Source organism: Ambystoma mexicanum, chromosome 2q (genome assembly GCF_040938575.1).
Source record: "Ambystoma mexicanum isolate Mex_15411 chromosome 2q, UKY_AmexF1_1, whole genome shotgun sequence".
Lineage (NCBI taxonomy): Eukaryota > Metazoa > Chordata > Amphibia > Caudata > Ambystomatidae > Ambystoma > Ambystoma mexicanum.
Window position 1 is genome coordinate 817,094,521 of NC_090924.1, and position 144,179 is coordinate 817,238,699.

The window sequence follows — 144,179 nt, forward strand, 5'->3', positions numbered from 1 at the left end:
TGCAGCAGATGTTACTATGAGAACAGTTATACCGAATGGTGTCATAGTATCTCTGTGTTCTAGTTGAATGGTGGTGTAAAGAAGAGAGTAAGCGTAGTGATGTGATATGATGGGTTACATGCTCTTTCAAACGTTCCATGCACTCCAAAACGTTCCATGTAAGTCACGCAATCCTATGCACTCCAGTCTGCTCCATATACTCCAGTCCGCTCTAAGCACTCCAGTCCACCCCGCGCAGTCCAGTCTGCCCCACGCACTCCAGTCCGCCCCACCCACTCCAGTCTGCCACACGCACTCAAGTCTGCCCTACACACTCCAGTCCGTCCCACGGACTCCAGTCTGCCCCGCGCATTCCACTCCGCCCTGCACACTCCTGTCCACTCCACGCACTCCAGTCCGCTCCATGCACTCCAGTCCACTCCACACACTCTAGTCCGCTCCACACATTCCAATCTGCTCCACACATTCCAATCTGCTCCACACACTCCAATCCATACCATACACTCCAATCTGTACCATGCACTATAAATCCATACCATGCACTCTGACTTGAGGCCATGGAATCAAGTCTTTTGGTGCATTTAATCCTATATTTGAATAGACCTCTGACAACTTTCTTGTTATGTTCATGCCTTCTAAACAGGAGTTTTGTTCTTTCACACGATTTGTATCCAATGTCAGTTTACTCCAGCTTGATAAGACCTTGGCTTTTTGGCTGATCCAGCCTGGTCTGCTGAGATTCACTTTGTGATTCAATTTGCTTTTTAACTGCGACACGCTACAAATGAGGCCTCCTTGCTACTGCCCAGCACTGCTATAATGCGTAGTGGAAACATCCATCCTTCACTTGTCCTTAGGTATATATGTATATGTTGGCGCTTGCCGCAATCTATTCACTATAAGCTAGCCTCAAGATTACTTTATCTGCTTGCATTCCTTTTGCATCTGTACAAGTGTAAAATGACTCAATGTCTTCATCTGTTTCTGTGGCATAAGCTTCTTCACCTTGATCCCAAGATGTCACTTATCCTTGATACTTTCTTGATGCCTTTATAGAATATCTTCATTGTCTGGTCTCTGCATCCCTTCTAGGTACGTCATTTCAGCTATGTGTGACATATACTGGCAATGGTTGGTGACATTACCATTCTTCTTTACCGTTTAATTGCTCTGCTTCTTCCAGGATTTCATTCAAATGGCCATCATATTTTCTTGTATGCAGGTATGGTTTTCTAAATGGGAACTTTGCCTCCAGGATTCTCTTTGATGTCAGTATTTTCACTGGTACTGCACAGAGTCCATACTCTGCCCTTTGTTGGTTCAACTGTCCTTTGTATGTAACATACTCTGGTTTCCAACATGCAGGTAAAAGGGACCGAACGGTTGTGGTAGGGGTACTTGGCTCCTCCTCTACAACATCACAAGCCCCAAGGCAAAATCCCAATACTTCGAGTGCACTCTCAAATCCCACAATACCCCAAGATACGACAACACAAATAGCCTACGGCCATTCCGCACTATACTTGCATATTTTGTCCTGATGTGGAAGGGATTTGCTCAAGTGCTTATGGGGTGTATCCTCCATGGTGGCCCGTCACTTTCTGACTGCCAATACTGACTTGACCTCAAGTCAGGATTTGTTCACCTTACAGCATTTGTCAAATGATCAATCACAATTATCGTCAATACTTAATCAGTTTCTCCAAGACCACAACAGCTCTCAATTTATTCAACCAGCCTCTCCGGCTCACCAACACGAACAGGAGCAAGAGCATGCACCATGCACTACCCACACTCTATTCTCTGCCCTGAAAGGCCAAGCCTCTATTCTTCCTCGTGCTCTACTCTTTTTACAGTTGCAACATCACCTCGTTGAGTTAAAGAACAACATCTTTTCCCATGTTTCCCTTTTTCTCTCGCCAGCCATTCTATGCCCCACTGCAGGCCTTCACCCTCGCATCAAAGCATCATGTCTTATTAACGACATTTTATGTGACAGTGAACTGGATATCCCAGCCCCTTTGATGAGTAGCACTTTACCTGGAGATGGATGGGGAAGCAGATTTTTATTAATGCATCAATATCGAAACGACTCATGTAGTTGGCAAAAGGAAGACTGTTTTAATATCAATTATCTAAAACAGGGAGCATAACGAACATCAACAAACTTGCTCGATCCTCTTACTCAAACATTCTTAGTAAAAACTGAGATCTTATAAGCAAAACTCATCACCAATGACGTTAACCTACGTATAAACCAACATCATCCTACATGGCAAAGTACAAAAACCTATGAGTATGGGTTATTGGCTCTGAGTGAACATCTAAGTATACAATCCACACTAGTCTAAAAAAGTGTGAATATGTGATTGGCTACTTACCATCAGGTGGGGCAAGTAAGCCCTCCCCTAAAAATGACCACTATGTACGTCACTAAATACATGACGTCCCATTGATTTAAACAACTATAAGACCCCTAAATACGCAGTCCTCTACAATTGGTTGGCACTCTAACCTCAGTCGGTACTTTTCCATCAATGTCTAGCAGCCTGCAGGCTGGCCATCCAAGTGCTGGTGAGCTCGCCTTAACCATTGCTTCCCACCAATTATCATATCAATCCATCATCACCTTAGTGGTCTACTGTCAATTAGGCTTTGAAGCTCGGCCTTGAATTTGTTCTTAGCTCTGAGAAATTTAAGGAGTGAAAAGCAAGGCCTGCCCTGGTGCATAGGTGTGATCATCTCACTCGTCCAACTTCATGCTTCCATGTTATGTTACCTTGCATTTATATAGCGCCTTATGTACCATTGGTACGGTCTGAAGGCGCTGGTAGGTTGAACTCCCTTGGGAACCGGAGTTCAGGTCAATAGAGAGAGTAGAGAGAGTCAAAGGTGCATGTGAGCACCAGATATGTGTGCAGCTGGTGTGGCATTCGTGTAATAGCTGCTTCTTAGCTGTAGGTGTGGTGGTTGAGAGATCAGGAGTATGTATTCGTTCTGGTAGGATTTATCCAGACTGAATGTGGCTGCGTTAGGCCTGAGGAGAACGCCTGGCTGGGGTGTGTGTAACCAGCAGTGTTTACTTAGAGTGATGGGGAGTATGCAGCAGATGTTAGTATGAGAACAGTTATACCGAATGGTGTCATAGTATCTCTGTGTTCTAGTTGAATGGTGGTGTAAAGAAGAGAGTAAGCGTGGTGATGTGATATGATGGGTTACATGCTCTTTCAAACATTCTGTGCACTCCAAAACGTTCCATGTAAGTCACGCAATCCTATACACTCTAGTCTGCTCCATATACTCCAGTCCGCTCTACGCACTCCAGTCCGCCCCGCGCACTCCAGTCTGCCCCACGCACTCCAGTCCGCCCCACCCACTCCAGTCTGCCCAAATGCACTTCAGTCTGCCCTACACACTCCAGTTCGTCCCACGGACTCCAGTCTGCCCCACGCATTGCACTCTGCCCTGTGCACTCCTGTCCGCTCCACGCACTCCAGTCCGCTCCATGCACTCCAGTGCACTCCACACACTCTAGTCCGCTCCACACATTCCAATCTGCTCCACACATTCCAATCTGCTCCACACACTCCAATCCATACCATACACTCCAATCTGTACCATGCACTATAAATCCATACCATGCACTCTGACTAGAGACCATGCAATCAAGCCTTTTGGTGCATTTAATCCTATTTTTGAATAGACCTCTGACAACTTCCTTGTTATGTTCATGCCTTCTAAACAGGAATTTTGTTCTTTCACACGATTTGTATCCAATGTCAGTTTACTCCAGCTTGATAAGACCTTGGCTTTTTGGCTGATCCAGCCTGGTCTGCTGAGATTCACTTTGTAATTCAATTTGCTTTTTAACTGCGACACACTACAAATGAGGCCTCCTTGCTACTGTCCAGCACTGCTATAATGCGTAGTGGAAACATCCATCCTTCACTTGTCCTTAGGTATATATGTATATGTTGGCGTTTGCCGCAATCTATTCAATATAAGCTAGCCTCAAGATTACTTTATCTGCTTGCATTCCTTTTGCATCTGTACAAGTGTAAAATGACTCAATGTCTTCATCTGTTTCTGTGGCATAAGCTTCTTCACCTTGATCCCAAGGTGTCCCTTATCCTTGATACTTTCTTGATGCCTTTATAGAATATCTTCATTGTCTGGTCTCTGCATCTCTTCTAGGTACGTCATTTCAGCTCTGTGTAACATATACTGGCAATGGTTGGTGACATTACCATTCTTCTTTACCGTTTAATTGCTCTGCTTCTTCCAGGATTTCATTCAAATGGCCATCCTATTTTCTTGTATGCAGGTATGGTTTTCTCAATGGGAACTTTGCCTCCAGGATTCTCTTTGATGTCGGTATTTTCACTGGTACCGCACAGAGTCCATACTCTGCCCTTTGTTGGTTCAACTGTTCTGTGTATGTCACATACTCTGGTTTCCAACATGCAGGTAAAAGGGACCGAACGGTTGTGGTAGGGGTACTTGGCTCCTCCTCTACAACATCACAAGCCCCAAGGCAAAATCCCAATACTTCTAGTGCACTCTCAAATCCCACAATACCCCAAGATACGACAACGCAAATAACCTACGGCCATTCCGCACTATACTTGCATATTTTGTCCTGATACTGTGGAAGGGGCTTGCACAAGTGCTTATGGAGGTTATCCTCCATGGTGGCCCGTCACTTTCTGACTGCCAATACTTACTTGACCTCAAGTCAGGATTTGTTCACCTTACAGCATTTGTCAAATGATCAATCACAATTATCGTCAATACTTAATCAGTTTCTCCAAAACCACAACAGCTCTCAATTTATTCCATCAGCCTCTCTGGCTCACCAACACGAACAAGAGCAAGAGCATGCTCCACGCACTACCCACACTCTATTCTCTGCCCTCAAAGGCCAAGCCTCCATTCTTCCTCGTGCTCTACTCTTTTTACAGCTGCAACATCACCTCGTTGAGTTAAAGAACAACATCTTTTCCCATGTGTCCCTTTTTCTCTCGCCAGCCATTCTATGCCCCACTGCAGGCCTTCACCCTCGCATCAAAGCATCATATCTTATTAACAACATTTTATGTGACAGTGAACTGGATATCCCAGCCCCTTTGATGAGTAGCAATTTACCTGGAGATGGATGGGGATGCAGATTTTTATTAATGCATCAATATCGAAACGACTCATGTAGTTGGCGAAAGGAAGACTGTTTTAATATCAATTATCTAAAACAGGGAGCATAACGAACATCAACAAACTTGCTCGATCCTCTTACTCAAACATTCTTAGTAAAAATTGAGATTTTATAAGCAAAACTCATCACCAATGACGTTAACCTACGTATAAACCAACGTCATCCTACATGGCAAACTACAAAAACCTATGAGTATGGGTTATTGGCTCTGAGTGAACATCTAAGTATACAATCCACACTAGTCTAAAAAAGTGTGAATATGTGATTGGCTACTTAACATCAGGTGGGGCAAGTAAGCCCTCCCCTAAAAATGACCACTATGTACGCCACTAAATACATGACGTCCCATTGATTTAAACAACTATAAGACCCCTAAATACGCAGTCCTCTACAATTGGTTGGCACTCTAACCTCAGTCAGTACTTTTCCATCGATGTCTAGCAGCCTGCAGGCTGGCCATCCAAGTGCTGGTGAGCTCGCCTTAACCATTGCTTCCCACCAATTATCATATCAATCCATCATCACCTTAGTGGTCTACTGTCAATTAGGCTTTGAAGCTCGGCCTTGAATTTGTTCTTAGCTCTGAGAAATTCAAAGAGTGAAAAGCATGGTCTGCCCTAGTGCATACGTGTGATCATCTCACTCGTCCAACTTCATCGTTCCATGTTATGTTATGTTATGTTACCTTGCATTTATATAGCGCCTTATGTACCATTGGTACGGTCTGAAGGCGCTGGTAGGTTGAACTCCCTTGGGAACCGGAGTTCAGGTCAGTAGAGAGAGTAGAGAGAGTCAAAGGTGCATGTGAGCACCGGATATGTGTGCAGCTGGTGTGGCATTCGTGTAATAGCTGCTTCTTAGCTGTAGGTGTGGTGGTTGAGAGATCAGGAGTATGTATTCATTCTGGCAGGATTTATCCAGACCGAATGTGGCTGCGTTAGGCCTGAGGAGAACGCCTGGCTGGGGTGTGTGTAACCAGCAGTGTTTATTTAGAGTGATGGGGAGTATGCGGCAGATGTTAGTATGAGAACAGTTATACCGAATGGTGTCATAGTATCTCTGTGTTCTAGTTGAATGGTGGTGTAAAGAAGAGAGTAAGCGTGGTGATGTGATATGATGGGTTACATGCTCTTTCAAACATTCTGTGCACTCCAAAACGTTCCATGTAAGTCACGCAATCCTATACACTCTAGTCTGCTCAATATACTCCAGTCCGCTCTACGCACTCCAGTCCGCCCCTCCCACTCCAGTCTGCCCCACGCACTCCAGTCCACCCCACCCACTCCAGTCTTCCCACACGCACTCCAGTCCGCCCTACACACTCAAGTTCGTCCCACGGACTCCAGTCTGCCCCACGCATTCCACTCCGCCCTGCGCACTCCTGTCCGCTCCACGCACTCCAGTCCGCTCCATGCACTCCAGTCCACTCCACAACTCTAGTCCGCTCCACACATTCCAATCTGCTCCACACATTCCAATCTGCTCCACACACTCCAATCCATACCATACACTCCAATCTGTACCATGCACTATAAATCCATACCATGCACTCTGACTAGAGACCATGCAATCAAGCCTTTTGGTGCATTTAATCCTATTTTTGAATAGACATCTGACAACTTCCTTGTTATGTTCATGCCTTCTAAACAGGAGCTTTGTTCTTTCACACGATTTGTATCCAATGTCAGTTTACTCCAGCTTGATAAGACCTTGGCTTTTTGGCTGATCCAGCCTGGTCTGCTGAGATTCACTTTGTAATTCAATTTGCTTTTTAACTGCGACACACTACAAATGAGGCCTCCTTGCTACTGCCCAGCACTGCTATAATGCGTAGTGGAAACATCCATCCTTCACTTGTCCTTAGGTAAATATGTATATGTTGGCGCTTGCCGCAATCTATTCACTATAAGCTAGCCTCAAGATTACTTTATCTGCTTGCATTCCTTTTGCATCTGTACAAGTGTAAAATGACTCAATGGGCCTCATTAGGACCCTGGCGGAGTGGGTTTCCGCCAGCGCTAATCGCGGCGGACCCGTCCGCCGTACTACGAGTTCCCTTAGCGCCATGGAGGTTTTCTTCGCCTGGTTTTACCGGGCGGAGAAAACCATGGCGCTAAGGGACCTCGTTGTTAATTACGCCGCCGTACTTTACGGCGGCGTAATTAACTCCTTCCCCACTCCCATTATACCCTATGGGGCAAGAATGGGAATGGGGAAGGGTAACATGGGGATTGGGGATTTACCGCTCCGCCAAGGTCGGCATGGGGTGGTAAATCCGCCAACCCCCATGGCGCTATCGGCGGCTTTCCGCCATGCTCCGCGGTGCATTTAGCACCGCGGATTCCGCCAGGGTCGTAATGAGGGCCAATGTCTTCATCTGTTTCTGTGGCATAAGCTTCTTCACCTTGATCCCAAGGTGTCACTTATCCTTGATACTTTCTTGATGCCTTTATAGAATATCTTCATTGTCTGGTCTCTGCATCTCTTCTAGGTACGTCATTTCAGCTCTGTGTAACATATACTGGCAATGGTTGGTGACATTACCATTCTTCTTTACCGTTTAATTGCTCTGCTTCTTCCAGGATTTCATTCAAATGGCCATCCTATTTTCTTGTATGCAGGTATGGTTTTCTCAATGGGAACTTTGCTTCCAGGATTCTCTTTGATGTCAGTATTTTCACTGGTACCCCACAGAGTCCATACTCTGCCCTTTGTTGGTTCAACTGTTCTGTGTATGTAACATACTCTGGTTTCCAACATGCAGGTAAAAGGGACCGAACGGTTGTGGTAGGGGTACTTGGCTCCTCCTCTACAACATCACAAGCCCCAAGGCAAAATCCCAATACTTCGAGTGCACTCTCAAATCCCACAATACCCCAAGATACGACAACACAAATAACCTACGGCCATTCCGCACTATACTTGCATATTTTGTCCTGATACTGTGGAAGGGGCTTGCACAAGTGCTTATGGGGTGTATCCTCCATGGTGGCCCGTCACTTTCTGACTGCCAATACTTACTTGACCTCAAGTCAGGATTTGTTCACCTTACAGCATTTGTCAAATGATCAATCACAATTATCGTCAATACTTAATCAGTTTCTCCAAAACCACAACAGCTCTCAATTTATTCCATCAGCCTCTCTGGCTCACCAACACGAACAAGAGCAAGAGCATGCACCACGCACTACCCACACTCTATTCTCTGCCCTCAAAGGCCAAGCCTCCATTCTTCCTCGTGCTCTACTCTTTTTACAGCTGCAACATCACCTCGTTGAGTTAAAGAACAACATCTTTTCCCATGTGTCCCTTTTTCTCTCGCCAGCCATTCTATGCCCCACTGCAGGCCTTCACCCTCGCATCAAAGCATCACATCTTATTAACAACATTTTATGTGACAGTGAACTGGATATCCCAGCCCCTTTGATGAGTAGCAATTTACCTGGAGATGGATGGGGATGCAGATTTTTATTAATGCATCAATATCGAAACGACTCATGTATTTGGCAAAAGGAAGACTGTTTTAATATCAATTATCTAAAACAGGGAGCATAACGAACATCAACAAACTTGCTCGATCCTCTTACTCAAACATTCTTAGTAAAAATTGAGATCTTATAAGCAAAACTCATCACCAATGACGTTAACCTACGTATAAACCAACGTCATCCTACATGGCAAACTACAAAAACCCATGAGTATGGGTTATTGGCTCCGAGTGAACATCTAAGTATACAATCCACACTAGTCTAAAAAAGTGTGAATATGTGATTGGCTACTTAACATCAGTTGGGGCAAGTAAGTCCTCCACTAAAAATGACCACTATGAACGTCACTAAATACATGACGTCCCATTGATTTACACAATATATAAGACCCCTAAATATGCAGTCCTCTACAATTGGTTGGCACTCTAACTTCAGTCAGTACTTTTCCATCGATGTCTAGCAGCCTGCAGGCTGGCCATCCAGGTGCTGGTGAGCTCACCTTAACCATTGCTTCCCACCAATTATCATATCAATCCATCATCACCTTAGTGGTCTACTGTCAATTAGGCTTTGAAGCTCGGCCTTGAATTTGTTCTTAGCTCTGAGAAATTTAAGGAGTGAAAAGCACGGTCTGCCCTGGTGCATATGTGTGATCATCTCACTCGTCCAACTTCATGCTTCCATGTTATGTTATGTTATGTTACTTTGCATTTATATAGCGCCTTATGTACCATTGGTATGGTCTGAAGGCGCTGGTAGGTTGAACTCCCTTGGGAACCGGAGTTCAGGTCAGTAGAGAGAGTAGAGAGAGTCAAAGGTGCATGTGAGCACCGGATATGTGTGCAGCTGGTGTGGCATTCGCGTAATAGCTGCTTCTTAGCTGTAGGTGTGGTGGTTGAGAGATCAGGTGTATGTATTCATTCTGGCAGGATTTATCCAGACCGAATGTGGCTGCGTTAGGCCTGAGGAGAACGCCTGGCTGTGGTGTGTGTAACCAGCAGTGTTTACTTAGAGTGATGGGGAGTATGCGGCAGATGTTAGTATGAGAACAGTTATACCGAATGGGTCATGGTATCTCTGTGTTCTAGTTGAATGGTGGTGTAAAGAAGAGAGTAAGCGTGGTGATGTGATATGATGGGTTACATGCTCTTTCAAACATTCTGTGCACTCCAAAACGTTCCATGTAAGTCACGCAATCCTATAGACTCTAGTCTGCTCCATATACTCCAGTCCGCTCTACGCACCCCAGTCCGCCCCGCGCACTCCAGTCTGCCACACGCACTCCAGTCCGCCCCACCCACTCCAGTCTGCCACACGCACTCCAGTCTGCCCTACACACTCCAGTTCGTTCCACGGACTCCAGTCTGCCCCGCGCATTCCACTCCGCCCTGTGCACTCCTGTCCGCTCCACGCACTCCAGTCCGCTCCATGCACTCCAGTCCACTCCACACACTCTAGTCCGCTCCACACATTCCAATCTGCTCCACACATTCCAATCTGCTCCACACACTCCAATTCATACCATACACTCCAATCTGTACCATGCACTATAAATCCATACCATGCACTCTGACTAGAGACCATGCAATCAAGCCTTTTGGTGCATTTAATCCTATTTTTGAATAGACCTCTGACAACTTCCTTGTTATGTTCATGCCTTCTAAACAGGAGTTTTGTTCTTTCACACGATTTGTATCCAATGTCAGTTTACTCCAGCTTGATAAGACCTTGGCTTTTTTGGCTGATCCAGCCTGGTCTGCTGAGATTCACTTTGTAATTCAATTTGCTTTTTAACTGCGACACACTACAAATGAGGCCTCCTTGCTACTGCCCAGCACTGCTATAATGCATAGTGGAAACATCCATCCTTCACTTGTCCTTAGATATATATGTATATGTTGGCGCTTGCCGCAATCTATTCACTATAAGCTAGCCTCAAGATTACTTTATCTGCTTGCATTCCTTTTGCATCTGTACAAGTGTAAAATGACTCAATGTCTTCATCTGTTTCTGTGGCATAAGCTTCTTCACCTTGATCCCAAGGTGTCACTTATCCTTGATACTTTCTTGATGCCTTTATAGAATATCTTCATTGTCTGGTCTCTGCATCTCTTCTAGGTACGTCATTTCAGCTCTGTGTAACATATACTGGCAATGGTTGGTGACATTACCATTCTTCTTTACCGTTTAATTGCTCTGCTTCTTCCAGGATTTCATTCAAATGGCCATCCTATTTTCTTGTATGCAGGTATGGTTTTCTCAATGGGAACTTTGCTTCCAGGATTCTCTTTGATGTCGGTATTTTCACTGGTACCCCACAGAGTCCATACTCTGCCCTTTGTTGGTTCAACTGTTCTGTGTATGTAACATACTCTGGTTTCCAACATGCAGGTAAAAGGGACCGAACGGTTGTGGTAGGGGTACTTGGCTCCTCCTCTACAACATCACAAGCCCCAAGGCAAAATCCCAATACTTCGAGTGCACTCTCAAATCCCACAATACCCCAAGATACGACAACACAAATAACCTACGGCCATTCCGCACTATACTTGCATATTTTGTCCTGATACTGTGGAAGGGGCTTGCACAAGTGCTTATGGGGTGTATCCTCCATGGTGGCCCGTCACTTTCTGACTGCCAATACTTACTTGACCTCAAGTCAGGATTTGTTCACCTTACAGCATTTGTCAAATGATCAATCACAATTATCGTCAATACTTAATCAGTTTCTCCAAAACCACAACAGCTCTCAATTTATTTCATCAGCCTCTCTGGCTCACCAACACGAACAAGAGCAAGAGCATGCACCACGCACTACCCACACTCTATTCTCTGCCCTCAAAGGCCAAGCCTCCATTGTTCCTCGTGCTCTACTCTTTTTACAGCTGCAACATCACCTCGTTGAGTTAAAGAACAACATCTTTTCCCATGTTTCCCTTTTTCTCTCACCAGCCATTCTATGCCCTACTGCAGGACTTCACCCTCGCATCAACGCATCATGTCTTATTAACGACATTTTATATGACAGTGAACTGGATATCCCAGCCCCTTTGATGAGTAGCTATTTACCTGGAGATGGATGGGGATGCAGATTTGTATTAATGCATCAATATCAAAACTACTCATGTAGTTGGCAAAAGGAAGACTGTTTTAATATCAATTATCTAAAATAGGGAGCATAACGAACATCAACGAACTTGCTCGATCCTCTTACTGAAACATTCTTAGTAAAAACTGAGATCTTATAAGCAAAACTCATCACCAATGACGTTAACCTACGTATAAACCAACGTCATCCTACATGGCAAACTACAAAAACCTATGAGTATGGGTTATTGGCTCTGAGTGAACATCTAAGTATACAATCCACACTAGTCTAAAAAAGTGTGAATATGTGATTGGCTACTTACCATCAGGTGGGGCAAGTAAGCCCTCCCCTAAAAATGACCACTATGTACGTCACTAAATACATGACGTCCCATTGATTTAAACAACTATAAGTCCGCTAAATACGCAGTCCTCTACAATTGGTTGGCACTCTAACCTCAGTCGGTACTTTTCCATCGATGTCTAGCAGCCTGCAGGCTGGCCATCCAAGTGCTGGTGAGCTCGCCTTAACCATTGCTTCCCACCAATTATCATATCAATCCATCATCACCTTAGTGGTCTACTGTCAATTAGGCTTTGAAGCTCGGCCTTGAATTTGTTCTTAGCTCTGAGAAATTTAAGGAGTGAAAAGCACGGTCTGCCCTGGTGCATACGTGTGATCATCTCACTCGTCCAACTTCATGCTTCCATGTTATGTTATGTTATGTTACCTTGCATTTATATAGCGCCTTATGTATCATTGATACGGTCTGAAGGCGCTGGTAGGTTGAACTCCCTTGGGAACCGGAGTTCAGGTCAGTAGAGAGAGTAGAGAGAGTCAAAGGTGCATGTGAGCACCGGATATGTGTGCAGCTGGTGTGGCATTCGTGTAATAGCTGCTTCTTAGCTGTAGGTGTGGTGGTTGAGAGATCAGGAGTATGTATTCATTCTGGCAGGATTTATCCAGACCGAAAGTGGCTGCATTAGACCTGAGGAGAACGCCTGGCTGGGGTGTGTGTAACCAGCAGTGTTTACTTAGAGTGATGGGAGTATGCGGCAGATGTTAGTATGAGAACAGTTATACCAAATGGTGTCATAGTATCTCTGTGTTCTAGTTGAATGGTGGTGTAAAGAAGAGAGTAAGCATGGTGATGTGATATGATGGGTTACATGCTCTTTCAAACATTCTGTGCACTCCAAAACGTTCCATGTAAGTCACGCAATCCTATACACTCTAGTCTGCTCCATATACTCCAGTCCGCTCTACGCACTCCAGTCCGCCCCGCCCACTTCAGTCTGCCCCACGCACTCCAGTCCACCCCACCCACTCCAGTCTGCCCTACACACTCCAGTTCGCCCCACGGACTCCAGTCTGCCCCACGCATTCCACTCCGCCCTGCGCACTCCTGTCCGCTCCACGCACTCCAATCCGCTCCATGCACTCCAGTCCACTCCACACACTCTAGTCCGCTCCAAACATTCCAATCTGCTCCACACATTCCAATCTGCTCCACACACTCCAATCCATACCATACACTCCAATCTGTACCATGCACTATAAATCCATACCATGCACTCTGACTAGAGACCATGCAATCAAGTCTTTTGGTGCATTTAATCCTATTTTTGAATAGACCTCTGACAACTTCCTTGTTATGTTCATGCCTTCTAAACAGGAGTTTTGTTCTTTCACACGATTTGTATCCAATGTCAGTTTACTCCAGCTTGATAAGACCTTGGCTTTTTGGCTGATCCAGCCTGGTCTGCTGAGATTCACTTTGTAATTCAATTTGCTTTTTAACTGCGACACACTACAAATGAGGCCTCCTTGCTACTGTCCAGCACTGCTATAATGCGTAGTGGAAACATCCATCCTTCACTTGTCCTTAGGTATATATGTATATGTTGGCGCTTGCCGCAATCTATTCACTATAAGCTAGCCTCAAGATTACTTTATCTGCTTGCATTCCCTTTGCATCTGTACAAGTGTAAAATGACTCAATGTCTTCATCTGTTTCTGTGGCATAAGCTTCTTCACCTTGATCCCAAGGTGTCACTTATCCTTGATACTTTCTTGATGCCTTTATAGAATATCTTCATTGTCTGGTCTCTGCATCTCTTCTAGGTACGTCATTTCAGCTCTGTGTAACACATACTGGCAATGGTTGGTGACATTACCATTCTTCTTTACCGTTTAATTGCTCTGCTTCTTCCAGGATTTCATTCAAATGGCCATCCTATTTTCTTGTATGCAGGTATGGTTTTCTCAATGGGAACTTTGCCTCCAGGATTCTCTTTGATGTCGGTATTTTCACTGGTACCGCACAGTGTCCATACTCTGCCCTTTGTTGGTTCAACTGTTCTGTGTATGTCACATACTCTGGTTTCCAACATGCAGGTAAAAGGGACCGAACGGTTGTGGTAGGGGTACTTGGCTCCTCCTCTACAACATCACAAGCCCCAAGGCAAAATCCCAATACTTCTAGTGCACTCTCAAATCCCACAATACCCCAAGATACGACAACACAAATAACCTACGGCCATTCCGCACTATACTTGCATATTTTGTCCTGATACTGTGGAAGGGGCTTGCACAAGTGCTTATGGGGTGTATCCTCCATGGTGGCCCGTCACTTTCTGACTGCCAATACTTACTTGACCTCAAGTCAGGATTTGTTCACCTTACAGCATTTGTCAAATGATCAATCGCCAATTATCGTCAATACTTAATCAGTTTCTCCAAAATCACAACAGCTCTCAATTTATTCAATCAGCCTCTCCGGCTCACCAACACGAACAAGAGCAAGAGCATGCACCACGCACTACCCACACTCTATTCTCTGCCCTCAAAGGCCAAGCCTCCATTCTTCCTCGTGCTCTACTCTTTTTACAGCTGCAACATCACCTCGTTGAGTTAAAGAACAACATCTTTTCCCATGTGTCCCTTTTTCTCTCGCCAGCCATTCTATGCCCCACTGCAGGCCTTCACCCTCGCATCAACGCATCATGTCTTATTAACGTCATTTTATGTGACAGTGAACTGGATGTCCCAGCCCCTTTGATGAGTAGCTATTTCCCTGGAGACGGATGGGGATGCAGATTTTTATTAATGCATCAATATCGAAACTACTCATGTAGTTGGCAAAAGGAAAACTGTTTTAATATCAATTATCTAAAACAGGGAGCATAACGAACATCAACGAACTTGCTCGATCCTCTTACTGAAACATTCTTAGTAAAAACTGAGATCTTATAAGCAAAACTCATCACCAATGACGTTAACCTATGTATAAACCAACGTCATCCTACATGGCAATCTACAAAAACCTATGAGTATGGGTTATTGGCTCTGAGTGAACATCTAAGTATACAATCCACACTAGTCTAAAAAAGTGTGAATATGTGATTGGCTACTTACCATCAGGTGGGGCAAGTGCCCTCCCCTAAAAATGACCACTATGAACATCACTAAATACATGATGTCCCATTGATTTAAACAACTATAAGACCCCTAAATATGCCGTCCTCTACAATTGGTTGGCACTCTAACCTCAGTCGGTACTTTTCCATCGATGTCTAGCAGCCTACAGGCTGGCCATCCAAGTGCTGGTGAGCTCGCCTTAACCATTGCTTCCCACCAATTATCATATCAATCCATCATCACCTTAGTGGTCTCCTGTCAATTAGGCTTTGAAGCTCGGCCTTGAATTTGTTCTTAGCTCTGAGAAATGTAAGGAGTGAAAAGCACGGTCTGCCCTGGTGCATAGGTGTGATCATCTCACTCGTCCAACATCATGCTTCCATGTTATGTTATGTTATGTTACCTTGCATTTATATAGCGCCTTATGTACCATTGGTACGGTCTGAAGGCGCTGGTAGGTTGAACTCCCTTGGGAACCAGATCACACCTATGCACCAGGGCAGACCGTGCTTTTCACTCCTTAAATTTCTCAGAGCTAAGAACAAATTCAAGGCCGAGCTTCAAAGCCTAATTGACAGTAGACCACTAAGGTGATGATGGATTGATATGATAATTGGTGGGAAGCAATGGTTAAGGCGAGCTCACCAGCACCTGGATGGCCAGCCTGCAGGCTGCTAGACATCGATGGAAAAGTACTGACTGAGGTTAGAGTGCCAACCAATTGTAGAGGACTGTGTATTTAGGGGTCTTATATATTGTGTAAATCAATGGGACGTCATGTATTTAGTGACGTTCATAGTGGTCATTTTTAGGGGAGGGCTTACTTGCCCCACCTGATGTTAAGTAGCCAATCACATATTCACACTTTTTTAGACTAGTGTGGATTGTATACTTAGATGTTCACTCAGAGCCAATAACCCATACTCATAGGTTTTTGTAGTTTGCCATGTAGGATGACGTTGGATTATACGTAGGGTAACGTCATTGGTGATGAGTTTTGCTTATAAGATCTCAGTTTTTACTAAGAATGTTTGAGTAAGAGGATTGAGCAAGTTTGTTGATGTTCGTTATGCTCCCTGTTTTAGATAATTGATATTAAAACAGTCTTCCTTTTGCCAACTAAATGAGTCGTTTCGATATTGATGCATTAATAAAAATCTGCATCCCCATCCATCTCCAGGTAAATTGCTACTCATCAAAGGGGCTGTCACATAAGTCGTTAATAAGACATGATGCTTTGATGCGAGGGTGAAGGCCTGCAGTGGGGCATAGAATGGCTGGCGAGAGAAAAAGGGAAGCATGGGAAAAGATGTTGTTCTTTAACTCAACGAGGTGATGTTGCAACTGTAAAAAGAGTAGAGCACGAGGAAGAATAGAGGCTTGGCCTTTAAGGGCAGAGAATAGAGTGTGGGTAGTGCGTGGTGCATGCTCTTGCTAATGTTCGTATTGGTGAGCCGGAGAGACTGGTGGAATAAATTGGGAGCTGTTGTGGTCTTGGAGAAACTGATTAAGTATTGACGATAATTGTGATTGATCATTTGACAAATGCTGTAAGGTGAACAAATCCTGACTTGAGGTCGAGTCAGTATTGGCAGTCAGAAAGTGACGGGCCACCATGGAGGATACAACCCATAAGCACTTGTGCAAGTCCCTTCCACATCAGGACAAAATATGCAAGTATAGTGCGGAATGGCCGTAGGCTATTTGTGTTGTCCTATCTTGGGGTATTGTGGGATTTGAGAGTGCACTCGAAGTATTGGGATTTTGCCTTGGGGCTTGTGATGCTGTAGAGGAGGAGCCAAGTACCGCTACCACAACCGTTTGGTCCCTTTTACCTGTATGTTGGAAACCAGAGTATGTGACATACACAGAACAGTTGAACTAACAAAGGGCAGAGTATGGACTCTGTGCGGTACCAGTGAAAATACCGACATCAAAGAGAATCCTGGGGGCAAAGTTCCCATTAAGAAAACCATACCTGCATACAAGAAAATATGATGGCCATTTGAATTAAATCCTGGAAGAAGCAGAGCAATTAAACAGTAAAGAAGAATGGTAATGTCACCAATCATTGCGAGTATATGTCACACAGAGCTGAAATGACATACCTAGAAGAGATGCAGAGACCAGACAATGAAGATATTCTATAAAGTCATCAAGAAAATATCAAGGATAAGTGACATCTTGGGATCAAGGTGAAGAAGCGTATGCCACAGAAACAGATGAAGACATTGAGTCATTTTACACTTGTACAGATGCAAAATAAATGCAAGCAGATAAAGAAATTTTGAGGCTAGCTTATAGTGAATAGATTGCGGCAAGCGCCAACATATACATATATACCTAAGGACATACTCTGCCCTTTGTTGGTTCAACTGTTCTGTGTATGTCACATACTCTGGTTTCCAACATACAGGTAAAAGGGACCGAACGGTTATGGTAGGGGTACTTGGCTCCTCCTCTACAACATCACAAGCACCAAGGTAAAATCCCAATACTTCGAGTGCACTCTCAAATCCCACAATACCCCAAGATACGACAACACAAATAACCTACGGCCATCTTCCTGCTTTTCAAATCACAGGGGAAACCAACTCTTAAAACATGTGGTCCTTCGTCTACATCAGAGCATGGGAAAACATCTATAAAGATTTGCTAGGAAACCACCTTGCGCGACCTAAGCTAGCACCTGGACACAGGTAAACATCTCTTCATCCGTAAACTGACCTGACCGCCTAGAAACAGGTATACTTCTTTTCATCCGTAAACTAAACTAACCACCTAGAAACAGGTATCCATACATAATTCATCCATAATCTAAGCTAGTGCCTTGAAACAGGTATACTTCTTCATCCATAACCTAGCTAACGCCTGGAACCAGGCATCCATAAATAACACAAAACAAATCACAGAACAACAATTTCCCTCCCCAATATTTTTCGGATGGCTGAGTCTATACTTATACTCTGCGGATCCGCTGAAGCCCTCAGGCTCCTTTTATCCCACAATCTGTCACTCTGCCGTCTGGTCTGGTTGACGTCCCACAGGGAGAGGGCAGGAATTTTTCCAAGGTGGCTCCTGACAACCTTCTCAATGTCCTTGTCAGTGCATGGTTTTCAATCCGGTGCGCGTGGGTCGCAACGCATCCCTCCGGGCACGTGGCAGGAAAAAACAGTACTAATTGCCAGGGGCTTAGCGACCATCCACTGCTACTACTTGAAGTCAGCCAGAGGAATTATTATCAATTTTCCTGATTACACGCAAGAGTAGCTGGGCCAAGGAAATCCCCTGCACCAAAAATAGAAGATCCAGCCATATGACAATGTTTTACTGTTTTATTTAAAAATCAACAACAGGGATTGAGATATGACCAATGCAGCATTCTCCAACACTTGCTCATCAATTTGGAGCCTGTCGTCCAGTTGTGATGATGCGTGAAGTCACAAAATAAAGATACACCCTAAAAACCTAACGTGGATCAGGATTGGTTAGTGAGGTAGACTATATGCACATTATATAAGGGGTTAGTGGATCAATTGGATAAAACATATGTGGTTGCTCCTCCTGTGACCACCTCTAAATATTGCAATTACAAACATTTTAGATTAGTGTTCTGTGATTGGGTGACGCAACAAATTAACGTGGAAGGTGGATAGGCATTGGGCAAAGAGGATCTTCTCAGCCTTGGAGCTTTGGAAAGTCACCCAAAGGTGCTGCATGTTCTTAATAAGTTACCATCTCCGATCTCCTAAGCCTTGTGGCAGAACATTCAGGTTTGAACCTGGTATTACTTGTGGATCATCCTGCCTTCGGTTGGATGGGAACAGCCATCTCAGTCTGGCACAAATGAATAGGCTCATGTTTGCAGTTTCAGATCACGTGTGTATGGACCACAAAATTGATTTCTCCCGCCTGCATTCATGAGGATTTTAAGCTTGTTACACACGCAGGTGTCCTATCTTTTCTGTTAACTTGAAACCTTCCCTCAATCGGTGTCCTTGTCAATGCTATGCACAGTGGCTACACTGGGAGTCTGATATAATATGGCATTTATAACACGCCTATGCACAAGTCTTTCAAGCGCCTGGTCTGTACTTCTCAGCAATATCAGCATGTTACATCTCCCCATTTGCTCTCGATTCCTTCCAATGTCATCTATTTCAACGTGGCTGTGGCTTCCATCTTTGTTTTCATTGCCGTCTATGTTAGTTGCATTTATGCATAAGCAAGCAGTTCAAATGTATTCTTGTGCAACTTGCATTTCCTGCATAGCAAGAGTGTGTCACACCTAAGTGAGTCATTAGCATGTTCTTCGTGTCTGTCAGCAATTAATCTAAGTGCCTGTATGACTTAATGCATGGATGCCTAGGTGCTTCATGTCTAACGCATCTATGTCATGGTGTCAGTGCCTTGCTCCATTGGGTCGCAGCTGTATCTGTTCAAGAAAGTCATCAGGATAGGGTCTGAATGGCTGTCTGAGTGAATAGCGTTTCTCACATCGGCGATACATCAACGATAGGGAGGAGAGGCCCAGGAAACATGTACACCTTTTGTTTCTCTGCTGCCGGGATGAGAGTGGGATAGGTGCAGCAAGGGTCACGTTTAGGTGTCCCTCTTCAATGTGTTGTCCCTGCTTTCACCCGTGACCTGAATGAGACAGTCACCACAGTCTCAGTTGCCGCAGAATTCCCCAAGGTAAGCCCTCTTGGGCTAACTAGATGCATTGAACAGGAGCACTGGCTCCACTCCAAAATGGCAGCTGGGGCCTTGCCTTAGGATAATATGGTTTACTTTGACCTGCCTCTGCCAACTGTTGATTGGGCACACTGCAGCCCACTACAAATTGGCTCACAAGTGAGCCGGCAGGCGAAGCCGGCTCACAGAGAAGGGCCATGGAAAAGGGCAGAGTTCTCTTCTGTCTGGGCCTGTGATGCCAACATGGAACCCACTGCATCTCCCCCTTGGTGGCACTGTGATGCGAGGTGAAGTCGCATTTTCACCTGTTGTCCATGCTTTAACCCGCGACTCCCAAACGTGACAGTCAACACAGCCTCAGATGCCGCAGAAGTCCATAAGGTAAGCCCTCTTGGACTAACCAGATGCATTTCGAAGTAGCGCTAGTTCCACTCCAAAATAGCTGCTGGGGTCTTGCCTTACGAGAATGGGGTTTGCTACGATTGGGCTCTGCCAACCGCTGATTGGGCAGACTACAGCCCACTACAAATTGGCTCACAAGTGAGCCAGCCGGCGAAGCCGGCACACATAGAAGGGCCATGGAAAAGGGCAGAGTTCTCTCCTGTCTGGGCCTGTGATGACAAGATGGCCCCCATGGCATCTCCCCCTGATGGGGCTGTGATGCGAGATGAGGTCGCATTATCATCTGTTTTCCCGCTTTATCCCACAACCTGAAAGAGACAATCACCACAGCCTCAGATGCTGCAAAAGTCCCCAAAGTAAGCCCTCTTGGGCTAAGTAGAGGCATTTCATAGGGGTGCTGGCTTTACTCCAAGATGGCCGCTGAGGCCTTGCCTTATGAGAATGGGGTCTGCTTTGACCCTCCTCTGCCAACCGGTGATTGGGCCCACAACGAATTGGCTCACAATTGAGCCTGCAGGCAATGCCGGCTCACAGAGAAGGGCCAAAGAAAAGGGCAGCATTCTCTCCTGTCTGGGTCTGTGATGACAAGATGGCCCCCACGGCATCTCCCCCTGATGGTGCCATGATGCGAGATTAGCTTGCATTATCATCTGCTTTCACTGCTTTATCCCATGACCTTAACGAGACAGTCACCACAGCCTCAGTTGCTGCAAATGCCCCCAATGTAAGCCCTCTTGGGCTAACTAAATGCATTTCACAGGAGCACTGGCTCCAATCCAAAATGGCCACTGGGGCTTTCCCTTATCAGAATGGGGTCTGCTTTGACCAAACTCTGCCAACCCCTGATTGGGCAGACTGTAGACCACAACGAATTGACTCACAAGTGAGCCAGCAGTCAAAGCCGACTCACAGAGAAGGGCCACAGAAAAGGGCAGAGTTCACTTCTGTCTGGGCCTGTAATGACAAGAAGGCCACCACAGCAAACCGCCCCCTAAATGGTGCTGTGATAAAAGATGAGGTTGCATTATTATCTATTTTCCCTGCTTTATCCCAAGACCCGAACGAGACAATCACCACAGTCTCAGATGCTGCAAATATCCCCAAGGACTAGCTGGATGCATTTCACAGGAGCTCTGGCTACACTCCAAAATGGCTGCTGGGGACTTGCCTTATGAGAATGGGCTCTGCTTGGCCCCGCCTCTGCCCAGCGCTGATTGGGCAGACTGTTGCCCACTACAAATTAGCTCACAAGTGAGCAGGCAAGGCAAAGTCAGCTCACAGAGAAGGGCCACAGAAAAGGGCAGAGTTCTCTCCTGTCTGGGCCTGTGATGACTAGATGGACCCCACAGCATTTCCCCCCAGAGATCTCCCATTGATGGTGCTGTGGTGCAAGATGACGTTGTATTGTCATCTGTTGTCCCTGCTTTAACCCGCAACCTGAACGAGACAGTCACCACAGCCTCAGATGCAGTGAAGTCCACAATGTAAGCCCTATTGGGCTAACTAGATGCATTTCACAGGGGCGCTGGTTCCACTCCAAAATGGCCACTGAGGCTTTGCCTTATGAGAATGGGGTCTGTTTCGACCTACCTCTGCCAACCGCTGATTGGGCAGACTGTAGACCACTGCAAATTGGCTCACAAGTGAGCCGGCAAGCAAATCCGTCTCACAGAAAAAGGCCACCAAAAAAGGGCCGAGCTCTCTCCTTTCTGAGCCTGTCAGGACCGGGTGTGATGCTGGAAATGCATTGGAGGGACAGGGCCTCCATATCCTTGTCCTTTATTGCTTTATTATGTATGTTCTGTCTTGTTTTCCACGCAGGAGTTCATGGGGGACTCCTGGCGGTGCGACTCTTCCTCTTTTTGGTCATGGTGAACAGTCCCTTGGGATACCCTTATGGCATCAATGGGTAGGGCTACAACCCTGTACTCCTAGTGTATGTTTTTGGGCACCTGTGTGTGGCCCAGAGAGCAGGGTATGGGCTGGTGGCAGCTCCATGCTGAATTTGACAGGTGCTCTGAGTATGCTCCATTTTGGGATACACAGGCCCTGCCATTGGAATCAGTTGATTACTGATGGGAAACAAGATGGCCCTGTGGCCTCTAGCTTTATATCGCCTGTTAACGTGTTTTCCCGAAGTCCCAGGAAGCCCTGACCCTGTCCGTTCCCCGTGACTGGCTGTTGGGTGCAATTTCCATATATGGTATTGTGGGGAAGTCCAGGCCAGACTGGCTGGAGCCTTCCCAATGACTGTATGTTGTGGGTACGCCCGTGGGGTGGGATCTGGCTGAATGGAGTGTAGGACGAATACGCATTTCATGTTATGGGTGTCTAGTAGCTGGTGGTTGACACCGGGCAGGCCACCACACCATTTTGCTGAAAAGGCATGTGGCACCGCTACCCAAAATCAAGCCATCATGAATGCTCCCAAAGCTCATACCGCACTATTCGACCATTACCCCTACCTCATTCCTTTCGCCCTGCCTTATTCCCCCAATCATCTACACTACTGACCTGCTCCTTTGCAACCCATACACTCTAGTGTGCCTGTCTGTGACCGAACTAGACCGACAAGCCTAACAGCACGTACTGCCCACACATACTCCACACTCACGGTGCAGCAATCTCATGCACTGGGGAACAGCCATCTTGGTCTCGTCTCCCTCGCATTGCACGCAGCACCTTCATACTGGTCTAAGTAAACTACGCATCACATGTGCCAAACCCATAAGTAAAACATCTTCCAGGTCACAAACACAGAGACAGGATAAGCAGTACACCCTACAAAATCTTTTGGCCCACCCCTCACTCTGCACTCCACAACCTCAACCACTGCCTTACCACCGACCACCAGACCCATGTTGAACCAAGCAATTGCAACTAAGCTCCGCCGGGGTACACGCACTAACCCAATGAGGCACCCATTCTCCAAGCATACATCTCTTGACCTCCCACAATACAAGATACACCTGCACGCTCAGTCCAGATCACAGCCTGATGTCCATACCAGAGGAAATGCCTGCAAAGCATGTCCTATCCAGACGGAGGTGCCCAGCTCCAATTTCCACAACATCCAGAGCATCCCACTCACGAAGTCCAAACTTGTGTCTATTATATATAGGACACGCAACACGTGTAAAGACACCTCTGCTACTCCCTCTGCCCTACTTAACTTTGCACTAGCGAATGCTAGATCTCTACCAGCCTACCCACTCAACATTGCTGACCTCATCAGGACTAACAACTTGGACATCCTAGAGGTATCCGAAACCTGGCTGCAGGCTGCATCCAGCCTCTCCCTTTCGGTCACCATACCCATAGGATATACTATCCTATGCAAGGACAGGCAAGACGCAAAAGGTGGCAGGGCAACATCAATAGCCAAAAAGGCACTCCCACTAAGAGAAATGTATTCATCCTCCTTATCCAATGGAGAACTGGTTTCAGCTAAAATCAAGCTAAATCACACATCCACGATTGCCATCCACCTGGTCTATCATTCCCCTGGGCCAACACTGTCTTTCGAGGAAGATATCATGCATACTCTGTCCACCAACACCAAGGCCTCATCCAAAGTCCTGCTCTTTGGAGACCAAACCCTGGAATACAATGACCCTTGTGACAACAATGTCTCATCACTAGCTGCATCCCTGGCCTCAAACGGCTTCACAAAACGTATTATGAACCCCACTTACACTAAAGTCTGCATTTTCGATTGGTTCACAGATGTCAACTGCCAAGCCTCAATCACCTCCATTCTGCCGTGCCCCTGGAAGGACCACCATCTCATGACATTCTCCAGTCCCACTGCCACATCCAACCCAATGCAGACCCCACCACTGCTTACCACCTTGGCCAGATATACCTGCAACATCACCAAAGACAGCATCTTACCCTTGCTGCAAGGGTTTCAGTCACTGCTCTCTCAGCCATCCCATCATCGTAGTAGATCTCTACATTAAAACCATCACAGCCGCTATTGACCATATCGCTCCTCTGACCATGCTCATACCTAAACCTGCTAAGCATCGGAATTCATGGTTTACCAATGATATACGCACACGCCAACAAAATAAACGTGAGGTAGCAACCACTTTGAGGAATACTCCTACAGGCAGCAACAAAGCACTCTTCATCTCCTTGGCAAAAGAATACAAAATAGCCATAATACAGGCTAAAACCGCCACATACAACTCTAGAATTTCAAATGCCAAATCAAGCTCACAAGAGCTTTTATCTATTCTGAGGGAGCTAGAAACATAGGAACGCTTACTGACAATAAGAGACGGTAAGCCTCCAGAGTGTAATTAACCAAAATAATTATCAATGCACTCTTTATAAACAACCACCCTAATCTAAATGTGGTCTGTTTCCGTAATTAGGTTTGGGCTGGATTTACCTCCTTGCATCAATGTCAGGAGTCTATGGAACGCCAACTCTATAAGACTGTCCACTGAGAAACATTATCTAAACCTTCACACTGCAAGAACTGTCTTGACTTGCCAAGTCACCTACAAGGACACTACAAATTGATGGGTGCGTGGACTCTGGTCCACCCCAATTTACACACTCCCCTGAAGAAGTTCCTGACACTAAACCCCAAGGGACATAGGAACGAAACATGTTGGGCATTCATAGATACTATTGTGAAATATCTCAAGGAGTATCAAAAATACTGTGAAAGGTGCACTTTAGGTACTTTTTTGACTAAGGCATCTAGATTTGAGTCATCTGTTAATGAAGGTCTCAGATGTTGTATTTGTGTGGCCTGTTCTAATGAAAAAACCAAGGTACTAATAACCTGATGTCTTTTTGTATATATGTACATTTGATGTAAACTAAGTATCTATAAGAGAGAGATACAGATTTACAGCACATTTTGCACATTGCCAATTGTTGGTGATTAACACTTAGCACTTTCTTGAGCACTAGTCACTTTGTTAACTTTTATATGTCAATTTTTATGTATGTGTTTTTAAACATTACATTTTCTATTAAATATTACCCATTTTAACAGTATTATGTATAAAGTCAGGTTATATTTTCCTTGAACTTCGACTTGCTATTGTCTGAACTGTTCTTGCAACTGTGATAACCCTAAAACTATTCAGAGAATTACCTGCACAAACCGATCATAGGTGTGGGAGCCTTGTTGTTTTTGGTCTTATTCAAGATATGTCAGGTTTGCTCCCTCGGAACCTTTAGCTTTACCTGATTGCCCTCTATTTTCTTACTGCTCTCTCAGCCACCTGATCCCATCATCGTAGTAGATCTCTACATTAAAACCATCACAGCCGCTATTGACCATATCGCTCCTCTGACCATGCTCATACCTGAACCTGCTAAGCATCGGAATTCATGGTTTACCAATGACATACGCACACGCCAACAAAATAAACGTGAGGTAGCAACCACTTTGAGGAATACTCCTACAGGCAGCAACAAAGCACTCTTCGTCTCCTTGGCAAAAGAATACAAAATAGCCATACTACAGGCTAAAACGGCCACATACAACTCTAGAATCTCAAATGCCAAATCAAGCTCACAAGAGCTTTTATCTATTTTGAGGGAGCTAGAATCCCCCACTGCCACACCATTGACTTGCACCAAGGTTGTCGCCTGGTGCTCTAGCATAGAAGCGGCACTTCACAACAAAGTCGAACTCTGCAAAAAATTATCCTCACCAAAAACACTACTCTGGGTGGTGCCCATTCTCTGCCCCAACACACTAACATCATTCCGACAGAGCAACCAAACCTACCACAATTCCACTTTAGTCAGGTCGATGTGACTGAGGTCTTGCTGATCATGAAAGGCCTAAAACCCTCCCGATGCCTAGGTGATTCCTGCCCAGACACAGTCATCAAGGACTACACTGAAGCCCTAGTACCTTTCATCACCACGATCATCAATGCCTCCTTCTCGTCCTGCCAAGTGCCAGTCAGCCTGAAGGAAGCTTGCATGCTCCCCACACTCTAAAAACCCACCCTTGACCGAGAAATGCCCAACAACTACCGCCCTATTACCACAGTACGTCCCATTTCTCTTGAAGATACTCGATAGAGCTGCCTACATCCAGATACAACACTATCTCAAAGCTAACAACATCTTGGGCTTACACCAATCTGGCCTCAGACCTGGACATGGAACTGAATCGGCCCTGCTTCACTTAAAAAAACAGTTAGATGACATCAAGAACGCTGGTCAGTCAGCAATCCTGCTTCTGCTTGACCTATCTTCTGCCTCTGATCTGGTGGACCACCACATCCTGTGCCATCATCTCTCCATGGCAGCTAACTTCTCGCCGGAAGCAAACTCCTGGATTTCCTCCTTCCTGGCTGACAGATCCATGAGATTGTTTGCAGACACGGCAGCCACCACCCCCTACCTTGTCACCTGTGGTGTCCCAGAAGGATCCTGTGCCTACCCACCCTGTATAACATCTTCGCATAACCGCTATTTGATCTGCTCAGTGAGTGGGGCATCTCTTATACTAACTATACAGATGACACGCAGGTCCTTGTCCCACCCTCCGGCAACTATGCCTCTGACTTGCTGCGTTCAGTGTACCAAACAATACAGGCATGTATGGCATCTCACTTGCTGTGCCTGAATGACAACAAGACAGAGATCCTCCTAGTTGGCTCCCAAACCGTCCTCAATAAACTGGATTAAGCCTACAGCTCATTCACCATCGGGGGGATCACAATCCCAGTATCGAGCTAGTTAAGACCATGGGCGTCCACCTTGATGCCACCCTCTCGCTCACAGAGCAGGTCAATGCCATTGCCTCCTCAGCAGCCTACACCACATACTACTCAATGCCAGCAGACCGTTTCTCTCCACTGACAGCTGCTTGCATATTGCCCGGGCACTTATTGGCTCGAGGCTTAACTACTGTAACTCCCTCTTTGCAGGTACTTCCACCTGTAATATTAGCAAGTTACAAGTAGTACATAACAATGCCCGAAAAGCTGGACCTAACATCTCATAGTATGAGCATATATCCGCTGCCAGCAAACCGGCTCACTGGCTCCGTTAGAGAGCGCATTATTTTTAAAACTTTAGCCATTACTCATAAATGCCTAACCAATGATGCCCCAGCCTAACTGTCACACACATTTAACAAAATGCAGTCCACTAGACCCACTGCTTCACGGACACCCACAGGCTGAACACCCAGAGATACAACTAAATAGAGCAGGTGGCTCAGGTTTCCCAGTCATTGCATGCAAATACTGGAATACACTGCCCCCTACGCTAAGAGCAGAACAATCCTATTGGACATGTAGGAAACACCTCAAGACTTTGCTCTTTGCTCAGGGCTCCCTACCACTTTAAGAAAACTGTATGTTGCCAACTAAGTACAGACTTTGTAGCTTTGTAACCATGTATGTAACCTTTGTAACCAGTGACCTGATGCCCAGGGGTTTAGTGCACTCTATAAATAAATACATAAATCCCAGATAGGTTTGTTAAGGACCAAGTGCAATTGCAAGTTAAAGTCACCTGGCTGAAAATCAACAAGAGTAGTCACGTACAATTTTTATAGACCAAGGGACACAATGGGCCTCATTCCGAGTACGGCGCTAACCAATGGCGCTATTAACGCCTTGGTTGACGCCGTACCCGGACCGGCAGCGCCTTGGTGGATGGCGGAATTACCGCCCCATTCCAAGGTTGGCGGGGCGATAATTCCCCAATCCCCATTTACCCTTCCCCATTCCCATTCTTGCCCCATAGGGCATAATGGGAGTGGGGAAGGCGTTAATTACGCCACCGTAAATTACGGTGGCGTAATGAACATCAAGGTCCCTTAGCGCCATGGTTTTTAACACCTGCTAAAAGCAGGTGTTAAAACCTCCATGGCGCAAAGGGAACTCGGAGTATGGCGGTAAGGGATTACCGCCACCGCTCTCTTTAGCGGTGGCCGCTATCCCTTACCGCCATACTCGGAATGAGGCCCAATGTGAGGTTGGAAGGATATTGGAAAGTTCTGAGCTGGTTTACTTGCAGTGATATGAAATAGAATTCTATTTACATAAGATTATTAAATTAAAACAGAAGGTAAATGATTGTTGCCTTCAGGAAAGCGAGTTCCAAGCAGAAAGGAATGATTGGTCAAAGAAATACCAAGAGTTGTTGAGTAATCAGATAAAAAATGACGTCAGTGGACAAAAGTTGAACTAAAACTGACACCCAGTTTCAAAGTGAAAAGAAGGGAAGCCATTATTTATGCCCAAATAAAGATGATACCTATAGAACCACACACAGGAACCTCACAGATGGTAATGGCTATGCCTGACTTTATATTAGGAGAACTATGTAAAAGACCACAAAGTGAAAGCAACATTAGGACTAGTAAGGATGATGAGGAGCATGCCAATACTGACAGCGAGTTCAGTAAGAGACATAAAAACAGAAATACCTATGCTATACAGAATCGCAGGAAAAAAAGTGATGAGCAGCATAGGATGGAACGCAAAAATAAAAATCATTAACAAAACATGGATCCCAGAAAAATCATTACGTCTCTATGAAGCCTAGTTTTTCAGTATCAGATAAGGATGCACGCATTGAAAAGCATATAGAATCTGTAGAGCTTGCATGTAGAACTGTAGGTATTCATGGAGCTAACCACATCAAACACTTCAGATGGTCCATTGAAGAGAGCCAAGAAGCATTCTTCTATAGTCTTATCAGAACAAAACACCAGAAACTGGAATGCTTTTAAAAATGAATTGCATAGACATTTCAATCTTTTCCATTCAGTTCAAGAGGCCAAACAGGTTGCTTACTCTATGTGAACCAAATTAATCCCCTCGTGCATTCATAAAAAAAGACTATGGTGTGTCTTTTTATGCATAGATTTCAACCTTGACATTGAATTGTTGAATTTCCATAATTGCTACTTCTACTCACAATGAGCAGAAGTGATAGCACAGCTCGCAAGAGATTACCATGATAACCTTCCAATAAGTTGCAAAACTGAACAGGCGACTCGGGTACGGGAGGTGATTGCGAAATCACAAACTGCAAGTAACAATTCCATTAAAAGCCCTGGAAAGGAAAAGAATAAAACTTCTAGCCCAGGTACCAAACTTCGGGAGGTAAAAACTAGTATAAATCTAGCGTTAGAAGCTAACAAGAGAAAACCCAATACTCAAAAGCTCAACAGAATGAATTTCCTCATGAGTGGGACATTCCAGAAAATACTCAGTCTTCCACAGCTACATTTCAGTGCATTGACTCAACACAACCAAATTATATAAATCCCCGATTTAAAGGCTCAATACCTATTGTTGGATTTTGTTGTAGCCACCTTGAAGAGAGGAACTATCAAATGCAGGGTTCATTTAATGAACCAAAAGAATTAGGTGCAAGACCTGCATCAGAGATACTTACATTGTCTCCAGAGAGATACGTAAACAGGTTGCCAGATACAAATATCCCATAAAGAGGAGAACGTTCAAGAAATTGCAATGCTGAGCAAAATATAGGCTCACAAACGTATGCTAGAGCAGTCCATCGGAAATCATTTGAAACAAGATTGATACCAAGATATCCTCCCACAGCAAACTGTGAGTTTGGGGAGATTATAAATTATCAACGCTCCAATGAGCAAAATCAGGAAGTTTATAACAGAGATCCACATAGCAATTAAAGCCAACATAGAGGCAGAATTCAGAGATATGAACCTAGGCAAGATCAGAGATACCAACATTTGGAAAGCCAGGTTAGGATGAGGACCGAACAAATTGGGAAGTTATTTAGCAGCACACACAACAATGCACATACTGCAGCACCAAGTGAATATGCTTTAAACACCACCCAGGATTCAACTAAGCGACTAGTTAAAGGAACCCTTGATCAAGACCAAATGTATTCATAGAGAAACCAATCAAGAATGATTACTGTTGATGCATTTAGAGTTGGCATTGTTGAGATTCATGACCAAAAATGGTACCCTTGAACAAAACAGTAATAATGTAAAAAAATAGAGAGGCAAAAGAAAAAGGTCAATTTTGATCTAGAATGCAACCAAGTGAATTAATTGATATGAGAAACAGAATCCTTTGAAAACCAGGAGCCATAAAGGCAAGATACAACATTACTATCAATATGCCTCTATGAAGAAGCAAAAGAACAAACAATAAGACCAAATGAGTAAGATTCCCCATGACAGCACAATGCAATACTCTTGGAGTGTTGTAGCAAAAAGTGAGAGAGTAACACAATGTAGCTTCAAAGTATCAGTGGATCCAACAATTGAAGATAATTTGATAATTTGGTAACTGGTGGTATACATTAAATTGAAAACCCAGGACTTGCATCATCAGATCAGATAACTTAATATCAAATTGCAGGTCAGGAGGTAAAACTCTTAAATAAACCATTGCCGAATGCTGAAAAAGAACAGGACAAGGAAGAACAGGAGGTAGGTGCATCAGAAGTGAAAAATTAGAAATGTAGCCAAAAGATCCCTACTTATAAGGGAAGGATAGTTTCTTCATTCTCTGATGTATCTAAAAATCTGTCGGATCCAAATAGTCCCAGTAAAAATAAAAACACTTTACCCAATGAATTTGACTCAGAGGATTGTTTCAATCTGGAATGGTTCGATGATGTACAGGTAACAGGTATAGTAACTGAATCTGATGCTAACTATTCTCCCAAAATATATCCTATGCCGGTTGAAGGAAACGTTCAGGTATTGTAAGGAACCAGAGATCAAATTGATGTTGCAGACCCAGACGCCCAAGGTGAATATGTAAATAAGAACACTAAAAGGTCTGATATGAAAAGGGCACCATCAGGGTCTAGAATACTGGTAAGTACCCACATTGCTCTTGCTAGTTTAGGAGATAAGGAGGTGAAAAATCAAGATATATCCAAGAAGATAAGAAAGGCTTTATTCCATGTGCCACTATGTCTCGCAAGGAGCATGGCAGGATTGAGGAATGTTAGTCCTGAATTCAGCAATCATTCTCATTTTCTGTGCACATTGGAAATTGTGGAAGACCAGTACTATGCACTCGTTACTATTCAGAGACAATGTCAGTCCTTCACATTAATTGATACAGGGGCAATGCGAGACAATGATGACAAAGAACATTCTTGAATCAATAAATGGAGAGAAGGAAAAGCAACATCATCTGAATATGCAGCAAGTACAAGATCCAGTTTATAACTTCGATGGAGAAGAGATTCCAATAGAGGGAGTTTTTGAAGTTGATATCAAGATAGGAAAGCATAAACACTAGTATGGATCAGAAATTATTTGCTAAGAAGACTATCACCATTCATTTATGGAGTAAATGGAGTGTTGTGGTCGCAAACCTGCACACCCCTGAAGCTGCAGAAGTGAAATACCCGGAAAGAGGTTCACAGGAGTGCCACACAGTGGTAAGATCTAAAAATCCAGTCGAGGTAAATCTGCAGAATGGGCAGGTGCCAGACATCACCATTATATTGTTATGGGAGTCAGAAACAGAGGACAGGAAACCAGAGCAACCATTTAATGTCCATCTGGAGCAAAACAATAAAGGAGGACTCATGCAGATGAACACACTTTAAAGTTCTATCCTCAAAATATGGGTTCAGAAATCATTGAAGCAAGTACAACAGGACAGGGATGCACATCCAGTGTGGCACAGATTAAAATTCAAGATGCACTCCCTTGTGAGAATTCATGATTCCAAAGAGGAAGTGAAGTCAGAATTGGCTCTAGAACTGGAAAGAGGGTTCATCAATGAATGATTGTTTCGACAATTGAAGGACAAGGAAGAAATACCCCACTTCATTGTTATAGATCAGATAATATCTGGATTGGATGGGTTGAAGATTGGTCTAGGATCCAAGAAAATCCATTATGAAATATGGGAATTTCAAAAGGATATTTTACTTAATTAATGAGATCCTACATATAATGTGCACAGTGAATGACTTATTAAATCAGAAGATGGCAAATAGACTTGGTGGGATCCTAAAGATTTTGATAATAGAGCAAAAACATGTAATCATGCTCAAATACTACTTGAGTCAACGGCACCTCTTCCACCACCTGACTCTGAAGGAGAGAAGCAATCTCTGCCATCAAAACCAGGGAACCTATCTGTACTAAGGTAGGAGAAATTAAAGTTAGTTACCATAGTGACTAGAGTACTCATAGTCCATAGTTCCCTTTCTATTAGAAGAAAGACGGGTATCCGTTGTTACAAAATGAACTCTGAGTGGCTCAATGGAATTGTGATACTCCAGCCAAGACTTAATAACAGCCCAAAAAGAGGTCTAATATTAGGGATATTCTAGGATTATGTTGGATATCCTGAGAAGAATCTGTTTTCAGAAGAGGATTGTGCCCGGAAAGAAGAACTATGAATACCAATGAAGTCAAATACATTTTTTAATCTACAAGACAGATTTCTAAACCAGAAGCCCATATCAGGATTTACTCTGTGGGTTGTTCCCATGTCTTTCAGAGGATTGATGATGATTCATGCTCATGATGCTATTACTGCAGGACAGATGGGGGCACAAAAAATGTTTGAGATTTTGAGGGAATTTGCATAATGACCACACATGTTACAAGACATCGCCTCATATACTAGATGATGCTTGGTGTGTGCCAAATTCCAACCCAATTCACTGACACACAGAGCACCTTTGCTTAAAAGAGGATTAACAAATTGCTTTGGTCTGATCTCCAAGTCGACTATATTGATCCTGTGCCAAGTTCTACATGGGGAAATAAATATATGCCAACAGAAGTATGCATGATGTCCAGGTTGGTTGAATTCATACCACCTCTCAATTGTTCATCAGAAGCAGCCACAGCATTGATGGTAAAACACATTTTCTCCAGATTTGTTTACCCCAAAGGATTGAATCAGACAGAGGCAGCCATTTCATAGGTGCAGTGATTATAACAGTTCTTTTATAAGATGACAAAATGTGGAACATCTTGGGTGTAGAGCAGAAACTCCACATTTCCTACAGACCATTATCTAGTGGGGGCATCAAGAAAACAAATCAAACCACTGTCAGCAGATTGAAGAGATTTGCGGCTGAAGCAGAACCTAGTTGGAATTTGCGACTTCCACTTGTCCTCATGGCTATCAAAGCAACACCTTCTAAAACTACTAATCTAAGTCCGCATGAATTGATGACTGTAAGGTAAACGGTATTACCAAAACATGTATTATATAAAGCAAATGAGCAAACCCTGATCAACGCATCTACTATTCATGAGTATGTAGATCATTTGAGGAAACATCTCCAACATGCTTTTGCATTCGCACAAAAGAATATGGAGATGGTAGCTGACAGTCCAAAGACGTTTTTTGCTAAAGAAGACATCTGTAGAAGAGTACCAGATTGGTAACTATGTATTTCGATTCTCTTTTGCCAAGAACAGATCCAAACAGGCAAAATTCATGATCTCATGGAATGGCCTATTTAAAATAATCGATAAAATATCTCTGGTTGTGTATAAAACCTTGATAAAAGATGGAGATAAAGTAACGGAGCAGTTTGTGCAAATGAAGCCATGTCATCCAAAATCCTGGATTCAAGAGATTGAGGAATCATTGCAAGAAAAAGTTTAAAAAGGACAAACATAGTCAGATGAAAGATATGGAAACCAAATCATTTTTACAGGTAAGTAAATAGATTTATGAGAACATTTTGACGATATAAAGGATGGAAAACTATATATCACAGATGAGTAAGAATGTTTATAATGGAAGATGAGAGTGTGAGATAATGTTTTAACTGTACTTTATCCCTAGGTAAAAGATATAAACAGAAAAGGGAAATGATTATGTGAATTAATACTTGACCTGTCTGTTTTTCCATCTATTCTAGATGTATTGCCTAACTCAATTTCCCCCATAGCATACCGGGACCAAGGGGGAGGAGAAATGGAAGTAGTTTCTCTACCTAAAAACCAAAACTAAGTATCTGTACTGTGTCAGAATGTCAATAACTGGAAAGCCGTCCTTGTGTCCACAACTTTCTATCCTGACCCTCACACTCCATACAAAACTATAAAATGTTTAAGGCAATGTCTTCAACTTGGTATTGGCAAAAAAGGTGTTGTCATGGCCACTGGGCAAGAGCCACCGACTCCACAACTTTGGCGCCAGGCTCATGAGTAAGTGTGCCCTGCACACTTTTATTCTGGTGCAAGTGCTAGTTGTCACCTGCAGGGCCTTCATGTGCCTCCAGGTTGGGCGTAGCCATAGGAATGAGTTGGGCTGCACATGCAGCATCCTCAAGGAGTGGCAGGGTGGGGTCATGAGTCAGAACTAATGGGCGTGGCTGAGCTAGGCTATTTAAGCATGCCCCACCCGCATGCGTCACGTTAATCTGCTTATGGCAGCATGATGCTCACCGCCGCCTGCAGCGCATCCTTACCTGATTCCAGCAGCAACCACAGTCGGAGCGCATCCTTACCTGATTCCAGCAGCAATCGCAGTCGGATCGCATTCTTACCTGATTCCTGCAGCAACCTCAATCGAAACACATCCTTACCTGATTCCTGCAGCAACTGCAGTCAGAGCACATCCTTACCTGATTCCAGCAACCACAGTCAGAGCGCATCTTTACCTGATTCCAGCATCAACCGCAGTCGGACCGCATCCTTACCTGATTCCGGCTACCAGCCACAACACTTACCCGGGAGTCCACTTTCAGTCAGCATCATCGTGGATCCAGGCATCCATCATTCGCCGGCAGATCTTCGGATAGCAGCACTGCAGTCCAACATCGGCAAACAATTCCTGCAAGAGAAAAAGACAAACAAGGTTAGAAATCACTAAAGACATTACGCTAAGGTCGCGCTCAGACAAATCCTTGCGATTGACCTTGAAACCAACCTTACTATCTATTGCAACATCGTGAACTCTTTTCTCTTCCATTGGGGCTCACTTCTTGCGTCGCAACTACCGCTGGGCCGCACATCACCTATTTGGAGAAAGCAAAGGAAAGACATTATAAATGGATAGGGACAATAATCAACGAAAGACACTATTGAAAGGACTCTTTCAATCATTCAGAGTGGTTCAGCCACAGCCGGTCTGGGCTGCCACGCACATGGACCAGTGAAGAAACTTGGTCCATCTAAAGCGCCCCTGCAGTGAGAAGCAGGACAGAGAGCTCGCCATCATCATTAAACAGGTGAGACTATATGGGTCGGCGCATGCTCACCACATTCTGGGAGGAAGGGTTCGAGGGACACAGCAGTCGTATCACAGCTTCCTCACAGCCTCTCATATCCACGCAGGAGCAGTGCCAACAACCAGCGCAGTCCACAACACACGAGCAGGGGAAAAAACCTGACAAAGGAAACCCATTTCCAGGGAGGACTGCAACCTTGCCCAACATCCCTGCAGAGACCAGGTGAGCGTAACAGAATGCAAAGCCTCTCCGAATCTCTGCCTGGGCGTTATGGAAACCTCAGAAACAGACCAGTTAGCCCAGCTACAGGGGGAATTACGGGCAGAAGTCCATGCCTCCAGACAAGAAAACAATGCCTTAAGAAGGGACCTTATCGTAGCTCGAGAACTAACTAATGACTAGGCAAGACAAATGCTTCAGACCCACACAGGTCAGGTTCCATTACCTGGGCTTGCCCATCCTCCCATGCTGCAGCCATCACCACCAGTTCAAGTGGTTCTTCCAGGTGCAGTGCCATTGGCCCTGCCCAAACACTTTACCGGCGACCCCTGAAAGTACACTATATTCATGAACCAATGTCGCCTCCACTTTTTGTGTTGGCATGGGGCTTTTCCTAATGATAGCGCAAGGGTCACCTTTGTTCTCTCATATTTAGGAGGCAGCGCAGCGGATTGGTTGATACCATTAGTAAACCAGGATGACCCTCTACTCTGAGATTTTGGGGAATTTCAGCGGGAGATGGAAAAATTGGTTGCTAGGCATACTCAAGGACAAACTCTGGACAATGAACTATTGTCATTCAGGCAGGGAAATCAAGACCTGCTGACCTACATCGCTACCTTTAGTCGTCTCATAGCACAGACAAACTGGCCCGAAGAAAAGCGGGCCACACTTTTTTATCGGGGGTTGTGTGGGGAACTTATGGATATTCTAGTCCAAGTGGTCAATCCCCCGAGGGTTGGGCGGAATTCACCAACCTGACTGTGCAGCTTGACCATAGGTTGCAGAATCGAAAAACAGATCACACAAGAACTGAAGGATGATAGGTCTATATATGACCTTGGGACAACCAAACCACAACCCACGAACAAACTGAACCAATGCAGATTAGGGGGTTACAGAGCCCTATCTCCAAGGCAGAGAAGAAGACAAAAACAGCTCTGTTTATACTGCAGGAGAGCAGGACATTTCCTCCGGGAATGCCCGGTAAAACCCCCCCAAGAAGATAGTTGATGCAACGGACAATGGCAATGATGAAAAGGAACAAAATCCGGAAAACTCCAATACCCGACAAGTGGAGGGGTCCACTTGTCGAGCGAAAGAAGGAATCTGCACAGACCTCACATCTGGTCATCCCGGTACTTTTGGTCAACCATCAACAACCGTCAAAGGTACATGCCTTGGAGGCATATATTGATAGCAGAGTGGTGGGAAATTATATTGATCAAGAACTGGCTGCACGAATGGGCCTTCCTCTCCGGCAAAAGCTAAAATCGGAAAACTTCACAACAGTGGATGATTCTCAGTTGGCATGTGATTCAACATTCCCAGTGATGCAACATACCGAAAAAGTCATGCTGATGTGTCAGGATGGTCATCAAGAAGACATCTCCTTTGATCTCATTGGACCTCCCCAGTTCCATGATGATATTAGGAATGCCTTTGCTTGAAACCCATAACCCTAGGATCGACTGGCGAAAACGAGTGCTGACCTTCCGTCAAGAATGTGCTAACATCTGCTACAACAAAAATGTGAAGAGGCAGGAACCCAAGGGGAAACCTATTCTGGGGCTCTCTGGTTCTCTACCCTCTGAATATCTGGATTACCAGGATGTCTTCCAGAAGGAGCAAGCGAACATCCTGCCTCCACATAGGCCTTACAACTGCCAAATCGATCTGGTGTCCAGAGCCCAAAATCCCTGCAGTCGAATTTATGCTCTAACGGAGCAAGAAAACTAGCATCTAAAATCTTACCTGGATCAGTACCTAGGTAACGGCTTCCTCCTCCTGTCTAAGTCCCCTGCCTCCTCGGCACTCTTTTTCGTACCAAAGAAAGAGGGCGACTTAAGAACTTGTATAGATTATAGAGAGCTTAACCAAATCATGGTAAAAAAAAGATACCCCCTGCCACTTTTCCCGGCGCTTCTAGATCAGGTGAAGAATGCTCAAATTTACACAAAACTGCAGATAGTTCATCCAATTACCTTCCTACTGAGGAAAAATAAGAAATTCTTCTGGTCTCCTGAAGCAGAGAACACCTTCCAGGAGCTGAAACTTGCTTTCACCACAGCACCAGTTCTTCGACACCCTCAACCAGACCTTGGAGCAATACCTGAGGTGTATGTTACAACAAAATGAGGAGTGCTAGAAAAACATCCTTTGGTTGACCGAATTTGCCTACAATAACTCCATCCACGTTAGCACTAGACAGACCCTATTCTACACAGTGCATTGTCAACATCCTCGAACGTCCACTACGAGGAGCCTATCACCTTTTGAGAGTTAAAAAGGGAGACGAGTGGAAGACGGCATTCCGAACCAAATATGGGATTTTCGAGTACCAGGTCATGCCTTTTGGGATATGTAATGCCCCAGCGGCGTTTCAATTCTTTATGAACTATGTGCTACATAAATTATTGGACGTTTGTGGACTTGTATACATAAATGACATTCTTATTTACTCGGCTTCCAAGGAGGACCATGTCCGCCATGTAAGAGCAGTTTTGGAAAAACTCTGACAGCATCGGCTGTTTGCCAAATTAGAAAAGTGTTTCTTCCATGTTACAGAAGTTGAATTCTTGGGGTTCATGCTCACACCATGAGGGGTACACATGGACACACGCAAGGTGGAGGCTGTCCTTCAATGGCCATCACCAACATCAACAAAAGGAGTACAGAGTGTGCTCAGATTCGCCAATTTTTATCATCGGTTTATTCCAAGGTTTTCGCAGATAGTTCATCCAATTACCTTCCTACTGAGGAAAAATAAGAAATTCTTCTGGTCTCCTGAAGCAGAGAACGCCTTCCAGGAACTGAAACTTGCTTTCACCACGGCACCAGTTCTTTGACACCCTCAACCAGACCTTGTAGCAATACCTGAGGTGTATGTTACAACAAAATGAGGAGTGCTGGAAAAGCATCCTTTGGTTGACAGAATTTACCTACAATAACTCCATCCACGTTAGCACCGGACAGACCCCATTCTACACAGTGCATGGTCAACATCCTCGAACGTCCACTTTTGATTCACTTGACAAATTAGAAATGCCAGCAGTTACAACCTTGCACAAAACCATCACTCAAATCCTTAAAGAAGCAACTGAAAATCTGACCAGAGCCAAAGAACAACAGAACAAATGCACAGATCGACATCGAAGAGAGGCTCCACATTAGCAGGTCGGATATAAAGTTTGGTTGGCATACAAGAACATTCCTTTGAAAGGACCACGAGCCTTCCACCCCAGGTACCTAGGACCTTATCCCATCAAGGCCATAATTAACCCTGCTACCATGAAATTGGATTTACCTTCTAATATGCGGATCCATCCGGTGTTCCATGTCTCTCTCTTGAAACCAATGAAACCAGGTACTCAGATTGAGGCACCACCTTAGCCCGACATCAAAGAAGGAGAACTGGAAAATGAGGTCAAGACTATTCTGGATTCCAAGATAGTGCGATCTAAATTGTACTACCTTATAGACTGGAAAGGTTATTGACCTCAAGGCAGTACATGGGAACCTAGTGAGTGTGTCCATGCCCCACAGCTAATCAGACAATTCCATTGCAACAATCCTGCCAAGCCAGGACCAGGAGGAAGAGTGTTAAGGATTTCAGTTAGGCAATACAACTGGGTCTTCCTAGCATGTAAAGCACAAATGAAACACTTATTTATTATGTATATAGGTTCAATATTCTGAGTGATATACCACTCATATCACACCCTTCTCAAAATACCCCCAAGGTCACACTGAACCAGGAATCAGGCTGGTTGGTAAAGGTAAATATGTATTTATTTATTTAAAATTCAAATCAAACACACAATTTTAATATATATATATGAGGCAGCAATCACCAATGTGATGGCAAAACAATTCAGAAAGTAAGTAAAGCAAGTGAATTCACTTATAGCAATCCAGAATAGACAATACAGGAAAAGAATAGTTTTGGCTTGTGAAAAGATAGCGCCTAGTTTAAAGTTCCCCCTGCAAAGTTCTCAATTAACAAATGAGCAATTCTACACAGATGTAAGTAAGCAGCAGGTATTTATGAATGAATAACAGTGTACAGGGTTGTAATGCAATCCTCCCTCCCCAAACAAGAGAGAAAAGCATTTTTGGACATTTTACACTTTTAAAATGACAGGTGAAAATGGCTTTGCGAAACAAGGAAAAGTGTGCAAAAATCCTTAAATTGATAGAAATTCCTATGAGAGCTACACTGAACAGGTTCTAACCAACATAAGTTACAATAGGATAAACAGTACACATTTTAGATCAGAATGGAAGTTAAGAAACGCTTTTAATGGGTATTTACACGTGTAAAACTTTTGCAAAATGCGAATTCGCGCCCAATTTCTGCTGTGTGATTTTTAACAAAAATGTGTCAAATATACTGTTTAGCAATGCGGTTCTTGGTTGTGGATGTAGCTACAGGTCTTAGGTTTAACTGAGAGTTCAGACTAGATTTCTATCTATAAAATTGAAGAAGTTATGTAAGTTTTAATGAGAGGTGTTTTTGAAAAAATAGAACAGAGTAAAGCAGAAATTCGGTTTTAAAATGACAAATTGGTTTTATTTAAACTATATTAATGACTAAGAAAAATAGAATGCTGCCCGGGAATCTCCACAGTTACGCACGGCCGCTTGTAACTCTTCACGTGCTGGATACTACTTTTTCTGTATGGGAATTACTTTATTTAATCCAAATCATTAATGGCTTATGGTCTAATGAAACAAAGGAGAAAATCAGCGCTACACTATGGATTACAAACAGGGTTGCAAGAATGGTTCTGACAATATTGGAGGTTCTGAAGTTAAAGATGGGATAGGTTGAGATTGGGATAGGACAAGGCAAATACTATGGGTTACTATGATTCATGTTTATACTTACAGTCCACTGTAAATTCAGATTGGACCGTCAAGTTCTGGTCATGACGAGTCAGGTCTACCGGCAGCAGGGCACCACTGGTGGGATGGTCAGCTGGGCGTTTCTGGTCAATTGTACTACACCTCAGATTGGATTGGATTGGATTGGCCCTTCTGGTCACTGGACACGGTAGATTAGCGGGATGGCGAGTTTCAGCAGACAAGCCTTAATGGTAGCAAGCCAGACTGGATCAGAATTAATTTCCCTTAAGTTTGGGATGGTTCAAGATTTGGGCCTAGCTGAAAAGAGTTCAGCAAATGCTGAGGCCTGGGTTTTGCAAAGAAGTCTGGAATCAGCTGCAAGACGATGAATTCTGGTACAGGGTGTCACGCGGCAATCAGGATGGAGTCAGGAATCAGTGTGTCTGTGTGTGGTGAAGTTCCTATATTTATCATGCCAAGTGACATCACAAAGTTTATGGTAGGGGAGGAATTTCAAACCACCCCCCCCTGCTGTGATAGGTCAAAGTAGGTCAAAGGCACTTGCCTTTTTCTGGTTGGAAGTCAGAAAGAGCTGTCATTTTTTATGATGTGATTTGGGAACTCCCACATTGACTTGAACCACAATTTAACTTTCCCACAAATGCACATTTCTATAATGATGCCCTCTAATAAAATCAGACACATACATTACATATTCTGTGGGTTATCCTGACATCGAACTCCCATCTCAGTAAGAGCTGTCTTTGTCGTTCTGTGGAATTTTGTCAATTTTAATCATAACGGTTTGGCCTAACAATTCCTAATCCAGTATATATCTATGCAATTACCCCTAGAACATGGGAATACAATATTATATTTGCAGCATCAATAGTTTTGTCACAGTTATTCTTTTTGTGTAACTTTGGTTCCTTATGTAGTACGGGGTTCACTGACATCTTCACAGAAAGAGCATACAATTAGATCTACAACTACCAATTTTTAGGTTTGTCCTCCTTCATGGGGCAAAGTTAAAAGTTTTCAAAGCTTAATCACAAATCGGCATTTTAAACAACAAATGTCTTTCAGCAGTTCTTTTTTCTTTGTAACTTTCCTTTCAACAGGCAACAGCTGTCACATTCCTTTGATCAGGGTGGGGGTCCAGAGGGGAGTTTCCTGCCTCTGCCCTAAAGGGATCAGTGGTCAGCCTGCCATTGTCCTTGGTTGGGCCAGAGACGAAAGTCTGATGAGGTCTTTGTTCTAAATATGCGAGAACCTCCTGCATCAATTAAGCCTGCCTGCTAACAGGGGAGTGTCAACCTGAAGTGTCATCTTTCCCAGGCTGGGCACTGTCAACTCAGAATTAAATAGTTAACTCCGAACTGGGTTTTGACTTTAAGATTCACTTTAAGGTCTTTCATTTAAAACATATAAAAATGAACACAGTTTATAAGGGATTTGGACATATAAGGAATTAGGGCTTTCACAAAAAAATGCTTATAAACAGGCGATTTTGCACTTCTTCCTGGAAAAAGCACATTTGAGCTGAATCTCTTACATCAGAGTTTCCTCTGCACCGCTGAAATGGTTACATGTTTTGACATTTTTAGCTGCATTTTTCCCGTGGCACTGAAAGAAATGTTGCTGGTCTGCCTTTTTCATCAGATACATTTCTTAGCTGCTGTCAGTCAATGAGGCCCGGGTTCTCTGGCAACACTGGATGATCTGTAATTCTTTTACTCTCAATGATTCACTGAAAAGTGAATGGATCTAGCGCCAAACAGCACTGTGAATGTTGCAAAAGCTGCATTTTAAAAGGCATTTTCGATTTTTAGCCCAATTCTGTGGCCTTGCTTCATGTGAAATGTAACAGCACCCACTGGCATTCTCCTGCAGTGAGTTCTTTTTTTACTCCCACTTTGACTGTGTGTGGCAGGGGTGTGCAGCTTTTTATGATTATGACCCATGCACAGTTTTTGCAGATTTTTGCGCGCACAGGGGTTAGCGCATCCATTTTTGGCTGTTTCTTTCCCCATTGGTAAAGGGGTGCAGTGGGGTGCATAGGCATGGGTAAAAATATCCCACAAGAGCACCCGTGAGAGGGGCCTTGAGGGAGAGTGCTGTCATGGCCACTGGGCAAGAACCACCGACTCCACAACTTAAAGGGTCATGAGTAAGTGTGCCCTGCACACTTTTATTTTGGTGCGAGTGCTGGTTTTCCCCTGCAGGGCCTCCACGTGCCTCCAGGTCAGGCGTGGCCATAGGAGTGAGTTGGGCTGCACGTGCAGCATCCTCAAGGAGTGGCAGGGTGGGGCCATGAGTCAGAACTAATGGGCGTGTCTGAGCCAGGCTATTTAAGCCTGCCCCACTCACATGTAAACACTTTACATTAATCTGCTTATGGCAGCGTAATGCTCACCGCCGCCTGCAGTGCATACTTACCTGATTCCAGCAGCAACTACCATCGGAGCGCATCCTTACCTGATTACAGCAGCAACCACAGTCGGAGCGCATCCTTACCTAACTCCCGCAGCAACCGCAGTCGGAGCGCATCCTTACCTGATTCCAGCAGCAACTGCACTCGGAGTGCATCCTTGCCTGATTGCAGCAGCAACCGCATTCGGAGCACATCCTTACCTGATTCTGGCTATCAGCCACAACACTTACCCGGGAGTCCACTTTCAGTCAGCATCATCGCGGATCCAGGCATCGATCATTCACCGGCAGAACTTCGGATAGCTGCACTGCAGTCCGACATCGGCAAACAATTCCTGCAAGAGAAAAAGACGAACAGGGTTAGAAAATCACTAAAGACGTTACGCTAAGGTCGCGCTCAGACAAATCCTTGTGCATGACCTTAAAACCAACCTTACCATCTATTGTAACATCGTGAATTCTCTTCTCTTCCATTGGGGCTCACTTTTTGCGTCGCAACTACCGCTGGGCTGCATATCACCTATTGGGAGAAGGCATAGGAAAGACATTATAAAAGGATACAGACAATAATCAAGGAAAGACACTATTGAAAGGACACTTACCTTCGGAGTGGTTCAGCCACAGCCGGTCTGGGCTGCCACGCACATGGACCAGTGAAGAAACTCAGTCCATCTAAAGTGCCCCTGCAGTGAGAAGCAGGACGGAGAGCTTGCCATCATAATTAAACAGGTGAGACTATATGGGTCTGTGCATGCTCACCACATTCTGGGAGGAAAGGTTTGAGGGATACAGCAGTCGTATCACAGCATCCTCACAACCTTTCATTCATATCCTTGCAGGGGCAGTGCCAATAACCAATGCATTCCACAACACACGAGCAGGGGAAGAAGCCTGACAAAGGGAAGCCATTTCCAGGGAGGGCTGCAACCATGCCCCAATGTCCCCGCAGAGACCAGGTGAGCGTAACAAGTGTTCACAACTGAAAATAAGAATGACTCCAATGAAAATGTTCTCCAAGGTGTAAGTCCTTGGATTCAGAGGGTAGATCCCTTCCCCTGTAGTCTTATGTAGGATGGAATTGTCTCTTTTACTAACAGTTCCTTTATGTCTCTCCTTGATTCACAAGGCTCCTGTCTGCAAATGTATTTCTTTAACACAAATTCCTCTATTGTTTAGAAAGCACTGTCTTTCTCTAACAGCAATTTCTCCTTGGTTTAGAAAATACTGTCTTTCTTTCACATTAATTCCTCCTTGGTTTAGAAAATACTGGGCCTCATTACAGGGACGGCGGTAAGGGTTTACCGGTACCGGTAAGGGCACCGGTACCGGTAAACCCTTACTGCCTTACTACGAGGTCCCTTTGCGGGTTGGTACTTTAACGCCTGCTGTTTAGCAGGCGTTAAAAACCAACCCGCAAAGGGACCAGGGTGCTAATTACGGTACCGCAATTTGCGGCACCGTAATTAGCGCCTTCCCCATTCCCATAGAGCCCCATGGGGCAAAAATGGGAATGGGGAAGGGCAATGGGGGAAGGTGGAAATACCGCCCCGCCAACCTTGGAATAGGGCGGTAATTCCCCTTTCCTCCAAGGCGGTGCCGGTATTTTACCGGCAAGGACCAAGGTGCTAATAGCACCTTGGTCCTCCACCTACCGTGTAATGAAGCCCACTGTCTTTTTTAGTATCTCTGGAAGCTTTGAAAATTGCCTGGTACACTCCCCTGCCAGCACTCCTTCTGCCCCACACTTGCATTTCATGCATCCATAGCTCAATCAATCTTGCATCACTGCAGCCAGGAAACAGGCCATTGGTTACCTATTAAAGAGCGCATCCTCTTCAAGACCCTCGCTCTGACCCACAAATGCATCCTCCAAACTGCCTCTCTTTACTTGCACCAAAAAATGCACCAACCCACTACCACCAGACCCACCAGAACTCCCTATTGCAACATGCTAACCTTTCCCAGTATCAAGAGAGTGAGAGTAGGTGGGGCCAGCTTCCCTTACCTTGTAGCCCAGCATTGAACGCTCTCCCTTCAACCCTTAGAGGAGAAAATTCACACATTGCCTTCCGCAAAGCAGTTAAGACCCTGCTCTTCCCCTAAATTCACCAGCACCCACCCAGTTGCTACATATACTTTCTGACAGAATATATTATGTATGTATGTATGTAACTAACCTATATTGATTCCAAAAAGCATCTTGGACGGCCCTGTAACTAAGCACTGCCTTCGCCCCTCCCTGTAATGCGCTTGCCATGTTTCAATGTCCTGCGTACAGGTGATTTGGAAAAACAAATAGACTGCATGTTGTGCTTCAAATGCTTGTTATCTTGTTCAAACGCCTTCATCTTCCTAGTGTCAGTACTTGAGTGATTCTAGGAGTTGAAGTCCATAGGTGTCACTCGACACATGGGGCCTCATTCTCAGTGTGGCGGTCTGGAAACAAGGGATGCTGGTAATCTCACCAGCACTCTTGTTTCCGGACCGCCACACTATGTGTGTGCCTCCAGGGGCTGCTTTGCCGGGCAGGGTCAGACTTTTCACAGACCGGCACCGGTGCATCCAAGCCCCCATTCCTGTGGAGCCCGACTTATTGAATCCCCTGCCTGACTTCCCACTCCGCCGTGACTTTTAATCTCCCGGTGGCACCGGGAAGTCAGGCGGCAGATTCAGTGGTTCGAGGTCAGCGGCAACCCACTGCTTACACTAGCAGGCTACCGCCGACCTTGTAATGAGCCCCATGGTGTTTAAATTGTTATTTTCAATGATTCTACTTAAAGGTACCTCAGAAGCAAAAGGTGCTGTGTTGGAGCTTTGTGTGTTTATGTCATAGGTGGTTGTTTGACCACAGAAATATAAAGAAGAGGTTTTTTTACTTCCTCTACAAGGGGGAACAATCATCTAACAATAGGCCATTAGGGTCTTGGGTATTAGAGGTTCTTCCTCATGGGAAAGGGGGAAATACTGAAGCTCATCAAATGAAGTCATGACATATCCTTGATCTCCTCCCATGTGATCCTCCCTCATAAAGCCGTCCCCAGGGTCAGGCTCAAGTAGTGGTTGCCGTCCCCTGGCCACATGGGAGGAGGTCACTGACATGGAATCTGTGATGACTCCATTGGAGTCATCATGGAATCCACCACAGAGGACTAAATAAAAGTATAAGTTCATCTGAAGAACATATGGAATTCAAAGAGAGAAGCATGGGTATATAACCCACTGTTAACCATTGCAGGGAAATATGGAGACAGTAAAGAAACTAAAGTCCAAACAAGTTTTCCCAGCCCAAGGATCCCCGATTAGGAACACACAATTATGGAAATAAAAAGAACTACCAGGAACTAAAACCTGTCCTGGGATGGAACGTCAGCAGTATGGAAATGTTAGAAATGAAGATAGGAACAAATGTATTGTAAGAAGAATGGATATTGTTTAGTAATCATGGACACTTGTTAGACGCAATTTAATGTTTTAGATATTTTAAAAAAGGTATTACATATTTGTATTTGTATTTGTTTTATTTATAAAGCGCAGCCAGGCCAATAGGCATCCGGGCACATCATTTTCAGTACAGGTTGCAGAACGTTACAGTTACATACATTAGATAAAGGACGAAGCATACGTGTTGCAGATACATGAGTAATACAGTTACATACAGAGCATAGAGGAAGATACAGTTAAATATTAAATTACGGTGTTTACAGTAATAACAGTAGGGCAGAAGACAGACCTAAGATCAAGGAAGGTCAGCTGTCATTGTATCCATATCCTGAAGCCAGCGCTTAGTGTTGCGCTTGAATAAGTGGAAGGAAGGTTCTGATCTGAGGGCAGCAGGGAGTGTGTTCCATAACTTTGATGCCCGTACGGGGAAGCTAGCACCACCCGAGTTTTGGCGTTTGAATCTCGGTATTTACATTGTGTTTGCTTGAGTCGCTCTGCATGGTCTTGAGGACGTATGGGAGGTCAGTTGGTTAGAAAGGTAGACTGGAGCGAGGTTGGCCCTGGTTTTATGTGTTAGGGCAAGAGTTTTGAGAGATATTCTGTGCTCTACAGGGAACCGGCGCAGGTTACGTCTAGTCTCAGAGATATGCGACTTCTTGGGGATATTAAGGGCAGTCCTGATAGCATTATTCTGAATTACTTGAAACTTGTTGATGTTTTGGTGGCTAGTACCTAGATAGAGGGCGTTACAGTAATCGATTTTGGGCAGGACTAGAGTTCTAGCAAGTGTGATGCAGTTAGGTGTGGAGATGAACGGCCTGCAGGCGGTGATTAGTTTGCAAGTATGTGCGGATGATGTTGCTACTGCATTAGTTTGTTTGGTGAAGGATAAGGTGGCATCGAGGTAGATGCCAAGAGTTTTAATGTTGTTTGAGACGGTAATGGAGTTGCCATCTATAGTAAATGATTTGAAGGCAGTGTTTAGTTTCTTTAATTTAGCGTGTGTACCAAAGATGAGCAGCTCAGTGTTTTCATCGTTAAGACAAAGACCATGTTGCGCCATCCATGCTTGTATCACTGAGTATATTTCGTTAAGGGTTTTGCTGTCAATTGCGTAATCTCCAGTGATAGGAATTAGTATCTGGGTGTCGTCCGCATAGTTAGTATACGTGACACCCAGATAGTCGAGGATATCAAATAGGGGCTTCTTGAAGACATTTTAGAGAGTGGGGGACACACAAGAACCTTTGCGGAACCCCACAAGGTACCGGGGAAGGTTCAGCAGAGGCAGTGGGAGAGAAGACCCTCATAGTTCTGTTCAACAAGAAAGAGCTGATCCAAGAGGTGGCTGAGTCAGAGAAATGTGCTGCAGATTTAAGATGGTGGCATAGTGTTTAGTGGATGACCAAATCAAAAGCTGTCTGACAGATCAAGCAGTAAGAGGAGTGCTAGTTTACCATTGTCTTTTAGTACTTGAATTTGAGTGGTGAGATCTATCAAGGCGATTTCCGTGCCGTGTCTTGGTCAGAAACCAGATTGCCTTAGTCCGAGTAGATTGTTAGATTCTAGATACACCTGTATTTGTAGGTAGGCTGCTCTATCCAATATTTTTAGAAGAAAGGGTACCGTTGTTATAGGTCTATAATTAGACGTGTTGGTTGGGTCAAGGATCAGTTTTTTAAATTAGAGGAATGACCCAAGCGTCTTTCAAATTGTCAGGCACAACTCCAGTTTTGAAGGAGACATTGATAAGGTTAGTAATAAATGGGGCAAGGTCATGTGCTGCTGCTTTGATGATCGGAGCAGGGCAGGCGTCACCTTGGCAATTCGATGGTTTGAGTTTCCTAATGATATTTTCCACCAAGTTGACAGGGGTGAGAAACTAAATGGTTTACAGGTAGGTTCAAAGGCAGAGGTCTTATTAGGGTGTTGTTTGTATTCAGGGTCAGAAAGTACCAAGCATTTTTTTGCGTTAATTTTAGATTGTAACGGAGCTATTTTATCTAATAGCGCCTTCTGAATGTTAGTACACCATAGTGCATCTGTGATACATTTGTCAACAGGTGCGATAGGAGATTTCAGTTCTTTTAGGATCTTAAAAAGTTCTTTTGTATTAGAGTCTGTTTGTATGATCCTTTTGTTGTAAGAATCTTTTTTTACATGTATAATGGCCTCTTTGTAGATAGAAGATGCTAGGGTTAGCTCATTCTTATTAGTTACTGAGGGGCCCTTTTTCCAATGTGCTTCTGCAGTTCTCTTAATTTTATGCAATTCTCTTAAATGCGGCGTGAACCACGAATTCAGATGGTGTTGCGTTTTAGGTTTTCGAAATTTTAACAGGGCGATGGGATTCAGAGCTTTAAGTATTGCCTGATTGTAAGTGTCCACTAGGACTGTAGGGTCGGAGGTGGCAGTGTTGTTGAGAAGGGGGAGTAATAAAGGGAGGAGTTTATCTGGCGTAATGTCTTTCTTGTTCCTGGTGTGGGTGGCTGGAGCAATGATAGGTGTAGGACGTTGTGTGGTGGCTTTGATGGAGAAGGTTATTTTATGGTGATCCGTCCAAATACATGGTTCGTTAGATAGAAGATCAATAGTACGATTAAGGTTGGTGAGCCAGTACAATGTTCTTCCTTTGGTATGTTTAGGCTCATGAATTATATGGACGTGACCAAGGTCAGATAGAGTGTTGGCTAGATCAAGAGCGCTGGTATTCACAGGGTCATTAAAACCAAGATTAAAATCCCCAAGAAGGATACATTGTGAGTTGGGTTTGGTATTAGTAGATATAAGGGATACAATGTCCTCAGTGAATGTAGAAATGGGTCCTCGTGGTCGGTAGAAGAGGTGCACTGTTGCTGTGTGGTTGGGTGATAATGGTAGTTTAATGGACAAAGATTCAGCAGATGGGATTTGTTAGTCCTGAATGATTCTAATGTCAATGGTGTTTTTGAAGATGAATGTGAGACCGCCTGCCTTCACCTGGTTAATATTTCTATCACATCTAATGTTAGCATAGTCATTCAATATGGCTGGGGCCAGGGAAGGGCCAGAGGCTGCATTTAGCCAAGTTTCTGTGACCGCAAGGAGATCAAGCTTTTCAGAAGTTATGAAGTCAGCAATGTCCAATGCGTGGGCCAGGAGGGACCTAGCATTCACCAAGGCTGCTTTGATGAAGGTGTCTTTTGCAGGGGTTTTCTGATGTGATAAGGGTGGGCCATGCAGAGTGAATCATAACGGACATGTAACCCAGTAAAGTACAATGTTTAGAGGTAGAAATGGGAGGCTTTGCTTGTTCACTGATATTTGTTCTACTTTTCAAAGTCCATCAAATTAGAGATGTTTCTGAAATGGGGGGGGGGATTGGAGGAATGAATGATTTCAGTAACTAAACTACTCTGCATTGTAAATATAAAAAGATGACAAAGAAAATGCTCCTACCCTCTTAACCTATGTACCAATCCACCAATAACAAATGGGCTGTGCTTTGGGGGGGGAAATTAACTGGTTCAAAAAGATGCATTTTCTACAGTGAAAGCAATATGGCAGAGTACTAAGATTCTGGAGCCAGCACATGGATCTGTTAGCCATGGTAAGGCTTAAAAATTGCGGGCAAGTAAAAAAGGATTTTATAATGTGCAGCGTTTAGTGGAGTTCATGATGTTGCAAATTAGAATTACATTGCGCAAGTGTGAGGATGTACCAGAGATAAAACATTGAAGGTTAGGAAATTATCATTTGGGTAACAAGGCCTATTGTTCTGAATAGAGTGATCGAACGTACATCAGGATGTCACTAGGCGAGATATGGAAGCATTGCACTGACTGGTCGATAAATATAGCAACTCTGTATTCAGTATAAAGAAAGAGAAAGGAGTCAAGCAAAGGGAAAAAAGGAATTAAAGAAGCAGCCACGAACTCCAAAACCACACAGAGGTTGGACTACAATTGGAACAATATGCACATGGATCAAGTCGCTTTGAAACTGCAGAGGGTCCTTGAAAATATAACTCCTTATTTTTATATGACAAAATCTCTGAGTCGTGCGAGAGTGCCCTTCAGCGCCTTCAGATGTAAGTAAATTGCATTTAAAAGAGCCATTTTAATGGTCAGAACATTGCAGCCTATCGGAACCGCGAGTGCAGAGTGCACATTAAGTGAATTATATTACATGTCGCTATGAGTAATTACATTTAAAGACTGATATAAAAAGGTTGGATAATTGACAAATTAGCAATCACAGATATTGTTGAAGTAGCGGTAGGCCAAGAAATGCTAGTGGGCAGAGTGCATATGTTTTAACCAGTGGCAATGTGGATGTATAATGCATAAATAATTTAAGTGATGTCTGACGTTGTGAGCTAATGAATGGATTTAAACCAGTAAGAACCAGTAACGGGTTATCTTTCAATAGAGTTGACTAGTGTACATTTCAACATCTAGAATTACATCATGTTATAAGAGAAAGCGTTCTGGGGAAGTGCAAGATCTTTATTTTTCGGCTGAAAAAATCCTTAAAAAAAGGAAATATATATTGAATGCAAAGCAACAATAGGGGGTTTGAACAGAAGAACAACCCTTTACATTTAAAACCCCTACATATACCATGGGACATTCCTCTGAAATGCAATCACTGCAGCCTAAACCCTAACCGCATGTACATGAAGGCCTTTAGCTTCTGAAGCTTGTCGGCTTCCACAATGCACAATGTTTTGTGTTTTCTTAATTTCGATGTGCAATATGCAATAACTTTCATGTTTATACTATAGGGAATTGTATTCTAGAATTGTACCTAGAATATTTATTCAGATTTGCTATTTATATGTGGGGATGTTTGTGGGTATTTTGAATGTAAACATTAGTGAGATAATAACAGTCACAAAATGTTTCTTTTCTGTAGACAAGCTGCCTTTAATTCATGTGAAATATTGTGGGTGACTTCCACATGTTTCTTGTCTCAGAATATGAGGTGGGATTGTCGTGGTGTGGTTGTTGTAAACCAGGGATATTTCTCTGTAATAGATCCAAATGGTAAAAATGCAGACATATTTCATAGACGGAAATCATGACAGACAGGAATAGTTATTCACAAGTGCCAGGATGGCTAACTCAGAGTGTGAGATGAACCTAGCTGAAAGACAGCTGCTCCCCCACCTTATGCTTTCCTTTATTGGGGGTAGACTTCCTAAGAAACACAAGCTATCATGAAGGGAGTCTGGATGGACAAATAAAAGCAACGGACGTATACAGAACCTAAATAGGCACCATTAGGTCTCTTCATGAATCCCATGTCTAATACAGAGTCTTAAAAGTGCCAATGCCCCTTAAAACTCACAGTCTCGGGCTTATGGCACCCAGCTCAATTCTTATAAGTCCTGTTATTACTGCCGCCAGCTTGCTTCTTGATTCAAAACGCACACTCTTAGAGATATAGAGCACATCTCATGTCATTACTCTCTGTCCCGGCATGTATTTCCTTCCCTTTGCCTAGGTTCATTGTCTGGCTTTGGTGATTTAACCGAGCAGCCCAGCAGTTGCCCTACTGCGCCGAAGGGATTAGCACTTAACAACCTCTTGTTTCTCCTTCTGGCCTTGGCACTTGCCAAGGTCTGAGATGTTGCTCACAGCAGGTCTTTCCTTCTTTGTCTGGTTTCCAGGAATGTCTCAGATATAGCCCCCAGCAGCATCTCTGTTCTCTATCTACTTGGTCTGGTCTCCACCTGTGTATGGAATATAGCTAGCCGGAGGCTCCCTGTTCTCTCTCCAATTGGTATGGTCTCTACCATGGTCTGGGATATAGCCCTCAGGAGACTCTAGTTTATCTCTCCTTGGTCTGGTCCCCACCACTGTCTGGTGTGTAGCCCCCAGCAGGCTCCCAGGTTTCTCCCTGGGGCTCAGGATCATCTGCCTCTCCCAGGGCCTGTCTCTCTCCGAGGGTCTGGTCCTCCCCTGAATCTGGCCTTCTCCCAGTGGTTGGTTCTCCCTCTGAGTCAGTCTCTTATTTAAATGTCTTGCTCTACAAGGGCTAGGATACCCTTATCACCATATAGAGGTTATGGTACTCGGTCATCTGCAATCTCTCCAGGCCCTTAATCACTCTGCTGGTTTTCCGACTGCCACCAACCAGTCTCACAGCTCTTCCGCGTCTGCAGTCCTGCTTCCTTTCTTCCACTCGTATGTCAGGAATTTGAGTGCAGTGCTTTCCCAGACTATCATCACCAATAACACCAGGGACCAAGCACAAGCTTCTGTCTCCACACTGGGGAGTCCCAGAGCCATTAAAGTTATGGTATTTCTAGGGTCTCTCTGCGTCTCTTTATCTGCCTGCCTCTCTCTCAGGGCCTATAACTCTCTCCCAGTGTCTAGTCCTCCTCTGAATCTGGCTCTATCCCAGCGGTTGGTTTGCCCTCTGAGTCAGTCTCCTACTCAATTATCTTACTATACAAGGGGCACAATGCCTTTATTACCACATAGCAAAACAGAAAGGTGATGGCGGGAAGGTTTTGAATTAATCATAACCACGGGCAAAGCTCTGGGCAACCCTCCCGACCATCGTCTCTTTATCCGCCTGCCTCTCTCTCAGGGCCTATAACTCTCTCCCAGTGTCTGGTCCTCCTCTGAATCTGGCTCTCTCCTAGCGGTTGGTTCGCCCTCTGAGTCAGTCTCCTACTCAATTATCTTACTATACAAGGGGCACGATGCCCTTATTACCACATAGCAAAACAGAAAGGTGATGGCGGGAAGGTTTTGAATTAATCATAACCACGGGCAAAGCTCTGGGCAACCCTCCCGACCATCGTTTTTGAGCCAGCCAAGCCATTACAGAAGGGGAAAAACCATATGCAAATCAGGCTTGGTCCTACCCCAAAAGGGCAGTCCAGCCCGAACTGCTGGGTCACATCCCTTCTGCACGAGACCACAAGCATCCCCAGGCATGTTTCAGCCTTGTTGGGTGTCATCAGTGAGGAGTAGCTTGGGTCTCTACGGCCGACAGACTCGGGACCCATGTCTGGGCATACCCGTCCCACTCGGGGTGACTTTAGCAAAACAGAAAGGTGATGGCGGGAAGGTTTTGAATTAATCATAACCACGGGCAAAGCTCTGGGCAACCCTCCCGACCATCGTTTTTCAGCCAGCCAAGCCATTACAGAAGGGGAAAAACCATATGCAAATCAGGCTTGGTCCTACCCCAAACAAGGCCGAAACATGTCTGGGGTTGCTTACGTTTCCGTGCAGAGGGGACCTGGCCTAGCAGTTCAGGCTGGGCTGCTACCATTGGTGGCAGTACCTGACTGATTTGCACATGGCTGGACACCTTTTGCAATGGCGCAGACGGGCTAAAAAACGGTGGTGTGGAAGGTTGCCCAAGAGCAATGCCAGTGGTTTAGATTCATTCAAAACCTTCCACCCATCACTTTTGTGCTTACTACTTATTACCACATAGGCGTTAGGGTGTTATCGCCTTTGCAGTCCCCCCGGGCCCTTACTCTCTCTAAGTCTTCTCAGCTCTCCTGGTTTTCCCACTGGCAATAGTCTCACAGCTCTTCAACTCACGTCCGCTGTCCTGCTTCGATGTTAGGACTATGGATGTAGTTCTTCCCCCAGACTACCATCTACAGTAACGCCAGGGACCAAGCAGACGCTCATGTTTCCACTTCAGGGAGCCCCAGAGCCATGAGGGGTGAAATATGTCCCAGGATACCTCGCTACATGCCACTGACCCTTTCAGTAATGAACAAACCAAACCCTTTCCCAGAGACCTCATTGGGAGTACCTAGACCCCCTTGCCTCAGCAGTGGCATGAGAAAGAGATAAAGGATTACATTTCCCATTGGGCCCTGAGATTCTTTGAGATTGCAGCAAATATGGTGGCTATAAGGGGGCGTTCAGTAAATAACCAGCAAAGTCAGCATGTGGCAGTTCTTTGTGTTCTGCTCTTCTGACACCTTACCTGCTCTGAACCTGCTCTGCCAATGGACCTGCTTGTGTGCCAGCCTCCTGCTCCTGTAGTTGCTCCAGGTTTTCTCCAAATCTGAGCTTGTACAAGGCAGGAAAAGGGACATTGGAAGATAAGGGCTCCATGCCTCCCTCTGACTTAAACCTCTTTAGAACAGTAACATGCTCCTTGAATGCATAATCCACTTGCTATGCATGATGCAATTCAGAGAATCATGCCAGAAGCAAAACTTAACAACTTGTGCATGATTAAGTGAGGATGTTATTTCATGTGATACAAAGCGAGTCGAAAACGTGGGGACATTTGATCTCTGCAGTAATTGGGAATTACTGAAAACAGTTACAGAGCTTCAACTTTAAAACCCATGAACTCTAGCAGTACTCAGCCACAGAGGCATCAAAGGAGATGTTGTGCAGTAACAAGCCATCATTCCCGGTGCTGTGAAGTTAACATTGCTTACACCATAAGGCATCTCAAAAATTGCAAAATCATCGGAGCTTCCTTCTTCTTTGCACAAGTTAGTAAGCATCTTATAGAAGGGAGGTGGCTGCCAGAAAAGAAGGGATCCCAGGAGCGCCCCCTGTTGTTTGGAGCGAGGGAGAAGGGAGGGCGATAGGAACCAGCAATTGTGATCCTGCCTTTGATAAGGGCCCATCCCTGATGCCAAGAGAGCACCCGTTGTTTGGAGTTGTTGGCAGCCCTCACCGTACAGCATCTTGCTTGTTTGGAACTGCTTTGCTTTTGGAACCTGACCCTCTTGTGGAGCCGCCAACTCTACTGTACCATTAATGCCGACTTATACATTACAAGAAATGTACAGTCCCCCCTACAAAGACAGAGCAGCCAGAACCATAGCTCTATACCGTGAACTACTAAAATCCTATCAGGCTCTGTCGTGCCAGTGTGTAAATGGATACAAACAAGGATGCATTGGCCAAATTTGAAACAGCTAGGCTTAAAGAACAAGAAGGTGGTAAATGCTAGAATATTCCTGCCTAGAGCATACTCCCCAAGATAATGATCATGCTGGATGCCTTCCACAGCAAGCGAGATTCTCCCCTGCATGGATGGAATCTGTGCCCCCACAACTGTAGTCAACACAGAAAAGGGAATTTTCCCTCAGTTGTCCACTAGAGGGGCCCCCACACGCTCTACAGCTTAGTCAAACATGTTGCCCTGCCCTAGGCGCACCAGGCGAGATTATTGAGTATGCTGTACCAACCTCAGATAGATTTATCCCACTGACGGATTTGCAGGGGGAGAATGTCCAGATGGCAATATCTCTCAAGTCCATCAATTACCGAAAAAGAATGGGCAACCGTTGTTGGAATGGTTTGGTTTCACAAATTCAAGATATAGCACACAAGGGAATAATGGTTGTAAAGACATATTGCATTGGAAGAATTGAAGGCTCAAAGAAATTCAAGGGAAGAATAAAAAGCAGCCAGGCATGCATCATAGTACCACTCATGTGGAGGACAGTACAAACAACTCTGGTTTGTGCCCTTACCCTGGGAATACAGGGGATAATTTGCACTGGAAAACATTTACATCAGAGCCACAGTGCCCAATTAGTGCAGTACCAACTACACATAATGCAAGCACCTAACAGCATTCGATTCAACCTCTAATGTCCATGATAATAGGGCAGTGTTAGGCAAGATTGTATGCAGCACCCTTTGGGTGCACTACAACAACCCTGACCTCCTGGAAATAGGAACCCAACTTTTGGGATAAGTCTGTACTACACAGGTTGGTAGTGTGGTCGAGCAGCCAGGCTTATCTCAAGCAGGGTCCATGTGAGCTGTACGGGAGTTACACAGAGATTCACAGGGGCAAGTATTCAAATAAACTCTTACACACAAGGTTTCTTGATTAAACAATTATTAATGTATTTAACAGTCAGTTAGAGTAAGCCTTCTTCAGAAGGGGGCAATATAAAGCAACACACAACTACATTAAAAAAATACACTCTTAGTTTCTAAATCAGCAAATACCCATTTGAGATGGCCCGCAGACACTACCTACATCCTCAGGTGACTTCAATAGTTAGGTTTCTGGGGACATTAATATATACTGTTGCATTTAGAATATTCTTGAGAGGGGTTTCAAAGAAAAGATAATTTAGAACAGACAAGTATTCACACAATTATTCTTAAGCAGGCAAGTCATTTTAAAATAACCCCCCAATGCAAAGTCAGTTAACCCTTTCCTGGAAGGAAGGCAAAACACATAAGCACAAGAGAGAAGAGTCATTCAGGGAGCCAGGCCAGCATATGTTAAATTAGCAAAAGTCAAGGTCAGCTGAAGCACTTCTTGCAGGTAAGTAGAAAATCTTGAACAATGTTTAAAAAGTCTTTTGTAGAATAGAAGAAATCAATGTAGAGCCACAAGTTGATTAGGTTTGTGAGACAAAGAAGCTGATAACAACTCTACAGATGCAACCAAGACAAGTCTCCAACGAGGACAAGTGAGGTGGCACAACAAGAGGTAAGTTCTCTCAGACTTTACAGTACCTTTAGATTGAAGAAAAGTGCAGCAGATGACTCCTGTTCCTGTGCAGCTCTGCAGATCCTGGTATTTCTGGGCTTCAGTCATGGGGACAAGAGGGAGGACTTCTGAGGACTCCTGCACTGCAATGGGACGGTCACCGACCACAACCGGCAGTCTTCAAACAAGTGGCACTTTGGTGTTTCAGCTCCTCCCGTCTACTGCAAATAGCAACACTGCGGTTCCTGGCTGTCAAGATAGGCTTTCCTTGCATCTGGGGTCCCGCACACTGTTGATGGGGCTCAGGCTCTGTCAGTCCTGCTTCCTGGTAGTCCGCAAGATCTTCCTGTAGCTCTTGGCACCCTTAAAAGCAGCGCACATGATCTGGTGTTTCTCTCTCTGGTTATTCGGTTCCAGCAACGACTGCAGTGGAAATTCAACCAGCTCTGAGAGGATGTCCAGGTGGCTTACTTTGGAGTTGATTGGTCCCACCAACACAAGGAGAGAAGTCGTTCTTGCAGGGGCTTGTCTGTCGATACGAATTTGGAGTTTCAGTACAGCAGCAGGGCTTCACCAGGCAAACCAACTGTCCAGGAGTTGCAGCAGGCACCCTCTTCAAGTTCTTCGGATTCCTTCGTCCAGTGGTCGACTCTGCCTTCCAAGCCAAAATGCCTTACCTTTTATGCAGGTTTTTCCCATTCACTCCAGCCTAGCCGTCAGTCACCCAGCAGAGTGGCTGTCCTTGCCGGACAGCCAGCTGGCCAATCACCTTAGAGTGCATTCCTGTCTCCTAGGAGATTAAGCACAGGGAGTTTCGGGCACCACCCTCGCTTCCTGCCCCCACCAGACACCCTGGAGCCAGAGGCGGGCTTCACTTGTGAATCCTGCCAAAGACAAAATGAACAAAGGGACCAAACCTGGTTTGACACGTAGAGTAAATCTCAAGAAGGACCTTTCCACAAAGAAATGGTGAAAAAAGAAGACTTGGGCCATTTTGACAAAAATGGCACTCTTGGGTGCTTTACTGCAGCTACGAACGCAGCCCGTGGTAAATTCACACCACGGTAGTTAAAAGTAAACCACTGCCACTAGCCATTCATTGAGAAAAGGGTAACATAAAATTGTTACATGAGAAGCTAGACAAAGGGAACACTAAGTAACCCCTCCATCATCCTACTGTAAGATAGTGTGTGCTGGGTCTAGAACGTTACAAATGTAAGTAAAGTTAATTTCACTTCACTGCTAATGGAAACAGTAGTTTAGCCAAGAGAAGGTATCTAAACCTGGGGGAAATCTGAAAGACTTCCCTGTGCCACTGCACTGAAGGTGCTGTGTAACACAATGTAAAAGATGATGCCTATGGAGTTTGTCAGACTCCACAACCAAAAGAAACACAGAGATCAAAATCACAGTAAAATACATGAGCGAGTGGGAAAAAGGGTCTCCCTCTCTCCAGGTTAAAAATTCAAGTCCTCAAAATCCAGCAAAGTTGCTGGGGGTCTCTAAGGTAGAGAGGAATTAGCACATTTCTGAGCTTTCTCCCTAACAGGCATGAAGGTTTAAACGATAGTGCCTGCATCCCGGGACATCCTGGTATCTCAGACTTTATTAGGCCAGATTATGTGGGTAGTAAAAGATATGTTTCCAATAGACCTCCCAGAGCTTTGCATAATACCTTCAATCGACACCATGAATATGCAACCTAGCCAAGGAATAAATGATACACTTGGGTCTAGGGATTATAACTCCTCTAGTAATTCAATGATAATGCACAAAGTGCCAAAACTAGCCCTGAATCAAATAGAGACCAAGGAGGTTTAATCAAAAAATGCATACGTTGGATCCATTTTGTCCGTGGTTGTACTTCAGAGATACATGAAGATATTGCCAGTTGTAGCAGGTAGCACTTACTGGGAGCTTGTGCCTTAGATGATGTTTGGATGCAATTTAGGGAAACATCCATGGTCCAGGGCTACTAGGTATTGAACTTAGATCTCTACCTCTGCCCAATTGCGCTATAGAATTAAGGGCATATCCCCTGAGCAGCTGGCCACAACCCCAAAACAGCTTTCTTAGAATAGACAGGCAACAGTGCTCTCTGCTGAGTCAAGACAATCTAGCCCCCATAGGAAGGAACAACCCGGAACAACTAAGTAATACACATGTAGTTGGAGTTGGAGGGGAGGGACTGGACCCAGTTGTGTGACTAGGTACTGCTGCTCCATCACTCCTCTTACCCGTAGCATAAGCGGCAGTATTTGATACGGATACAGGTCTGGATAAACGGGTATCTTGGAACATAGCAGGTTTGGCAAAGAGCCCGGTCACCGGAGAATCGGTACAGTACATAAAAAGGTTGCAAATCATTTGCAGGGGACATGGGCCCTAAGTGGTTACCATTTGCATGGGTGTATATCTTTCCACATCTTGGACAACAAGGGTGCAAGAGGCAGGCCTTGGGGAGGTCTTAACATATAGGTCAACTCCAAATGTAACTGATATTTTATCCTTGCAGCAAAACAAAAGAGGTGATCGCTGGAAGGCTTAGAATTAATCTTAACTTCTGGCATTGCTATGGGCAAGAAACACTTCAGACCATTGTTCTTCACCTGCCAAGCCATTACAAAACGGGAAAGACCATATTCTTTTTTTAAAGAATGACTTGATTTAATTGTGTGAAACAATTTTTGCAAGATTCCTTGTGGAACTCTTTGCTACCGTTAAAATACTCTGGTTCAAGAAATGATAAGTGAACTTCTTTGATTGGTTTAGTTTTAGTTTTTCCTAGATAGATAGATCCCTGTTTTGGCTTCTCCACTTATTTGAGGGCTCATCTTTCATAAGCGAGGACCGCTTGCAGTAGAGTTTCCTGAGGTGCTAGCCTCCAATGTCTTCAGGCCTAGACTTTGCAGATATCGAACGATCACATTTCTGGTACTCTTTCCATTCATCAGGTGGTTCCACCAGTGTGCCTCATCGTAAGTACAAAAGCCCTTGAAAAGATGTCCCATATGCACTAATCTCTTTGTGGTTGTACCCTTACAAGACAGTAGTAAATGTCGTATTGTTTCCACAGTGTCTACACTGTCACAAAACCAGCATTTGTTGGATGTTGAGCTTCCTCTTATTGCTTGAATCTCATTTGTTTTTAGTAAATTAAGGCGGGCTCTTACAAATGGTGATCTAATACTCTTGTTAGGGAATTTGAGCAGATATTCAACCGTGGAATTCACTTTTTGTGTATTTGCTGGCAGATGTCTCGTCAGCTTATTTTTGTCAGCAGCCTTCAGTGTTTGAATCCAGTCCCACTCTTTAAGTCTAATTTTTGTATTTGGGGGGTTTGCTTCTAGTTCCTCCTCCGTACTGCCGATCACATCGAGAAGGGCTTGGTTTTTGAGTGCCCATTTTTTCCACATCTTGTTTTTCCAGTTGTTCATCTCTTCTCGAAGTAACTCGTAAATTTTGAGTTTAGGGCTTAGCGTCTTCCTGAACAGCATCAGGCCGTTTAATTCAACTGCAGCTTTTATGGACACCTGATTGAGACCATCGGGGAAGAGGGAGGTAGGTAGGTTTAAGACTTTCCTCCAGAAAAAGCCCTTTAATCTTATCCAGATGGTTTCTGCAATGGTGGGCATTGCTTTGGTACTGTAGAAGATCGAGGGGATGGCTTTGACTTTGTAAAAATTGATGGCTGGTTGTAAAGAAAAGCGGCCATATTTTTTGTCCAGTTTCTTTGTTTGCACGGTCAAACACTTGGTTTTTGCCCAGAGAGTATCCTGCATAGCTGTTTCTCGTGGGTTGCCACTGACGGTTATGCCCAAATATTTGAATGTTGGGACCTTTTCTACCTGTTTTCTCGCTATGAACCATCGACTGGGATCTTTACGTTTCTGAGTATTCTGCAGGATCATGATTTTTGTTTTGCTGACATTGATCTCGAGGTCATTGTCAGTTAGGTATTCATGCAGATCATCAGGTCTATGCTGTAGACCTATCGCTGTGTGGTCGAGCAGGATGATGTCGTCTGCATAGAGTAGACGGCTAATTTTCCCGTTGCCCAACTTGGGGAGAAAAGTTGTTATGGTGTTGTCTTTGTCCATAAAGTCTCCGATATATGCATTATATAACACTGGTGCCAACGAGTATCCCTTTTTGACGCCTCACGAGGTCATGATTTCTTTAGATAGTTGCCCTGCACCGCTGAGGCAAACTCGCATGCATGTAACTGAGTACAGAGTTTTTATTGGGTCTAAAATAGAGCTGGGGCACTTCCAAGTTGTTAGCTTTGCCCATAGCTTTTCTCTGTTAACCCTGTCAAAGGCTTGGCTTAGATCCACGAAAGCCAAGAATATTCTTGGGCTCCCCTCTAGTATTTTCGCCTTCATAGTGCTGAGTGCCAGAATGTTAGCTACGGTTCCCATATTTTTTTTTTTTTTAAACTTTGGTTTTATTGGCATTTTAAAGAATATAACAAGCGGGTTACATATGTGATCACCAGTTGTACACGATGCACTTGCCCAACAAACTCCCCCCCCACCCACCCAACCACCCCCCCCTTCAAACCCCCCTCCCCCCACCCCTCGTTTTACCAACTCGAACCATGACATAGGGAGATTTGGACTTTTCTTTTGCGTCCATTACTTTGGCGCTCTTTGGTGGCTGACGGTCGACCGACTGTCCCCGGGCCGTGGGCGCCCTTTCCGTCCTTTTTGGTCTTTTCCCTTTTTGGTCTTTTAGGACCAATCTATCGGCTTAGGTCCCCTGAGCCCCGCTCAGCACCCCTTCAGGCTTCAGTGCACATCCCATCCCCAGGCCTCCCTTACCCCCTGCCAGTTTTCAAGGAATGTCCCATAATCATTGTTCATCATGGCCGTGAGTTTGTCCATTAAAAACAAGTTTTTCAATTTCTTTAGCCAGTCAGCCTTGGAAGGGGGCTCCGGACTCTTCCATTTCTGTGCCAATGCCACTCTCCCTGCCCGTAGCATCGTTTCCCACATTCTGGGGTACCGGTGGAGGTCCGAGGTCTCTGGCGGGAGGCCCAACAACACCGTCAGGGGGTCCTGGGGAAGCAGTTCCTCTGTGACCTCAGCCATCCAGCCCCTCACCTCTGCCCAGTACGCCTGCACTTTCGGGCAGTGCCACCACATGTGGCCTCGTGAGCCCCTCTGGCCGCAGCCCCTCGGGCAATCGGGGGACACCGCCGTAAACATTTTAGACAGTTTCACAGGGTCCCTGTGCCATCCCTGCAAAATCTTAAAGTTATGTTCCATATCTGCCGTAAACAAATTACCGTGGAAAGCAATTTTGAAGATCCTCGCCCAGGCGTCTTCCGAAATCACCTCCCCTGCGAGATCGTTCCAATATGAGCGGAAACCCCTCCGTTCTACCAAATTCACAGTGTTGAGGATTCTGTACATTCCGGAGACGGCTCCCTTTCTAGAGGTCGCCATATCAAGGAACTTCTCAAAGGGGGTCAGCTGCCTCCTCAAGTTCTCTCCCCATGATTAGTCGCCGAGTATTCCCTTCAGGCGTAGATACTCAAACACGGAAAGAGACCCCCGCCCAATGGCGTCCCTCAGGTCCTCGTACGGCAGGAATTCCCCCTCCCGGAACAGTTGTCCCGCCCATTCTAGACCCGAATCAGACCATGCCTGTGCCTCGGAAAAACCCCTGTTACCTAGTCTGAACGGGTGTCCCCAGAGAGAGGACATTGGGGATGGCCACGTCGTTAGGTGCGCCGTCTGGGGGCCCTCCCTCCAGACTGCCCAAAGAACGCCCAAGGTGGGATGGGATTTCAATCTGTTCGGGATGAACCTGTGTGGTGCCCAGAGAAGATCGCGTACCTTGAGGGGGTGAGCGTCCATGTCCTCCAGGTAAGACCAGTAGGTGCCCATCCCCTCTCTCATGTGCTCCAGGAGGACTCGCAACTGGGCAGCCCGGAAATAGAGCTGGAAGTCAGGCAAGCCGAACCCCCCCTCCTCCCTCGGCAAGGTCAAAACCGCCCTCGCAGTCCTCGGGGTCCTGCCCTGCCAGATAAACTCTCGGACCGCATCCTGTAGTGTCCTCATGAGGTGGTCGGGAATGTTGGACGGGAGCGAGGTAAAGAGATACAGCAGGCGCGGCAGCACGTTCATCTTCACTGCCGTCATGCGGCCGTACCAAGACAAGATCATAGAGCCCTACCTCCTGAGGTCCCTGGTGATGCTAGCTAGGGCCGGGTCATAGTTGGCGGGGGACAGTTGGGACAAGTCCCTGGTGAGGAGGACTCCCAGGTAGCGTATGGAAACCTTGCCCACTGTGATCCCATGAAATGTGCCCACGGGGTCCAGAGCCGGGTCATTTACCCACATGGGGAGAAGGACCGATTTGGAGGCGTTAATCTTTAGCCCCGAGAAGTGCCCGAATGCGTTCACCAGGGATAGGGAGGGGGGTAGGGAGGCGCCGGGGTCCACCAGGTATGCCAGGATGTCGTCGGCAAATAGGGAGAGCTTAAATTCCACCTCGCCCCTCATTATCCCCCTGATCTCCGGGTGCGACCTCACCGCTATGGCCAAGGGTTCCATCGTAAGGATATACAACAGGGGGGACAGTGGACACCCCTGTCTCGTGCCCCGTGAGAGGGGGAAGGGGTCCGACAGCCTGCCGTTCACTTGCACCCTGGCCTTCGGGGCTCTATAAAGAGCCGTCACCCAACCCCTGATGTGTGCGCCGAATCCCATTCTCTGGAGGAATAGCTCCATATATCTCCATTCGACCCGGTCGAACGCTTTCTCCGAGTCCAGAGAGAGGAGGCTCGCGTCAAGCTCGGAGTTCTGGGCGTGGTGGATTAAGTTTATAGTTTTGCAGATGTTGTCCGAGCCCTGCCTACCCCTTACAAACCCCACCTGGTCCCCATGGATCAGTGCCGGCAGAATCTTCTCCATCCGTTTCCCAATGATCTTGGCAAGGACCTTGACATCAGTGTTCAGTAAGGATATAGGGCGGTATGAAGAACATTCAGTGGGGTCCTTGCCTTCCTTGGGAAGGACGACAATTATGGCCTCCATCATGGAGTCCGGAAGGGTCCCCCCCTCTAATACCGCATTGAAAACCTTAGCTAAGTGTGGGGCCAGAATAGAGTGGTACCGTTTGTAGAAGGACACTGTGAAGCCATCCTCCCCGGGGGAGGTCCCCGCCTTCATCCCGCTAATTGCGTTACCCACCTCCTCCTCGGTCACCGGCCCCTCCAGTCCCTCGGCCATCTCCCCGGACAGGGCCGGCATCCGGACCGAGTTGAGAAACCCCTCTATCTCCTCGTCCCGCCCGTCCCATTCCGAGGTATAGAGTTTTTCATAATATCTCCGGAAGGCCTCTCCTATGTGGGGAGTGTCATGGCCCATGGTCCCCTCCTCACTCCTCACTGCCTTTACCATTCTTTCCCTCTGGACCTCCCTCAGTTTCCAGGCTAGGATTCTGTCCGCTTTGTCCCCCTTTTCGTAATACTTCTGCTTAACCAGTTGGAGGCTTCGCTCCGTTTTGTGCAGGAGGAGGTCTCGCAGCTGGAGCCGATAATCGGTCAGCGATTCAAGCTGACCGTGGTCCAAGGGGGCTACTGAGGGCCCCACCGGTTGGAGTTGGGCAATTTTCCCCCTCAGGGCTTTCTCCTGGGCTTCCCTCACTCTTTTGGCTTGTGCGCTCATTTTAATGAGAAAGCCTCTTATTGTGGCCTTGAAGGCGTCCCATAGGGTGTGTGGGCCCACCTCGCCATTGTCATTAAATTCGAAGAATTCCGTAATAGCCTCTAACACCTCCTGGGCACGGACCTCATCTTTCAGCAGGGAGTCGTTACATCTCCATCTCCCTCTGTGGTCGCTTAGTCCGCCCCTTGCAATGGTGGTTCGAACCAGGTCGTGGTCCGACCAGGGGACGGGGTCGACCTTGTGGCCCGAGACATACGAGTGCAGGGACTCGTCCACCAGGATGTAGTCAATTCTAGAAAAGGACGAGTGGGTGGACGAATAATATGTGTAGGAAGGAGTTCCCGTTCCGGGGGAGGGGAGCGTGTCCACCAAGCCCAGCTCTGCATTAACCATCCGGAAGGACCGGGCCATGTAGACATCCGTGGGCCTGGGAAGCTGAGGGCCAACCCGCCTTCTATCTAAGTCGGGGTCGATAACCATGTTGAAATCGCCTCCTACCACCAACCCGCCCCGGACAAAGAGCTTGAGTTTCTCCGCCACCCCCTCCCAAAACTGGGCCTGGCCCTCGTTGGGACCGTATATCCCCGCCAGGGTGAGCGGGAAGCCCTGCAGGGATCCTCGTACCAGCAGGTATCGGCCTTCCGGATCTTTCACTATTTCCTCTTTCACAAAGCCCACGTTTCTCCCCAGAAGGATAGCCACCCCCTCTTCTTGGCCCTGTGGGACGCGCAGAACACCTCTCCTATACCTCCCCCCCTGATCGTGGGTTCCTTCCCTCTTGCCCAATGAGTCTCTTGCAGGAAGAGGATATCAAGACCAGCTCTCCTGAATTCTCTAGAGACCAGGGACCTCTTCGTGGGGGTGTTCAGGCCCCGTACATTGAGAGTGCCCACTCCCAGGGCCGGCAGACCCTCAGCCGTCATCTAGCAACTTCATTCTCCGTGTCGACTCATCTACATTACCCTTGTTTGGATACTCCCATGGTTGGATCCTTTGCACCCCCCCCCCTCCCCACCCCTCCCGGAGGGCCTGTGACTATTCCCCAACTGCCCCCCGGACTCCCCCCCAAACTGAAACCCCCCAACTCCTGCATTGACCCCCTCCCCCCTCCCCGGCGTCCAGCCAAGTTGTCCCACCATATCTGGCTTTTGGCCGAACCACCAGCCCGCTCCCCTAGCCGGGCCGATCGCTTTGGAAGCAGTTCCTCCTGAGCCCCCCGGGCCCCCCTGGGCCCCACCCCTTCAATACATCCCGTATACTTGCTGTTCGTCGGGGCGTAGGAATCGGCACAACCGCATGCACCGAACCGAGTTGTCCCAACCTGCATGCTGCGACCCCTTTCTCTCAGTCCTCCGGGTCTCTCCGTTGCCCGTCCTTAGCTGGCGATGGCGTATTCATTTTTCGGAACTTTCGTGCGCCGGTTCGCCTCCTCCTTTCCCCCGACGGGCCGGGGCCACTAGGTCCAGCCCTCTCAGGCCCCGACGGGCCCCTCCGGGCATTCGGGTCCGTCGTATATTCCAGCAGGGCTCCCCGGATGTCCTCTTCCGTGACCAGGGTGGTTCTTTGGCCCATGTATTCGAACGTCAGGGAGAAGGGGTAGCCCCATCTATATCGCACTCCCTTCTCCTTGAGTAGCTGTGTGAGCGGGCGACACATTCTCCGCTTGGCTAACGTGTAGGCGGAAAGGTCTTGGAATATTGAGACCTGGGCATTGTTGTAGGTAATATCTCTGGCCTTCCTGGCTTCCTCCAGCACCTTCGTTTTCTCTGAGTAGTAGTGGAACCGGACCAGTATCGACCGGGGGCCCCCCGATCTGCCCCCCGCCCTGTGCACTCTGTCGAACGTAGGTTCCGTGGTCATCTCTTCGGCAAATAGGAGGGTGATAATGTCCCGCACTGCTCTGATGACGTCCCTCTCTGTCTCTCCTTCCAGCTCCGGCACCCCGAAGATTCTGAGGTTATTCCTTCTCTCCCTGTTCTCAAAATCGTCCATCTGCCGGGCTCTCTCCTCGTCTCTCTTTTCCAGGGCCTCCAGCCTCAACTTAAATTGTATGTCTTGGGACACTGATGAGGATTGATTGGTCTCAACCTGAAGCAGTCTGTCCTCAACCTTTTCCACCCTCTGGTCCATTTTTTCGAGTTTCTGAGCTATGTCAGAGCGCATGTCCCTGATTTCTTGTAGGATCGAGGCGAAGCCCCTCTCCATGGCCGACGGGGGGGGAGCCGTATCCTCAGACTGGGCCATGGATCTTTTGAGGCCCAAGCCGTTGTTGCCCCTGTTGGCTTCTTGAAAGCGGTACCCCTGCAAAGTCTCTTTCCAGCTCATCCGGTATATGTCCCGAGGGCAGGACATCCGCCTATCGCACCCCCGGCACGGGCCTCGGGCGCACCGTGAGATGGGCCCCGCGCCTCGGGGGGAAAGCTTCACCAGGCCGAGGGCGGGCACACGCCCCACCATCGCCCGGTGGGGGCCTCACACCCTATGTCGAGGTCGCAGCTCTTGTCTCCTTTTCACTTAGAACAGATCCCCACAGTGGTCGGGGGGGATCCTTCCGGGCGGGCACTCGCCCCACCGTCCCTCAGCGGGGGCCACTCACCCGGGAAGCAGCTAGAGGCAGGAGGGGGGCCAGAGCTCGAGCGCGCCCCCTCACCTCCGATCTCCGGCACGGATCCAAAGATTCCCCATGGGGGCCCGCTCCCGCCGCGCCGCCCGCGGATCCTCAGCTCCGGCGGGGGAGGAGGGGCCCGTCCTCTGCAGTGGCCGGGCCAGAAGGCGCGGGAAGGCCTCCGACGCGACCCGACGGGGGATTGCTCCGGGACTGCGCTGTCCCGTCTCCACTGCCTGCTCCCGGTGCTGGTCTCCGGCTCCAGTCGGGGCTGGCTTACGTTCCGCCCGCCTCTCGCCACGTGTAGTCCGGAAATACGCCGGAAGGCTCCGCTGCCCTGCTGGTTCTGCGGCCGGGCGGGCCGCGTATCTTGACTTCCCGCGGCTCATGCAGGACTTGATCTCGGGCTTCCCGGGGTCTGCAGACTCCGTTCTTTGGCCTCGGGGGTACCCGGGGGGTTGATCGGCCGGAAAGTGCCGGTGGGCCTCCGGGGGGGTTTCAGGGGGGGGCTCAATACCCTCTGAAAGACCGGATCCGGCAGGAGCGATGCGATCAGGCAGCCATTGCCTGCGCGCCCCCTGGTGGCCTCCCGGTTCCCATATTTTTAACAAAGCCTGATTGAAAAGGATTGTTGAACTTCGAGGATTTTGCCCATAGTTTGAATTTGTCTAATAGTAGAGACCCAAACATTTTACCCAGCACATCCAGGAGAGCTATGGGGCAGTAGTTCCCCGGATTTCCTTTATCATCCTTTTTAAAGATGGGAACCACGTTGGCGGTTCTCCAGGATTTTGGGATATTTTGAGACTGGACACAGGTGTTGATTATCTCCGATATGAAGGGAGCCCACAATTCTGGATTGTCTTTGAAGTCTTGGTTTGTGACCCCGTCTGGCCGCAGGGCCCGCAAGGATTTCAGCTTCTTCGTTTTGTCTTCGATCAAGTCACTTTTGTGATCGATGGTTCTTGTTTCAGCCGGCAGTGAATATTAAAATGTCGGGACGCTTGCTGGTTTTTGGAAAAGGTCTGCAAAATGGGCCACCCATTTTTCCTCCCCGACATTATTCAGAAGTGCATCTTGAGTTTTGCTGCCGAATGAGTCTATTAGTGACCAGAAGTCTTTGGTTTGTTTCCCGCTGATAGATCTAAGCATGGCTTCTGAATCTTCTTGATAAATAGAGCATTTATAAAATGTTATCCAGTTTTTGTAGGACTTCATCGATAATTTTGCTTTTTCCTTGTTTTCGATTGTGGGCCGGATTTCGCCATCCTGATTTTTTGCCTCATTAATCTTCGTTTCGCCACAATATGTATGTTCTTTTTGTGTATGTGCAAAATTTGGTTTTCTTTCTTCTTCTGCCAGGTATGTAAATATGGTTGTAGCAAGGGGCAGTAATCTATGTTGGCTAGTGCTTCCTGGCTTTTACTTGCGCGTTTTGCTGTATGCTATTGCTTGGCGATACGTTTTACTGAGGTACTTGTTAGTCTTGTGCCATGGTTTGCCAGTTCAATGGAGTGATCCAATTTTTGTCTCTTTTCAGGTGTCGATGCTGCCCAAGCTGTAATTAAGATATTATGGTCACTGTTGATTGTTCTTTTGACCTCAAAAAATGAGACCAGTGACAAAAGACTTATAGACACATAAATGTGGTTGATGGTGTCTGCTTGCCGTTTGTGTTCCCATGTCGGGATGCAGAGTTGGTGACCAGCCATTACACAGTTTAAGTTGTGGAGGTCCCTGGAGGCCATTAGGCTGGACCACAGTATACCTCTCCAGCAGGCTGTTGATTTCATTATTTCTTGCTGCACAAGACCATATGCAAATCAGGCTTGGTCCCACCCCAAAAGGGGCAGTCCAGCCCAAACTGCTTGGTCACATCCCTTCTGCACATGACTACAAGCATCCCCAAACATGCTTCGGCCTCATTGGGCCACATCAGTGAGGAGTAGCTTGGGTCTCAAGGCTTAGCAGGCATGTGACCTACGTCTGGGCATACACGTCCAACTTAACTGCAGCAAAAGAAAAGAGGTGATGGCTGAAAGTCTTAGAATTAATCTTAACCTCTGGCATTACTCTGGGCAACCCTTCAGACCATCGGTCTTCGCATGCCAAGCCATTACAAAAAGGGAAAGACCATATGCAACTCAGTGAGGAGTAGCTTCCGCAAAGCAGTCAAGACTCTATTATTCACCTAAATCACCCTCACTCACCCAGCTGCTACATATACCTTTTTGCCAAAATGTATCATGTGTGTATGTAACAAACGTGTATTGACTCCAAGTAGCGTCACTGATGCCCACTGTAACTAGGCCTTCGCATGTAACAGTGCCTCAATGCCCTTGGTCTGTTTTCACGCTATATAAATTTAATAAATTGAATAAATAAATAAATAGCTTGAGTCCATAGGCCCAGCAGGCATGGGGCCCATGTCTGGGCATACCCGTCCCACTCGCGTTGACTACAGCAAAACAACAGAGAGGATGGCTGAAAGGTTTAAAATTCATAACAAGAAATACATTTCACTAAGGATTCCTCCTAGGGGGTGCATCAGACAAGAACCTTGCTCAATATCTATAATCGGTTAACTAGCATATTAGATAAATGTACAATTAATCTCCTAAAAAACAGAGTCAAGTTGGCCAGAGAGAAATATCTGAGTGAACCCTGTGTTATTCTGGTGGGAGATTTCAATCTGAACATAGAGCCCTTGGGGCTCCTAGAGCATTTGTTGGATGAAGAAGATGCCACATGGGACCTCCCCAATTTGCACGCTGACTATCGACGTTACAGGAATAAACTTGCCCTTAGCACTAGCTGAGTGCTTGTGAATTTGGAATTGAGAGCAAGTAATGGTTGAATGCCAAAGGATCTGCCGGCAAAATGCACTTATGTTAGTATCCCTTAATCTTCCCACATTGACTATACCCTATTGAGCATGAGGGATCGGCCAATATTAAACGATATGTCGGTTGATGACAAATCGGAAAGCAATGATAGGCCGGTTTGCCTAACTCTAGCCCTAAAAGAGAAATAGTTCCATGTTTAGTCAATGCCCCCATCCAGCTATCTTCATGTCTGACCAAGCCTGATGGAAGATTAAATGGCAGGACATAGTTGACAATAATCTTGACAAGGTATTACCTGATTCGGAATTACTTTTTACTTCCAGTGTTCCAACCGACTGCGTGATCTCCTTATTTGAAGAAATGATGTTGAAGATAGGCCCTTTGTAAACTAAATCACATAAGATGGTTAGGCATGTTCTATCCACACCAATGTTTGGTATGACAGTGAATGTCTTAGGGGGTAAAAAGAAATTACTGAGTTAGCCAAGAACAGGGCAGTCCGCAATACCCAACACTCCAATACACTGGGGCACATTATAAGGCTCTTCTTAAATCTAAAAAAGGGACCATGAAGCTCAACTCTGGCAAAGCCTGATGGAAGCAGCAGCCAAGAAATATAGCTCTGAATTTTGGAGACGGCTGTCTCAGGCAAAATGCAATGATAAAGATCAGTTGGCAGAATGTATCTCCAAGAACGAGTGGGTTCAACACTTTTGCCAACCTTTATTCCTCCCACGAAGAAATTAGGGTGGTGAGGACGATGGTGGGGGACCTCCTTACCCTGAGATTCACAATGGAGAAGATTAAGAAGGCAGCAGAGCAGCAGAAAAAGGGAAAGAATCCCGGTCCCGATCTGATTCCGGTCAATCTTTTTAACAGTGCACCTGATATCTGAGTCCTGGGCCCTCATTACAACACCGGCGCTAAACCATGGCGCTATTAGCACCATGGTTGGTGCCGGTGTTGTAACGGGTCCGCTATGGTTCAGTGGGGAATTACCACCCCATTCCAAGGTTGGCGGGGCGGTACTTCCCCATTGAACCATGGCCCTTCCCCATTCCCATTTTCGCCCCATAGGGCTCAATGGGACTGGGGAAGGCGCTAAGTACGGTACTGCAAATTGCGGCACCGTACTTAGCACCAAGGTCCCTTTGCTGGTCCCTACTTTAACGGCTGGTGTAGACCAGCAGTTAAGGTCGGGTCCAGCAAAGGGACCTCGTAGTAAGGCGCTAATGGGTTAACGGCGCTGCAGCCTTTTACGGCGCCGTTAACCCATTAGCGCCAGGGTCGTATCATCTATTTAACACAGTCTCATTATCAGGTACGACCTCGATTTCCTAGACTAAGGCGATAATTATCCCTCTATATAAAAATATGCGGTCGGGAGAACCCAGGGAACAATCGGCTGATTTCCCTCCTTGATGCCTCCATGAAAGTGTATGCCAGCGCCCTGTTGCCATACTTGGAAGGCGACAGTTTGTAACTTTTATCAATTTAAAATGTGCCTTTGATGCAGTTCCCAGGGCAAAGCTATGGAAGGCTTTGCATGATCTTAATATTCCTCATCAGCTCGTGCAGGGGATTCAGTGCCTATATGACGATAACACAGCTAGCGTTAGATGTAACCTAGCCGGTGACATAACAACCCGAATCAATATCGACCAAGGGGTAAGACAGGGGTGCTTCTTAACACTGACCCTGTTATGTGTGCTTATTAAGTAGATAACTTCTAAACTCACTAGTTTACAAAGTGACGCCCCTAAATTGGGTGTAGAAGTTGTACCACTTTTATTGCTTGCAGACAATGCTGTTTTACTCTCCACAACACATGTTGTGCTATGCAAGCAAACAGAAGCATTTCATGTGGCAGGTAAGAGTAGTGGGTTGATCATCACCTAGGAGAAGACCCGATCTATGGTCTTCCATTCACCTAGTCGGGGGGGGGGGTGGGGGGTGCCACTAGTCTAAGGGTTGTGATAATAATAATAATAATAATAATAATAATAATAATAATAATAATAATAATAATAATAATAATAATAATAAGAATAATTTGGGATTTATATATTGATGGAAGGGCATTTCATAGAGTAGGTGGATACTTTTGTATACTCAGGTATTAGGTTCTCAGTAACGGCAGCTGGGAAAGCCAGTTGGACAGGGGTTTGTTCATGCTCGAGAGGCAGAGCAATGCAATATTGAAGTTTAGTTAAATAATGGCAATGGTGCAGACATACGATATAATCTAGTTGAGGTTATATCAGTGTGCAAAGAAATGAAGCCATTTTCCTAAAGACGTTTTTGATTGGTTTTGCAGAATATTGTGTTGTATGTACACATTGGGCCTCATTACATGTTAGCTGGTCCAGATTTAACGGTGCCAGCAAAACCGCACTGGCACTGTTTTCCGGATAAGCTAACTACGAGTTTTGTTGGCGTGTGGTGTTACGCCCACCAGGTCTGACCTGGCGGGCGTAACACCACCTGCTGCAGACGGATGAGGAAACACCGGCACCATTACCGCATGCCCCCTGTCGGACTCCACGGGAATGGGGATTAATGGAATGCCGGCTCAGGAATTACCAGTCCACCAGGGCTGTAATGCCCCGGTAATTCTGGCAAGTCTGGAGCGGGTAAATCCCCACCAGTCCGGCGGCAGCCTGCCGGTTTTACCGGCACGGCTACCGCCAGACTCGTAATGAGGCCCATTGACACTGGTTGTGGTGAAGGATTGTTTTAAGGTTTTTGTTGGAAATGTGAATCAGTTGCTATGCCTACTATTGAGTATTTGTGAATTTATTGATTTTAGAGGAATTAAATAATGTATATAGAGCATTCTTATGGAAATTGAATATCTCATTGAATAAATTATATAATAAAGTTACATATGTTTTCATATCAGTATCGTGATGAATTAAGCTCATAATTCACTTCTTCTAGTGATGTGTTAAAGGCTTCACGTGCAAGGGGATTCCTTTGTGTTGATAGTGTTTTCTGTAGGCCCGGTATAATCCCCTTGTAACTCTGGGACACTCCCATTAGTGCTAGCGCTTTTCCCCCAACACTTCAACTTTATAATTCACAAGCTAGAGCCTCTACCACTGTTGGAGCAGAGCTATGGAGTCACACTTCCACTTCCAGGTTGGGCACAATCGAGAACAAGTTCCTTACAAAAACAAAAAAGTGTTGTGTCCCACCTCTTCAACTCCTAACACTCCACTATGGCTTGAGCTCAATCAGAGGTATATCTCTGATATGATTGCTATCGCCCCAGGCCATTATTGGCTTCATTTGTGGCCCTCATCCTACCTCGGCAAATATATGGTAGACCTTTTGTTCCAAAGTGGTGGGTTGGAGTTGAAATGGTGCACCCATGTTTGATCAGTATTGGACCTGTTGGATCTCTCAGAATGATGGTATAATCCCCCACCACATTGACCCTGGCTCTAAGTGCATTCTAGCCCACAGATTTGAATCTGTCCTAAGGGACAGGGAAACCATTGCATGTTATGGGTCTAAACTTGCAAATTAATACTGCTTATTAAATTAGACTTTGTCTACGAAAATTTTCTAGATTTCATGGAGTCGAGCTGCTTAAACTCTCTATGTATTACATTTCGCCTAGGAACTCTTCCACTATATGATCAGCAATTGGTTTGCGTTAAGAGCAATACTGATTTATGCCCTCTGTGCCAGCAATATAGAGAGGATATATCACATTTTCTTTTCGTCTGCCCTTATATAAGGAAGCTAGGGCACGCCATCTTGAGCCACTATTACAGATGTATGCTGTCGAACATCTTAAGGATGCCCTGGCTCTATGTAAATCTATATCTGGCATGCCAGTAATTTATGCAGCATCAACTTATTTGCACAGGGCATGGATCAGAAGAGCAAAGGCTCTTACAACTATTGCCTTGGGAGTAGATGGAGATGACAATTGCAATTCCAAATAGATGGATGGTATCTTTTGCAGCTGTAACCAATTTTCGCTCTGCAATTGACACCAATGCTACCTTCTGGATGTCGTCATCTATTGCATGTTAGGCACAATGGTTTAGGTTTCATGTTAAAGGAGTATTTAATGCTTTTACAGCAGTGCCTTTTCAGGATTTGTAATTAGGTATACAGCCTATCCTCCCTGTGAAGTGCCAAAGGATTAGGAATGTTTTTAGCATAGGTCCCAGCATCAAGGGATCCTGCTCTGGAAGGTCTTCTTCAACTGCAAGTGTAAAGACGCCTGCTGTTGCCCGTGTGCAGGAGCCGTTGCTGGAACTCACCTTCCCCATCTGGTGAAGTGTCCTGAAGAGCTCTGCATCGGTGCCTTCTTCATTCTGAGTGTGGTTCCTGCACTGGTCTCTGTGCTCTCTGCTCCTGTCCCAGGGTGAATTACCCTCCCCTTCCGCTCTCTGTATTATTAACTTTTGCCCCTGAATTCCTGTGCTCTTTATTTATTTATTTTCAATGTTCTGCCCACATTATGAAATTATTTTATCCCCTGCTCCCTCCTAATGTATTTTCTGTTTGTTTGTCCATGCCACACACTGCATTTTCCATGATCCCGCTCTGTGCTTGCTTCCTCCCAACCCCCTACCCTGTCCTCCCAACACCCACCCGGCCAGTGATTGCATGCTTTCTTCACGACTAGCCCTCTTCACTGAAGGCTCAGGGGCAGCCTTGCCCAGGCAGCCGGCCAACGCCCAGAGGCAAAGGGCAGCTCCCCTATGGGCAGCTCCCATTCCCTGTTTGCCCCTGTTCGACCGTGGATGCCTGATGGAACACCCTACAGCTACAACTCAGGTAAGGTGGTACAGGCGGGGAGCACAGCCATTACTGCGCTCTGATAAAACCCTGCTACTTTTGTTCCCATTCATACACTACTACCAGCTGCTGATAACTTTGTGTCCATTCCTCTGAGGGTTCTCTAGCTAGCCACTGTGCTAAACCCTGTTGTGCTTCTTAGATAGCCATTGTTGCACTTAGATGATTCCTGGGGCAGGCAGTGTACTGCACCTGTGCGCATTTTAAGAGTCAGCGGTGTGTTGCACTCGGATGAGTCCTGGGGGTAAGCAATGTGTTGCACTTACAGATGAATTCTGGGGGTAATTCTGGAGGTAAGCAATGTGTTGCACTTAGAGGTGAATTATCTTGTAAGCAATGTGCTGCATTTTGAGATGAATTCTGGGTGTAGGAAATGTGTTGCATTTGTGAAGATTAGCCATGCAACACATTTAGAAAGAATTGTGAAGACTAGCCATGCATCTCATTTAGATAGAACTAGCTGGGGTCCTGAGCGTTGTCCGTGTCCTGATTGAGTGGTGTCTCATGTGCCCTGGAGGATGTTGCTTTTGCCCTCTTGTTGGCAAGTCTTGCTTCAGTTTGCTTTGGTGTCTCATGTGGCCTGGAGAATGTTGCTCTTGTCCTCATGTAAGAAAGTCCTGCTTCAGTTTGGTCTGGCATCTCATTTGCCCTGGAGAAAGTTGCTCCAGTGGGCAGTATGAGATAAGTTAACATAACATAAGATAGGTGTTGGTTGGTCTTATTGTTTTGTGTTTAATTATTTAGAACATGATTTTAGCCTTATCTAACATAGGATGTTCCTAAATCGAATATGTTCATCCCTAAAATGGTAACCAAATGTGTGAGCTGATCATTTTTTTACATTTTGTTTGGCGCATATTGTGTATGGTTAATGCTTTACCTGAGATAGCTCTGAACTATGTATTACATTGATTTAGGACCATGTTGCTATATTTTTTAAATGTATATTGTTTTCTTTTTTAAATAAACTGTTTATAAATGTTCGTTTCATGTAAGCACTTTTATGGCCTGAGGGCCGAAATAGTTTTACTGACTGACTGACCAATCATTTTCTTGCCATTTAAGATTCACCAGGAAAGAGAAGGCAGGCCCACCCACTAATGCAAGCCAGCAGCATCAATAAAAAAGACCCAATTTCACAAACCAACTTTCATGATCATTTATCACAGTGGAGCACATTGGCCCAGAAAGGAGGGCCACACTAGCCTGTGATGCTTGCTCTTCGTCCTTTGCACTGTGGTCCTAGGGGCCAGCCCTAGCAATGCACTGTATGGTATCCTTATGTTGTGACTTGATTGTTCTGCGCCAAGCTACTTTCACAGTGGGCCGGCATTCTTTGAACAACTGCCTGCATCACCAGCTGCATTTCGTGGGCATTGCATCACTCTCACTCTGTCAGATTAGCAGTTTTTTACTACAAGTACAGACTGACATTTCACTTGTGGTTGCTTACACACATCACACTCGGGGCCTCATAACAACCTTGGTGCTAAGTGCACCAACTTTACCACCATGGTGTAAACTCTGTTTACACCATGGTGGAGGGCGGATTTACCACCCCATTTCAAGGTGAGTGGGGCGGTAAATCCCCATTTCCCATTTTCCCTTCCCCATTCCCATTTTTGCCCCATAGGGCATAATGGGAGTGGGGAAGCCGCTTATTACGCCGCCGTAAATTACGGCGGCGTAATTAGCACCATGGCAGGTTAGCGCCATGGATTTTAAGCGTTAACCCTTAACGCCTGAGTTGTAATGGGGCCCCGGTCTTTTAATGGCTTGGTATGTCAATTGTTTTGACTGTGTTGTTTCTTTGATTGGCCGCCCCATCACTTTTGACAGGAAACTGTGCATTTATTTGAAGAACAACGAGTCTCCAAAAAGATATTGCTTTCTCTTTTTGCTGCCTATTGGTGCTTAATTTGTACAGGAGTTCTTGTTTTTGGCCTCACCGCACCAATAGCAGAAATTCATTTAACTGGAGGTCGACAGCATCATAAATGGATTTAACAGCTGATAATGCTAAGCTGTTAATTATAAGGGACAACCTGTCCAACACACGCGTTCCCTTTTATAACACCGGCTCAGGTTGCAAAATGTGCACTTTCCACATGATGTAGTTGAAAACATTCAGTGCATCATGTAATGCACAGCCAGGAGTGTCAACTTACCGAAAGGAATATAGGCAAATAAAATAACAGAAAAGATTTGTGTCTGACTGCCACCAAGACTTGGAGACCTACAATATGTGCTTGGATATGGATTTGCTTAAATGGGACCAAAACAGAGCTATTGATTTTTGGCTCCCACCAAGCCCGAGCCAAGCTAAGTCCAGAATACAAGTCATTTTACATCAAGGATTCCCCCTTCCCAGTGGCAGAGAAACTGAAAACCTTAGGGACATTATTGGAAGCATGAATGGGTGCTGAAGCACAGGTTACATATCTTAACAAAAACTGCCACTACTACCTGTGCCTTCTGTAAGGTGTCAGACTATTCAAAACAACACCGTAAGAAATAAAACAAGGATAGAACACATCACGGCTGACAGAAAGGCCCTCCACTGGCTGACCGCGGAGGACAGGGCCCATTTAGTTCACAGATGTCTTTATGTGCTGCCCTGGTCTACCTAAAAGTAACAATCACACAGTATGTACCAAGGCGATCATTAAGGTCAGAGGCATTTGGACAGATTTTATGTCCCTCCTCTAAACGGTCAAATGTCCTGGGCCGGGCATTTCCGGTGAAAGCGGCTCAGAAATGGAACAGCCTACCGACGCAGCTAAGATAACAAAAGAATTACACAATGTTCAGGAAAGCCCTGAAAACAAACCTATTTAGGTGAAGTATTTGACCTAGAAGATTTGTACCTGTATTAGACAATGATGTCCTGTTCCTGTATCTAAGTCCGTTGTCTTTGTGTATGCGCCGATGCCTATGGGTTTTCGGCGCTTCACAAATAAATAAATAAGTAAATAAATAAATAAATAAATAAATAAATAAATAAATGCAAATAATAATAATATTTTAAAAATTGAAAAACCCTCCCTCGAGGAGTCGTGGTGTTATTTTGCTGTCATACATGGCAGACTAGGGTGCTGGCTGCTTACCACAGAGGGGTATTCAAGTGTAGTTTCAGCAGCAAGGTCTCTTATTTGCTACCTTCTCAGGCCACGGACGTATCGTCTTTATTTCCACTAACCATGCGTGTGGGCAAAGGTTGGGTCATGAGAGGGTATTCGTTTGGATTGTCATGCAAAGCGATGCTGCCAATGAAAAGAACACAAACGGGGTCACAAAGTCGTATGCAGTAAAAGCAGAAAACATCTGTGGTTTTAGCAAAAGTACCGCATCCGACTCCAACTACTAAAGATGTACGAGTGACTGAGAGAAAGCATATGCTTTGAAAAGAAAAGTCAGAAGCCCCCAACGGCCATACTTCCTTAATAATGTCACACATATTAACATGCCCCATTCTAGTTCGCGGGTATTATAGCAAACACCCGCAAGTCTGTCGACTTAAAGGGCTGCTAACAACTCGGCAGACTGAGGTTAGGTAGGCCAGAAGGAAGTACGCCACCCAACAAAGGGGTGATAGTCGTACCCTTGGGCTTCGTCTGGAGTGCAAATAGTTTAAATTATTTTTTAAGGGTGATGGACTGCATGCATCTTACGCATGCCCAAGTTCCCTTCAAAAAAGAAAAGCTGGATGGCTGCCACCATAGTAAGTAGAAAAGGGACTGTGTCCCTTTTCTCTTTTTATTTCAGCGGTCTGGTGTAGAAGTGAAGAAACACAGCAACCTGAGCCGGGCCCACAGGTAACTGGTGGGAGGGGTTTGGGGATGACATGGGATGCAGGGACAGTGGGGCAGAAGGCTGGAAAGGGGCTGTATGTTACAGCAACAAAGCACTGAAAAAAGATGGTGGCACCTGGGGGGCTGGAGGTGGCTGGTGGAACATGGGTGGACACTGGCAGTTTCTGCCCGCGTTTCCAATCATCTGATTGACTGAGCACCCTTCCCTGGGTGCACATTACTTGCTATTCATTAATTTATAGTCCTGGAATTATAATGGCAATATCAGAACTAAAAGCTGCAAAATGCAAAGAAAACACGCATTGGCAAATCAAAAATGTTTGGCTTTTGCACATGCATGATATAGGCATTTCCCAGGCACTGTCCTAATGGTACTTTCTCGGCATAAAATGGCAACATCTGTAAAATTGTGTAAATACTGGGGGCGTGGCTAGGCAGCACGCCATGCAGTCGTGTCTGCTGTGAGCCCCGTGATGGGGCGCCCGATCTACTGATGTTGCCCTGAGAATTCAAACCTGGTTTTCCCCCTCATTGACATAGCTAGTGTCCCGGAGCATGGCGCTCGTCCCGCGAGCAAAATTTAAGCCACGAAAGCTGCCGGAGAAGCGATTCCACCCCTGACACTCGAGCGGCGCGGAACAAGGAAAGATGGTGGTCTGCGCACCCGGGCTGGATGCGCTGTGACTCCTCGCTCCAAAACCTCCTCTCAGCAGACAAGTGAGAGCTTCTACCCCTGAATAAACAGCACAGATGGCGCTGCAGAAACGAAATGACTAGAGAAGCCATCCCGCTGTCTTATGCTGTGTTAGTGACGCTGACGGTCCAGATGGTCTGGAGTTCGGGGATTAATGCAACCGCCTGGTCCGGCCAATCCTGAAGGTGAAGAGTGGCCCGATGCGGCAGTGCGCCTACCGGGGCACTTGCATCAGCAACACTCAACGACAACCCGTACTGAACGCCCACCTCCCTGACACCATAGTGAACGAGGCTGCCTAAGGGTGATGCAGCAGTTCCCGTGCTGGGGAGTGGTTGCAGGCTGAAGCCTCAGCAGTCGGGCTGGAGAGGAGCAGAGACGACTCGGAGGAGTGAACTCTCCTCGCCCGTAACGCCGATACGGACTCCACATTGGAATCATCTTCTGCCTCTCCGGGCACAGAGCTTCTTCTGCACCTTCTACATTCTTAAAGAAGGCCTGGCCCCTATGGGCATGGGCTACCCGCCTCCCACCCCTGGCAGCTGAACATCAGCTCCAGTGGCCTCTATGGAGCAAATAAGGGTGAGGGCCTCTAGCAATACATGCAGGCGGAGCTGAGGCTGGAGACCCGCTTTCTTTTACCGGCATTCCTTGCCCCTCTAGTCCACTGCAAGACAACAACACACTCTACCCCCTTCACGAGTGGGGCCGTCACCACACCCGGTGGGCTTCTGTTGTCTGTGCCAGGGCCAGACTAGGTTCTTGACCACCAAAGGACCTCCCCCTTCTCCAACGGGCATTATCAGCGATACCCAAAGCAGGGGCGAAAGGGAAGCCATCGGACATCACTGCATTCTTAAACCCCCAAGAAACTGGGAAACCAGGGATGAAAGCTTTGAGAGCTGAGGTCCACTCGCCCCCACCGGGGCCAATCCACCCTGACTCTGAATTCTCCAAGAGGGACTTTGAGGACATGTTGATGGCTTTCAAGCAGGACATCATGCAGGAGATAAAGCAGGAAATAAAAACCTCCAAGGACTCTCTGGCCCGGTCAATTGCGGATTTGAACTCTCATCTACTGGGCCTTGAATCTCGCATAAATGATCTCGAAAACACAGCATGCAAACAGGTACACGATCATGCGGAACTGGTGAAGAGAGACAATTGAATTGAAGAGCACCTTGAGGACATCTGGGCGAAACAAGCCGACCTAGAAAACAGAAGGAACAATGGCCGCCTCGGGGGATCCCGCGTCACGTTTCGGATCATGAACTTGCGGCACATGTGAGTGCTCTTTTTAAGTCGTTGCTTGACTTCCCGGATTCTGAGGAACTTTTCTTGGATAGGACCCACCAGGTCTATTCTTCTCTTCAACAGAGACACAACCTACTGCCAGACATCTTCTCCCGTGTACACTTCTTCCACCAAAAAGAGGCGATTATGGCTGCAGCCTGGAAGTTGGAGCCAATGGTTTTCCAGGGAGCCTCCCTCACCCTATTCCAAGACCTCTCGCCCTATTCCTTGGCTAACCACCGGCGCCTGCAAAAGGTCACCTCATGGTTACAGTCACAAAAAATCTGCTATCGCTGGGGGTTCCCCAGTAAATTGGTCTTTGACTTCCGCAATCATCACTGCATAATTGGCTCAGAGGATGAGGTGAAGGAACTGATGGAAGAGGCGAACAATGCTAGATCTTCAGAAGTCAGAGAGCCAGATGATCCCAATTTGGACCCACCCCTAGAGATAAGAGGAGGAAACCCAGAGGACAACGCATACCAGCAACTCTACCATTGACACCAGGGGCTGAATTGGAATCACTGCGGCCCCAGGATTGATCCTGCTGCACCTGGAGCCTCTCACTGGCAGCAATACATTCAGCAGAAGGGAGGGTGAGCGCTCGAGATGGAGTTTCTGGAAATGTACCCAGTTAATGGGCCCTATAGCTCTGGGAGGGACACCAACCTAAGATTCTTTTTCACTACTATAAGAAGATGAGGTGGAACGTGGCAAAAGATTGGACACCGTGAGCGGATAACGCCAGTTACTGTGGACTTTATGTAATTGTTGGAAAGGTTAAGGCAAGTTTTTAAATGCCTAATTTTGTCTTATTTAGGTTTAATTTTTGAGAACCCTTATTTTTATTGGAGCACACAGCTTGGAAAAATGAGTTTGCCAGAAAGCGGGGCATCTTGGCCACCTTGCTGGGGGATCAGCTAGTCAATGCATCATAGGCTTACCCGAGCAGGCTCATGATGGCGACTCCTGGTGTTAATTGGGTTCAGGGTCTAAATGCCCCGTTGGCAAGGCACTCATTCAAAGAATGTTCACTCTTAATTCCTCGCTCCTGTTTCTCCAGGAGACTCACCTCTTACTCTCAGATGAATTTCACCTCAATAATAAACTGTACCCCACCACTTTTTGTGCCTCTAGTGGCTCGAAGAGACGTGGAGTCGCCATACTGATTCGCATAGGTACCGCAGTGAAAATGCTAAAAGTCTTGCGGGATGGGGAGGGGAGGTATACCATAGTGGTAGCACTATTATATGGGTGCAAAGTGACGCAACAGGATGCATTTTATGCCTCTTTCTCAAAGACGCTGAGGGCGTTTGTTGAAGGGGAGATCATTTTGGGCAGGGACTTCAATGTGGTGGTTAATCCCCTGGTTGACAAATCTCTGCCCCGACGACGGCCCATGATAAGAAAAACTTTATAGCCCTTACCACATTATTGCGTGAACACTCGTTAATTGAGGCCTGGTACTTCTTTCACTAGGAGGCGCGCGGCTATACCTTTTTCTGGACATGTTCTTTCTCTCCAACACCCTAATCCTTCAGGTAATTAACATCGAGATTCTTCCAAAAGCCCTATGAGATCATGCCCCCTTAATACTCACGATGGCCCCACCCTACCCAGATCCCCTGCACAAACCTTTATGGCGCCAGAATGATTTCCTACTGGAGGACACTTTAGTTCGTTCCCACATATCTGAAGCAATAAAGCATTATTTTTTTGAAGAGGCAGGGTTCGACACTGTTTGGGACACTCGGAAGGTGGTCATTCAGGGCTGTATCATAGACCAGTCCATGGCATGGAGGAAAGCTAGGAATCTGCTCCAGACACATTTGGAGGAGGAGGTCCGAGGAAATGAGATAAAGCATAGGGAGAAGGGGTCCCGGCGCTCACCTCAGGACCTGCGAGCAGCGTGGATGGTCCTCGAAGCACATCATGTGGGGTGTGCAGCGCATTCCGTGCTGCTCACAAAACAATACTTTTACACAAAGGGGAATAAGGCCAATAAGCTGTTAGTGGCAAAACTGAATCAGAGGGCCAAGCACAATTACATAGAGCTACTGCGGAATGATAATGGTAAGCACAGATTTCAGAAGAAGGGAAACTACAAATGATGGAAGACTTTCAAAGAGTACACTCGGCCACACACCAGTGCAACCAAGAGGTAATTCATGACTTTAAATGCAACTCCCAACTCCCCCAACTACACCAGGACCTGTGGGATCCCTTAGAAGGGTCCATCAGCAACCAAGAGGTTTTACTGGCAATTCACTCACTCCCTTCGGGAAAGGCTCCGGGCCCGATGGCTTCACTAACAAGTTTTATAAGACGTTTAGTATGGAACTGATCCCCCACTTGATGAAATTGCTTAACACGTTTTTCTCCTCCAGAACAGTGACGCACACCCTGGCGGAATTGGCCACCACGTTACTCTTGAAACCGGGAAGAGACCCGCCGGAATGCACATCTTATTGCCCAATAGCTCTGCTTAACAGTGACGCGAAACTCTTTAGTAAAATTATGGCTCTGCGGCTTGGGGAAGTTCTCCCATTGTTAATTAATATCGATTAGACGGGCTTCATACAAAATCGGTCACCCATGATAACATCCACAGAGTAGTGGATCTCATAGCCTAGGCCCCTCAAATCCCAAGAAAACTATCATTGTTATCCCTTGACGTGCATCGAGCATTCGATAGTATGTCCTGCAACCATCGAAAACTGGTACTACAGGCTTTTGGCTTTGGCCCACGCTTCACCAAGCTGGTGCTTACAAACTTTCAGTTCCCAGCCACCCACATCAGGGTTAATTCTCATTGGTCCTCCGTGATATCTATGGGTTAGGGGATTAGGCAAGGATGTCCTCTTTCCACCCTAGTCTTTGCCTTAGCTATGGAACCCCTAGCCCAAAGAGGTCACCTTCACCCTGACATACCCTCAGCATTGTCCACAAGGCCTTCTGGGGCGTAGGGCCTCAATACCTTCAACTCTCTCTTCCTAAATATCTTCTTTCTGAAGCTCTTCGCTTATCCTCCTCCAACTCCCTCAGGGACAGTCGCTTCTCCAAGCAGCGAGTTGGTGGTAGATCTCTTTCTTCTGCTGGGGCCTCCCACTGGAACAGCCTCCCTGCCTCCTGAAACTTGAGGAGAGTCATCTCTGGTTCTCACCTGCTGAATTCCTGGCTGAATCTGACACTGCACTGGTTACCTGGCTACCTTCTGATCTCTGGCCCAGGTCCCCTCCTCTGCCAGTTGCACACCTGCACTGCCTTCCTAGCAACCCCCGCACTTGGGGACTGTTTCTGTATCCCTATAAGTCCCACCACTTGACACCTGATGTCTGCACTTACCCTTGCACTTGTCACCTGCTGGCCGTACTTTTACTTATTGTTATTTATTTATCCCATGTACTGCACTGTCCCCCTCTCCCACACGTTCCCACTTCCCCTTCCCATGCACTTCTGCTATTTGAATGACACCTGTCCTAGTAAGATCATTGTCCGTCTTCCCTCTGTTCCCCCTCTCTTGCCTCGTCGCTCCTTGAAACACATGTGTATAGGCGCATTACAAATGCCATATCATATAATATAATATCATACATGGTTTTAGATGTGGGGGGAATGTCACAAGCTGGAACTTTACACAGATGTCATGCTATGCTTTCTAAAGGACTTGCTTACCTCACTGCCGGCTCTCATGGAGTTTCTTGCCCAATGCGCCGCAGTCTCAGGGTTTGCAATAAATTATGAGAAATCTATAGGCATGGGCCTGACAGACACGCTGGCAGCCCTGGCAAACCTATGGAAAAGGTTCCCATTCTGATGGTCGGAAACAGAATTCCCCTACCTGGGGGTGCACCTAACCTCCACCTACTTCGGCCTGCTGAAGGCGAATGTCCAGGAGCTATGGTAAGAAGCCAAAGACTGCTTCAAAGGTGGGATTCACAGGAGATCTCGTGGTTAGGCTATATTTTTGCTTTCAAAATGATTCTCCTTCAAAAATTGCTGTACATTTTCCAGGCCCTTATTGTGCTCATTCCTGAACGGGAACTACTCGACCTACAAAAGGCAGTGGGACATTTCATCTGGCAGCGCAAAAAAAACACATATCTCTCGCAAGCTTCTCACAAGAGGGAAAATGCTGGAGCAGGCGACACTCCCAAATGGAAGGATATAGAACAAAAATCACATCCCGCTTTCCACTGGGTCATCTTGCGTTCCTCTCTAATGAGACGTGGCAAAAGCGTGATACCATGCTGGCTACCACCTTAGCGACTCTTCAGAGTTGGGATAAAGCCTGCGCACAGAAGGGGTTTAAATTGTGCCTGAGCCCACTCTCACCTAATACCCAAAACCCAGCATTCACCACGGGTTTACAAGATCCTTTCAGCTTTGGAACTCCGGTGAACTTTTGAGACTGCAGGATCTCTATGGCACCACAGGACCATTGACCTTTATTGAATGCAAGCAGAAGCTCAACTTACCTGATTTAGAGCTGTTCCGCTATGGCCAATTGTGCCATTGGTTGACTAATGCCACGATTCTGCAGGCTGGATCCCGTGTCCCAACAGGCATTGAACTTAAGTATTGGAGGGGCATAAGGCATATAGAATATCTCCATGTTACAAGCTCCTGGAAAAGGCTGCCTGGAAATTTCAGGAGAGTCCTGGTCTAGGATATGGACCAGAGCCCATAAAAGCTCGCGCTGCACCATTCGGAAAAAAGAGGTGCTCATGTTGTGTTTTTGCTGGTATCTGTCCCTGCACTGCCTGCACGCAATACACTCCACTTACTCTGAAAGATGCTGGCATGGATGCGAGCAGCTGTGTGACCTAGCTCATATGTGGTGGCATTGCCCCGTAACACAGTCATACACTTACTGGAGGTTCGCTCTAAAATGAAAGAAATCACGGGCACCCAACTCTCTATGGATCCGCTTGTCCTATTACTGGGGGAGGCTCCTGATGATGGCTCATTTCCTATGTCAGGTACTAGGGCTGAACTAATCTCCCAACTACTGATGGCAGCCCGAATCAGTCGCGCAAGCTTTTGGAAGGCAGCAGAGGGCCCATACATCTCTTACTGGTGGGTGAAGGTGTGCGAGTTGATGGGGATGGAGAAACTTTCAGCACTAGCAGTGGGACGGATGCGTACATTTTCGCGTATATGGAGGCCTTTCTTGGAACATGTAGCTGACAAAGAGCAGATGTTTTTCCAGCCTTTATTCCTGAGGCACCTTACTAAACCATGAATTAATAAATGCTGGGTTCACTGGTTGAACATCTCAGTGCAATCAAGCTAAGGCATCACGTTGAGTGCAACGTGTTACCTTTTTTTTCTTCCTCCCCTCTCCTTTTTCTTTCCCTTTTACTTTCCACTTGATGATTAAATGGCAGTGTTAAGCAGAACAGTTGTATAGTTGCAAAACTGGAATTTGCATATCACGTTGTTTTTTACCTTCATAATGCGTTATGTCTGTATTGTGTTCATTGACATTTCAATAAAAAAAATATATTAAAAAAAAGAATTGTGTGACAATACTGTGGACTTTTCCAATGCTTGTTTAGACATGATTTTGGTGTAGGAAACAAATGCGACAACACACATAGTGCTTATAAATTAAGTGGCTGAAGACAGTTAGCTAAGATATTTTTATTACAGTATCCAATTTACAGCTGCAATCAAACCTTAACCATCAGAAGACTGATTTGAAATAAAACTGGCAAGCCATCAGCAACACAAAGCTTTATGTGAATGCTTGATGGGGCTAGCTTTAAGAGATTCCCAGGACCCTCTGTCCCACCCGCCCTGCGTCAGTGTTATTTAAAATATATATATATATTCAATGAAAAAACTTTGTTAAAAGGACGTTCTAGTTACAAGTAAAACCGAAAAACCGCAGACATTTGCAAGTTATGGTATCACTGCTGACATCACATGTGAAATTTTTGATGAAAAGTCCCTACAAGGGGTTGTGTTTATAATGTTGGTAACAAGATGTCAGGGGTGATCGGGAGACCTATCATGAACTACTTAATTGATTAAAGAATGTACTCATCTAAACAACATTGTATTTGAGTATTGTTAATACAGGAACCTAATCAAATATAAACATAGGCAATGGCTGCAGCATGCATCATAGAAGTACAATAGTTATAGGGCCTCATTACGACCCTGGCGGTACGGAGTGAACGGCGCCGTGAAAGGTTCCGGCGCCGTTCACTACGTACCGCCACATTACGAGTTCCCCTCGCGGGACACGGTAAGCACGCATGGGAAAACCAGGCGTGTTTACCGGGTCCCGCGAGGGGAAGAGGGAGCAAACAACGGCCCATCTCATAATGGCCCATTGTTTGCTCCCTCTCCCATTCCCATTCAGCCCTATGGGGGCTGAAATGGGAATGGGGAAGAACTGGGTCCGGGTCCTTGGAGGGAGAAATTACCGGGCCTTCCGAACTCGGAATGGCCCGGTAAGTCCTCATTCCGAGGACCCGGACCCTGACGCGATTTCGGCGGCAGCCATGCCGCCAATAGCGGCATGGTTACCACCGAACTCGTAATGAAGGCCATAATCTTGTAATTTTGGAAAGTACAATAATGAATGCTACCTTATGTGAGTTTTGAATAATGTTAAACATGTAATAACTAGCTAACAATTCAAGACTTACCACACTTTTGCTAGTACAAACAATACATATGAAGAACCACAATGCATACAAAACAAAGGCACACACAGGGAAACTAAAGTAAGGAAGAAAGAAACAGCATCATCAGAAAATGTTAATAACTTTAAAATGTATCTTCATGTATACAAATGAAATGTGTTTTTGAGGCCTGGTTATTTCTCCATGTATGTGCACCATCAGCTGAGACTAAACCATATGGACCGTACTTTAAGAACATATGACAAGGTTGATGTCTAGATACAAAACCACCTGGCCTAGATATGTCAGTGAACAAAAACAAGTGGCCCAGATATGTGATGTCATCAATGACATTTGTGAATTCATCTTTGATAACCCGGGTGTTAGTCTTAGCAGTGCACGGTGGTGGCGCGAGTTATGGTTGCTTAGCCTACCATAACTCGCACATTTCTGAGGATTTTCGGTTTTACTTGTAACCATAACGTCCCTTTAACAAAGTTTTTTCATTGATTTTCATAGGTTTTTATTAGTGCAACTTAACCATAACGTCCCTTTAACAACGTTTTTTCATTTAATTTCATGGTTTTTTATTTTCCTACAACTTACTAATATCATACCCCAATATAGCAACACTTCTGTCCAATTTACAATGTTTCACCTTAAAACTCTGCCATTTCCCACCTTCTAGCATCATTTTTAACTCTTCTATACATTTTTTGCAACTTTCCACTGTTTTTGCACCTGTCGACGTCCGCAAACGTCTAATATCATCACAGACCTTCCAGACAGTGCCACGTGACCATGCGCTCGCACGCAGCATGATGACGTGTCTGCGAAGGCGTCTGCATTTCGGAATCGGGTCCATGTTTGGAAGACTGTTTGGAACTGCATTTTTCGACTGATCTAGGAACTTTCAACCTCAAACTGTACCCTTGCACAGCTCCAAAATATGTAAGGGCTCCTGGTTAGGACCCTATTCTGCCCACGAGGGCTCTATAATAACAAAAAAGAACAGGTGAACAGGGTCAATCCTATCTGTTCCGCAAACCCAATAGTCTATTTTACATCATACACAGGACACACATTAGTATTTACAATCAATGTTTATAATCAAAGATGCAGACCTACTGGTCTAATTACACATGGAGCACAAGGGACATTCCATCTGACAATACATAGAGGTGCATGAAAAATATAGTGCGTCCAGCTTCGATGTCAGTGAAGCTCGAATAACAATTCAGACATCAAACAAAAAACATGGCCTACTGCTGCGTCAAAAAACAACAGCGGTCGGTGAAAGGTAATACTTGAATAGCACAGAATAGTGAGAAAGTTACATAAGGACTCAGAGTCAATGGAGACTGAGGTAAATCATAAAAAAGTCTACACAGTTGTGTTTCGGCCCTGGTAGGTTGTAAAGTGTGCCTTTCTTGAGAGGGCCTTCATCAGGACGGGCGAACTTGGAGGATGGAATGTTCTATGTAGATACTGCTGTGTTGATCATTTGACTCAGCACGGTATTCAGAAAGAGGTGGGACCAATCTCTTGAGATGATTGCTGTTCTCAATTGGTGCAGTCCAATCTGCGTAAGCCACAGCAGGCGTTCAATCAAATGCATGGGAGAAGGGCTGAATTGTTGTAGCAGCCACTCTTATCCCGCGAGCTGCATCATATCTTGTCTATTTGGTGGATCATAGTCCTCAGAAACAGAGCAGCGGGCTAGTGACCGTGCATTCCTTCTTGATTTATTGAAACACACATCATCCCTGGGTATCTCGTGGTCACTATATGGTAAGCATTGTCTCCTAATGGGGCGATCAGGATGCATGGAGTGGTGATCTCATTTAACAGCAATCCGGATCCTAAGTATCCATATGGCGGATGGATTCTTCACACTGCTGTAGAAGACAGCTCCTACACCTATACTTACTCATTTTCCATTAAAAATCAAGCGCAAAGCACATACTTGGAAGAATATCAGTAAAACTGCTATTTCTCTTAAAAATGGCATCAGATATTGCCCTCCCTCCTCCCAAAGAGCCACCACCACCAGCTGGAGAACCTACACAACAGAAAAACTGCAGTACTTCCAAAGACAATGAAGAGGACCAAGAAGATGAGTTAGAGGACGTGCCTTCCTCTAGCACCCAGAGAGAATCATGGGTGTGGCAGTTCTTTACCACTGTTGGGAGTGTACCAAAGGCTTAAGATACCAAAGTGAAATGAACAAAGCAGGAACCGGGGGTGTTAAAAAAATGTCTTCCTACAGCGGGATGCCTGTGTGTCATGATTCTTGCCCCTCATGTCCCCAGCCCTCCAAGATGTCAGGCTGGAGCCAGGCCACGATCACCTACATGGCCCTCAAGGGCCTCTCCATCCCTCCAAAGACCCACTTGGAGTCAGACGTGGTGATTGTGGCACCAGACTCACTCACTGCCATAGGATAACATTGGGGATTGGACTTGTAGTGCATTGATGGGGACAAGATGGATGCCCCCACATATTTCGGTTCTCAGAACTGCATGTGCAGTCTAGTCTTTTGGGTGTGGTTCAGCCCAGAGACACCTGGGATACCCAGAGACTATTTTAGCCACACCCAGGCTGAGAAATATGCTTTGCGTTTTCTGCACCTGCAGCGTGACACTCACCGTGTTCGGATCGGTCTCCAGTAGGCCTGCATCTTTCTTCTGCGCTCAGCGCCTGCAAGAACAAGAACACCGTTAGGAAGAGCCTTACCTTGCGGCGCTTCTGCCCATCATTCATTGCTCCTTCTGTTCTGCGGGCATCTTCGGCGGTGTCATTCCCATCCCGGCACGCCGCTTCCTAAGGAAAAGGGAAAAGACCAGAAAAAAGGCATTAGTAAGCATTCTGCAAATCTTTGGTTATTTTTAAATACTGTACGTGCTTCAAGCGCTTACCTGAATCCCAGCCGCTCTGGGGGAACTCTGTCTCCGGAACTTCCCATCCATCTGCAAGAGGGAAAAGGCACTCCAGGTTAGCGTGGAAACATCTAGAGGCGCCGCATACCACGCTTACCCACTGCATTTGTTCTTCATAACCGGCATCCCCGCTGAAAACGTCGCACCTAAAAGACACAGAAAAAGAACTCAGTTCAATACAAATACGAAAGGGGTGCATTGCACATCACGCTCTCACTCACCTTCAGCCCTACTCATCTTAGCAGCACGCCACCATCCCCGGACGCTGGCCATCATCTAAGGAAGGAAAGGAACGGAGTTAGAGAACTGTTCAAAAGACTCATTATACTTACCCGTCGGACTCTTGCTAGTGAAGTAACTAGGCAGCAACAAGCCCGCATCAATCAACGCACCCATGCGCTGAAAGCAGGATGGAGAGCACACTATCCAAGAAAACAAGGTGAGCTGTGGATCAAAGGGAAGGGTTGGACCCCGGGGAAGAAGGGGTTCAAGCACACAGAGACAATAGGGAGTTAAACTCTACCAATCCTGTGTTTCATGCCCAGTCTCCAGTCAAATAGCCTCCAAGGAAGGGTTTGAGGTCGTAAGAGGTCAGAGCAGGCTGAGTGACGTCCCTGTGGATACCAGGTGAGCGTTACACTGTAGCATCCCGCTGTAGGAAGGAAGGATTTTTCCAAGATTGCCACCATGGAAAGAGAAGGCGGTGCTCCGTACAGAGCCTCTCTTCCCTTTCTATGGCAGCCTGCAGAACCCTACGACCATATTACCACAAGCACATTTTTTTCCCTTTCAAACCTATCCTACTTTCAAATAACTTTACCACAGAGCCAGTCCCATGTGGACATGGCCACTTTAACACCATCTTACGTCCCTCGCGGTCATGGCCAGTAGCCAGATTGTCCGCGTCATGATCTTATGCCATGACCAAGACAATCTGGCTACTGCCCACGGCCACAGGCTATACCTCATTCACCAAAGGTACATGACTATTTTTTGTACCTACATTATGACACTGGTCAAAAAATAAAATACTGGCACATTTGCAAAACCATGCTTTAGTGTCCTTGCCAATGCTCCTCACAGGTTTGCTTGAAATCCGCCCACGTTTTATTTTTTCAAAAGTGTTAGATCTTTCTCAAAACTTTTGTCCACATTCGTCAAACAGCAACAAAGTTATAAGCCATATAAAAATGTTGAGACTCCCTCTAATTTTACCCCCGCTTGACACCACATTTATATGCCTTTAGAATATTTTGGGACCACCCCTCTAATTTTGCCACCTCTTGCAGAATCCCACAAAACTTTGCTAAACCATTCAGGATCAGGTCTAAAATAAAATTGCGAAATTACGTGCAGTTTCATTGAGTGGCGCTAAAGTTATAAGCCATCCAAAAACTGTTTTTCCCCAACCCTTTAATTCAGAAATAGGTACTTTTATTTATTTATTTATTTGCATTCATAGAGCGCACAAATGCCCTCAGGCATCGTGGCGCTGTCAAGAAGGCTTACTTAGGTTATATGAGTGCTTGTGAGGACATACATACACATAGCCTGACCCAGTGGTAGGGTGGCAGCAACACATAGTTCATGAAGTCAAGTCCGGTGGCATAAACATGATGGCCAGCCCCATCTTGAAGGGTGGCAGCAACAAATAATGCAAGAGTCAGTGTAGGTGGCACAAATCGACTGCCTGGCCCTATGTAGCATATCAAGTGCATGGGACAAATACAGTGAAAAATGATGGCAGGCACAGTCTTGAAGGGTGACCGCAGCGAATCATGCAGAGAGTCAGTGTAGGTGGCAAGGACAAACAGCCTAGCCCTAAGTTTTAGGACGGCGGCAATAGCCAGTGCATAATGTCAAATCCGGGGGCAAGGCCTAGGAAGCTGGCCCTGTCTAGAGGGGTGGCGGGAGCAGGTAATGCCGAGAGTCAGTGTGGGTGGCAAGGATACACAGCCTAGCGCAGGTGAGGGAGACTGCGTGTACCCTGTGTAAGGTAAAGACCTGAGGCATAGGCATGAGGGCCAACCTCGTTTAGGGGGAACAACAGCAATGCAGCAGCATGTGGGCAGCCATGGTGAGGGGAAAGACACAATACATCTCTAACAGAGCACACAAGGGGCACATCACACACCATAAAGGTGACCAAGGGGGTGGGGGGCAATCATGAAGCATACGGGCGACCAAGAGGTGTGGGGGGGCACATCACACACCATACAGTTGACCAAGGAGGGTGGGGGTACATCACACACCATACGGGTGACCAAGGTGGGGTGGGGGGCAATCATGAAGCATACGGGCGACCAAGGGGTGTGGGGGGCACATCACACACCATACAGGCAACCAAGGGGGGTGGGGGCAATCACGAAGCCCAATATAAATATAAATATAAAAAATAAATGAAGCATACAGGCGACCAAGGGGTGTGGGGGGCACATCACACACCATATGGGCAACCAAGGGGGTGAGGGGTAATCACAAAGCATACGGGCGACCAAGGGGGGTGGGGGGCACATCACACACCACATGGGTGACCAAGGGGGGTGGGGGGCTATCACAAAGCATACAGGCGACCAAGGGGGGTAGAGGGCACATCACACACCATAAGGGCGACCAAAGGGGGTGGGGGGCATGACACATCAACACACCATACGGGCAACCAAGGGGGGTGGGGACAATCACAAAGCATATGGGCGACCAAGGGGGCTGGGGGACACATCACACACCATACGGGCGACCAAGGGGAGTGGGGGGCATGTCACATCAACACACCATACAGGCAACCAGGGGCGGTGGGGGGCAATCACGAAGCATATGGGCGACCAAGGGGGGTGGGGGCAATCACACACCATACAGGCGACCAAGCGGGGTGAGGGGCACATCACACACCATACAGGCGACCAAGGGGGGTGGGGGCAATCACGAAGCATATGGGCGACCAAGGGGGGTGGGGGTAATCACACACCATACAGGCGACCAAGCGGGGTGAGGGGCACATCACACACCATACGGGTGACCAAGAGGGGTGGGGGCAATCACACACCATACAGGTGACCAAGTGGGGTGGGGGGCACATCACACACCATACGGGTGACCAAGAGGGGTGGGGGCAATCACACACCATACAGGTGACCAAGCGGGGTGAGGGGCAAATCACACACCATACAGGCGACCAAGGGGGGTGGGGGCAATCACGAAGCATATGGGCGACCAAGGGGGGTGGGGGTAATCACACACCATACAGGCGACCAAGCGGGGTGAGGGGCACATCACACACCATACAGGCGACCACGGGGGTGGGGGCAATCACGAAGCATGCGGGCGACCAAGGGGGGGTGGGGGGCACATCACACACCATACAGGTGACCAAGGGGGGCTGGAGGGCATGTCACATCAACACACCATACGTGCGACCAGGGAGGTGGGGGTCAATCATGAAGCGTACGGGTGACCAAGGGGAGTGGGGGGCAATCACACACCATACGGGTGACCAAGTGGGGTGGGGGGCACATCACACACCATACGGGTGACCAAGAGGGGTGGGGGCAATCACGAAGCATACGGACGACCAAGGGGGGTGGGGAGCACATCACACACCATACGGGTGACCGAGGGGGTTGGGGGGCACGTCACACACCATACGGGTGACCAAGGGGGGTGTGGGGGGCATGTTACATCAACACACCATATGGGTGACCAAGGGGAGTGGGGGGCACATCACACACCATACGGGCGACCAAGGGGGGTGGGGGCAATCACACACCTTACGGGTGACCAAGAGGGGTGGGGGCAATCACGAAGCATACGGGCGACCAAGGGGGTGGGGGCAATCACACACCCTACGGGTGACCAAGAGGGGTGGGGGCAATCACGAAGCATACGGGCGACCAAGGGGGGTGGGGGGGCATGTCACATCAACACACCATATGGGTGACCAAGGGGATTGGGGGGCACATCACACACCATACGGGCGAACAAGGGGGGTGGGGGCAATCACGAAGCATACAGGCGACCAAGTGGGGTGGGGGGCACATCACACACCATATGGGCGACCATGGGGGGTGGGGGGCATGTCACATCAACACACCATACGGGCGATCAGGGGGGGTGGGCGGCAATCACGAAGCATACGGCCGACCAAGGGGGGTGGGGGGCAATCACACAGCATACGGGCGACCAAGGGGCTTGGGGGCACATCACACACCATACGGGTGACCAAGGGGGGTGGGGGGCAATCACAAAGCATACAGGCGACCCGGGGGGGCCCATCACACACCATACAGGCGACCAGAGGAGTGGGGGGCACATCACACACCATACGGGTGACCATGGTGGGTGGGGGCGCATCACACACCATACGGGCGACCAAGGGGGGTGGGGGGCATGTCACATCAACACATGATATGGGCGACCAAGGGGGGTGGGGGGCAATCACAAAGCATACGGGCGACCAGGGGCAGGTGGGGGGAGAATCAAATACCATATGGGCGACCAAGGGGGGTGGGGGGCAATCACACAGCATACAGGCGACCAAGGGGGTTGGGGGGCACCACGAAGCATACCTTAGCATACATTTAGCAGACAGGTAGATGAAAGGGGCCTTAGGAGGGGGCCTTGGAGGGAGGGCCGGCTAAGCCAGCCGGCTCTCCCATTGGCCAGGACATACCTCACCCTAGCCAATCAGGGCAAAGCAGCAGAGGACAACAGCCCAGGCACTCCGGTGCATTCGGCCCGGCCATCTTGGAATGGCGAAACCAGACCCCAAACATTCAGGAAAAGCACATATGTGTCTTAAATCCAGCATTACATTCAAGGACAGCACAAGTCCGCTGCTCCAGCGCAAATTCTTAGCCATTGTCAGATGTTAAAGTTGCGTTTCATTAAAAAGCGCTCACGAGCGCTGAGTTTTTTTTCTGTAAACCATGGGGCTTATCTTGCTTCCAGATATTGTCTGCTGCAGGGACCGCTCACCCGATGGATTTGGGAGCGCGGCAAGGTCTCCGGCTCCCTGCAGATCCGATCGTATGGAGAAGTGCTCTCCTGTGGTGTCCACGGACATATCCTGGGTGTTAGTCTTAGCAATGCATGTAGGTGGCACGAGTTATGGTTGCTTACGTTATCATAATTAGCGAATGTCAAGTGTTTTGAATCATAACATCCCTTTAACAAAGTGTTTTTACTGAATATACATATATATATATATATATGGCAGTGAACAAAAACAAAGGGGCTACACATGTGATATTATCAGTGATGTCATCAATGACATTTGTAATGCAATCTTTCATGTCCTGGGTGTTAGTGTTAGCAGTGCACAGCATAGTGGTGCGGGCAGGTATGGTTGCTTAGCCTACCATAACTGGCGAATTTCAGGGGTTTTTCGGTTTTACTTGGAACCATAATGTCACGTTTGTAACGTTTTTTTAGTGAATTGCACAGGTTTTTAGTAGGGCAACTTAACCATAACGTCCCCTTAAAAAAGTTTTTTGTAGTGAATTTTACAGGTTTTTAGTAGGTCAATTTAACTATACATCATTTTAACAAAACATTTTTTTACTGAATGTCACAGATTTTCAGTAGGGCAACGGAACCATAACGTCCCTTTAACAAGGTTCTTTTGCTAAACAGTATACACCTTGCGAAGAATGCCACATGACAACATGCTGGCGTACAGCACGGTGACGTGTCCCAGAATCAGTACACACTTAACAGTAAGATCTATGCCTCGTGACAGTGTGGAAATAGATTTTATATTGATGTAGGAACGTCCACCTTCAACATTTCCCTGACACAGCGCCAATACGTATTGGTAGGCAGCGATTACCAATGCACTACACAATTTATATTTTTACCAAAAGTTCTACTTATCTGAAAATGACATCAGCTTAAGCCATCTCTCCTCCCCAAGCAACGGCAGCACTGCTATAATGAAGAAGCATGAGAAACAGTGCAGCTATCTTACAAATAACAAACGCATAGCATTTTTCACCGTCCTTCTACTGGCCCATATTACCGTTTGTTGCCTCTTTGCTCATTGCCGTTCGCAAATTGCCTTATTAGCTGTTGTACCAAAAAATAAAGCCACCCATAAACAAAGCAAATATTCTGTTAAGAGCGACCTTTCACAGTGTAAATATATTTACACAAAAAAAATTGCATACACTCCATGTATTTCATATTTCACAGTTAAGTACATAGACGCAATAATCTTTGCCAGTAATAGTCTAGATTTGCAAAGCAGTAACGTGTGCTACTAAAACATAGGATTACTGGTTATAATCCGGCGTGGCTTTGGCGGGTTGGATTACAAAACAAAATCCTTTTTCAAGATGGCCACCATAGACAGGGAAAGTGGTTGTTTCATACATAGCCCCTCTTCCCTTTCCATGGTAGCCTGCAAAAAGCACAACTACGTGACGTGATGCAGAACCTGTAAATAAACATACAGCGATGTACAACGTAGTAACTTACATTTTGCAACAATAGACTGGATTGTAAAAGAAAACGTTAACATTTTAGAGTTCGTAATGTAGGTTTATTTAACAAGAAACTGTTAGAGACCATCGGAGTAATCCCATTTTCAATGGAATGCTAACAATGGTTCTAAGGGCGTCATTGCAAATATTAAAGATGAGGCACATGTTGGTCTTTTCCCATACAAAAATTATGCATTCTTGGTTAAATCAGCCGCTTTGTTTCCACAGTGATTTCCAAGAAGGCGCCATGACCTTCGGCCTACAGCACCATAAATGATGTGATGTTGCTCCGAATAGCGAGTTCAGCGTACGGGCAAAGCGGCTCTGGGCTGTCATCCCACATTATTGTGATGGACAGGCAACTGCTCAGGAGCAGTTGTATTTGGCATCCAAAAAAGCTGTCACTCGGCATCTGGAAACCATGGCACGGACAGTACGGCAAGATGTACCTGGGCGGAAAACGTAACAGAAAATACGTGTCAATAACCAAGCTTTAGCAAAAAATTGCAAAAAAGACACAAAGAAGGTGCAAAGTAATGCAGAAATGTAAGTGGTAAAACATGACATTTTAGTGAAATGTTACTATTGACCATGTGTAAATATAGTAACAGGCTACAACCGCCGAGATTCTGCATGCGCCGTAAGGAAAAAAAAAATGGCAACTACACATGAAGACGATAAATGAGTTATGAAGGCAAAATGAATGGACACGTAAAAAAAAAATACATCTCGTGATTTCAAACAAGACCAAAAGAATGTGCAAAGTGATACACAAAGCTATGTGGGTAAACATAACGTTTGAAACAAGAAATATTAACGCTAAAAAAGGGTGAGTGTAGTCATACCCTGCAAACGCAGAAACTCTGCACTCTCCATTATTGAAGGAAAAATATAACAGCTCAGAAAGATAATACTTCAGTTATATTGGCACAAGTAGAGTTTTGGTAATTTAAAATTAAAACGCGGGTCGGTGTAGAGTGGTGAAAATGTAACTTACATAATGTGTACTGGCTCCATTCTTTTTTGCCAAGTCAGACACCAACGTATTCGCACCGAAGAATCTTTGTGGACTGATATTGCATGTGCCTTACAAACATTTTTAAAACATACCCTTATCAATTGCAATTTTTTTCGAACCTTTCATTCCATTGAATTGTTTCTAAAGTTTCCCTTTCGCTCAAGGTAATAAAAAAAAATTCCCCTTATACATTCACTCGGATGCGTGGGCCTATTGAGCATGTAACCAAAAAACCAACTCATGTGACCTTCACTCAGAAGGCAAATACATTCTTACTTTGCAACAACATATTGAAATCCAATTATGAGAACCTCTACTCCCATACACCTCCTGAATCGCTGTTTCCAGCAAACATGGCAGATGGCGGGATTAGTTTTCAAAACTTAATACGCCAGTCTGGCGGCAATATTATTCCAAAAACATTGTAACCCAGACGCACTAATTGGTAGTGGTACAGTGAGTACCAACTTCGATTTAACCGTATGACTTTGGTGACGAGAAAACTCCACTTTTTCAGTTTGTGCTGCCACATCCCATCCCAGCCTCCTTAAGGGTCACCTTCTGAAATAGTATTTCATAAGTGTGCCAAGTGCAATGCTGTCTTGTTTTGTATGTGTTACTGCCGATCTCCGCGTACACCAAAACATGAATAAAAGATGGCGGGGGCATCGAAGAAAGCTAACATACTTCACGCTGTTCCACAACCAATCAGGGAAAGCGCCACATGTCTCCGGACACAAATTTTTTCCCTCATTCAGTCAAAGGGGAAAGAGACGTTTTCGGAACCCTCCCTTATAACTTTCCCCCCCTGGGCCAAAAATCATCAAACTTTCCAAAGAAATTCAGAGTGGCCGATATACTTTTTTTGCAAAGTTTGGTGAGGATTCCTCCACTGGGAGCAGAGTTTCAAGGCACCCAGAAACTGCTCTTCCTATGGAAACAGCAACTTCACCATAACTGCACAGCCACTAACGTAGCTGTCTAAAATGCTGCAGTGGTTGTGGGCAGGGCCTAGAGATTTGGATGTATGTCCAGAGATATTCGAATGTATGGGCTTACAGTGGCTTATAACTGCACTGCTTATAAGGTTGTTCTTTGGCCATGCACCCAAAACTGTGCACCCTCCCCAGAACCATCTGACCGCTAAGCAATTCTACGGGTGTATGCATTGCAGTCATATGATGTGGTGGTTCTGGCCAGGGCCTAGAGATTTAGGAGTATGGCGTACGGCACACATATTTTTAGACATATTTTTTGGTCATTTTAAAGGAAACTACTGGACTTATTGTCACCAAATTTACAAAAGCACGCTTTCGGGACCAAGCCCCTGCCGCAAATTTGGTGAAAATCCATCCAGCGGTTTGACCTGTACTGTGCGCAAAGTTTTTCCCCCATTCAGTCTATGGGAAAAAATACGATTTGGGTCCCCCCCTATAACTTTTGCCCCCCTGGACCAAACATCACCAAACTTTGCAAAAGAAATTCAGACTGGCCCATATACTTTTTTTGCAAAGTTTGGTGAGGATTCGTCTAGGGGGAGCGGAGTTATAGGCCGCCTAAAAAGTGCTCTTCCTATGGAAACAGCAATTTAACCATAACTACACAGCCACTTATATATTAGTATTGCATAAAAAACACTCCAATACCGGTCTACCTCTGCATGCCACCAATTGTCATCCTGTCTCATGCAAAAAAAGCATTCCTTATGGCGAATTCATCCGTTACCGTAGGAATTGCACCAACCTCACATCGTTTCATCATCACTGTGCCCTAGCCGCCATTGACTTTTTGCAACAAGGCTATACCAAAAGAACTATTGAAATGGCCTACATTAAAGCCCGTGGACTCTGTAGGGATAAACTACTATCTGGTGTCAAGTCCGGCAAGACAACCACCGATGATAAACCTAGACTCATTGGCCCTCATTACGACCCTGGCGGAGAGGGGTTTACGCCAGCGTAATGCATGGCGTACCTCTCCGCCAGATTAGGACATTCCGTAGCGCCATGGCGATTTTTACGCCCGGATTTTCCGGGCGGAAAAATCCATGGCGCTACGGGTCCCCTCCTTAATTACGCCACCGTATTCTACGGTGGCGTAATTAACTCCTTCCCCACTCCCATTATACCCTATGGGGCAAAAATGGGAATGGGGAAGGGTAAATGGGGATTGGGGACTTACCGCCCCGCCAAGGTCGGAATGGGGCGGTAAGTCCGCCAACCCCCATGGCGGAGTTGGCAGCTCTGCGCCATGGTCCATGGTGCAAATTGCACCATGGACCTCCGCCAGGGTCGTAATGAGGGCCATTGTCTCTTTTGGTAATGCTTCCAACAACGTTCGTAGGATCATTGAACGGCATTGGCGTGTCTTGACCTTGGATAAAAATCTATGCCCCTTACTTTCCAAACGTCCCACTATTACGTACAAAAGAGTACCATCGCTCAGAGACAAGCTAGTCTCTAGCTTCTTGCCACCCATTGATAAAAGTCCCTCTCTTTCTAATTGGTTGGCGGTTTCCCCCATGGCTTTACCAAATGTACTAAATGTAAAGCGTGTGCTCATGCCACTTCTTGCAAATCTTTCATACATCCGGGTCACTAAACGTAACCAAATCATTAAGTACTCTATCACTTGTGACACTGCCTTTGTTGTCTATGTCCTCTCGTGTCCCTGCATGAAGTGGTATGTAGGGAGCACTACATGCAAGCTCAACCTAAGGATTCTGCAGCATTTTAGGGCGATTAAAAATTCAGATCCCGCGTACCCCATGGCTAAGCACTTTTGGCAAGAACATGAGAATAACCTGAATTTGCTTACGTTTTTTGCAGTGGCACACATCCCTATTCATCCCAGGGGTGGAGACCGTGTTTTAAAGCTAAGACAATTGGAAACTAGATGTATCCTGGACTTTGACACTAAGTTTCCTAATGGGCACAATTTGGATGAGGAGCTTTATACGTTATTGGGCACCTAAACTTTATCCATATGCATAATTTTTGTTGTGCTTTCTCTTTCATTGATGCTTCTTGATTGCTTTTTTGGTTCTGGTGTTTTTCGTTGGTATTTATTTCTATTTTATCCTTGGCTTGCTTTTATCATTTTTCACCTTATTTCATTGGTGTTTGTGTGTTTTTTTGCTTTAGACTGATTTCCGTCTAATGTTTGAGCAGTTGTAGCACTATTTTTCTTCGGATCTGAGCTCTTTGTGGTTTTTTCCTATCATTATCATTTTTTTTGTAGTCCTTTTGCATTTTTATCCTTTTGGTTCCACCCCCTTCTCCACGCTGTCATCCAGTTGCCCTCTCTGCTCTGTATATTTGTATCAACAGTCGGTGCCATTTTCCCCCCTATATTTGTCTTCTATTTTTCCTCAGCCTATGTTAGAATCATGACTAATGGTAATTTTTATACCTTTTAGAATAAAATGATGGACTTTGCTACTTTACACTTGTTCATGCTGCTATTTTGACCCTGCAAGTTTGCACACTTTGCTGCTGTTTTGTACTTCTCTAGCGAGAATGGTACTCTACATCTTTGTAGATACATCTGGGCACATGTAGATATTGCCATTTTGGCCTGGCATCTTTGCACATAACTATGTTGTTATTTTTGCTTACATTTGCACTTTACTTCATCTGCTATTTATGTCAGATTACCATTGCTTGATATGTAGATATCGCCACTTTGGTCTTGCATATTTGCACATCATCATGCTGCTATTATTGCTTGCACTTGCACTTTATTCCATCTGTCAGTGGTGTCAGAATGCCATATTACTGCCTAGCTATGATTCACATATCTGAGATGTTTTTATCCTATCATGGATCTGGGATAGGGCGGACCTATGTTTTAATTTACTGTCATTGATGGGTTTTTCTTAATCTTCCAATTGTATGTGGAATACTCCACTCATTCAACTGTATGCATATTATGATCTGCAAATCATATTGGTGGAACTGTGGAACTGTGGGTTTGCCTGGGGTGGAATGTCCTGTTTCGACCATACATGCCTGGACCTCTTGTTACGACTATTTAATGCACTATGCACCGCTTTGTCATCTGGCTCACATTGTTGGCCACTTGTGTCTTGCCATTCCATCATGGCTGCCGCTTATTCTACCTCCCCAGGCACCTACCCAGTTCCACTGAAATAGCAAAAGGACTACATTTGTCAACTATCAATGTGCTCCGGTCCTTTGTTTCTTCACGTGACCAAGCGCTCAGTTGAGCGTGAAACGCGTTGTGTTTGGGTCGTGCTTACGGGCGTCCTGCCTCTGTTGTTGCTGCTGCCTTCCTGGCCGTGTTTTTCTACCTATGTTTTTTAATTATACATTACATTTTTTACCAATACTTTGTTGTGAGCTGTGCTATTTTTACCAATATTGGTATTCCATCTAGCCCGCGGAGAGTGCGGTTCCCTTTTTTCCTCTTTGCTCTCCTAATATTTTCACACGGCGCGTACCGTGTCGAACCAGCACCGTGAATTCAAACCTGGCGCGCCTCTGCTCAGAGTCATTTTTTTCAAGCAGACCCTCTGCCGCTGGTGGCAGATTATTCTGGTCACTGGATTTGAGCTGTACCCGCAGGGGAGATAAGCCCGAGGACCCCTGCCTGTTGACTCATGAGAAGCATGCTGGAGGACGCGCAGATCCTGGCCGTACGGTAGGTGTTTGCCTCGTGTGCTTGTTTTTCTCCTCTGTTTTTCATTTGAATGGTATTGTACCTCTCTTCACTCCACACCAGCCTTCTCTGTTGCCGCTCTACACTGCCTTTTGGCAATAGTCTGGCATGCCGCGGCTTTGTTCCTTTATTTAGCACTCGTCATCTCACTTAATCTAGGTCTTGATTCCTATTTTTGGTTGTATTGTACACGGCTTGGCTCGCAGCGGCTCAACATGCAGGACGCCTGGGCAGCAGCTCGGCTTCTTCAGGCCAAGAATCTGTTCAGTGAACAGCAGGAGATGCCTATTTCTTTGCCCACCATTGGGGCAAAAAAGACTAATTTGAACTTTAGCATGGAAATAACCTTACTTCAAGACATCAAGAAAGTGCGAAAGAAAGAGATCTCTAAATGGTGGGAGGAGCACTCCCTGCAGAATTACTTGGATATTGGACATGTACCTCGAGGATTGCGCATCATGACAATGCCATCCGTCGAGGATCAAGATCCCCACATGCTCCAAGAGTGGGGAGACGCCAGTAAGGGCTTTTCTGCCCACTTCCACACCATTTTAGTCAAATATGCCAAATCTGATCGAGCTATGGCCCTTGAAGAACTTGATAAGAAGAAACTGAACTCAATAAGGTTCCCAGTACTGAGGAGGGTAAACAATTACGCATAAAAATCAATGAGGTTTTGATTGCATATGAAGAAGATATCAAACAGCGAAAACATCGCAAATTTATAAGGGACAAATTGGACTACGAGACAGGAAGGATATTTACCTTTGCTAAACGATTTTATTCTTTACGGAAAAATCCTGTCATCAAGCCTGTATCTGTTGCATCTGGCGATCTTGGCACCATTTCGTCTGAATCAGATGTCTCAGCTTCTGAAAACGAGGAGCCGGCTGTTAAGCTGAATTTTTTAGACGAGATGCGGCTACTATGCCAAGATGGGAAAAATCAAAAACGTGGCAGAGGTCAAGGCAAGACAAGAGGCAGAGGAAAAGGACAGAAATTGTGAAAACGCGAAAAGGAATCGCCGAGGCCGGCGTGGGAAACGGCTCAGGCGTGAATCAGGAGAGCAGATCAATGCGCTCTGGAGTCAAACAATAACCACTGACACCATGAAGCTCTGCCAAATCATCAATCTGTCCTCCCATGTACTCACCAAGCCTCAATCTTCGGTACTTTTCCTTGGTCTCAACTTTTGTCCCACCAAGGCTTTCGACTATGTTCAGGCGCGTCTAGATTTAGACAAATTTTTTCGCAAGATAAAACTCAAGAAATTCTTCAGCATAAATCCTACGGTCATCAAGCCCTCTGTAACTCGCGCTGGCCGCACTGACCTCCTCATTTCAGACATTCCATCGCTTATGGATCTAGCTTGTCTTGAAGATACCCAGTTTGATTCTACAAATGTCGATTTCACATTAACCCTTATTGGGACATACACACCAGGCTCAAAAACAAATCTAAATTTAATCCACAGTTTCCCGTGTGTGGTTGTATTGAAGCGTTCTATGATTGATGTGTCAGTGATCTCAGAAAATTGCGGACAAGTACTGCCAGTGTTAAATATAACCTCACTGCCTTACAATTTCAGGCCATCGGTGAACTTCAAAACCTCCCTAACATTGTCATCAAGCAGCCCGATAAGGGGTCGAACATAGTGATCCAAGATAGAGTCCACTATGTTACTGAGGCTAATCTCCAACTTAGGGACTAACTGTGCTATGCCAAACTATCTAAAAACCCTTTTCTTGATATACAGTCGGAACTCAATAGCCTCTGTACCAAGTGGGATGATACTGGACTCATTGAAGAGGATCTAGTTGTTCCCTCCTGCTATACCGTGCCTACCATCTACTTTTTACCTAAGACAACTTACCCACCCGGGAGACCCATTGTCACGCTATATGGTTCCCTTCTTGAGCATTTGGCACAATTCATTGACGAAACCTTGTTTCCTTTTGTTTCAGTTCTGCCTTCTTATCTGCGGGACACTAAGGACTTTTTGCAACACATCACCAATACCCTTTGGGAGGAGGGGCTTATTTTGGCCACCCTTGATGTTGTATCCCTCTACACATCCATTGATCATCAAGTGGGAATGGGAGCCTGTAAATATTTCTTTGATACCCGTTCATTGAATTATCATGGCCATAGCTCTATGATTCTCTAGATGTTGTTTTTCTGTCTCACGAACAATGTTTTTCTGTTCGAAGGTGCATTTTATCGGCAAGTAAGGGGCACTGCTATGGGCAGTACCTTTGCCCCATCGTACGCAAATCTAACGATGGGATGGTGGGAGGCTACCTTTCTACGTGACTTGCTGGCATTCAGTTTTCCCACTAAAATTGTCGCTTGGTGGAGATACATCGACGATGTGTTTGTAATCTGGAAGGGTACTGAAATTGACTGGCAACTGTTTTTGAAAAGCATTAATACCAATGTGGCCAATTTACGCTTTACAGAATGGCACAGTACCACTGAGGTTATTTATCTTGATGTGGTGGTAACTCTAGAAACATCTGGTTTTCACACAGTATTGCATAAAAAACCCTCCAATACCGGTCTACCTCTGCATTCCACCAGTTGTCATCCTGTGTCATGCAAAAAAAGCATTCCATACGGCGAATTCATCCGTTACCATAGGAATTGCACCGACCTCACATTGTTTGATCATCACTGTGCCCTAGCGGCCATTGACTTTTTGCAACAAGGCTATACCAAAAGAACTATTGAAATGGTCTACATTAAAGCCCGTGGACTCTGTAGGGATAAACTACTATATGGTGTCAAGTCCGACAAGACAACCACCGATGATGAACCTAGACTCATTGTCTCTTTTGATAATGCTTCCAACAACGTTCGCAGGATCATTGAAAATTCAGATCCCGCGTACCCCATGGCTAAGCACTTTTGGCAAGAACATGAGAATAACCTGAATTTGCTCACGTTTTTTGCAGTGGCACACATCACTATTCATCCCAGGGGTGGAGACCGTGTTTTAAAGCTAAGATAATTGGAAACTAGATTTATCCTGGACTTTGACACTTACGGGGTAATTCATAGAATTTACAGTGTGCGCATGCGAATCTCTGCGCCAGGCGCGTGCGCTAAAATCCATTTCCCCGCACAGCGTATTCATGGATTTCAGCTACCAAAACCAGCCGTGGCGCACAATGGCGCAGCGACCCTGCAGCAGCGCCAGTTACACCCCAAGAACGCTCCTCGCGCAGGGAAAAGCCATCAAAATCCCCAATCCAGCGCAAAAGGCTGCGCTAACCCTGTACCAGCACGGCAAGCGGGGTACGTGTATTACTGGGGTTCGCGGGAAGTTTCACACGCGATTGGCCCTGTGCGAGCGGGGTATGTGCATTTCAGGGGTTCGCGGGAAGTTTCACATGCAATTTCAGCAGGGTACGTGTATTACAGGGGTGCGCGGGAAGTTTCACACGAGATTTCAGCAGGGTACGTGTATTTCAGGGGTGCGCGGGAAGTTTCACATGCAATTTCAGCAGGGTACGTGTATTTCAGGGGTGCGCGGGAAGTTTTACACGCGAATGGCATGGGTACTTGTATTTCAGGGGTGCGCGTGAAGTTTACCACGCGATTGGCCTGGGTACGTGTATTTCAGGGGTGCGCATGAAGTTTACCACGCGATTGGCCTGGGTACGTGTATTTCAGGGGTGCGCGTGAAGTGTTACACACGATTTCAGCAGGGTACGTGTATTTCAGGGGTGCGCGGGAAGTTTTACCCGCGATCTCAGCAGGGTACGTGTATAACTGGGTTCGCGTGAAGTTTCACATGCAATTGGAGCATGGTACGTGTATTACGGTGTTCGCTGGAAGTTTCACACGCGATTTCAGCAGGCTACGTGTATTTCGGGGGTGCCGGGGTGTCCTATACGTGATTTGGCAGTGTGGGTCCTCCCAGGTGTTCCCTGTACACCCTCCACGGTCCCTGCAGGCAGCCCACACCACAGGGGACTACCCTGCACCCGTGGTCATGTCCCGCAGGCAGCCCACCCAACATGGGCATGCCCCCCAGCAAAGCCACATTTCTCCTTGCACTACTAATCACCAACTCATGTCCCCTTGCACCCCCACCCCCCAGCAGTGCAGGGCACCTGCCAGCAGGACCCCACTCATGTCCCCTTGCACCCCCACCCCTCAGCAGTGCGGGGCACCTGCCAGCAGGCCCCCACTCATGTCCCCTTGCACCCCCACCCCCCAGCAGTGCGGGGCACCTGCCAGCAGGCCCCCACTCATTTCCCACTCATGTTCCCCTGCACCCCCACCCCCCAGCAGTGTGGGGCACCTACCAGCAGGCCCCCACTCATGTCCCCCTGCACCCCCACCCCCCTGCAGTCCAGGGCACCTGCCAGCAGGCCCCCACTCATGTCCCCTTGCACCCCCACCCCCCAACAGTGAGGGGCACCTGCCAGCAGGCCTCCACTCATGTCCCCTTGCACCCCCACCCCCCAGCAGTGCGGGGCACCTGCCAGCAGGCCCCCACTCATGTCCCCTTGCTCCCCCACCCCCCAGCAGTGCGGGGCACCTGCCAGCAGGCCCCCACTCATTTCCCACTCATGTTCCCCTGCACCCCCACCCCCCAGCAGTGCGGGGCACCTGCCAGCAGGCACCCACTCCTGCCCCACTCATGTCCCCCTGTACCCCCATCCCCCAGCCGTGCGGGGCACCTGCCAGCAGGCCCCCACTCATGTCCCCTTGCACCCACACCCCCCAGCAGTGCAGGGCACCTGCCAGCAAGCCCCCACTCATGTCCCCTTGCACCCCTACCCCCCAGCAGTTCGGGGCACCTGCCAGCAGGTCCCCACTCATGTCCCCTTGCACCCCCACCCCCCAGCAGTGCGGGGCACCTGCCAGCAGGCCCCCACTCATGTCCCCTTGCACCCCCACCCCCCAGCAGTGCGGGGCACCTGCCAGCAGGCCCCCACTCATGTCCCCTTTTACCCCCACCCCCAGCAGTGCGGGGCACCTGCCAGCAGGCACCCACTCATGTCCCCTTGCACCCCCACCCCCCCAGCAGTACAGGGCACCTGCCAGCAGGCCCCCACTCATGTCCCCCACAACATGTCATCACGATCCACAATCATGGGCCACACACGCCACCCCAGTCGAAACACACAACCAAGTATTACGTACACCCCACATTGAAATTCCATCACATGAAACATCCCAAATGGCAAGTATGCACATCAATACATGTCCATCACACACACACACAATGGGTGCAAGTGAATGAGAAAACATGCATTGTGACATGCAGGAAACCAAGGAAAGCATACCACACAATGAAGTATCAAATAAAAATGTATTAGACACAAAAGCAAGGGAATGAAATGAAATCACACAATACTGTAAATAATAAATAAAAATCTGCATGGCCAAAATATGAAAAAGAAGATGTGTAAAACCAGAATAAAAATCAATCCAAAAGCAAATGGGTCCAAAGAGTCTGTCCGTCAAATCAAATCCAAAGTGAAAAAAAAGAAAAATCCATTGATCCATGGTTAAAAAAATGACAAATGAAGTGAAATCCATTGTGGAACTATATACAAAGTACAAATCCAGGGTCCATGAGCCCAACCATTGAAAGGAAACCTACAAAAACCCTACATAATGAACAACTATATACAAAAAGGTGGGGCATTGTCCAAGCGCCCCAAATGAAAAGAAAAACAAAAGGAAACCTAACACTATTTACAATGGCAGCGGGCTAGTCCAACGGCTCACTTTCTGATTTCCCAGGCCAGGGCATCATCAAACTCCTGCTCGATGTCCCGGAGGAGTTCCTCTTCCATGGCCCCGAGGGTTCGCAGGGACGATGACATCTGGACCTCCAGGTCCCTGCGAATGGCCTCGAGGCACTCGGCCCGCCTCAGGGCCCTATGCATGGAGTTCTCCGCCCTGACCATCGTGAGCCGTGCCTCTTCCGCCCGATGCCGCTCCGCATCTATAGCATGGCCCAACCGCTGCCACACGGAAGACACTTCCCGTCCTGGGTCCTCCTGCCCTCTGGCCGATGCCTGCCCCTCCGATGTTGAAGGTCCCGAGCCATCATGGCTCCCACCTTGTTGCTGCTGCTGCTGTGCCTCTGCCTGTGCCCTGGCTCCTGCTGCCTGCACATCCTCCTCCGGCTGGGGTGCAGTTGTTGATGTGTCCACCCCTGCTGGACGTCCGACTCCCGACTGTGGCAGGGATGTGTCCTCCACCAGCCTGGCCGCAGGGTCAGAGGCAGCTCCACAGGGCACCCAGGTGACACATGGGTGGGAAGATGGCACGGAGGTTGACTGGTGCATAGGAGGTTCAGTTGAGGAGGGGGTCAGAACAAGGTCCAGAAAACGGAAGAATCCGGCCCTGGTGAGCTGTCCCAGTGGGTCAACGCGGTCAACGAGCCATGCGACAAGACGTGCAGTCTCCTCATGAAAAGACTGCAGGTCAGCTCGCATGGCACTTTGATGCAACGCCACCCCACCCAGGACAGGCTCAACCGGGTGCCGGTTAGCCACATCCGCAGGGAGAGGAAGGCCAGTTGGTGTAAGCCGATCCCCTCCCTGAGAACGGGTCTGGACGTAGGCATGCCTGCTGGTGCGGGATGATGCAGTGACAGGATCGGGGACAGGATTACACACAGGCACCTCTGCGGCGGCCTGTGCTGCCTCCTGTCCCTGCACTGCACCACTAGCACCAGTGGAATCCCCACCTCCAGACCCCATCTCTGTCCCTTGCATGGCCTCCTCCTCCACCAAACCCCCCACCAACCTGGATGACTCCATGCCATCTTCCTCCGTCGGGCCCTGTGGGGTCTCAGCCGCCCCTTCTGCTGCTGACGAGTCCAACTCTGACCTCCGCCTCTTGGACCTACCCTCGGCAGCTGCGGCCTGGGACGTGGCACCGGACTCCTCACTCCCCGACAAGATCACAACCTGGGGGGGAGCCAGGCCTTGCGTCTCCGGCTGGCGGTGCGATCCCTGCCACTGGACTCCACAGCACCCTCTCCGCCCTCTTCATCAGTTGATGCTGCAGACAGGGAGAGATAGGAGACAGGCATCAGGGCACTGTACAATGGACTGATACACACATGACAGTTCCACATGAGTGGCAGTGTCAAACTTCAGACATGGCATCTCAATCCCCAACACACATGTCATTTGAAATCACACGCATGAGCTATTCCACAGCCATATCACAACGGCCAGCACCATCCATACACATACAACAGCATGAGCAGCCAAAGATGAGCCAGACATCACATGAAACACAGGGAGTGCACACACACGCCACCACACTTACATGCATGTGTACACCTCCACCAACTGTCACAGTGATGAGATCGGCATCCATGTCACATCTGGCAATCAGCCTTCTACATATCAGTGTCACATGCATCCATGTTCCATCACTGTTGCACCCTTGTCAAAACACACACATGCACATGAACACGGTGCAGATACATGCAGCTGGAACCAACATCCATGTGTGACACCACTACCATGTCAACTTACATACACAGTCATTCAAACATGTGTGCTCACGCATATGCATTTGGCCTGCATGCTTACCCACACATACACCATCCATGTGTCTCACACATGAGAGGACTCACATGTGTTAGCCTCACGGCCCTAAACATACACATCCATACATGGCCCTACAAAACCACATGTGCAACCTGCACACTACTGGCACATCACCACACGCACAGCTTCCAATCAGTATGCATGTACACTTACCGCTTGACTCCAGACGGGTCTGCCTCTCAAGGACCTGGACGTGGAGCGCTGGGCATATGCGTTCCAGGACCCTCATCTGGTGTTCCGACAGGTGGCCCCGGCGGCCCTTAGCATCCGCTGCCTTTAAGAGGCGCCGGGCCTTGTTGAGGGTCCTGGACCTTAAGTCCTCCCAGCGCTTCTTGACATGTTGGAATTTGCGGACTGCCACCCCCTCCGCGTTGATGGCAGTCATGATGTCCGTCCAGATCCTGGTCCGTCCTTCCTTGTCGGCGCGCAAACTTCCGAAGAGGGCATCATACTGCCCCAGGACTTGCTCCACCAGGACACCAACTTCGGTGGCAGTGAAGCTGGTGGCCCTCTGCCTCTCTGGCTGGGGGTTGCCAGTGGTCTCAGATGGTGGTGTGCCCGACATGGCAACCCCAGAGGCAGGTGTGGGTGGGCAACTGGGTCCTGTGGCTGGGCTGTGGAGCGATGGTATCCCAGTCGGGAGTCTTCAGTTCCAGCAGGGGTGGTCACAGCAACTGCACCCCTGGCTGATGTGCAGGCAGCAAATAGCAGGGCACGTGGGCAGCAGGCAGGCAGGCAGCAGCAGATGGCAGGTGGGAGCGTGCTCGGGGCTCTGGGGGGCAGGAAAATGGCCTCAGGGCAGGAGCATGGTCTTCCGTGTGTTTTCACGTGGCCAGCTTGATACGGAGTGATTTGGCACGTGAAAATCTTGCACGTCAGCGTGTAATTCGAGGAAAGACCCTTAGCGCGTGAGCACGTCAGCGATTTCATTGGACCAAAGGCCCTTCGCATGTAAGCGCTTCTGTGACATGAGGCGGGGCGTGCGCGGGCGTTTCCCCCGTGACGTGGGCATAGTGGATTAGCGCGCGCGCGAAAAAAATGCACGTCCCCGTGTGAATGCGTGTAATCCGAGGAAAGGGCCTACGCGTGTAAGTGACGTGACACGCGCGGGCGTTTCCCTCAGCATGGGTTAAAGGTGAACGGGGCCAGCAGTTCGCTGTACGTGCACTTTCGTGGAGACCGACGTGTGTTGCTGCTTCCTGTTGTTTCGCGCGCCATCACAACTTCACAGCTATCAAGGACGTATCTCTTTTTTTGGTGGGGGGATTGGCTACGCGTGTTTTTCTGCATAGTCAGACGGTGAGTCGCGCACGCTATTTTTCCCACTGCGGGTCCCCCTGTGTATCGCACCGTTTTTGATGTCATAGTAGCCTGCGTATCCCACGTGTACGCGATTTTCGTGTTACTGGGTGCCACCGCGTACTGCGGGAGGTTGATTCCACGCACGTAGGCTGCAGGGTTGTGTGCACGGTTTTCCAGCAGTTTTGGGGTGCCTGGGCGCTGCGCCCCACAACTGGACATGAGGTTGCACCCCACAGTTTACATAACGCTGCCCTTGGGATTAGCATGGCTATGGTCAGTTAATGGGTGGATAAATAACCAAGCAACACCCACAAACTGTGTGGCCCCTCTCTAATCCCGTCTTCCTCTATCTGTCCACTAATGCAATAGCTTCTGCTTGTAGGTGAGGCATAAATGATGCCACGATGCAGCCAAAAATAAAAATAGGTCAAGATACTTCTTTCTGGATCGGAATTGGGCTTGTTGGCACATTTCTTATGTTATGTTCTGTTAGTGGGTCTTGCAATAGCGTGACCTTTTCCATTTGCATGACCCCGTACTGTTCTGGGTCCCGAAAATAAAAAGGTGGCCTTGTGGCTGGGTTAGTGGAAGCAGAGGGAGCAGGTGGCAAATGTTGCTTATTTCACCAACTGTGTGCGGTAAGTCAGGCGTTATTGTTGAGTAGGTGCTAGTGAATGTGCTTTGTGTGATTGAATAGACTCGGGGCCGATTCATGGATTCTTTTGCAAGGTTCAGAGTGACTTTGCACTGCTGAAAAGTGACTTTGCACTGCCGACACAAAACCTGATTAATGGAACTGTAGAAAGTCAGTGCAAAGTCACTTTGAACCGTGCAAAAAATTCCATGAATCGGGCGCTCAATATTTTATATTCTAAGTTTCCAGTCCATGTTTATTCAAACAGAAAGGCTTGAATCCGTTTCCCAAATCATGACACGGTTTGTACAGAACAAGAGACCCTTTGCAATTAAAAAGAGCATAAAATAAGTCACAGCACTGACAGGTCTTCCTTGAATTAGAGCAGATCTCACCTAGTTGAGATGCGAAAAGCTAAAGAGCTGCATATTTTCCTGAGATTAATTAGACAGCTGAGCTTGCTACTAAAACAATGCTCTGGTAGGCTGCTCAGCGCATGTCAGTGGTTTATGATTAATTCAAAACCTTCCAGCCGTCAATTTTCATTTTTGTGTCAGTTGCTGCTGTATCCGCCACACGTACATAAATATGAACTGGCAAGCGGACTGCCAATTCCAGTATCTACAGATGCTTTAAGGCTCTGCCTTTACACTGTCTGTCCATCAATTATAGCTCTCAAAATGAATGACCTTGGATGAAGCAAATAGGGCTATAGAATAGTAAAAATGGGAATCAAAGCAATCTGCTGTATGCAGTGGTCGAAGAGTATGAAAAGAAGTAGTGGAACTATGTTCCCTGCTGGCCTGCCCGCCGCGCACCCCACAAACCCAATTGCCATGTCCCCTCCCACGCGTAAGTCAAACCCCCAAACAAACATACCTGCTTGTTATGTGGTGTAATAATTGCTTATACGCATGCGTGAGCCTCATTCCGGCTCAAGCATGCAAATAAACGAGGACGGTTGCGGCCCGAAAGGGTGCTCGTGCGCCATTCGTGCTACATAAGTGAACAATTTCTGAAAGCTTCATGGCCATCAGTCTCATGATGGCCGTGATTTGATGATTATACTTGAGGTTTGGAGACCTCAGCCTGTTCTACTCCTGCAATCAAGTGGAGAGAAGCTGTGTGTGCTGATCCTGCCAAGGGGAGGTATCCCAAAAAGAAATAACACCTTCAGGTGCCTTGAAGACTATGTTTTGTGCCAGGGGAGGGTGGCTGCAGAGGTCCCTCCAATACACTCCTGCAACTGTGAAGATAACTGTGTCACAGGCACATCCTACCTGCGTGAAGAACACCAACAGAAGGTGCCATCCAAGTAAGGAGGACAGACTTGCGGCCTGAAATAGTACGTTGGGGTGCTTGTGCGGTCTGTAAGCATGGGAGAACAGAAGGGTGCCGCCGTTTCTTCAGCGCAAGTGCCACGCAGACAACAAGGTACTTTGGTGCCCATGCCGGAGTTTGACCTTTCGGGGCCCCCTTCTAAGCTTGGGCCCAAAAGGTTGTCATGGGTGAAGAAGCTGGTGCACAAGATTTATGACTCATTGAACTCTAAGGCGACCACCTATGCGGCTGTCAAATTGGCCCTACAAAACCATTTCCTACCTCTAGCAAATATGGATTATGACAGGTTTGTCATGTGCGCAGAGAAACAGTTGGGCGACAAATCACTGGACCTGTTCTGCGGAAGGTTAAGACATTTGGCTAGCACATGCAGGTGGGAGAATGAGGAAGGCATGGTAGGCAACCAACTGATTCAAGGGTGCAGCTCGGGAAAGCTGAGAAGACAGATCCTCTGAGAGCCTGGCCTCACGCTAGCACAAATTCTGGACATTGGACGTGCATATGAGTTGGCGGAGAGCAGGGGTGCTTGGATGGACGCAGCTGTCCGCCTGGGAAAGGGTAAAGAAGCGTTCGCCATTGGCCGGTCAACGCATACGAAGACACAGTGGGGCCAGAATATATCTGATGGTCCTCCAAACTCCAATAACCCGCATTCATGCCAATACTGTGGGTATGATCTACCTCATGTGGGCGAATGCCCGGCAAAGACAAGAATATGTGGCAGGTGTAGCACGCCCAGACATTATGCATGGGTATGCACGGCTGCGGCACCGGTGGCCACCTCCAGGGGACCAGCAAGAGTCGGCAATGGCGGCCCTAGAAAATGTAAGAATGTACCGGCAATAGAACAGGGCATACAAGAACTGGACATAGCGGAGGAGGAGGAGGATCATGAGGAAGTGTTCTTAATTTCCAACATAGCGACGGGTGCAAAGAAACGGAGACAACCTACTTGCCTGGTCAACATAGGAGACACCCCAATGCCTGTATTGATTGACACAGGGGTGTCAGTCTGTGTTCTGGCAGCAGAGCACTATGAGGCCCTCCCAGGTCCCCCGGGGCTTGAGGTCACCAAAGCAAGGATATACACCTTTGGGGGAAACACACCTTTACCCATTCAAGGAGTTTTTGTGGCACCCGTCACACACGGACAGAATATGACAAAGGCCAGATTTTACATCACTGATGTGAGCCCTCATTCTTTACTGAGCTGTGCTGCCTCAGAGGCACTAGGCATTGTACACTTTACCATGTCAGTGTACCAAACAGACATTGATCCCCTCCTGGTGTGATATGCAGACATTTTCCGTGGGGTGGGTAAACTAAAAGGGGACCTGATTAGGCTCCACATCAACGAATCAGCGCTGAAGCACAGGAGAATACCATTTCACCTTCGGGCACATGTTGAGAAGGAAATACAGACATTGGTTGATATGGACATCATCAAAAGGGTAGAGGGCCCTACCCCATGGGTGTCCCCAATTGTGGTGGCATTAAAACCGAAACAGCCTGGAGCCATACGCATTTGTGTCGACATGCGACTGCCCAATGCGGCGATCAAACGGGAAAGACACCTTACACCGACACTGGACGATATCACAGGCGAGCTACAAGGGGTGAGAGTATTCTCCAAATTAGACCTCCGTTCCAGACATCATCAATTGGAACTCCACCCAGAGTCCCGTTACATTACGACTTTCACCACCCACAAAGGTTTATATCAACCAGGTTGAGTTTTCGTCAGCGGCAGAAGTGTTTCAAAATGTCGTTCGTGGTGCCCTGGCAGGGCTAAAAGGGGTCATCAACCTGAGCAATGACATCTTGGTTTTTGCCTCCTCAGAAGCTGACCATATAATAAGATTGGAAAAGACTCTGGACAGAATCAAAAGCCTAGGTCTCACGCTACATAAGGAAAAATGCAAGTTCCTCAAGGACTTCATTGAATTCTTTGGGTTCATCTTCCACGCAGGGTGCATATCCCTGGACACAGAGAAAGTGCGAGACATACAAGAAGCGGTGGCCCCAGAGACACCCTCGGAAGTCAGAAGCTTCTTAGGTATGGTGGACTAATGTGGCCGATTCATTCGGGACCTGGCGTCTCTGTCCGAGCCATTGAGGGCACTGACCAAGAATGATGTAGTCTGGGCATGGACCTCCAAAGAACAGAAAGCATTCACGGACATTAAAACGGCACTAACAGGCAAGGAAACGATGGCGTACTTTAATCCAGAGAGGGAATCCGAGATTGTGGTAGACACCAGCCCTGTAGGCCTGGGCACAGTGCTTCTACAAGCGGATGCCTGGGGCCAAGTGCACCCCATTGCTTATCAGAGAAAGGGCTGATACTGAGGGGACGGCAAGTTGTCATCCCTCGCTCCCTGGTGGCGAAGGTGTTAGAGCTAGCCCACAAAGGGCACCAAGGGGCGGCGAAAACGAAAGCAAGGTTGAGAGCCAAGGTATGGTTTACAGACCTAGAGAAGCATGTAGACGAGTTTGTACGCATATGCATTCCATGCCAAGAGGCCAGTCCAGTCGAGAGAGGACCCACAATACAATCCATGGAAAGAAGTGAGCAACCATGGGGGAACGTGCATGCAGACTTTGGGTCCACGGGAATGGGGATGTACTTTCCAGCATAGGTGGATCAGTGGTCCAGATACCCAGAGAACGAGTTGGTGGAGTCGACGGCATGCGACCATACTATACTGGTCTTTGAGAAAACTTTCGCTACGCATGAGTTCCCATTTGAACTCTGCTCAGACAATGGCCCACCGTTCCAGGGGCAGCAATTTGCAAAGTACCTGGAGGACCGTGGCATCAAGCATCGAAGAGTGACACCACTCTGACCAAGAGCAAATGGGGAAGCAGAAAGGCTCATGCGAACATTGAACAAAGTTTTCCGTATTTCACTAAAAGGTGGAGGGGAGTTACGCCAGAACTTGTTCGAGTTCCTGAGAGAGTATAGAGAAACCCTGCACCAATCCACGGGGGTAGCACGGGTGGAAGCATTGTTTAAGCGCTGTCCCAGAGGTCTGATACCCGAGGTGGAGGGAAGAGAACCTGGGGTAATCGATAATGATCACGTCTGACAGGAGCGACAGGCCAAGAATGAGAGAGAGAGCAGTCATAGAAATCTACAAGACAAGAACATCACCGTAGGGGACACTGGGCTGATAAGAAACAGATGCCCTGAAGGGAAAATGTCCCTCATGTATGAACCTCAGCCCTTGGGGGCGACACATGTGAAAGGCTTAATGATAGCCGCGGTGAACGAGAGAGGAACTGTGACCCGGAATGTGTCCTACTTCAAAAAGATCGACGTTAACTCACCGGAAGGAACTCAAGAGGTAGGTGAGCCTGAGAACCTGGAGGCCACCCCGACAACTGAGGAACAGGAGGGGAGCAGAGAATTCCCATCAAGCCAACCACCACGTCCGGGCCCCGACAACAGCCGGAGATACCCGAGACGAGAAGCGCAGCAGCGCCCAGCTCAATTCAAGGACTATATCATGGACACCGATGCCTAGACAGCTGTGGTGGTAACCCTAGTTAACTCATGTTGAGTTGTTGCACTGTTGATGTGTTTTGTTCTTTTGTTTAAAGAAAAGGAGGGATGTTACGTAGCGTAATAATTGCTTATACGCATGCGTGAGCCTCGTTCCGGCTCTCGCATGTGGGTTAAAATAAACAAGGACTGGAAGGCTTGATTCGCTGCCGGGACCCCAAGCAGAGCAGACGTGTCAGTGACTTCTTACTTATGGTGCGTGTGTGATGTGAGGGGCGGCCTGGGGCAAATCTGTATGGCAACAGTGCTGTTTATGGGAATTTTCAGTGTAGTGCACTGAAGTGCAAGTTTCCACTTCTTCCTACACTTTTTTTAGAAAACGAAACTATTCCAGAACGGTTTCTTTTTAAAATAAAAGTATATGAACAATACAACTTAAAACAAAAAAAGTAGAGAAGCACCACTCCCAACCCCTCCCGCCCACTGCGACCCCTGGCTCTATGGTAATGAAAGCTGCATATTTCGGGACTTTGTCACCCTTCTATTGCAATTGAGTCCATGTCAGTATCCTGAACAAGGAGGTTGAAAAGCTCCAGAGAATCTAAAAGCAGCTGGCCACACTGCCTCCGCCTGATGAAGTGGGACCATGTCACTCCAGCTTTAAAGCACTTCACTGGTTGCCTATGTCTATTAACCCGATGTAAGGCGCGGCCCACTAAGCACAAAGTTTTCTGTGGTATAGGCTCAGAATGCTTATGGGTGGGGGGCACAAAGGTTGGGGAAAGGTTTTGGGGGGCAATCCTAAGGGAGTAGGTGGGGGTGAGGAGGAAGGTGTTTAGGTAGGACGAGGGAAAGTTGGGGGGGTGTAACTGGAAAAATGATAGGGGGTGGTGGCCATCATTGGAGGGTGTGGAAGATGGTGGCGAAGCACTCACGCTTGCCGCACAACAAGGTGAGCAAGCTTTGAGGGACGTGAGAGGGTTATAGCGGCACAGAGTCAATACGACGAGACTCACAGAGGCTAAAAGGATATTGCAACTTCGAGCGTACATTAGTAGCCCCGGTTTGTGTGATTGTCCCTCTTTTACAGCGAGAGCCGGGCCCTCAAGGCAGGACCACAGAGTATCCAACGTGGCAGGAGCATTGTGGGGGAGCATAAGACTATGGAAAAAGTAGTGATGCCTGCCCCTGTAACATGCATGAGTTACAGGTGCAGAAATGTCGCGGGATGTTTCAGAGCGGGAAGACCACAAAGTGCACTACAAACATTATGAGCACCTGTAACATGCATGAGTTACAGTTGCAGGTTCATAAATGGATAATTGTCAGTTTATCACCTGAAATCTTACAAAAAAATGCCCGAACACTCAAACAGTGGGGAAGAATAGTCTCCACGCGTGAAACCTTCAGCCAGAGTGGGCTGTGGAGGGAAGGGTCCCGGAATCTGGGAAGGGGCCTTGTTTTTGAATTTGTCAGTTACCTCATGCCCCATTGTGAGAGACTCATGTAAAACATCTCAAGCTTTTCAAGGTTGGGGCTTGTGAGGCCGCGCCGATTGAAAAGAAAACGAAAGAGGCCTACATCGGGGCACATCATTATATTCTGAACAGTCTCCAAAAATGCGTGTACAGGGGGCGAAGGAGGGCACCGGGGGTAACACGAATCATTTCCCCTCAAGGTTGTTTTGGGAGCTGCACAGGCCAGCGAGCTGGCCTGCACATAGAGCGCCATTGGGGTTTTTAAGGGGGGCAGGGAAGGTTCAAGAGCAGGCGACGGTTAGGAGGAGCGTTTGTCCTTTTGCCTGCTCCTGAGCCTTCGCTGTGTGGGCCCATATGTGGTAGCTGTTAGTGAGGTGAAGCAGGTTTTGGTGGTTTTAGAGTAGCGCTGGTGCGTGGTTAGGCATAGTTTAAAATATATAATAAAGAAAAATAAAAAATAAAAAATAAATAGTGGGTGTGCCGTAAATAAGGACACCCTTTCCTTACCTTAGTGCCGGCTCCCTGCCGCTGGGTAGTTAGGGGGTTGCTGTCTTCGGTTTTTCCGTACGGGTCATTGGGCATTGGTAAGGGAGGAGTTTTTTAGTTCATCTCTGTTGCGCGGCGTTGAGGCAGGTAGTTGCGGAGGCTGGAATACCAGTAGACAGGATCGAGACGGGGCGCAGACTTTTGCTGTTTCGGGAAGCCCACGGGGCTCGGGTGACAGCGGGGCAGCCTCCGAGCAGCCGAGCGCGGTCGCTCGGCACCGTGGCCAGGGTGCTTGCCGGTCTTGCCCGTAGGTTGGGCTGTGGTGGGGGAGCCTTGCAGGGCTTAATTTGGGCCTGTTAGGTCCTTTTGGGGCTCGAGGAAGGGGTTGTGGAGGATTTTGTGGGGCCGGCCCTGCCTGTGTGTCTAAGTGCGCGGTGACGCGCTGAGGACGCCTGGGGGCAGTGTGGCTAAGCGTGCGCTGAGGATGCATGAGGGCAGTGCGGTTCCCTTAAAGGGGACGCACCCTTTTTATCTACTAATTTTGAACGCAGGATTTCAGGTGGGTTTGCTGTGCACAAGCCACCAAAGGGGAATTTTTGCGAGGTGTGGGGGCGTTTTGGGGGCGGCAATAATATATATTTTTTAAAAACATAAATAAATGAAGGAATAATAACAACGTGAATTAAAAGAGAAGAGGTAATATGAGGTCACAGCAAATATATATTTTTTTTAATAGCGGAGAAGAATAATGGAATAAATTGGGTTTGTGTAGTTATTTTGGCCTAAAAGTGGGCAAGGACCCCTTGGCTGTGGAGCATTAGGTGGGTTAGGGAGTCCCCCCACTCAGCAGGCTATCCCTCGGGTAGGTTCTGGCTCGGGGGCTAGTAGGAAGGGGCAAAGCAGCAAGCATCATTTCTTTGCACACAGTTAGTGTATTACTGGTGCGCCATGGTGGGACAGGGGTCCAAGAAGAAGGGACTGGTGGATGCCAAGGCGCTGAGGGAGGCTTTGGAGATCATTAGTAGGGCTTCTAAAGCACAACTGGAAGGGTTTGTGGGGGAGGTTACGGGCGAAGGGGAGGACGGTGGAGAAAGGCTGCAGCGGCAGATGGGGCTCTTGCGGCAGTGGTGGCATGTAGCCCCGCGGCTGGTAGAGGGAAGGTCTGGGAGTCGAGGGGTAGGAAGATGAGGAGGGAGATTGACAGGAGAGCATCCATGGGGGGAGTGGAGTTAGGAGAGGGGTCAGGAAGGGGTTTGGGGGACAAAGACCAGGTGGAGGAAGAAGGCAATGGGAGTTTGCAAAAAGGTGTAGGAAGGGTAGGGGGTGAAGGTGGGGGTGACGGGGTGCAGAGAGGAGCGACAGGGCAGAGGGGCAAGGGAGGAAAATACCTGCAGAAGAGTGCTGGTGGGAGGAGGAGGGAGCAGTCCGCTTCGATCAGTGAGGTAAGGGAGGGGCGCAGAACGCCCCCCCCCGACTAGGAGGATTTCAGGCGGAGGGCACAGAGCGGCCCCTGCTATATAAGAAGGGGAATATGGAGAGGGTTTAAGAACGGCCCCTCCACAAAAGTGAGGACAATCTAGAGGGCACAGCATGGCCCCTATCGAGGAGGGCCACAGGGTGGAGGAGAGGACCCCTCGTCCGAGAGAAGATGACCAGGAAGGGGTTTCTGCGGCCCCGCCAAAAAGATGTCGACGGAGTGGCGGGGTGGACACACCGGGCTCACAAGAGGAGGATCTGCCCGGCCCGAGCATGTGCTCGCAACAGCAATGATATTACATGGGGGATGATGAAGGGGAGGAAGAACACATGGAGCAGTGGGAGGATGAAGGTTACACTGCTGTAAGAGAGAGGGAGAGGGCGAGAAGGGGTCTAACATGGGAAGGGGAAAGACAGGAGCAAGGTGGCTGGGGGGCAAGAGGTCGGGGGGATAACTGGCTGGGTGAGACTGTTGACATGTTTGTCCCCGCAGCAGGAGCCCAGTAAGGAAGGAGATGAGGAGCATCGGTGGAGTGGAGGCAAGGCTGCAGACGGGCGATGGCAGGGCAGAAAGAGGTGAGCGGGAAGGCGACTGGTCAGCGGCATGGCAGAGGGGGGACGCAAGGTTGGGGCCAAAAAAGGAAGGGATAGGGGTGCAAGGGGTAGGGAGAGAGATTGGCGTGCAGGCTATGGGAGCCTTGTTGGGGGAGAAAGAGATTTCTTCAGTGGAAGTGCAGACAGACAGGGTGATTGAGCCCTTGGCACCCGAGGTACAAGTTCCGAAAGAGAAGGAGATAGCGGGAAAGGGAAAGGAGAAATGGCTGCCATACATGGGCATTACGAAGCCTCTGGGAGAACATTTGATGACATCAACTAAGGATAAGATATGGGCAGGGGAATTTGTGGATGTGTTCAAGCTTCTACATAGGGAGGTGAGAGCCAAGGAGGGTTCTAAGGAGGAGGAGAGGGAGCTGGCCAAAGGTGCCGGTGACGATCGAGATTTGGACATTGGCTTTTATTGTCTATGCGAGTGTCTATTGTGAGAAATTTCCAGAGAGATGTGTGGCTGTGTTGAAGTACAGGGACGTGATTAGAAAGACATTCACGAGTTTCAGGGGATTCGCGTGGGTGCGGTATGATGAGAAATTTAGGGCGAGGATGGCAGAGGACAGCCAGGCGGTCTGGGGTGAGATAGATATGGACCTCTGGCTGCAGTGGATGGCACCGACGAGGCCAGCTCAAACGGTACACACGGTAAGTGGCTTACCCGTGCCTTACCGCCCCTTTCTTGGTCATCCTGCCCCGGAAGGGGTGGGGGGGAGGCAGAGGTCAGCCCTCAGCAGCATGTTGGGCTTTCAATAAAGAAGGATGCACGAGGATGATGTGTAAATTTAAACACGATTGCAGCAGGTGTGCGGGTCGGCATCCAATTACGCAGTGTTTTCAGGCAGGAGGTGGGGGGGAAGGTCCATATGCTAGTTAAAGGGGGGGTTTCTGTAGGTGGGGCCGCAGTTTATCAGAAGGGGTGGGGGGCACAAAGGTTGGGGAAAGGTTTTGGCAATCCCAAGGGAGGAGGAGGGGGGTGAGGAGGAAGGTGTTTAGATAGGACGGGGGAAGGTTGGGGCCGTGTAACTGGAAAAATGATAGGGGGTGGTGGCCGTCATTGGAGGGTGTGGAAGACGGTGGCGAAGCACTCATGCTTGCCGCACAACAAGGTGAGCAAGCTTTGAGGGACGTGAGAGGGTTATAGCGGCACAGAGTCAATACAACGAGACTCACAGAGGCTAAGAGGATATTGCAACTTCGAGCGTCGAGTAGTGGCTCCGGTTTGTGTGATGGGCAGGAGGCAGGGCACGTGTCAGGGTGGGAATTGAGTATGCACAGCACAGGAGGCACTTAGCTCTTTTGGCCCTTGGGGTAGTGGGGGCAATGAGAAGAGGTGACTGCATGGACGGGGGTGCGGGAGCGCCCCTGGTGCAATCGGGTGGAAGTGAGGAGATGTGACTGCATGGATGGGGGTGCACAAGGGCCCCTGGTGCAGGTGGGAAACATGGTGTGATAGACGCAAGGTGATAGAAGAGTAAGTTATATGGATTGGACTGCATGGATGGGGGTGCAGGTTTGGCCCCTGGTGCAGTGGTGGAGAGGAGGAATGAGGAGAAGGTCCTGCATGGACGGGGGTGCACATGTGCCCCCGGTGCAGGGGGGACAACACGGTGCAATAGTAGGAAGGTGATGGAGGCTGGGGGGCAATTGTGAACAGGAGGGTAATAGGATAGAGGAGATAAGGGGTCTAAGTGGGGGTAGGTGCGTTGTTTAGAAGAGGGGTGTTAAAGGTGCGAATTATAGGTGGGCCAGGTAGGAAAGGGCCGGGGGGGTTTCTGTAGTGGGAGTAAGGAAGTGGTCGGGCGAGGATTGGTTGTCTTGGGGGAGACAGATGGGGGTAAATGAAGGATGGTTTTCAAGAGTTAAGTTTGGGTCTGCAGCTCTGGCAGCAAAGGTATTAGGGGGTTACGAGGAGGGCTTTGAGGAAGTGGGACAGTGAGCAGAGGTGGGGTTTGTGGCCTGAAGGACGTTGGCACAAGGCATGGGAAGGCAGTTGTAGGGGGGACTAGCAGAGGAATTTGGAACAGTGGGGGGCGCGTGAATAAGGGACGTTCTTGGGATATAAGTGGAGATTTCCAGGAACTGGGGGCACATTGGGAACGAGGGCAGGAACAAGGGGGGTGGTTTGTGTTAAGAAGGATTTCTGAACTCTGTCCAGGAGGGGCAAAGGTTCAGAAGGTCAACCTAGTTTCTTGGAACAAGGTAACCTCTGGACAAACCAGACCAATCAGGGTAGCTATGGCAGGCGGTCAAGACGAAGGGCCTCATCACGAGTTGGGCGGTAACGCCGGCGGTATTACCGCTGGCAGTATTAGCTCTACCGCCAAACCCCCCCAGCGCTATTAGCACCGGATCACGGGTTTGGCGGTAATAGAATTCCCCATTCCCCACTGAGCCCATTCGGGAATGCCCATTGGGCTCAATGGGGAATTTTCGTGCTCTTACCACCGGTGGATTTCCCGCGGATTTCCCCCCAGCTCAGAGCTGGGGAGAAATCCGCCGAAGCCCTGATTTGGTGGACCCTTAAATCCGGCGGTAATAGCGTGACCGCCGGATTTAAGGGTTACCGCCAAACTCGTGATGAGGGCCTAAGTCTCAGGAGGGGTGAGGGTGACTGAAGGACCTCAATGAGCACACAGAGCAAGGACACTTACAAATTACTCCAGACAGGTGTTATATTAAAAATAGACACATTTATTACAAGGCCTTTGTAACACAGACTATAGCAAAGAATCACAGTTAACACTAAGTAAACCAATGCATCACACTCAATACAAAATACATACAAGACCAGGAGGGTCAAAAGAGATGGCTGCACAAAGTATGTTGACAACCTAGAGGGGACGAAAACAGGCAGTGCAGTTAATCTTTAGACCCAGTTCAACATCAGTTATTCAACTAACTAAGCGGCAGTCCAAGACCTAAGAAGATTGGAGCCTTGTGCTCAATAGTACATGTGTGCCAATGCAGGCGGTTATTCCAATGGATAAAGCAGGGTCTCTTTAGGGGTCTTTAACAGCTCGGGAAGGTGGATAAGGTGATGAAGAATAAGTTCCCACTATTCAAGAAGGACCTCCACTTGAAGGCAGAGGCAGTTCAAGAGTTTGGGATGGAGTCGCTATTTTGCAATAGCAGTGGACAGGAGAGGGGCCCCGAGGGGCCTCTCATGCGTAAAGTTGGGGTAATGATTACTCACCGGTCCCTGAGGCAAGGAGACCCAAACTTCGTCAGGTTATTCCAATTCGGTTGCAGGTTCGACAGTGGCAAAAAGGATGTCTCGGCACCTTTTAGTTCCTGAGATCCAGCGAGGATTCCCAAACGGGACAGTGGCGATTTCTCCTCTCCGGGGGGATGAATCACCCCGGTTTCACTGCAGCAGGCTTCAGGGGAAAGAGGGTCACACATGCAGCGGACTTGCAACGGACGTCACCAAAGCAGGGCAACACGGTAACCATGTTTACTCCGGTCCGGGCGCACTCGTCTCACTTCTGACCTGGGAATGCCAAGTGTACGAAATTTGGTATGAGGGTGCCGTGGACACAGAGCTAGCAGTATACCAAGTTTCGAGGGCCTCATCAAAACGACAGCAGCGACAGAACAATGGTCCTGCATAAACTGGTCAGCCCACTGGTTGGCCCAGGGACTCTTCCGAGAAAGCTTGCTTGCAGGTTTTGGTGAAGGTGCCGAGAATAGTTGGTCCCACTATTCCAATGGGTCGAATCGTTTTCACAGACCTTCTAGGAGGACCAGATGCAGAGGGAACCCAGGGGACGAAAGCGGGCTCAGGGTTCCAAACCTTCCAGCGGGTCACCAGCGGTTTCTCGACTCAGCTTCATAGTTGCAGGATACTTGGATACGATCCTTTGTTCAGTGAGAACTTAGGTGATCGACATGGTAGTGGTGTTTCCAGCCTCCTCTTATCCAAAGATGCCTTTGCACAAAAACCGAGAGGACCCAATGGAAGATCTGCTCACAAACATTCACTCCATATGTGGACCAATCACAGACCATGGTGGTCTCAGGCATTCGGGACACTCCAGACTCTCTGGCACACAGGATGTGTATTGGGCCCAGACATTCCAGCCCACATCCTGGAGGAACACACACAAGGCATGCAGAAGCCAGCAAATGCATTGGGGTTGGTGGGAAAATGCATGACCAAATAAGGACTGGCCCAGGTCGACTCAAACTGAGGAAGGTGAAGGGGCAAGATGGCCAAAGGACAGGACAAAGAACCTCGTGGCATGGCCATTTTGGAGCCAGGCCACCTATTCGTGCCAAACGTGGTTAACGCGGTTAACATGGCAGGAAAGGGTTCAAAATAATGCTAAACGATAGCTGCCACCAGTCTTGTCATTGACACATCTGCACAGTTCATAAAAAGTCCAGCGAGAGTAACTAGGGCCTTTGGAAATTACTATAAACCCAACTGTGATGTATAGTAAGATACACTGCACACTTGTTACATGTTGCACAAAAGTTGCAACATGAGGAAAAAGGACTAAGGGATACAAAGGGCATCATCACGAGTTGGGCGGTAATGCTATTAGCGCCGGATCATGGGTTTGACGGAACGGGAAATCCCCATTCCCCACTGAGCCCATTCGGAAATGCCCCATTGGGCCCCATTGGGCCCAATGGGAAAATTTCACGCTCTTACCGCCGGCGGATTTCACGCCGGTGGTAAGAGCGTGAAATTTCGGCTGATTTCCCCCCAGCTAATAGCTGGGGGGAAATCAGCCGAAGCCGTGATTTGGCGGACCCTTAAAAGCGGCAGTAATAGCGCTACCGCCACATTTAAGGGTTACCGGCAAACTCGTGATGAGGCCCAAAGTCTCTCAGTGCTGACTGTCTTAACGGCATGTCAGTTTCACCATAAAAAGTGAGCGCAAGCCCAGAGGAGTACAGCTGAAGGCTGTGCTTCTTTGGCAAAGTCAGTGAGTGGTATCTAAACAGCAGCAAAAAGTTTGGGGGTTGACACATGGAGGGAAAATTACATACACATATGAAATCCTTCCTAACAGTTTGACAATGGAGAAGAGAGACTCATATCTATTTTCTTTTGCAGATGGGGACTTGAAGGAGAGATGAGTTCCCGTGGACGTGGAATTGCGGCCAGCGAAGGGTTATTGGGGCGGGGTATGTGGTGAAGGAGATCGGATTGTTTGGACGCAACCAAGGATGCAGTCATAATTGTGTTTTAGGGAGTTTAGGGGTTTAGGAGGGTTTATTTGCTGCCAATGTTGGCAGCGGGTAGGAAGTGTCATGGGGTTTCGGAGGAATTTATAGTACACGCAGGAGGTATGGCGTAGAAAATGAATGAGGAGTAGCTTTGCTATAGAAATAACAGGGGAACTAGCTTGTTTTCAGGAGTGGAGCTCAAGGTAACTTGGTTGGTCAAAGTTGTCACCGAGCAGGGCTGTAAATGAATGGTATTTGAAGGGGCAGTGGGTATGTCTAGGAGGAAATTGTACGGGTAGTTGTTGGGGCAGTGGGGGGCACGAGCGTGGGTGCTCAGGGACACATCTGTGTGTGGATTGCTTTTTCAGAGGAGGGCGGGCATCTATCGGTTTATGGGAATAGTTAGTGAATTAGGGGTCGAAGTGGGTGGTCCAGGACATAATACAAATTGGAACGAGAGGTAAGTCAGGAGGGGTGGGGCAGAAAGAACACCTTAGTGGGGGGTTTTTCTGTACCCGGGGGCATGGCCCCTTTGGATGAGGGGGGAGTGAAGCATAATGGGGAATAGCGCGGGAAATGATGGGGGTGGTGCTGTTTGCACAAACGGGCTACCCCGGGGGAACAGGTATTGAAGATGGAGGGGATTGTACCGGTGAGAAAGCAGGAAGCCTTGAGAAGATGGTAAGGAGACGGTAAGGACCAAGAGATAGGTAGGGAGGAAGTGAAACTGATTTGATTATTTAATTGTTGGGGGAATTGAAAGTGTTTAATTATTAATTTGTTTGGCAAGTTGTTAAAAACAGATTTTGTTAGTCTGTAAGGCCAGGGGCCAGGTTAGCGTTTATTTGTGAGCTTTGGCCTGTCACATTAAAGCAACCTTTTCCACTACAAGCGAGTCTAGGTGTTTGGTGCAGTAAGCCCAAAGGACGGCCCTGGGGGGAGACGCAAAGCATTTCCACCCGGGGTTTTTTTGGGCGCTGCACAGGCCAGCGAACTGGCCTGCGCATTGAGCGCCATCGGGGTATTTAAGGGAGGCAGGGAAGGTTTAATAGCAGGCGACGGTTAGGACGAGCATTTGTCCTCACCCACTCACCCCTTTATTAGGGCCTTGTAGGGGTGAATTGCTGGGAGAGGAGGGTTGCTATTTGGGGTTGTTCGTTTTCCCCTGCAGCGGGGTTTCTGGGTTTTTGGCAGGAGGTTATAAGGGCCTGGTGGCTGGTGGTTTTCGTGTGACAGGCTGGGCCATTAGTTGGGGAAGTTATGTTGTAAGGTTTTGTTGCTGATGTGACAGGTCAGCCTGGCAGCAGGTCATAGGAAGGAGGAGTTTGGTGTAGAGGGGAGTGGAGGGGGTATGGCCCCTTTGGATGAGGGGGGAGTGAAGCACAATGGGGGAATAACGGGGAAATGATGGGGTTGGTGCTGTTTGTACAAACAGGCTACACCGGGGGAACAGGCATTGAAGATGGAGGGGCATGGCCCCGGGGAGAAAGCAGGAAGCCTTGAGAAGATGGTAAGGAGACGGTGAAGCCCGCACGAGTTAAGGGCGTGCATTTTGGATGTTGTTTGAATGTGCTGTGCTTTACTGATACCGCTTCTGATATAGCTGGTTTCTGACTGTTCTCTTCTAGCACAAGCAGCACAATGCGGAGTGGAGGGAGTGCTTTGTATTTGAATCTGAACTTTGCAAACTACGCATCAAAGGAATCAAAGGAACTTTTTAAGGAAATTAGGCACTGCTCCTTTAAGAGCTATAAAATGTGTAACTCCGCCCATCTACCCTTCAGGAAGCGGATATAATCACAATACCAACGCCCTTGTGGCGTGAAGCCCCCGCAAGTTAAGGGCACGCATTTTGGATGCTGTTTGGCTGTTTGCTGTGCACTGTGCACAGAGCGGCGACTCTTGACCATCAGTGAACCTTCAGCTGATTGAGCGAGAAAGCCGTAGGAAGCAAAGAAGATTTGCTCAGCTCACTCACAGCGGGCCTCCTGGTAAGACTCTGAAAACGCTGTATGAGACACGAAGTGGGAGACTGTTGAGGCAAGTCCTCTTTGATCCCACTGATGACCTTATTGGGTTCTGTGTTCCTAGCAGCGTGTATATCCTGGAAAAAAGAAAAGTGCATATGCTATCCATAACATTGAACAGTGAATGTGCTAGAGGTGGGTGAAGTTGTTGCCCTTCCTACAGCTGTGCTTTTGTGCGATTTTGAGCTTTGAAATGTTATTCTTGCCTAGACCCCTATTGTAACATCTATTATTCTGGATTAACTGAGGTTGAGTGGGAGACTGTTGGAGACACTTCCTTTGATCTCGCCTGCTCAGTCTTTACCGTGTGGGAACTCTGGGGCTCTGGCTCCCTTGGATCTTTATTGCGGGAATTCAGACAACACTTTTGCTTAATCATTTTGTTCTTGCTCAGCGGTGTTCTCCTTGGTACGGTGTTTGGTCTACCATTTAGCTCCAACTCCCCCTTCTTTGATTGGCAAGCGAGGGGCTAGAGGCAATGCCAAATATCTACAATTTGCGAAGCGGTCCACTTGGAGATAAAACCGCATTAACCGATCCTCAAAATAATTTTACCCCAATGGATCGATTGAATATGTTGGAAAAATGTCCATTATACCCCGACAAAAGGGGGAGTGGCAGCTTCTTGCCACCGCAGAGTACTTATACGGATGACCTGGAAATTCCTACAACCTCCGGTCTATCTCCCTGCAAGTTGGACAAATTCAAGCATCCATCTTATTGCACCCCTCATAATATGGAAACTAATATCATATTAAAATCCAAACTGAACTACACGGTTACGGCGACCACCATGAAAAATACTATTGAAGACCACTTTCCCAAATCCAGTGTACCGGTAACAAAAGACATACCGGTGATGTTAACATACGATTTTTCAGATACTCAGCGTCCACTGGAAGAATTACAAAATCGTATAAAAGTCCTCAAAGCAGACTTTCTCAGGCTGTACCTTTGGATGTCCAAGATATGGACCTCTCGGCAGACCAAGATCCAGTTGTGAAATTGTGGCCTGCGTTGGAAGGAGATTCTCCGACAGAATGACAAAATCTGATTTTGATCTCTGAGCAGCGGATAAAATATCATAAACAGGAACATTTGGGTCGGGAAGACATGGGACCTCCAACAATAGCAGCCTTAAACTTTGTCCTGACTTCACTGGTGAAAGTTTTTGAAAATATTAAATCACAAGTGGAACAACATTCAGGGATTTTGCTGGAATTAACAAATTACATGGAGTCAGTAGACCTAAATATGGTGGCATTAAAATCAGCAATACATGAGCAGAGAACCACATCTATGAATCTCTTAAAATCCTTCCACGAAATCCAATTAAGTAAAATGGATCAGATGCTATTGCAAGGAGGGGATTTAAAGCAGGACTTAACTGTATTGACTAAAAAATGGGAATCAACTCCGAGAAGCCAGGACGCCCCAGCTATACCAACGAGTCTGGATGTAGGACAAATGGCTAATGAGTGGGATGATACCCCTCTATCAGCATCTGTCAAGGAAGAGTTCATGCGCTTAGTGCAACTGGCTGTTGAAGAGATCGTCCCGACTTCGAAAGATCACTCAACTGAGGAAGCTGAGTTGGCAAATAAAGACTTAGGCGACCAGAGAATTTTAGAAAAAGTACCAAAAAAAAAACAAATGGAAAAACAGAAAAAAAGGAGGAAAGGGAAGACTGAAAAGTCAAAAATGGAGGTAAAAAACAATATCCGAACAGCAAAGAATGGGAAAAGTAAACAACTTCTGGAGAGATCCAAGGAGTCTATCAGAAAATTGAAAAAACTGCCTATACCGAACAAAAATAAAGGAAATTTGAAAGGCCCTAGGCCAGGGTCATCTAAAAATTTTAAAATGAATTTAATAGATCCAGAACTAAATAAAAATCTGGATCAGTGCCTGCCGGCCATTACCAAAGTGACAGTCAACAGTCAGACGAACTTTCTGGTGCCACGCAAGAAAATTGCTCCCATTTTTCTGCCTCCTAAACAAAAACAAAAATTGAAATCAAGTGTGCCACCTATGAAAATCGCTCCAATTTTTCTAAAACAGAAAAATCCAAATATACTGATGGGGCAAAAAAGTCATAACTTGGGAATGGATGAGGAGACTTCACAAAAAACTGCCTCACTTAAAAGTCAGGAAATTGGAAAGGTAATTATACAACCTGAAGCTGGCCAGAATGATAAACCATTGATGGAGAAGGTTGTTCTGATAAATCTTAAGACCACCCTTCCACTGCCATCTTTTTCAATGCCCAGGGTTCCAGCTCTCTCATCTAGAAAGGATGTTGGTAACTCCTCAACAGAGAGTGGATTTTGTCCAAATCCAAAGATAATAGCACTAAAACACATTAATCAGCCAGCTATTTTGGAGGAGATGAAGTCTATGAACCTGTTAAAATACCTGACCTCTAGCGATATAGAGTGAGTAAGCTTTCCGAATTATCCAAATACAAGCTCAACGGAAGTTCGAATGAAATCAAGACTAGCATCTGAGACAATGCTTGAGTCCAGAGAGGAATGGCTGAAAAGGGGATATTATATCTCCAAAATCCACTCCATTACTCTTCCAAATAGTCTACCTAGAAGGGAAGGGGTGAATTTGGGAGGGCCTCAGAAACACTGAGAAATGGTACCAGAAATGATAGCTCAAATCTTCCAAAGGATGGGTCTTCCTGAACAGAAACTCTAGCAAATCAAGAACTCAGATGCCTATCCTGGAATTCTTGAGGCTATAACTCTTTTTCCTAAAACAATCAGAGACGGCTCATTTTTTGGAAATTTGACCTGATTTCATTGCAAGAAACTTGGTTGATGGATGCTGTGGGTATTGAAGATTTTTCTGTCTTTCAGAAATTTGCTGAACATAGAGGTGTAGGTCGTCCTAGGGGAGGTTTGCTATTAGCTTGTAGAAGAGAGGTCATTGATGAATGCACCTTGATAACAAATGTAATTCAAGGACTATTGGTGATCAGAGTGCGGATTATAGACAATAATATCCTCTCCTAATGGTTGGTAATTACAATTTATTGGAACCCTACAGCTACCTCAATTAGAGATTTTTTGAACTCTCTATCTGACACCTTGGATGCAACTATATCTCAATTTCCATCTGATGAATTGATCCTTTTGGGTTACTTGAATACTCAATGTATTACCAAAAACTTAGCACCCTTTCCGCCAAAAAATAAGTCTAGCAATGGACATGTCTGGGATGTCTTTATGTCAGAATGGAATTTAATCATGCTCAATGGGAATGTGAAGGGAGATATCCCATGTGCACCATCTTGGGAAAGAAATAACGCCTTCTCAACCATCGATTATGTGTATGTTTCTAAGAATATATTTGACAAATGCCTAAATCTTAATTTGATACATACCCAAGATAGTGACCATGCTATGCTGACGTTCCTCAGAGAAATAGAGGATACTTTTTCAAACCCTCAATATTCTTCCCTTCTAGAAGTAAATATACCGGGAAATCGAGTTGTGAGATTTGAAAAAGGGGGTCAAACTCTTAATTAGAATCTGGAAAGAGTTGTGAACCACTAATCTCCTTGCCATTTGTTAGAGAAATGCAAACTGTATAATTTTATCACCTTTTTGTGGTCTTTGAATCCGCCTAAGTCAGCTAATGGTAAGCCTCTTAAAAACGTAAACATTCTTTTGATAAACAAATATATGAAAAAAGAGGCAATTAAGAGCCAATAAACATATTATCAAAAGAATAGTAAAAGACGAGAATGATTGTTTATATTAAATGAAACAAATGAATAAGTTATATAAGAACTGGGTCAAAAGCCACAGGTTTATGTTATCTCATAACGATGGCGAGGAGATGTTGAAGGCTCTTTCCCTGCGAAATTCTGAAACATTTTGGGCAATTATCAAATCGATAGATAGTCCTAATGACACCTCTCAAACCTCTTTGATTAATGAAAAAACATGGGTGGACCACTTACTGAAGGTTTACACTGTTGATGCCTCCCAACTCATCTACTGCCACAAAGAGGCAAATTGATCTCTCCATTTTGAGTTAGATGATATCGAGTACTTAATTAAGAAATCCTCTAGCTCGAGGGCCCCGGGTCCGAATGGTTTATCTAACTCGGTCCTAAAAAATAAAATCCAGCTATGTGAGCCATAATATTGAAAAGTCTTTTTGACAATATTCTTCTGTCAAAGTCAACTCCACAATCAAGGAAAGAGGCTATTTTCATTCCAATATACAAAAAGGGTGACCATACTCTGGCGATTAACTATCTCGTTACTTGACGCAGATGGAAACATTTTCAGTGGACTAGTCTTGAGTGAACTTGAAAGATGGGCAGAATCCAAGGGTATTTTCCCTAGAGAACAGACAGGTTTTAGAGGAGGCCTATCAACATCTTTGAACACACTGATCTTGACCTTTATTACTTCATCTCCAATGGCCAAAGCTGGTACCCCTCTCTTTGCTGCCTGGGTGGATCTCTCCCAGGCGTTTGCTACTATATATAGAAATAAATTGTGGTACAAATTAAAAAATGGGGTCTGTCGGATGGTTTACTGAATATTCTTATCTATCTGCATCAAGACTCGGCACGTAGAGTAAGGATTACAAAATCTGGCCATTTATCTGCTGCTATTAAGACAGAAAGGGGTTTCCTTCAAGGTTGCCTATTGGCACCTTTTTTGTTTATTCTCTTTATGGCGGACCTATTCCAACAGTTAGTGAAAAAGGGTCTAGTTGTTCCTAAGATTGGAGCAAGTAAAATCTCATTCTTGGCCTGCGCCAATGATATTGTGGTGATGGATCACACCCGTTGGCCTACAACGTTTACTTACAGCTTTAGCAGAATATGCTCTTTTGAATGATCTATTTATCAATCCAGATAAGTCAAAAAAATATTTTTAAACATATGCTTTAAATAACAAAAAATTATGTATAGCATTTGAACAATCTGTTCTTACTGCAGATAAAGAAGTGACTTATCTGGGTTGCCAGATTCCGTCCTATCCTTCTATGTGTCATCTTTTAACATCTATTGACCCGAAACTAAGAAGGCTAGGAGTACAAATGAAGAGAGTATACTCAAAGCATTGTACATTTTCCTTGATTCCTCTTGTTAAATATTATGTGGGGAACGTTCTTCCAGTGATTACATATGGTCTGGAGACTTATCCTTAGGCCTTTCATGTAAACTGGGATAAGATAGAGGGTCAGCTTTGAAAAAATGTTTTGGGCTTGCCAAATTCTATACCAACTGCATGTATACGTATGGGTTAGCTCTTGGTTCACTATTGTCCAGAATGGTATGGAAATGGCTGACCTTGTATAGACTCATTTTATGCCCCCAGAAGGCCTCTCTATATGAAGAAGTTAGTCAACAGTTGAAGGGGAATGATAACATCTTTCTTAATACCCTGAGAATCCATTGTAACACCATATTAGATCTGGCAGTTTCCTCAATCGAAATTCTAATCCAGAATCCATTGAATGTTAAAGAATCTGTTAAGCGAATGGACTGGATTAGAATCACAGCTAAAATGAGAGCTGCCAAACTCTCAGCGTCTTGGTCCCAAACTGATAAACCGATTGGTTATCTCCCGGCCTACCTAAAAAAAATCATTAAATCCAAGGGACAGATCTGACTTCCTGCGATTCAGGTTAAATTTGCTTCCTTCACTGGAAATTCAACATATTAGAGATCCAACGATGTTTCCCTCTAATATTTGTGACAACTGTGAAGAGGGAGTGAAACAAACAGTGGTCCATTTGTTAGCAGAATTTATGGGGATGTGGCCTCTCAGAATGAAAAGACTCAAAAGATTTGTTCATGATTCGGAAACTTTGAACTCAAATTTGTTTTGACAAATTTCTGGCGCAAGGCCATGAATCCTTTTTAACTTATGAAGTAATTGGTCTCTTAAAAGATCAGAAATTAACTGGAAATGTGATCTAGAAGTTGCTCTATTTTCCTCTTGTTTTTCTTGTTTTTTTTTCTCTTCAGGAATTGATCAAATAATGCTGGTTGTAATTATATGTTACTTTACTTTTTATACTTTGCTATTGATATAAAGTGTCCTTTTATCTTGTTTTATATTTGTAATATGTTGTGTAAAAAGTCAAATTTTGACTAATATCACAATAAAAGAACAAAAAAAAGGTAAGGAGATGGTAGGGACCAAGAGATAGGTAGGGAGGAAGTGGAACTGATTTAATTATTTAATTGTTGGGGGAATAGAAAGTGTTTAATTTTTAATTTGTTTGGCAAGTTGTTAATTGTAAGGCCAGGGACCAGGTTAGCGTTTATTTGTGAGCTTTGGCCTGTCACATTAAAGCAACCTTTTCCACTACAAGCGAGTCTGGGTGTTTCGTGCAGTAGGCCCACAAGCTAGCAAGTCACCTATTGTCACTTTTACCAGCTAGTGCACTGAACGCGTGGAAGTGTTCCGTGTGTATAGTTATTATGTCAGCTCCGAGCTTACCGTGTTCCAAAAACACATGTACACATGTGGTAGAATAGCATGGGCAAGTATTTCTTGAAATGACTAATAAGCAGATCGAGGGTGTGGGGGGGGGCTCAATCTTTGTCAAATTGGATTGTACCTGTGTAAATGTGCAGCATGCAATATGTCAGTATCACACACCTTGGTGTATATTCAGAGAAGCAGGTTGTGCTGCATGGAGGTTCGCACACCCTGAGGACCGCAGAACGAGAAAATAGCTGCAATTCCTTCCATGCCCGTTTGATTTTGGTAAATAACATTAGCCTGCTGCTCCCACTTCATTAACTGCAAAGTTTAGGAAGTTAAATCACGTGTGATTTAGCACCACAACTGGGGGTGAGGGTCTGATTCTGAGCAACACGTAAAATAAGAAAAGTGTTATTTTGCTCCATATTGAGTATCTAAATAAAGGCACATAATGTAGAGGAAAAAAGAAAAGCGTTTATGCATCATAGACCAGCACTTTTCATATTTTAAGTGGAGTTCAGACTCAAGCCCTGAATGCTTTGCACTGTATCAATACAATGTGTAATACGACATTACTATGAGTTACTTGTTGGCTGGTGATCAGAAAGTGAAACTCATCGTCATACACAGACAAATCTAGTAAGCTGTGGCTTCTGGCGTAAACAACACTTGCTGTAGTACAAGCCATCCGCAGATAGCCGCAGCCTAGAAAGCACAGCGCAGTGCGCCCCTGTGGTTCAGGGGTGTAAGCTAGGGCCTAGCGCTTGTAAAGGCGCCTCTTGGACAGAAATGAGAGCAGCTCCAGCGTCACCTGTTACAGCCCAAGTACGAGCCAATCTTATAATGTTCTTGACACCACACATATCTCAGCCAGCAGAGTCCGCTGTGGGAATCTGGGCAACGGCTGCCACCTACTGGGGCTTTCTCGCCCATGGTATTTGCTCCGTCGGTGACCTTTCAACCCAAAGAGGTAAAATAAAACCTAACCTGTTTTCCATCTTCCATAGCTGAGTCCTGTTAGGGTCTACAGAAGACAATTAAAAGCCCTGAAGCAGACATATTATATGTACAAGTAGGCACATGGTAATACCATATTTATTTAACTTCGGGATGGACTGTGTCCTGAGCTGAAAAGTAATGTTTTGCTTCGTGAAAAAAAGTGGGGAACTACAATGTTCACAACGGTCAAAGGTGTTACTTTTGCGTAAATGCCGCACTGGTGACATATCTAACAGTCTGTTGCTAGAAGTAGAGATTGCTCTACTTTGTGAAACGACTGATGAAAAAAATGCACCCACTGCAACTCCTTTTGTGCCCATAGAGCGGTGTAGGATAGTGACTGTACCATACCGTTTCGCTACGGTCTGGTTTGGACGTTTTCTTCCCATTTTGTTTGGAACAAGGGTGTTTAGACATTGCTGCAGGCCCGGCTCCAGAAATTTTATCTGGGTGGGCCAGGTTTGTGATCAGGGGGGGGCCCAATTTCCATTGGGTATGAGGGTAGGAGTACCCTAAAGAAAGTGCTGACATTAATCCAGATTTCCCAGATCCGTGATTCAGTAAAAAATGACTTCCCAGATCCAGAAAAATGCATTTGCAAAGCTCTATAAAATACAGAACAACGCAAAAAAGAATCAAGGAAAATAGTGTTGCAACATCAATTTACCTATATTGCCTTTCCATCTGTTCTCCGCTTTCTATTATATCCACTTCTTCACCTTTCACCTCCCAGTCACCTTCCATCATCTCCCCCTGACTACCATTCCCATTTATCTTCACTCCCAACTACCCCCAAAAACCCTCACCATGTCTTTTTTGGCCTGGCTGGGGCGAATCAGGGGTGATGCTTCCGCCTCTGCGAAGGCTGAGGGGCAAGACACCACTGTTTGTTCCATCTCAGATGTTGTGCTCCCAACAATGCCTCCATGAACACTGTGGATACTCCCAGTAGGCCTTGGAGGAGGTGCTCGTGGTTCCGCCAACTTGTTGTGAAAGACAACTACCCTCCCTCCAGTATACTAAAGCAAGGAATGGGACATTTTGTTTCTTACAAAATTAAATTTTGAAGCACAATTTCTTTTTTTGTTGCATTTTCGCAAAATATTTTATTTCAGTTGAGTGCACAAGAGAGTGCTACCATGCAGGAAAGAGAGCCAGGGTGGGAGACATGGGGTCAAGAGGCCGATGGTGCAGGTTGAGGGTTTTCCATCTCCCTGGTATCGCTCCCGGTGGGACTTGGCAGGGAGTAGGGGCCCTTGCTCCCCTGCCACTTCCCTATACGTTTAATGTGTTTAATTTGATTTGCTATTGAATTTAACAATTTTGTTCAATAAATGTGCTCTGATATTTTCAAAGAAAGATGTGTGTGTGTGTTTTTGGCAAGTTACTGACACATGTGCTGCCCATCTCTTAAAGCATGCATGAGACTTTTTAAAATAGCTTATAATGTTAACTGAATCACTTCTAGGGGAATCTAATGTTGGCAGGTAAGGCACAGTGTGATTAAATGATTTGCCTAAGATCACACACTGTGGTTAAGTGGTAAAGCCAGAATTGGAGCCAATCCTGAAATTTTGATACTTGACAATGCATCTTCCAAGCTCAAGTTATATGCGTTGAAGTTTGGTTTTGAATACCTAAAATAATACTCAATTTTATACAGATTACTTTAAAAAGTCACATGATAAACCAACCTGACAATGTATGCATCATTGTGGAAATGTGTTGATGAAAAACAGTAAGGGAGTCATTTTGTTTTTAACCCTAAATTGCACAGAGGGGACCACTCATGTTTGCAGTTTTTTGCAAAAAAGGGCCCCTCCATGCAATTTTAAGTGTTTCCACCAAAGTCCTTGAAAAGTAAACAATAAAACACGTGTTTGGAAAAGTCTAATTCCCCCCACAATTAATGATTGTGCGAGCCATCCAGAATGGTTTATTTTGGAATCTGTCTGCTTTTACCAGGTGTAAAAGTCAGTCTGATTCCATAGGAATCCATTGGTTTTCCGCCAACATAAAAATACATGCTGGTGAAAAACCAATCGGATTGGGCAGAGGGACCTGTAAGAGCAGGCAAACTTGTTAAGTCTGATCTGCTTTCCAACTTCGACTGACAAATCATACAAAACCCTACAGCGCAAAAAAGCGCTAAAGTTCAGGCAACTCTTCCACACAAAAAAAGATACATTCTACATAGGTCGGAACCCCACTGGTAAGTAAGCTTGAGAAGAAGATCTGAAAGTGGTCCATACTTGTCATCCCAGCCTTGTCACTTTCAGGTATGGCCTTGTTGGTTCAACTCAGTGAGGTGCAGCTTGATTACCCTAGACATAGCAAACAAGACACCCACATCCGGGCATACACACTTTTACTTAGGGAGACACACTGAAACCAAAATGCATTGGGAAAGCCAACAAAGCCAATAGCTTGGGGTTTTGATTAGGCATGGTCTCGATGCCAGGAACAAAACCTGAAGGCTCAAAACCCACGTTTCAAGACCCTAGGATGCTCCGTTTCCAAAATATCTGCACCACAATGCCCTGCAACATACTGCACCGCACCAGGATGAGGCGACAGTTTGGGAGAGCACACAGAAGGTCCCATTATGCTACTCACCTCCACGTCTGCTCTACGATTGTCAACAATTGATGACAGTGTTATCATGTCTGTCTACATAACCCGTGCGAAGTATGGGCACCATTTGCTAGTTGCTTATAAAATCAACTGGCTGAAGACACACATTAAGAAATGTGTATCACACCAGGGGCTCATTTACTGAGGCAATTAAGCAATTAAACCCTCAAAAGAATGCTTAGATATAACACTGGCAGGTCCTATAGAGCACAAAGATCGGTGTTACTTTGTGATAGAACTTGCACAGAGAAGTTGGTAGTAATGCCATAGGCATTCACATAGCCATTGCTAGTCATTGGGTGGGTAAATGGCCAAACACACTCATAGGATGTGTGCTTCTCTTTACATCCTATCTCCGTCCTATCTGTGTTGCACTGCAAGAGTTCTGATTTATACGTAGTAGGAAAAATTAAAAAAGGATGTATATTTGTCTCTGAATCAATCATAACCACCGGCATTGCTCTGGTCAGCCTTCCATAACATTGGGCCTCATTCCGAGTATGGCGGTAGGGGGTTAACGGCACCGGTATGGATGCCGGTGCAGTTAACCCCCTACCACTGCATTCCGAGGTCCCTTAGCGGGAGCTGCTAAGGAACCAAGGAGCTAATGACGGGCCTGCTATTGCGGGCCCGTTATTAGCTCCTTCCCCATTCCCATTGAGCCCTATGGGGGCTCGAATGGGAATGGGGAATGGTATTCAGAATGGGGATTTACCGGGTCCGCCAGGGTCGGAATGTCCCGGTAAGTCCCCATTCTGACACCATGGACGCGGACACGGGTTTGGAGGCAGCCATGGTGCTATTAGCACCATGGCTGCCTCCAAACTCGTAATGACCCCCATTGTCTGCAAATCAGCCTTGGCCCTGCCATTAATGTGAGCAGCTCTGCCTAAACTGCTAGACTGCTAGACCACAAGGCCAAAAGTTTCCTGTGGTTGCTTGTGTTCCAGTACACAGGGTACATGGCCTAACAACTGAGACTAATCTGCAGCTTTTGGTGATAGGACCAAGAGTCATTTGCTAATGGCTTGTCCCCTTCTGTAATGGCACAGACATACTAAAGAATTATAACATGAAACGTTGTGCAAAGAAATTATAGTGGTACTGTTTAATGTTTACCACACCTCCTGGGTAATAGTAAGCAGCTAATAAGCAGCACTTAGATGCCTGAGGGTTCGTAGTGCTATATAAATGCAAAATAATTATTATTATTATTATTATTATTATTATTATTAATAATAATAATAATAATTCAAAGCCTTGCATCCATCACTTTTTCACCATACTGCTCTCCCATCCAGAATTACATTTTTGTTACTTTCAACCTTATTTTTACATTTAAACTGAAGTAGTTAATGCAGCAGGATATATTTGTAAGGGTCCCCAGTTAGTTGATGCACCTTTTGCAGAAATCTGTGTGCAATCAACATCACCTGCCATTTATTGTTTGACATAGTTAACCATTTTATTAAGCATGATGTGAAAAAATGCTATATTGCCACAAAAAAATAAACGTACTCTAAATTACAGAAACCAACTTTGCGGCTTTAGGCTTCAGAACATATTTGTATGCATTGTCCAAGCAAACGAATCCTGGCCAGGCCTCCTTCAGTGCAGCCCATTAGAATGGTAATCTCTCTGCATTGCTGCATGTTTAGAGTGAAATCCCCCCTGCAGACCCACAATGCCTCCACTCCCTCAGGTCCCACTTGCAATGCCTCCTTTCTAGGGGGGGCCAGGGGATGATCTTGGGGGGCCTGGCCCCCCGCACCCTCCAGCTGGAGCATTGCTGCAATGTCAGCCACGTCCAAACGTCCCTTGAGCCAAATCGGGTGTGCCAAAATGGCCACCACGCAGAATCGGTTGCGCCAAACCGGCCGTGGCAAAATTGCGGCACCAAAATGGGGTGTCCATACACCACACCCTACAGCACTCCTGCAAGACTTTAGGGTACATCCTACATAGTCTCTCTGGGGTATAATGCCTGAGGGCCATAATCTTATACCATGTCTCCTTGAGTTGGATGGACCTGGTAAGCTCCAGAATGTTCCTCCACAGGTTTTCCCAGTGGTCTCTAGGATTCGTCTCGATTAGAGTTGTTTTCCACTGCCTCATATACCCCCAGGTTTTGCCCGGCTCAGTGTTGGCTAAAAGCCTATATAGTTTTGAGACAATTTGCCTGTCCCCTGTGTGCGTGGTGAGAAATTTCTATCTATCTCTACCTGTTGTAAACAGGGATTACTTGGGTACAGCATTTACATGTGCCCTGGATAGTCTGAGGTTCAGCATCACTGACTTTGCCATATTTATTTTAAGCCCTGCTACCTTTTCAATTTCGGCCAGTTCCTTTATTAGGGCAGGGATCGACGTTTCGACTGTTGTCAGGGACAGCATCATGTTGTCTGCGAACACGGCTTTTTTGTGCTTTTCTCTGCCGAACGATATGCCCTGAATGAGTGGGTTCTGCCAGATTTTAATCAATAGCGACTCTAGATATACAGCATATAAGAGTGGGGAAAGGAGGCACCCTTGCCTTGTACCCCTCTTGATGCCTATACTCCGGGACACTATGGAATTAATTCCAAGGTGGATCGAGGGGTGTTTGTAATCGCCTTGACCATTCATAGAAATTTGGAGCCCATCCCAACTGTTCCTTTCTTGCAAACAGAAAAGGCCTTTGGAACTTTCGTTTTTTTTAGAAAGAGAACATTTACCTGCCTCTCACAGCACAGCACTGCGAGCAGAGTGTGGCTCTTGCTGTGCCCCTGTTGCTTCCTGGAGGAGGCGGAGCAAAGCGGCAACACGTGACTGATCACGTGACACCACCTGGCCCTATCTTCAGCTGTGAGCCACCCTTGCGGCGTTAAGCCCTGGTGGCAGTAGGGGCTGGAGCCGCTGTTTGGCTGTGAGTAATCTGGTCTACTGCTACTAACTATTGACCTACGTCCTTCCTAAGCTTCCGGGGTACGGGGTGGAGAGTCGGACTCTGGCAGCTCCACTAGCCGCCGGGCGTTCCCAACCCTGCAATTGAGTGTTTTCTTTAAACCCATTCTTTAAATGTGGATATTTTAAATAATTATGCTTCTAAGCTGACCCAATTATAATTATATTAGAGGCCGCGAGCTGATTTCCCCTAAGGGTGTTCTTTTTTTTCTAATCTAATATTCTCTAACATATTTCTTTTCTGGTTTTTTCTTTTTTTATAATATGCCCGCACTTAGAAGCGGGTTTGAAACTGCGGTGTGTCAAGCTACTAAGATAGTAGAGGTCCAATGAGGCTCTCTGACTCATTGTGAGGCGCTTATTAGCATTGACCACACTGAAAATATGGCTGCCTCGATTTTATTGGTTGAGAATATTAATGATAATTCTAATATTAGAGCTGAAGGGAGCCCAAAGGGATATCCCACCACAGATCCTGCAATTTTGAATGTTGTAGCCTCGACTGAGGTAAATGTGGACATACCAGACATAGAGGATACGGGGGCTAATAGGAACATTCCAGACTCCAGACAGGAACTTACAGATGAGGAATGTCTTCAACAAAGTCGAATTGGTACTAAAAGGGTAGTTCGGTATCATGCGTCCACTCCTCTTCAGAAGAGGATTATTACTGGGAAATTACAGGCAGGGGATAATCAATGCGTGGATTCTCTGATATGGAAGGGGAAACAACCGTGTGGAACTTTGCAATTCACTCACATTTCGCCGGCAACATTTATCTTTGGGAAGGATAATAAGGATAAGGTGCAATGTGCCCTCGATTCTCCTCAGTCGGGGAGCTCTAAGCAGGCTGGCGGGGGGGACCAATCTAAAGAGACCCCCATTCGTTCTAAGTATAATCTTAACCAGCCCATTGGGGAGAGTGATTTGGATGATTCCTTCTTTATTACGGCAGATGCTACAGGTCATTTGCTGAGGGAAATTGTTTATCTAGAGATACCAGTAGGTAGATTTCTGTCCAAAGACAAGGGGGTGAGGAGTCTATCAGAGGGTGCGCCAATTGATACACTCTCACAAAATAGAAACACTCCTATAATGTGGAAACAACAAGAGGGTAGGCACCTATCCCCTATTAGACCGATAATAAAGACATTTATACCACCTATATATAGCAAGGCCAGCTATACCCAAACTGATAAGGAAAGGGATTACTTACCCATAACTGTAGATAAAGCTACCGACCCTCAGCGAACCATATTGGAAAGTCGTGGGGTAGACGAAGATAAACAGGAGTCTCCTGGTTTGAGAAGGGAGGAGAGAGGAGATTACCTGATACCACTTCTATCCAATTTACACATTAGTTTGAATTTGGCTTTGAAAACCCTAGGTGAATCCCAAGAGACTATTGGTTGCTCTATGGTAGGGCAACAAGCAGCCTTTAACCAATTAGTGACTCGTCTGGCTTACCCCCAAGATATATATCTTTCTAAAACCCAAGATCCTCAAGAAAAGGCTGTGTTCAAACCTAGTGTGGATCACATAAAGAAGCAATCTATTCCGGCCCAGCCCCCTATAAAGATCTGTACAGGGAAGATACTGGGTTGGATCAATAATAATAAAACAGACTCGCAGGTTTATTTAAATAGAACCTACCTTTTAAGCCTGTTTAAAAAGATTCCCTTATTACGAGCAATTAGAACAGATGATATAGACGCCATCTTTCTACCTAACCATAATAACCATCGTATGGTAAGTTGTTTTCATTCAGCGATGGTAGCAGATATGGTACGTGCTCAAGAAAAGAATCTTAACTCTTTGGGTTATGATATATCTACTTTAGTAGATGACAAAGAGGTTGAAAAGTTTCTTCAATATAAGGAAACAGATAACATCCAAACCCAACAAATCCCACAATTAGGTAACAATAAACTAGAAAACTTTGGTCCAGGGTTGGCTTTAATTTCTAGCCTTCTAAATAGTGGACAGGATTGGTCATGGTTACATCCAGCGCTTAAAACCTTGGAGACACTCAGACAGGATAGTGGGCGTTCCTAACAGCTCTAATATCGATGTGATTTCCTGGAATTCATGCGGGGGAGCACACCTCAACACGTTTTTGAATAAAAGGGATAATTATGTGCACCCCCGTATTTATTTTTTTCAGGAAACCATGATGCTGTCTGATATATATATAGAAGGCTTCTATACTTTTTCCTCTTTAGCATTGCGTGGACCTTTGGGCAGACCTAGTGGTGGTCTGATTATTGCCATTGATCGTAATTTAGGGTTTCACGGGGAGGTGATCTTCAGGAGTGATTGGCTCTTGGGTATTATTCACACTTCGGAGAATAGGGTAGAGCCGATCCTCATGTTGAATCTCTATTGGAACCCGTTAAAAGTGGCTATTGATGAAGTGGAAGATACTCTCAATTTGATTCTGGGAGGATGGTTCGAGAAAGGGTTTGGTAATCGTATTATCTTGGGAGGGGACTTTAATTCGGCCTGTGCTGAGGGTTCCACATTAAATGAAAGGGGGGTGATTCCTAGATTGCTCCTCCCCCATATCAAAAGAGGTATATGGTGGGATAATTATCTTGATCATTGGGACTTGGGTCTTTTAGATCATGCCTGGGATTGGAACTTACCGAAATTTACTTGGAAAAGAGGAAGTAATAATTCTAGAATCGACTTCTTCTATGTTTCAAATAGCTGGAAGCAAGCCTGTGGAAACTTGATACTTATGGAGGTAGAATTGGGTGATCATATTCCCTTATGTTTTTCTCTTTCCATTCCCAATGTGGGTAATTATATTAATCCCACGCTGTGTGGTCTAAAGGCTGGAAATAATGGGAGAAAGGTTGTATGGAATAAGAAAATAATTACGAAATTTAATAATCTGGTTTTGAGTATCCTATCCAGAAGGCTGCCTTATATTATTAGAGGTGAAGACATCGATTTGGGGGGATTCTTTTATAATACTATATTGTCATGTGTTTATAAAATTAGTAGCACCAGTGAGAGGGAGGTCATAAAACCTAGGATGAGGGTGGGCGACTCCAGAATTCAAACCTCCAAGCGTAATAAATACAGTGAAATTAAAGCCTTGAAGAAACTGCCCATTCCCTTTTTCGAATT